At 46.4% G+C, this 131,811-nt stretch overlaps 2 protein-coding genes across 2 annotated transcripts; both read left to right on the top strand.

The window, feature by feature from the left end:
• Positions 1–17,535: 17,535 nt before the first annotated feature.
• LOC120850114 lies at positions 17,536–31,152 on the top strand. The gene is made up of 5 exons (XM_040222475.2): positions 17,536–17,759; positions 20,046–20,173; positions 21,233–21,256; positions 27,883–27,960; positions 31,070–31,152. The coding sequence occupies exons 1-5, from the start codon at positions 17,536–17,538 to the stop codon at positions 31,150–31,152; spliced, it is 537 nt and encodes a 178-aa protein (XP_040078409.2).
• Positions 31,153–65,980: 34,828 nt separating this feature from the next.
• On the top strand, positions 65,981–114,400 carry LOC121835715. The gene is made up of 8 exons (XM_042290164.1): positions 65,981–66,419; positions 67,572–68,371; positions 100,110–100,231; positions 101,257–101,340; positions 101,914–102,076; positions 110,687–110,854; positions 113,154–113,288; positions 114,281–114,400. The coding sequence occupies exons 1-8, from the start codon at positions 65,981–65,983 to the stop codon at positions 114,398–114,400; spliced, it is 2,031 nt and encodes a 676-aa protein (XP_042146098.1).
• The last annotated feature ends 17,411 nt before the right edge of the window (positions 114,401–131,811 follow it).

Consider the following 131,811-nt stretch of genomic DNA (forward strand, 5'->3'; position numbering starts at 1 on the left):
TCGGTTTAATCAATTCGGAGCCCGGTGTTCGTCTGCGCGCGCCCTGAGCCTCGAGCGCTCAGTGGCCACGCTCCTCGAGTGGCCACGAGCTAATAAGCGCCAGTCTGTCAGTCAATACATAGCACCTCCTCCAACTAGTTGTACCCGTAGCGTTGCGGAGGTCGTCGTGTTCTGGTGGCCCGGGGGGCACCCGAAGCGTAGGGTGACCAAACGTCCCGTTTTAGCCGGGACAGTCCCAATTTTGAGGTCCGCTTCTGCCGTCCCGTTTTTTTGTCCCAATAAAGAATCATGTCTCGTTTTCGCAGGAGTGCATATTTTTTTTTTTTAAATTTGTCACCAAGCGAGTTGAAGCAAAGCGTAACTATACCTACTCGTTACAAGTAAAGTTTACAAAAATTACCGTAGGTACTTTAAAATATTTACCCAGAGAAACAAAATTTAGAATTGCTCTTGCCCACAAACAACTTCCAAATGGGTGCATGAAACTGAACTGTGAGTGTGACTGTTCCAGGGCTTAGTGCAATACAGTAAAGCTTTGAAATGGGACGAGTAATTTAATTAAATTTGTTCTCCCAATCTCAATCGTTAGCACCCCCCCCCCCCCTCCCCCCGCCCCCTGCCCCCCGCTGGGATGTCACGTTTTATACCTTGAGGAATGTGGTCACCCTACCGAAGCGGAATTAGTGCCGGCCGTCGAAGACGCCGACACTGGTTCCTGAGGAGAAGTCGTTGGCTTGTCGCCAGCTCCCGGATGTGATCTGGTTGGTTGAGCCTGACTGTCAGCACTGTGTGATGGTGACTGCGATGAAGCCGAGCTGTCCATCTCGACGTCCCAGACAGGAGGCCACGTGTCCGCTTTTTCTCGCACCTCGGTCCTTGATCAATGCGGACCATCCATGAGCGTTGGCCCATTCGACGTTCGACAACTCCAGTAATCCAACCTTGACTGCTTGGAAACTTCTTCGTCCAAACTGCCTGTCCCACGCTCAACTCATATTTAGCTCGCGAAGAATGATTTATTCAGAGTTTGCTAACAAAGAATTTTTTAAGGGCGAAGCTCCTTAGGGGCTAGCCACGTCCGTATGTCCCTCCGCCGTCCGGCGTGCTCGTGAGTTCAGCAGCTGCTGAACTCACGAGTTCAGCAGCGAAAGCAAGAAAAAAAAAATGTCCGGCGTGCCCCTGCTTGTGAGTTCAGCAGCGAGAGCAAGAAAAAAAAAATTTAAAAAAGATAAAAAAAAAAAAAAAAAATAGGGGGCTCTGAGATGCCATCCCATCTTTCTTCTTAAAAAAAGAAAAAGAAGAAAACCACACATTCTTCTACTGACATGAATGAAAACGGCACCATCAGCACTACCTATGACCAAAATCAGTATGAAGAGAAAGAAGAAAAAAAAAGTAGGGGGTTCTGAGTTGCCATCCCATCTGTCTTCTTAAAAAAAGAAAAAGAAGAAAACCACACATTCTCCTACTGACATGAATGAAAACGGCACCATCTGCACTACCTATGACCAAAACCAGTATCATCAGCACCACCCGAGCTTCGCCCCAATCAACATCATTCACCACGTGGAGATGCGGTATTTTTTTTTTTTACTTTTAACTTTTTAATACATTGAAAACCGGCCGCCAGATAAGTCTGTATTTACGCCAGATAAGTTTGTATATACGCCATATCAGGCTGTATATATGCCAGATAAATCTGTATATACGCCAGATAAGTCTGTATATACGCCATATCAGGCTGTACATACGCCAGATAAGTCTGTACATACTCCAGATCAGACTTGTACGTAATCCGTTACTAGTAACGAAATTACTTGTAATCCCTTACATTTATCAGTAATTTAGTAACGGAATAATTACATATTTTCTAGAGTAATTTTAAAGTAATTCCCTTACATTTTTCACGTAACGGATTCCTTGTAATCCGTTACATTTTTTTTTTCAGGACAAGCCCCCCCCCCCCCCCCCCCCAATTCTAAATATTTTTTTTTATTTTTTTTTTTTATTTTTGTAAAGTTGAGCGCAGTGACACTGTCACGCGAATCGACCAGCGCAAAGGGAGGCTTGGCACTCTTCAGTTCCGCAAAGCCGCTTTTTGCAACACCAAGCCCCGGAATCTCTCTTTTAGACCCTAACATCAGTGTCAAAAAATCTAAATAAACAATCCTACAACAAAAAAAAAAGGGGGGGGGGGGCGAGTTATTTCCGCTTTTTTTTAGTCCCTTGGTTTTTTCTTTGCGATCGAACACGGGGAGAGGAGGACACCAACTGATTGTGCGCCTCTTCGAGAAGCTCGATGAGGTAAGTGCACAGACAATAACTAACAATGTCCTTCTCGGTTATAGTGACAACGACCATTTTCATAATGTCACAACACGAGACAACGCTCCGTCTACCCTACCCTTTTCGTGAGTCACCTTTTTGCGAGCACTTAGAAAATGGTAATAGTCTTCCTTTCTTCTTCCTGTTTTGCCCCAGCAGGACGCATCTTATCACAAGCAGACATTTTTACAAATAAAACATAATGGTGGCTGACGTAGACTTGATATTCTGGGCTTGAAGAGAGAGTGAAATCCGTGAGTGGGGCCATAGCGCGGCTTACTCTACCCTCTGCTGCCCGTGGCATCTGCGGACGTCTATCTAGAGAACACCGGAGTAAACTGCAATCGGTTCGTACTCCGTGCGTTTTTGAACGGCACCAAGAAAGGTACACACGGCAGACGTGCGTTTACATTTCCTTGTTTTAATCGACGTTCTGATTAATTGTTGCTATGAGTGTCCTTTTTCTTTTATTACTTTTATTGATATACTGGAAACATTTTTTTTTATTCACCGACATCTCAGGTGAGGCTCGAACTGTTCAGGACCAAAGGAAGAATAATATCGAGCGAAACCTTATTTATTATTTAATTATCACCTTACTGTTACAACGTTTTTTTGCTATTGATGACTTCTACAGCTTCGCGATTTAGAGAATGGAGAATTTTAGTAGATCGGTCCGATGACTCCCATAACGATATCCGATACTTCGCCGCCGTCTATGCGTATGCATCATATCGTTATAGGGTACCGTTATCGCGGGTATCGGAGGTATTGGAAGGATCTACTAAATCTCTCGAATAGCAGGCAACAGCTGCAACGACGAAGCTTTGCTCTACATTCGAGGTCAATAGTAGTTCCCTTGCTTCGCTGAGAAAGCTCAATGCAGAGCATGAAGCATTCGTGAGGAGCAACATTGCACTCCCATGCAGTGCCTCAGCTCAAATGGTGTTCAGCGTAGCAGTCGACATATTGAGAAAGAAATAACCCAAAATGTCTGACGAGACTTTCGAGAGCCAGCTGTTGGTCAAACTACTCAAGGTCATTAAATGGAACAGGTGGCAACAATAAGAACTTGAATAACCCTAGCTCGTACCTTTGTTTCTTACTTGACGACAATAATGTTAAAAGTAACGCCACGAAAGTAACGGATTACTTTTTGGGGTAACGGTCAGTTACTTTTATAGGAGGGTAATTGTAATTGTAATAAATTACAATTTAGCCTCGAGTAATTGTAAATGTAATTCCTTACTATTTTTCAGTAACGTGTACAAGTCTGCTCCAGATAAGCCTGTATATAGGTCGTATATAATCATATAATGTTTGGTATGGCCAGATATGGCCCAGATATAAGATATCCATACGGGGTGGGTCCGTGGAGCCGGTCGTTATTTCAGGTTCTTCGGAAAGGGTAGAGGAATCGGCCGCCCTCACAGGTTTTTCAAACACAACACACTTCAGTCGTTCCAAAGCTGATGGAAGCTCCCTTCCATGCATCAGCCAAGCTGGCGTTTTGCCCGTGGCGACGTGAATGGTGCTATGTCGTTTAAACAAAAACCTTGCAAGCGCACACCTTAGTTCTTCCTTCCCTCTCTTGGCGAGAGCGATTTTTAGCTCCTGTACCATGCGTTCCGCCTGTCCATTAGTGGCAGGATGGTACGGTGCACTTGTCACCGCCAGGATGCCGTTGTTCCGATAAAACCTTCTAATTTCCTCGGACACCAGCGCTGCGCCATTGTCCGACACAACTTTCCTCGGCAGGCCGAATGTTGCAAAAGTGGCCTGCAGTTCCGTAATGACTTGGGTCGAGGTCATATTGCGGACTACCCGCACTTTGAGCCATTTGGTAAAAGCATCCACCACAACCAGGAAAACCTGACCATTGACCGGACCTGCAGAGTCTACCTGAATGGTGTCCCATGGCTCTTAATGCTCAGACATGAACCATCTGGATCCTTTGGTACTTCAAAGAAGTCTATCGTTTTGACGCACCCATTGTAGCAGCTTTGGTTAAATAAATATACCATTAATGTCCTTTTCGAATGTACTCAATCCATTTTAACGGTTCCGTGTGAACAAAATAAATATGTGCAAGCAGATTGGTGCAGTTATTTGTTAAATGATTTGTTAAATTGACAAAAATAAAATATTACAATGGTCTAGTATTTGTATGTGTTCAAGCATCAAGTACAAAATGACAGTCCACCGAACCTTTCTGCAATTTATGTAAGAAAAAAATTGACGGTTGTATTTGGTTTTAATGACATTTTTTTATCGGCTCACCATGATTAATCACGTGAAGACGCGGTGTCAAGTCATGGTCTCAAGAGACGTCGCGTCACGAGTCACCATGTCATGTGACACCGTAATGTCACATGATTTGGTCAAGTGATAACACCGCGTGAAGTCGTGGTGTCAAGCGACATCACGTGATCTGGCGTCATACGACCTGGTCACGCGACGTCACGTTCACTATGATTTGACATCCAACGTTACCGGACCCCATAACGTCGTCGGCACCGTGACGTCAAGTGACATTACGACTTTGCACAGTGAGCCATGTAACCTGACTTCACGTGACGCCAGGCCATGTGGCGTCAAGTGATGTGGCATGCCACGTATGCAGTGGTTGGTCTCGAAATCTGAGCTTCTGTTAGAATGCGTGACTTCACCGAACCTGACATCACGCCACGTGGTCACGCCACGTCGATCGTTGTTGAAGCACTCTGCGTATTCATCTTGCTTTCAGGTCTAGAGGGGTAACCCCGTTTTGGCTCTTCCATAATTATACTTCAATAGCCTGTAAATTGTGCTCCTCAGATCAGATTATCACGATCCCCTACGATCCCCTACCACCAGAGAAGCATACGATCCATATGCACAAGGGCCTCCATCGAGGAGGCGAGAACATCTGCAGAAATGTCCGCCGCGGAACCGAAGACACAGATTGCCCTTGAACCAGACAAAGAGCAAGCAAGTCCATGCACGTTTCTGAAAGATGATGATGAAATTCCGCTGATGGAAACCAACTCTGAAGCAATCAACAGCTCCTCATTGACGGTTCTGTCCATTCACAATGATGACGGCATAGAATCTGAGGACGGCGAATATGAGGTCGTACAAGGAAAGAAACGACGAAAGACGAGCAGAGCGAAGCATCATCTTCCAAGGATGGCGCCAACCTGCAAGTAGGATGCACAGTACTGTTTACCCCTACGGAGAATCACAAAGTAGAGTCACTCAGCAAGTTAAAGCTCACAGACTACCTGAACAACGCTGCACCAACCATGGTCACTGTTGTTCGGATTAACAAAGCCCGAAACATCGTTGCAGTTGATGTGAAACGACCAGCATTCAAAGCCGAGCTTCTCAAGCTAAACAAGCTCTGCACAGTGCCCGTCAAAGCTTTTATACCGAACGACCGCTCAAACTGTTTTGGAGTCCTACGCGACATTGATCTAGATTGCACAGAGCAAGACGTAAAGGCCCAACTTCAGTCTTCTATCGGCATAGTACAAGTTAAGCGACTTGGCAAAACATCGCCTGTCGTACGGGTAGCATTTGCAGGAAAACAGGCACCTCAGCACGTCAAGGTGGGCCTTGTAAGAACCGAGGTCATTCCCTACAGAGCACGCCCCCTGCAATGCTATAAGTGCCACAAGTTCGGCCACATAGCAGCTGCGTGCTCATCAGAATCACAAGTATGCGTTCGATGTGGAGAATGCCATAATGGCATGTGTGAATCCAAACTCTGTTGTGTGAACTGCCAAGGAGACCATGCCTCTAACGCAGCAGAATGTCCGATCAAGGCAAGAGAGACAGAGGTGACAAGATATAAGCTAGAACACAATACGACATTTCGCGAGGCAAAAGAGGCGATACATGCTAGGAAACAAACAAGCAAGCAATCGTCCCCGAAAGAAAAACATCAACAGAACACCAGCATCAAGGCTGTGCCACCAGCAACTGCTGAAGAGTTCCCTCCGCTTGAAAACCGGAACACAACCACTACTCTTGATGATGCCGCAACAGTCACACAAGAAGGTCCCCAAAAATCATCGTTTTGGGAGAAGCAAAACATCAAAGCCATTACTTCACGCACACCTTCAGGTCCAAGTGCGTCGGTATCAACCGAAGCAAGCAGTGGAATAGAGCCAACCTTTCCGTTTAAAGCGATAATCACGCTAGTGTTTACCACTCTCCGCAAAATATTGGCTTCAATATCATCATCATCTACTCTTCATCAGGTGATCAGAGCAATCCTTTCATTAGAGTCTCTTATCTCTATGGTATTCTAAACCATGATAGGGGACACTAATAGAGTAACTACAGTTCGACTTCAACTCCATGCCTGTTTTCCTTCCAATGCAATTGTAACGGATTGAACACACGACTTCCAGAGTTCTACGACGACATCATGGCTCAGGCAGTCAATGCTATGGCTAAGCAGGGACTCAGATTGTCAGACATCTTACACATAGTGGGTTACGCCTTCTACTACAACAGGCTTCTACATCCCCAACATGCGCGTTACAGCCGAAAAGTCATGCCCGACCCGGTAGCTTGCAGTCAACGTCCACACACACCCAATGGCAGCCACCAATAAGAAAACTACAGGAAGCAACCAACGCCAAACGCCAGTGTCCATCCTTCAGTGGAACTGCAATGGAATTCGGCAACGTTTACCGGAGCTAAGAAAACACTTGCAAGATAACACCTACGACGCGCTCGCTATTCAGGAACCAAGAATACAACCGAACCTTCTCCGATTATCCGATTACATTTATTACCACGGCACCCCATCAAATGGAAGCGATGTACCAAAAACGGCCCTGTTTGTCCATACTTCGCATGCACCGATTGAACTCGATCTCAGTGACTTCAACACGGATAATTCTGAATTCGTAGCAGTAGAGATGGAGATTGCCAAAACCAAGTTAACCTTGGTCTGCTGCTATATACATCCCTCAGGGCATTGTGATCCTACTGTTCTCGTCGCGATACGTGCCCGCACAAAACATGCTATCGTATTCGCGGGGGACTTCAATGCGCATTCGGAAACATGGGGAGACTCTAAAACGGATCAGAGAGGGAAAAACCTGCAACAGACCATCGACAATATGGGACTCAGAAACACGACGGCCGGAACACCGACATTCATTCGCGCCGGGGTACACGGGAGTGTGATCGACCTCACCCTGACATCGCCCAGCTTGCGACTTCCCACCAAACCTGAACTGGACAGCTGGGGGAGTGACCACGTTCCAATCATCATAGGAAAACTTCCGAAGTCCAAGCTCAAAACGTGCCACGTTGTTCACTGGGACAAATACCGGGCACTGCTCGATGAGCGACTCATGTCAGGGATCGATCTCACTGAGGACGTCATCTCGAACGCACTTGAAGCGGCAACACAGATTGCACAAGTGCCCAGCTCGAGACCTAACCCGGACCTCAAGTGGCTCGAACTAAGAGCTCAGAGAAGAAGGGCCCAGAGGAGATCCTGGCGCACGGGCCGCCCCGAGGACGTTCTGAAGTACCGACGGTTAGACGCAAAGTTTAGGAGACACGGGAAGAAGTTAGCCCGACGCCAGTGGAGGCTCCTCTGCGGTTCACTTCACAAGAGCGCCGTCGGGAGCAAAGCCTGGAAAATGGCAAACGCACTCGCGAGGCGACCATCTCCAAGAACACCAGTGCTCAGCATTGGGCTAGCGCGAAACCTCACACCTCTCAACATCGCAGAGCTATTGGCGGACGCTTTTACCACCGCTCCTACCACACCAATAACAGACCAGGCTCCGCAAAATTGGAGTAGTTTCTGCCAGCCTACGGCACCTCCCATGCAAAGCCCAGACGCTGACTTCAAGCTACACGAGCTGCAAATTGCGCTGCGCTCATCTCCATGGCACCGTTCGTCACCAAGATTGGATGGCATAACCAATCAAGCATTGAAAAACATCGATGAAATGTACCACCCTGCTCTGCTAGAATACATCAACACTATCTGGCGCACAGCACAGCAGCCCGATTCCTGGAAGGAAGCCGTCACAGTACCGCTTCTCAAGCAAACCAAGCCTGCCAGGGAGATAACATCCTACAGGCCCATCTCTCTCACATCTTGCTTTGGCAAGCTGATGGAGAGAATGGTCCTGCGTCGCCTCGTTTACCACCTAGAGGCGACGCGAGCGCTTCCCGACTGCTTTGCGGGATTCCGACACCATCGATGTACCGCTGACGCCCTCGGGGACCTGATCAGCGCGCTCGAACAGGCGAATGCACAAAAATGGTCCGCGGTGATGGTCTTCCTTGACGTAAGTAAGGCTTTTGACGCCGTTCAGCACACAACTATCATCTCAGCCCTAAGAACACTTGGCGTAAGAGGAAGGCCATTCCAGTATGTATGTGCCTTCCTGAGTGGGAGAACAATGCGTGTCCGTGTCGGGAGCCTCCTCAGCGAACCAAGAAAGATCGTCAGGGGAGTCCCACAGGGCAGTGTTATAAGTCCTTTGGTCTTCTCTCTAGCCATATCCTCCCTACCCACAGCAGCCAAAGTAGGCGAAAAACCCAACTACCCAATCAACATGGCGGTATACGCGGATGATGTTGCGCTATGGGCGACGTCCTCAAGTCACCGAAGACAGACAATGGTGCGGGAAGTGCAGCGCGCAATTACGAACACCATCTACAGACTTGCACAACTTGGGCTTAACACATCTGGCGAAAAATCGGTCGCTATCTGTTATGCCCCAAGAAGAATCAACATTAGCGCCTGTCCTGTTTACTTCTTGTCCTTGTTTCTGTTGCGCTATTTTATATGTTTTACTAAGAATCAACAAGTTCAGGCCAAAGCTATTCATTGGCACGAAGCAGATCAATATCGAAACAACAGCAACGTATCTCGGGCTCAAAATTGACCAAAGGCTCACCTGGGGGCCAGCAGTGCAAGATGTCATCCTAGCAATGAAAAAACACACAAACATCCTCCGATCACTGGGAGGCAACACCTGGGGCACGTCACAGGCAATGATGCTCCAGATGTATAGAGGACTAATTCTTGCACGGCCTCTCTACGAATTGCCCTTTGTTACACTCCGCCAAACCCAACTCGAAAACATTGAAAGAGTGCAACGGGTGGCACTCCGTGTATGCTTGGGTGTCCCCCGCAGCGCGTCATCCCAACGTACACTAGTAGAGGCCAACATCAACACCGTCGCCAATGCACTACAGCAACAAGCCTTGACACATCTAGTACGAATGAACAACTGCTTCTCGACCACCGCATTGGCGAGAAGAATCGCGGCACGGGAAGATTCGGAAATTGGCAGACAAGCAGCCACACTTGTGGACATCGCGGGCCCACCGCCTATCATCCCCAAGCTCCCAACAGAACACGAAGAACCTGACCCGCTCCTCGTCGATCTCCACATCGAGGACCTGCGAAGCAAGAAAACTGCAGCGACTACCACTGCACGGCAGCTCGCCGAACACCACCTTGAGCGGCATTACGACGGCTGGACGCGCATCTTCACTGATGGCTCTGTACACCCTACCGACAAGACGGCCACCGCGGCCGCGTACTTCCAAACAGAAGCGACCTGGCTCACGGAGAAACTCTTGTTTCACGCCTCATCGACGACCGCTGAGCTAGCCGCGATTGGCCTGGCTGTGCGCGGCATTATCGCAAAGAACACCGCAACAAGAAGGTGGGTCATCCTCAGCGACTCCCAGGCTGCACTTGCCCTGCTCGGGAGCCTTCATCGTGCTCCTCCACTTGCGCTGGTCGTGGCGAATAATGCCATAAGACTCAAACAACTAGGACACACTCTGGCATTCCAGTGGCTACCTAGTCACTACGGCATCTCTGGAAACGAAATGGCCGACCAGCTTGCATCAGAAGCACACAAGGACCTCACATGCCCGACATCCGCGGTTACTCGCTTTGCAGACGCCAAGCTCCTTATACGGTGGAAGATAACCAGCTTGCACCCAGACCCAGGCATCGCGTCGGGGGAACGCCCAACCAGGATCCCATGTGGCTTAGACAGGGCGACGGTCGCCGTGCTGCACCGTCTCAGGACGGGAAGCGCATTCACCCCGGTTTGGCTGCACCGCCTCAGGAGGCACATCGACCCCAACTGTGAAGAATGCAGTGTACCGGCGGACGCAGCACACCTCCTGGCGCACTGCACGAGGCTGGATGACCAAAGAACAGAGCTCCGTGCAAGGTACACCGCCCTCGGATTACCTTGCAACACTGAGGAAGAAATGCTACGGCCAAGAGGACCCAGAGCAAACAACGAGAGGGCTCTGAGGCACTTTATAACTTTCTTAGGGGTCACTGGCTTACTAAACCTCCTGTAGTGCTACTAAACCTCCTGTAGTGAGATGAAAGGCCGAACAAAAACGAAAGCGCAGCACCATATAAACACAAGATTCTCAGCACACGACTAAGTCATTGTCGCACCCTCCTGCCGGATTTCCGAACCTCCAGAAAACTGCGTTGCCACAGGACACCTAGAGGGCACACGCCACGACATCGGCAAAGCTGACCTCTTCCTCTAGGATGAAGATAAATCACGATCATACCACCTTTCCAGCGGCTTGACGTTGAAGTGTTGGCGGTTCTATTGTTTTATTACGTATGGACATTGCACTTCTGAAAAATTTTTTTTACCTCTCACATTCTCTACTATACTATCTCTTTCTTACCCCTTTCCCTTCCCTTTGCAGGACGGTGACAAGGATGCGCACACTAGCGTCCTACCAACTGTCCTGCATCCTTTCCAAGAGTAATTAAAATACATTGCCAAACAAACAACAGGTCTAGAGGGGTCAAAGCTGGCGCTGCAGCGTTAACTCTTCGTACTAAACATTTTACTTTTGATAACGATGTACTCCCTCACAAAATACCAAGATATGAGCTAGTAATACACTATTATGTACGTGAACTGCCTATCTTTCGTGCAAGTGGAGTGAAACAATGTCGGCGAGAACTGTTGTTCTGGCGGCGCCGCGCGACTTGGAGGAAAAAGAAGATGGCGGTCAGACAACTCCCGTGCAGCGCGTGTCTTTCTTAATCGGATCCTCGAGTTTGCTGACAGAACGTCCAACCACACCGTCTGTGAGTAATTCCGTTAGGATGACTTAGAAAAGCGTCTCTGCGATTCTGTACAACTTTCCTCTTGTTAGCCAAGGCAGATATTCTGTTGCGTAAGAAGCGTGTTTTCAGATCCAGGGTATTCACTGGATGTCACTAGGGCTACTAAATCAGCTAGGCGCCATATTTGAGTACGCTGTTCACAGCATACTCAATGCGAGCTCAAGCTTATTGCCTGCCTACTAAGAACGGTACTCCTGATGGTGCAGAATGAACGTTGCGAATGTAGTAGGAAAGCTTGCCGTTAGCACGCGTTCGGTAATGGCCCCATGTGAGCACGCCACAGTGTCACTGAATAGTGACTCTAAACTACTTTATTTAAAGTCACTGAGTGGTATTCAGTGACACTATCACTAACACCGAACAGTTTTCAGTCACACTACACTGTTTTACGATACTCATCCCAAACGGCCAGGGGCGGGCAGGAGGTTAAGGCTCAGAAAAACCTTGAAGCGATCTGGCAAACTACCTCCCCACCCCATTGCACGCTCGTAGTAATCCGATCGAACGCCGCCCGAGTCACGCTGGCACATAGTAAGTTTAGAATTGTTCTGGAGGTTTATTTTCCGGGACGAAGGAGACGCCGAGCAAAAAACACAGAAGCCGACACAACTCGAGGTCGTGGGAGCGTTCTACCATACCAGTGGCGTCGGGAGAAGAAAAACGAAGAGAAGGGAAAAAGGGGGGGGGGGGGGGGGGGGCTCCGCCCCCCTCCAGATATTTCGGTCTTTTGAAGAAAATACGGAGAAAGAGGGCGTGGTCGAGCTTATTTTAATCAAGTTATTTATGCGTATGTATAGCTATTCTCGCTCTTCACTGCATAAAACATCACGTAGATGGTCATTGTCAGAAACTCGTTGTCAGAAGGCACTACTCGTCACAAACTTAGTGGTTCGGAAGTTCAAAGCTATGTCTTTTCGACCTAAATAACTATGCTATTGGTAAAATAAATTAAACATAACAATAAATGCGGGGATAAAAAGCTGAAAAAAAAAACTATCAAGAATTCACCGGAAGTGTTGCATTCTTGCATATTCAGATATTCAGAACTTCGAAACAAGTTTCTCCTACCAAAATGTGTACAGGCTAAAAGAAACACGTCCCAGGAACGTGAAACGAGAAAATAAAAAATAAAATAAGAATGGCTTTTTTTTTAATGACGTGCTGAACTTGAACAATATTAGAAATCTTCCCCCATGAGTTAATTTATTCCTCAACGTGAAAAAACAATAAATACATTACCTTGTATTCTGAAGATGGCAATGATATACGTACTGTCTGTGGTGTTAATTTAAATGCGGTACCTCAAACAATTTAGGCGAAAACAATTACCAAGCTTAGGCCAAATTATTGAACGTAAATTCGTGTTTGGACATTTCTGCGAAACTCATTTTGAATAACAATAATCATATCTTAAGACGACACTTACCTAGGCTGTACATAGATTATTCTTAAAAAGTTTAACGTCTCTACCATATTTAGCGTCGGCTATAGCGCGCTTCAAATATGGCACAAACGACAATCGTTAAAAACCCGTCGTCCTTCCTCGCTTTTTCGGGAATTTATTTCTTTAAAACAAAGCATGCCAGAACATTGAAATAAACGACAGTGTCTTTCGCAAGGAATGCAATGCCGCATGTAAAAATTCGAAAAAAAAAATGAAACGTTTACAATACCCTGTAACGACGAATTAGAGCGCAGCACTTGAGGAGAAGGAGGAGAAGGTATGAAGAGGAGGCTATGCCCCTCCTCCTCTCCTGCTCGCCTTCCATTTAGGGGAACATTTTCTGCTAAATTTGGCGGAGAGCCTTTCTCGCTAAAATTAGCGGGAAAAATTTCCGGCAAATTTAGCGGAGAAATTTTCCCGCTAAATTTAGCGGGGAATTTTTTCCGCTAAATTTAGCGGGAAACTTTTTCCGCTAAATATAGCGGGGAAAATATTCTGCTAAATTTAGCGGGGAAATTTACCCATAATGCACCGCGCGGTTACGCCGACGGCGACGGCGACGCCGACGCCGCTCAAGCCGGAAACGGGCGCCTAAGAGCTGCGCTCTAAAAAAATTACGAATGTACCTCACCGCTTGAATCCAAATGAAACCACCCACCGAACTCTGTAAGCACCTATAACAAGCCGACCTCGCGATAGCACAAGATGGAGATTCGTTTTCGTTTCGCCACTCCATCTTGAGCGAGCCTACTCAAATTCGCCGTTGCAAGTAGCGTCAAGACAACATTTCTCGTTCATCAGTGTTCTGTTACACCATAATTAATCACTGCGTTCAAAGGCCGCTCAGTACCGTATCGATTTTCAAAAACAAAACTTAAGAATTCAGGTTTTTTCCCGTTTGTTTTAGAGCGCAGCTCTTAGGGGCCCGTTCCCGGCTTGAGCGGCGTCGCCGTCGGCGTCGGCGTCGGCGTCGGCGTCGGCGTAACCGCAACCCTCGTAACCCTCGTGAGGGTTATGAGGGTTACGAGGGTTAATCTCATGAGGGTTACCCTCACGAGGATCACGAGGGCCACGAGGGTTACTTACCCTCGTAACCCTCACGAGGGTTACGAGGGTTAGTTACCCTCAAAAGGGTTACCTTCACGAGGGTTACCCTCACGAGGGTTACTTACCCTTGTAACCCTCACGAGAATTACGAGGGTTAGTAACCCTCGTGAGGGTAACCCTCGTGAAGGTAACCCTTTTGAGGGTTACGAGGGTTAGTAACCCTCGTGAGGGTAACCTTCACGAGGGTTACCCTCACGAGGGTCACGAGGGTTATGAGAGTTACCCTCACGAGGGTTACTCACCCTCGTAACCCTCACGAGGGTTACGAGGGTTAGTTACCCTCACGAGGGTCACGAGGGTTATGAGAGTTACCCTTACGAGGGTCACGAGAGTTGCCCTCACAAGGGTTACTAGGGTTACCCTCACGAGGGTCACGATGGTTACCCAGGTCGTGACCCCCCCTGGGGTCACGTGACCTGGGGATACCCCCCGAGGTCACGTGACCCCCCGTTGACGTCATAGGCACTGATGACGTCGTCAGTGACGTCACTGGTGACGTCACCGGCATCCGCATCGTCATCGTCATCATCACTGATGACGTCATTAGTGACGTCACTGATGACGTCACCGGCATCCGCATCGTCATCATCATCACTGATGGCGTCATCAGTGACGCTACTGATGACGTCATCGGTATCGTCACGTGGCCCCAGGTCACGTGACCCCCCGACGTCACGTGACGCCCCAAGGTCACGTGACTCCCACAAGGTCACGTGACCCACAAGGTCACGTGACCCCCAAGGTCACGTGACCCCCCGCCCCCCGAGGTCACTTGACCCACCCCCCAGTACCCTTCCCTCCTCCTCAAGAGCTGCGCTCTAATTCGGCGTTACAGGGAGTTGTAAACGGCTTTTATTTTTTTTTAAACAAGATCATGCTTTATCAAGCAAAAAGTGTCGGGCTATTTAGAGCACGGTTTTGAAGTTGCTGTACAGCAAACGCTTTTCGCCGTGTTGAATTGTGGCGGTGGTGGGAAAATTGATAAGTCATTTTCTCGACAAGAAAAGGGAATGAAATTAGGTAATATTTTATGAGATCGTTGCAGATAAGGAATTGTGAGCGTTAGAACAATTTTACTAAGCGTTCACGCATGCGTGACGCCGCCATAACTGTAGTTCATAGGAGTCAGACGCCAGTTCACGAGGCAGCTCGAGCCGCATCGCTCTGCTCGCGTAGACCCTCAACGGGGTTACCGACCGCACAGAAAGACTACAGTTCCCACGATGCATGGCGGCAGTGGTAACGTAATAAAACTGGATTTGAAATTGGTCTATTGACAATAATGAAAAAATATTGGTCTATTGATTGTCTGGAAAGAGCCAAGGCGCTTACGCTAGACCTTTTCATTCCGGTGGCACATCACTGCAGACATAGGGTAACTAACTCAGATGGGCTCTTGAATTAGTAACACTGTATTGCGGGGGAAACACTTAGCTGCCCGATTTCTGGCCGGGGTTGCTAGACTCTCGGCATCTTTAAAAAGTTAAAAAGGGTTCACTCCAAGTATATACACGAACTCCGCTCTGTTACGTCACGGCGCGGTGGTGGCGCGTTGGGCGCACTTCCGGTCTGTGGCTGTGGGCGGAAGTCACCATGCGGGACGTACATTCCTGTGTTGTTTTCGGAAGATACCGGACAAAGACCTGCTTTTTCGTCAAGACGCTTTAACTGGGGCTGTACTAAAAGAGGCGCGAGGAGCCGGCGGCGTGTGTAACCGCGCAAAAACGCTAAAGTAATTCCGAGGAGCCGGCTGCGTCTGTAACCGCCGTAGTAACCGCGAAGAAACGCGACAGAAACTCCCAGCCCAGCGAAACGGCTCCTATACAGCCTTTAGCCGAGACCGTGGCCGGGACGAGTATTGGGGAGGAGGACAGACCGTGACGCCCCAAGCGGTTAACCTAACAACTACACGGATGGGGACAACAAATACAGTGACGCAGCGTTCGGCCGACATAACCGAACGCGGCTTCAGCGTTCGGCTGGAGTTCGTGTTCTCCGGCGAAGGGGAGGAGGGGCTCTTCTGTTTCCACTCGGCCTGCATGAACAATGCAGCATGCACGATCCCAGCTCATCACAAAAGCCGAAGTGGGTCAAGCTCGCATTCTCTGAGGATAGATCCGGCACTTAACGTCGCTTCGTCGATTGTTAGTATTTTTTTTATTAAACTGCGCCCCGCGCTCCATTGTAGAAGATGACATGGCCATGCCCATAAGGCCTGTCGGCATGTGCACAGGCCTTGTGTTGAGTAAACACCGAGCGTGGGGAAAACAAACGGGTCAGAGCGCCCCCTATAGTTCGATCTCCTGCCCAATAGTTCCAAGGAACGCCACCCCACAGAGAAGCCCTCCTCCTGGCGCTCCGGCCTGCACGCCAGGAAAAAGCGCACTCGGCCGTCGCTCTTGTGTCAGGCATTGCTGGGTAAGGGGAAGGGGGGGGGGGGATTCTTCTGCTCTTTTCGCCGCCGAGAAGCATCGCGACGCCTGAGGCATCTATACCGTCGGCGGCCGCATCCTCGGCAGTAGCGAAGCCGTCTACGCCAGTACACCGCAGACGAACTAAAGGATCGGAAGAACGACATTCATGCTTTCGCATTCACAACTCATAAGAAGTGCTTAGGTGTCCTCGGAATTTTTTTTTCTAACACGGAGCGAGTAGAAGCGTTCAGGTTATAGTATGGTAGTTTAGCGGCTTCAAATGTGAAATAATTTGCGGCAGAAATTACACTCGGTAGCAAGATTACCTCCATGGCGGGTATGTGATGCAGTGAAAGCCATGGTGCAATTGTATGCAGCACGTGTGTGAATGTAACTTTGGCAAGCTTGCAATTGCACGCGTTTTGTTACACGTGCCAAAGCATTTCGTGCGAGCCCGCTGTCTCTCCAGTCACTGCTGCGCAGGTTTGAACGTGTTACGTCAGTTCAGTTGTGACGATAGTGCTAGAAACAATAGCTACCCCACTTGTGATTTGCACCAAAGCAGAGCACTGTGCCGTGATTAATTTTGTGTGGTATGAGGGTGTGTCTGGTGCCGATAGTTTGTGCACAGTATGAAAAAAAGTGCTTTGTCGCGAAGACGTGTGTTTGGGTGGGTGCTGAAGTTCAAGGAAGGATGCACAAGTGTCAGCAACGAAGAAAAAGCCGGACCCCCGTCAGCGTCCACAGCTGATGACAACGTTCAGAGTGCGCGTGAAGCGACTCTGTCGGATAAACGAGTGACAGTGGTGGATGTGGCAAGTCATTTTAAAATCTGCCGAGGATCTGCCAACGCAGTGGTCCATGACAGACTTGGGTTTTGAAAAGTTCGTGCGCGTTGGGTATTGAAACATTTGTGCGGATAAGTTTTGAAATCCTATCGTATGTATAATTGCGTATACTAAAATACGTATATACTTGCATGTAGTAAGACACGTACATAGTTTCAAGGTTTCTAAAATCTCTTTTATACAGCAAGCTTCCCTTCCCACCCTTTTTTTTTTCTACAGAAAAATTGCTTTGTTTTAGACATGAGCGGCTCACCAGACGTCGAATCTGGATCTGTTACACCCGAGTTAGTGCCCCAACCAGAAAAGAAGGTCGAGCTGGATGTGGGCGGCGAAGAAGAACCCGGGGAAGAAGTTGCAGGGGACGACGGAGGGCCGAGCGTCGGAGTGGCGGGGAGCACCGTCGACAAGATCCAGTTCCGGAAAGCCATGGACTCCATCATGGTGGCCAGGACGGGGCGAGGACCGTCAGTACATTTTACAATCATCCAGGTCGCGTACACACTTTTCGGACGCCAAGGTCCCGCGTTTATTGTTCAAATGGGAGCTTCGTAGTGGCTTCAGACAACAGTTCAGAGCAGTTTTTTTTTTTTTTATCGTCTCCAAGCGAATGAGATTTGCTGCTTTAGCCGACAAGAAAGCCCAAGAACGAGTAGCGAGCCAAGAAACGTGGACGATGATGAGCCATCCCTGGGTTCCTTTGAACAAACGTCGGAGGACAAAAAGAGTCTGTTGGACGCGGAAGGTCGACGTCCAGTGTTTGACTCTCGCATTCAAACGCGTTCGACGAGTGCAGTGGAGAAAAAGGCAGCTATTGGGAGAGCGAGTCATCTGCTTCTTGCGCAGGGGTTGCGGCGACTTCAGAACGACACCGAGTTCGGATTGGCTTTGATTGGAAAGATAGTGGGTAGAATTCAATGCTGGATGCCTTGAGGTCTACTTATATTCTGTTTCAATTAGCCAATAAAAGCTCGGCGTTCTGACGTCATCGCAACCCATGTGCAAGAAGCAGACGAACTTTGACTCCGCGTAGCTTTAAGTCTAGCCCCTGATCGTTCCAACCAGAGCTCGGAGTTCTGACGTCCGCACGCGCTCCAGTCTCTTCCGCGGCAGCTTAAGCCGACACCTACCATATAAGAAAGCCTAAGCGCTCACATTTCCTGCGTCTCTAGAGAAGGCCCCAGTAGGTCAGATGTTGGACACGATTACGGCGTCAGAGTTCGGCTATAGGAGTCGTGTTCTCACTGATTGGACAACAGGACCCAGCCAAACGCTGACGCAGCACTCGTGTTTGATCTGTGTCTGCGTTCATAGTTCATAGTGATAACGTCAAAAATGCAAGTGCCGGGGCTTTGGTCATTCTGGGCGGTATTCGTTTAAGTCAGCAATATCTTTCGTCTTCCAAACAACGCCGTCGAGCCGACCGTCTCCCAGACCGCGCCATTAATTAGGGCTCCGCCTAAATGTTCACTTTGTTCCGCGATTACCGCGACATGCAACAAAGTAGCAAAGTCGGTTGTTTTGGCACACGCATCAATGTAGTTGTACAATACAAACACTATTTTTTTAGAGACCAAAGACGAAAGATATTAATGCATTGCCCTAATTTGGACAACTGAACCTCATGATGTTGAAACCCTGAGAATGGGATATACTAGAGGAGACAGAGGAAAGGTGACCGCCAAGTTTGTCACCTTTCTTTTGTGTCCTCTATAATATATATTCAAGTTTCCTTCCCAGTCTGGTGGTTTAAACATCATGATTAATACGCACCTCTCCTGCACGTTGACCATTTTTGTTTCAACTCAACCTCGTTGGCCGAACGCAGGATGTGCGTTTTGCCTTCGTGTGAATGTGCCGGACAACCATAACCAGTCATACCGTCGAAGATCGAGCGCTAGCCGATGCTTCTTTCTGTCGCTGACGACGAAACAGAACTTGACTGAACGGGAAAACACTGTCTTCATGCGTAAGACATAATCGCACAAGGCGACGGTTGAGAACAGTGGGAGCCTCACCAGACTTCGGAACTAAAATACAGGATATATATATATATATATATAAAAGATACGGGGTTTTAATAACTGCAAAAATAAAGTATACGCATCGCCGGTCGTCCATTATCGGCCCAAATGTAGCACTAGAGAGTTTACCCAGATGCCAACGTTTCAAAGATAACAGAGTCCTTATTCAAAAGTTAAAAGCGAGTTTTAGAAATTTTCAAGAGGAAAATGGCAGCCAGACGGAGCTCTCAAATGCTACACAACGCCAGTTAAAAAAAAAAAAAAAAAACGAGAAAAAAAAAAAAAAAACGGGCGAAAACGGGCCTTATTTTTTCCATTGAAAGTTTCAGAAAATTGCGTATAACTTTTGAATGTGATGCAGGTTAGTTCTGAAACTTTTCCATTTGGTTCAGAACGCTAGCGCTGAATTTTGTAGGAGATTGCGCATTCGGCGAATCGTAGTTTATTTTTGAAAAAAAGAAAACCCTGTAGTTTTTTTTTTAACAACCTGTGCAAATAGGTGAAACCGCTCCGGCTCACGCCTCCTAGGTGGCATTATTCCGCTTCTTACATTAGCAAAAGGCAATGGCTTCGCCCTTTAGAAAACGGCTTTCTGCGCATGCGTGGAAATGGCCTTGTTCACAAACAATTAGTTGATTTATAGCTGAATCTGCGTTGCATCGCACCGTTCTCCGGCCTATCTTGCCGGGCGTTCCCGGCCGTTCAAGAGCGCTACGCTTCACCGCGCAGGGCAGCCGTGAAGGCAGGCCAAGATGCGGCCGAGGCCCAGAAGAAGATGCTCATCACCGCAGTCGTCATCGTGGGAATCCTTATACTTATACTGGCTCTCGGCGCCTTCGTAATAATCAAGATTGCCGGTGAGAGACTTTGCACGTAGCTACGATGAGTTCATGCGTTGGTGGCTAGCGCGGATAATACGAACTAAAACAGGCCGGCAATGCGAAACCCGAATGATATAAGGCTGTCATTCCCGTTCCCGCATCGCCGACCTTGGGCCGACTGCACGAGTGGTGACTTTAGCGCTCACTCGCGCTTCCTACGCGCTTCGAAGCCGTCCTAAACTGATTTAAGGGTTTTCGATGACGCACAGCAAGTTCCCAATTGAAACCACGTGTTCATTTTTACTCACTAGAAAGTAATCATAACGTTTTAGGTAATTCGTTCACTATTTAGTATGTTTTTTTTTTAATTACTCGACGTCCGCCGTGGCTGGCGATTTGTTCCCGAAAATAGTTTATTTTATCTCACCCTCCCTATCTTAAAGAATTTATGAAAGTCCTTGGTAGAAACACCCGGTATCGACCTTTTCTACGCGGCCGCCGCCATTTTGAATCGCGGAGCTTCCGGTGTGCGAGAACATATCGTTTTGTTCTCGCAACACCACTGGGACGAGCTCACGTGTAAAGACGACTGTATTGCCTTTTTTATATTATTTTACTTGTTCCAAACTGTCTTGCCTTGCATTTCTTTCTTTTTTTCGTGTGCCGGAAATGTTATTTCCGGCATACGAAAAAAAAAATTTTGGGGACGACGGTAAATGAAAATGGTCCTCATAAATAATTGTTTTAGCACGACTTGTATAATTTTTTTTGATATTACAGGGAACGCGCGATATAGCAACAAATTATTTCAATAATCTACTGATCGTATTTTTATAGTATATCTGTTATTAAAAAATAACTTGATATATTTGAATGCAATTTCTAACGGAAGGTGAAAAATGAGTAATTACTATTTTAAACCCGAGAAACTTATAACTGTAAGTCGTTAAACGTTACTTTTTTGAGCGGCGTGCACCGCTCAAAATTTCTATACACTATATATATTTTCGTGATTGACCCTTAAACATCTAAGAATTAGCGGCCTGCATTGTTTGCTTGTTCTAAAGCTAACCCCGTGAATTTCTTATTTGACAGGAGATGCTGAGACCACTACTCAAGGTAAGTATCGCAATTTGAGCCCAACTTTAGACACCCCCCCCCCCCCCCCCCCCCCCGACTTCCCGTTTCTGAAGGAACAAAAAAGAATAAAAAGTTTGCTTTAAATTTCAACGCGATGATTAGAGAATTCAAATTGCCGAGTCTTAAAAGTTCGTTTGCTGTCACTGGCGACCAAAATGTTGCAGTACCCCACGCTGACTCGGTGCATTTTGTTATCCTTTCTTGAGATTTTACTGACCGCCACAGGTCAGTACGCTACAGACCCCAAGGGGGTTTGTAGCGTCCAGAAGACGCGACCACAAAAGAGCTGCCTCCGCTAGCGTCCGCGAGACACGACCATTTAATGCTGACGCGAAGACGCCTTCTAGTGTCCCATCATGCACGATCTACAGTAACGCCTCTCAGCATCTCTGCACGCGCTCTAATGAAGCATTTCAAAGGGTGCAACCCGACGCACAAGGAAAACGCGACCAAAACATCTCCTATTTTGCCCGCCAGGGGCGCTACTGAAAACTTGAGAGCTACAGGTCTATGCGGGGCGGAAGTTCGTCTTCTTCTTTCGCGCAGGTTGTGGTGACGTCAGAACGCCGAGCTCTGATTGGCTCTGATTGAAGGACAGTGGGTAGACCTCAAGGGAGCTTGCTTCGAGGTCTACCTACTATCCTTCAATCGGAGCCAATCAGAGCTCAGTGCTCGGACGTCACCACAAGCCCTGCAAAAAGAAGCAGGCAAACTTGCGCCGCGCATACGAGCTGCTAGGAGGTGCCGAAAGCGTCGATCGTCTGCGAAGTTCTAAGCCTTTCCTCCTAGCCATGCGAAAACGCCGCGCATGCGCACTTGCGACCAATCTCCACAGGAGGCGTCCGCTATTAAATTTCAAACATTCACTATGGTTTAGGATGGACCTGGTCTTTAGTCTAGGCTCTCTGCCACATGCACCACCGCTACTAAGCCGCCGCCAAGATCGTGGCCTCCGACATGGCGCTTCCGTGACGTCGTATGGGTCCATTTCTTAGGAAGCGGTAAACACACCAGTCGCAGGCGCGTTTTTGGTACACTATATATAAATTGAAACGAAGTATAGCGGAATTCCGGGCGTGGAATTGGCAGTGAATAACGTACCCTTCGCCTCATGGGCCTCTTACGCTATTTGTTGTTATACAGTATGGCGCCCCGTGCATTCACGAGGGCGCCCATCAAACCACTCTGCCATCTTGGCCGCGAGGCGGCTATGCAGTTGCTTCGCCTCAGACACGATCGCATGGTCGTGTCGCCGGGGGGTCGATTGGGATCTCGAATTCGGCTCCCGACGTGCCGCTTTCTCTCCTAGCCGCTGGATGGTGCTGCAGGCGCCCCAGTCCGGGCGTCGAAAAACCTTTTCGCCCGTCGATCGATATAGCCGGGGGACCGAGAGGCAAAAGTCTCTTAGTACTCCGGGAAGGCACCGAGAACAGGCAAGTGTGTGCGACCGGATCTAGGGTAATCGCGGGACACGAGGCCTGGGGCCCTCTTTGTGTTTAACTCGGACTTTACGGGCGTTTGTAAATGTATGTGTAATGTCGTGGGGTAGTTGTAGTTTAGATGAAATGTTTTGTAGCGTCGTGCTTTTTTGTACCTTTTGCCTCCCGGTCCCCCGACTATATCGATCGATGAGCGAGGAGGTTTTTCCTCGCCCGGACTGGAGCGCCTGCAGCGCCATCCAGTGGCTAGGAGAGAAAGCGGCAAGTCGGGAGCAGAATTCGAGATCCCAATCGACCCCGCGGCGACACGACCATGTGATCGTGTCTGAGGCGAAGCAACTGCGTAGCCGCCTGGCAGCCAAGATGGCAGAGTGGTTTGATGGGCGCCCTCGAGAATGCACAGGGCGCCATAACATTGAATGTGGCCGTCTCGCAAGGGGCGGATTTTCCGAGAAACAGCGGGCGAGGCGCCGTAACGGCATCAAATACAGTCTTGTCTGGCATTATTCATGGTTCCATACTCCAAAGTCAGTAATAGCGATGCTGGCGCATGACTTGGCATAAGCCCTCCTCGTGTGAAGCGGCCTTTATCGACGAGTTATTTTCAAGGTGTTCTCGTTGCCCTTTTTGATGTTGTCTTTCGCAGCTGCTACTACAACTGACCCTTCTCTTAAACAATCTTCAACCAACCTCAACGAATGTAAGTAAAAAGGCACAAAGAAGTTACTTTAGTAGTTTGTAGCACTTCTTTTATGTGTTGGCGGCATGGTATTGCAATGGTCGCAATATGACAGTTGGCTTCATATCTTAGCGTATTGAAAGCGCCCCATATGGCATTTTGCCCCTTTCGACTGTAGACGTTTTCACCTCAAGGACCCTAGTAAAATCTAAAAAAAAGTCCGGCTCCTCACGGAGCATTACTAATTTCCCCCTTTATGTTGAGAATTATGATAAATGTAGGAAAATGTTAGATTACGTATGTACGTGATATCTTATCAAAACGTGCACGTTTCAAACGCCAGAAGCAACGCTTATAAACGATGCGTACATTTTTTTCTTGATTGTTAAAACGAGTGCAGTAGTATAGTATTGACCAGCTTATATTTCCACTGACTGTACGTCCTCCAACATCATGAAATACACACTCGACTAGACAGTTTCAGGCGACTGTGCCGTATTTGCTTCGGTGAGGATCGCCTATAGACATTTCCCAAAAAGAGCTCTCCGGGCGCCACCATTCTGCGACTCTCGCGATCCGTATTGGCCATAAATTTCTGCAACCCGCCTGAGCACTGAAAACCTGGTCAGCGCGACTCACCACCTGCGTTGAGCATCATTCAGAGTTCGCCAGCCTTTCTTGAAAGATTTTTTTTTACTTTACTTTTTCAAGCTGGTTACCCTTTCTTGTGTTATTTTTCACAGCGTGGCTCGTAGCAGTGTACTCGAAACATGCTCGGCATTCGAAAAAAAAAGAAAAGAAAAAAAAGTATTGTCCAACGGTTTGCGACGACGGATGGGGTACGAGACAAAACACACGTCCGTTCCTTTGCTTTTGTGCGCTGCGAAGAACAAGCTCTTTTATACCGCGCCCTATAAAACAAGTCCGAATTCCGTCTACATATGGTGTGTTATTTGAGATATTTCTCAAATAAACCGTGTTCAGATAACGAGGCACCGTGGAGTACGTACGGTGTGTTGTTCGATTGTGAGACTCGTTGAATTTCGTGCTGTGAGAGGCGAATACCAATGCCTTTCGGCTATTGTGTGTGGGAAACTATTTTCGACAGTTAAGATCTTTGTAGATTGACACGGGTGAGCCTTTGGCGGCGAGAAAAATCTGCGTAAAATAAAACAAACATTCCACTTGCATTCGTTTTGTCGCGCACGAACTTTATTCGTTTATGTCCAAAAGATGATACAATGCTTTCTTAAAGGCCTCGAGAAATTATATTCGGCAGAAAAAGAGAAAAGACAAAACGTTCGGAATTGCGCCGACGCAAAACGTCCGGAATCGCGCCTATGCAGGCTGCCAAAGTCCATTTACGAAACAAAAAGAAAACCCACAGCCCAGCGTAGACGGGCAACACTGACGTACAGTCTCGAAACCAGGGACGCGCGTTGTATAAACCGCCTCGTTAAAGGCGCTGTGGCATACGCAATGCAAAACGTCATGCTTGCATTGCGTAATGCCACAGCGCAGACTTTATTTTGAGGTCTAAACAGATGTTCCGCCTCATAATTCGCTGAGCTGATTTCGTAGATCGCAGAGATTGGCTCTTCGAGTGTTTTGCGGGTAAGTAGACGCGCAGGCATTTCTTAGGGTGTATGCTTAGACCAAAAAACGCAGCCTGAGTTGTGACATTAAGCAAAATGTCTCGCGTGCATTGCTTAACGTCACAACTCAAACTGCGTTTTTTGGACGAAACGTATGTTTCGGCATCGTCATTCGCTGAGCTGCCTCTGTAAGTTGCGGTAATTGGCTCTCCGACTGTTATGCGGGAAAGTAGACGCAGTGGCTTTTTTGGAGTGTACGTATGCGAGCGCAACGCACACATATTGGAGCGTGACGCAGCGAAGAGCCTTCTTCGCAGTAAAAGCGCACTACGGTGATACGTAGCCACGTTTCGATTGGCCCGACAAGGTCGTAGCTTCAGCCGTATACTGGCGTGTTATGCGATCACGTCTTTCTGGCCTACCCAGTATTTCTCGCTTCAGACGCTAGGATAATCGGTGCCACCAAAGTAATAACTCACATTCGAAGCAGCCGCCACTCCCAGGCATACCCAATGTTTCTTGCTTCAGTCGCTAGATAACGCAAAACAAAACAGCATTGCAGCTTGCTTATACGTCAGTGCTCAGCGTGTATGCCCTCTAAAAAAAGTCTGTGCCTCTACTTTCATGCACAACACTCGGAGAACCAATCACCGCACCTCACGGAGGAAGCTCAGCGAATGACGATGCCGAAATATATGTTTAGACAAAAAAAAGAAAAAGAAAAAAAAACGCAATCTGAGTTGTGACATTAAGCAATGCGAAACGTCACGTTTGCATTGCTTAACGTCACAACTGAGACGGCGTTTTTTGGTCTAAACATATGTTTCGGCATCGTCATTCGCTGAGCTGACTCCGTGAGTTGCCGTGATTGGCTCTCCGAGTGCTGTGCGGGAAAGTAGACGCACGGGCTTTTTTTAGAATGGTACTCCGTTTCACTTTAAGTATACGACCGCAGCCAAAGTCACGACCCGACGGAGCCGATCACCGAGCAGCGCGAAACGTACTTCGGCGCTTTGCTCGTTGTCTTGGGGGGTTTTCAATCGCCGCGACTCAACCCTTATCACGCACAAATAAAAAAAAAAAAAAAGCTGATACGATCGCGGCGCTGTACGTGATTGGCTCAGTCGGGGATAGAGCAGACTCGAAAAGGCATCGAGTGCCGTGACGATGCACTTTTTTTCGCTGCTTGATTGGCACCATGAGATCCAGCGTGGGCAGTGATCGCGGGCCTGCAGTGAAACGAAGTGTGTCATTCACATACCACGCGCTCTATGTTCAAGACATAATCATCTCATGCCAGTGTTCTACTAGATAAAGCGTTGACTTTTTTCTCATCACTTCTCTTTGCGACCTCTAGCTACCCCTCTATCTAATTCCACAGTCCACGGAAGAATTCTCTTCAACGCCCTCATTCCAGTTGCGGAAAACGGTGAGGAAGAAATGTGTGTGAGAGGTTTGCATGCGTGTAATTGTGTCGGTCGCGCAATTTTAAAATGTTGAATCTGCCCGAAAAGAAGAAAAAGTTAATATCTTGGATGGTTTTTCGCACGTTACAGAACGCTAAAATAATACCGGAACGCTGAGCCAGCGGCGTAGGAGGGATGTGAAAGCTCCAACGTCACACGTTAGCTGAATGATAAATTGTGAACTAAGTTTTTTTATTTGCGCGCAAATGTTCACTTAACACGGAGCACAAAGTCGTCTGCTTTTTATGCAGGAGCTGTGGTGACGCCAGAACATCGAGCTCTGATTGGTTCTAAATGAAGGATAGTGGGTAAACCTCAAGGCAGCTTGTTTTGAGGTCTACTCACTATCATTCAATCAGAACCAATCAGAGATAGGCACGCTGACGTCACCACAACCCCTGCCAAGGAAGCAGACGAACTTGCGCTCCTCATTGCTTTGCTTCTGCTATAACGAAGCCTGTGCTAGCAAAAAAATAAAATAAATGGTTGCATGAAACCAAACAAATCACCTCCGGCGGCTGCGTGCGTAACGTGCACTAGTCTACACAGCCTGAGTTTGTAGATACACAAATCACAGCCGAAAGGCCAACAATCTGATGAAAAGTGATTGCTGCATAGGTATACCGGATCGCCGAAATTTCGCGTGTATTTTGGGAGATTGTGAGTCGATCTAAATGAATTATCACTCCCACGCCCTAAACTTTTCTGTAGCCTTTGTGACTTTGGGAAGTAAATAGGTTTTAGCCGCCTCGATGACTCCCGATGGTTTCTTTATGCGGATCGTTCAATTCTCAGTCCATGTCATATTTTAGTTGGACACCTCCTCACGTGGTCTACGATCTTTTTTTTTTGTCGTTGATTTGTTGGAGTGTATCAGACGCCTTTGCTGGTTTAACAGTTTCAAATTTAAGTTTTGAGAACATTGTATACTGCGCAACACTGTTAGCACGAACACAAGATCGGCACTTTTTTTTTTATTATTTTACTTCTGAACTATGTTCGTGGTCTTTAAGTTTCAGTTGTTAACTTAGTGCTCTATACGAGGACTTCTCAACACACTAATACATTAACGACAACCACTCAATTAAAAAAAAAGAAAAAAGATTGACGATTATTTGTTATTGCGCGTAGTGTAAATTTCACAGAATCCGCTGCTTGACGTTTTCAAATATACTACTTGAAATGCTCGAGAAAAAACAACAACAACTGGGAAGTGTAGTAAGTTGGGCGAGTTGGTATGATGACATGATGAACAGAACAGCGCACACAAAGACAAGGACAGAGAAAAGGAACAGCGCTTGTGTGTCCTGCATGTTCCTTTTCTCTGTCCTTGTCTTTGTGTGCGCTGTTCTGTTCAACAACTGGGAAGTCATATTCTACGGCGCGAGTGAGACGGAAACTCGTGTTCTTTCTTCTCCCCTCTCAGAGGTGGGACGGAGAAGGAGGAGTCTTCTCAAAGCCCTCGGGAAAGACGAGAACTTCGACATATTCCGCGGCGACTACTGTGAGTGAATCCACATGTCTCTATCTGAGAGCTTATGAACCGCAATTTCTTATCAAATTACATGTCCACTTGAAAGTTCGAGCTATCTGAACCTCCGTACAGCCGAACCTTGCACTAAGGAAGTTTCACCGGTCTTCATATCTGTGTTATTTGGGTTTAACGCCTATACTTCATTATTTTGGGTCATGCCAACATTGTAAACATGCCTTGGCTCAAACAAAATGACTACCATGTTTCCAGGTACTTTTTTGTATAAAAAACTTGAGAATAAATAAAAGTCTAACAATAACCAAATGTGTGAATGAGTTTGAAAGGTGTGTTTCGTCGATATTCGACCGTAAAAAGGTTCGTCTAATTAAGCCAATGAACGAAGTTCAATGAAACCTTTCACAGAAGGTTGTTATACTCAAATTCAATGAGTGTTAAGTCCCAAAATAAATCACGAAAAACGATAAAAAAAAAACAAAGAAAAAGAATCTTGAATTTGTGTGCACAGGAAAAAAAAGAAAAAAAAAAAGTCTCCTTGTCGCTTATACTCACACATAGCATCGCGTGAAACAAAAGCTTGAAAACTTTTTTAAAATGAGCACCCGAAAGCGGATCGAGAAGATTCGAGCGCTTGTGGTACGATCTGTAAATGGCAACCTTAATCAGATTTCCTTTTTTTTTTTTTCTAATTTTCCTGTTTGTGCAATAACAGAATGTTTTTGGTTTGAATTTTAGAAGCCCGCACTTATAATTTTTTTCAGTACGGTAAATGCACCACCTAAACACACCGTATGAAAAGATTCAGTACCCCTCGTTCATTGGCCTATTTTTACGAATTTTGTTTGACGTGCATAATACGTAGTGTAACAAATAATTGTTCAATAGAAAGTTATTTAGTAGCAGAAGCATCACGCCTGAAAGATATGTAAACCTAGCGGTGGCAATTAAAAAATTAAAAAAAAAAACGACTTATTTGCATGCCAGAAAAGCGGATCGAACTCAGTTAATAGTGAAACGAGAACACCCAGTATAGACCATTCCATTTAGCGCTCTCTGGGCGGCAAGCGGGTTCGGCGGGGTAAAACGAGAGAGAGGGCACGCACCCGACTCCGCTAGCAGACGACAAAACGGGAGGTTGCCATTCTCCATCTTTGGGCTGTATCGGCGGGCTGTACGGAACATCGAACTCTCGCTCGTGGCTGCCGTTGTGAAGTGGTTCGCGTTCTTAGAATAGTTGTGGCTACTCCAAAATAAGCCTAGAGCTCTCTGTTGTTCTACTTCGGTAAATGATCAACTGACATATTTTTTTTTCGTTAATTAAATAGCAGTTGAGTCAGCCGGCAGTACTACCCTCAACTACTGCGTGTATTGCGGCAGGAGAGCACGTTTCTATTTATTATTTCAGAGTTCCACTCATAGTCGCTAAAGGCCTACTCCAGTACGAACTTTGTATAGTAAAAAAGGTACAGCCACCGGATTCACTTTTCGCCGGAGAGACCGGCCAGTCTGACACAGTTTTCCCTAACTTTTTTTTTTATTTGCACGCAGATAACAGCGAAATTGAACTCTGTTTGTCTTTTTTATCTAGAATAGTAATACACGATAACTGGAATATCAAAATGTGCGCCTCTGCTCTTGAAATTCCCAAAATGACGCGATTTAAAAACAGAGTTTGTACGCCAGCCGAATGCTAGATACTGCCCACTCGGCGGAGCAGACAACATGCGGGCGATAGGGGGAGGGCATTTTTTTCTCTTTTTACCCTCTCTGCTATGACCCTAATGGAACGGTCTATATCTGTCGTAATTACGGGAATTACAAGAATTGTTTAAAGTGTCTCCAAACCAGTGTTTTTTCATATCATAGATGCGAATCTTGTATAACAGTATCTCTTCCATAAAACTAAGCAAACAGTTTGGTGGTTTAGACGTCTAAGTTACATGTAAAGTAACAAGTACTAGAGATCGGACATAGCTTATCCGGATGCAGAAAGAACGCACGCACGCTACTAACTGCAATTGGTTACGAACGTTGCACTAATAGTGCATTTTTTTGTGAAAATAGTTTTATATGACGTCTACACTAAAAAACAAACAAAAAGAAAACAAAAACAGAGAGACTGAGAAGAGGTAAGGTCAGGACCGTCTGCACGAGTAAACTGTGATAGCAATTAAATTTGTGTTCTTGATTAAAACACCTGCTATAGGTGGCCGAAACTGCTACCCGATTAACGGGGCTTAGCGGCATACATCCATTAATTTATTCATTTTGCTTACCATATATTATGCCCTTCTCTTTTGACGGTGTGCAGTCCCTTACCTGTCAGGCTTCTCCGCATAGAGAACACTGTGGTTGCTATATATGTGCCTTTCGTTCAGTTTAGAAAAAGCCATCCGTTACGACATGCCCAGATGACGACATTGTTCACCGATGACGATATACATAATTTTTGGGGCTAATTGACCCAGAGTAAACTTCAGGTTTGCTACGGCAAATCTGTCCTGCTACACGTAACAAAAAAAAAAATGTTCAAAAGAGTTGTTTATGTAAAACCCACGCAAAGACCCACGCCTAAAGGATCTGCTTTGCATGCGCTCTTCTGGGGTGCAAAACTGTGTCCGCTAAAAGTTGGAGGGAGTCGTGTTTGTTGTGGACAGTTCTTCTAGCCTGTCTAGCCCAGAAATGATCGAAACCATTAAATGTTTAAGACACAGGATAACTGGGCTAGTTGCCATGGGTTCACGTTGAAACAACGCAAATGTTACACGGACGGAGGGAAGAAGTGGATGATACAAGCGCTGACTAACATCTGAGAGCTTCTTCTGCAGATAAACCGAGGAGAAAAAACATTAAAGGACACACGACTTTCTAATCATGATGCAATGGCGCCAACCCACCACAGAATTGGGTGCCATCGGTTCCACGATTCCACCGAGCGATCTTCCTTCATCTAAAAATTCTACCTCACTGTCTGTCAAGGCCAAGGGCGCAAATTGTGCCCTCCTTTTTTTTTAATACATCACACGTAATAGCACTGCACGTAATAGCAAATAAAAGCAGGCTCCCTTTATAATTGAGCGTCTCTGAAGCCACGAAACTGATGGTCTGGAATTTCTCCCAGTGGATGACCGGTCGAGTGAACAAATCAGTGCTGCCGGCGTCGACTCTCAGTTGCCCGCGATGGACATCTTCCGACGGAAGTGACTTCAACTTTAACGGCGTGAGCATTTCGCCTGACTGTGGCGTACATAGCCAATCTCCGCTAGGGTACCTTGCAGGATGAGAGTGACAGGGCGTCTCATTCGGAATCCAGCTTCCAGCAGGCGCTCGTTGCCTTTGGCCGTGCTGCGCGTGCACGCTCGAGCCTTTCGAGACGCCGAAGTATTATCGAAGCTATTAGCGGCAAGATGTTTTAGTGGCGCCCTCCTATGGTCACCTTTCGTGACGTCATTACCTTGCGAACAACAAGTTCGATGGTGTTTGTAAGGAGCATGGTGGAAGCTTGAAATCATTGCGCTCTTAAAGCAACACTACCAACACCGTCGAAATTCAAGTTCTTCCATTCCTCTTATTTCTGTCGATAAGAAATCATTTGCTGACGTCATAGTCAGCATTCAGCCAATCGCGGAAGGCCGACCACAGCGACGCTTTCGATCGCGCAAGTCGCCAATAGGAAGCTTCAGCTAGTGGCGGGCCAACTGATATACATTCCTACGGTTCTCATATCGTCAACGGCTATAGTAATATTCAATTCGTGAAGTGTGACGAGAAGTATAAAAGGAAGGGCATGAAAACAAGCGAAAATGCAACTTACGGGTACAAACATTATTTTTCTAGACGTTAACGAGACCCTCTAATCGCCTCTCCTCGAAAGGTCAGCAGTATGTTTACCATGACCCGTGTCTCTCACGCGATCAGTTCTGTGTTGTTGCGCTGAAGACGTCAGGAATAAAGTAATAATACGCGCAGGTGTGCCGGTTATATTTTTGTGTGTAATTGGTGTATCAGATCTATATAGTGTGCATTACTAAAGGGGAGATGCAGCAATTTTTGTACTTTCAGTACGCTTTGAATTATTCCTTGACATTCTTAGCCTACAAAACACGCATTAATTTTTCTTCTCCACGGAGTAGCAGCCGTAGAAAGAAAAAGAATCGAGAAAAGAGAGCAACATTTACCCCTCAACTCGCAGCCAGAAGAAGAGGGCACGTGATCTGGAGCTCATTATATGCTCGCGGCCAATGCTTACCTTAACTGTGCGCTGGGGTTGGCAAAACACAGGGCACGTGCTTAGTTCCACATATTGTTAAGATTCGGATATTCCCGCATGTTGCGGCATTGATTGTCACGAGCACAAATCGAATGATCGCCTAGCGCTCAGATCTACTGTATAAACCACATTTAAATATTAGCACCGCGAGGATCAGAAAGTTTGATGCCGAAATCCTGGGGGTCGCATTGTCGACAATGCTAACGATGCAATGCCCACAACTTCGTCATCAAGTATTCCGATGGAGAGATTAAGAGAAAACGACCGCTTTTATCCTTCAAAGTGCGCAAAGAAAAACAAGTTTCGTGGTCAATGGCGTTGCGTGCGAATATACTTGGATCCCATTAGTGCCAGTAAGCTCGCGTAAAATGAGAAACATCCATACTCAGTATCGTTGCACTGCCGCTTTAAAATTAAAAAAAAAACAAAAAAACAGGATACCGTTACGACAGAACACGTGCCAGTCTCCCGGGGTTACCGGTGTCTCAATGTGAATGTTTCTATTATGCTTTCTGCCATTAGCAACCACACATCGCGAATGACAGCGGGTGTGTGGGTGCGCAGTGCACCGTTGCCGCGAATTACATCCAAGCTAGTATGTCGCAGCCTACATCGAAGCTAAAAGCAGACAGTGTTGAAAAGTATACAGTGTCGTTTCTGTTCTTCATCCGTGTCTTCGTTGTTTGTTTTGTTTTTTTCCGACGGAACAGCATTTTAATACAATGCGCAGTTACAAATGACGTTTCTTTATTTTCATTGGAAACAACAGCCGTAGAACCATTTAAGTCGTGGAGCAGGAGATCCAGGCGTCGTGCTTTTTGCAACAAAGTTGAGAACTACACCCACGATGTCAACAACTAAAATTAGTTATCTGTTTTATGTTTCTGACGCGGCTTTCGGCTGACGAAGCCGAACGTTGTGTGTGTTGTCAGCGTTCATCCGGGGCTCCTGTTCAATCAGCGAAGCACCGACTGAACATAGAGCCCGAGTCGAACGCTGACACAGCACTTGTGTCAGCCCCGCGCTTGATTGAGTCCACGGGTCTCGTGCTAAACACCAAGCTCTCCGAAAAAAAGAAAGAAGGAAAAAGAAGTTGCAGCACAGAGCTTTCTTTATAGTTCGATCGCCCCGCCAATAGCGTCTATTGTAGATTCTGCAAATTAAGAAAAAATGTGTTTAATTTTTTTCTTTTTTTTTTACAAGCATAAAATGCTTGTTAAAGCATTTGCTTTTACATTACATTTCATTTTCTTAGGAAAAAAAATTAAAATACAGTTTTTTCAATGGTTAAAAATTGTTTTCAAGAAACGTTGGAGATACTTCAGTCATTTTAGAGCGCAGCTCTTAGGCGCCCGTTTCCGCGTATAGCGGCGTCGCCGTCGCCGTCGGCGTAACTGCGCACGTTGCATCATGGGACGTCACAGACCTATACAGTATACACCGATTAAATTACCCGCTAAGTTGACCGAAGAAACTAAATCGGTGTGTAGGTCTGTGACGTCCCATAATGCAACACCGCGCATTCAGTTTCACCGCTAAATTTAGCGGCCCAACTGACGTCACATGACCTCAACATCAATTCAGTTTCTCCACTAAATATAGAGGGAAATTGAATTGGTGTTGAGGTCATTTGACGTCGGCTTTCCCTTTAAGTCTTGCGGAGAAACTGAATTTGTTCATCGGGGACGTGACAAGAAGTCATGTGACCTCATTTTCCCCTCTAAATTTAGCGAAGAAACTGAAATGTGTTGAGGTCACGTGGCGTCAATTTTCAACTAAATGAAATTGTGGGACGAGGAGTGGAGGAAGGGAGTGGGAGGAGGAGAGGAGGAAATATATCGGAAAATCAAAATATCTCAAGAGTTTTGCTCTAATTTCGCATTACAAAGATTTGTAAACGTCTTTCAATTTTTAATTTTTCTTTTATTTCACCTGTTTTTTGATTGCAGGTCCGGGAAAGCTTTCCTCGAGATGCATGGGACACCTTCCTTTTTTTTTTTTTACCGTCGCTTCGACAGATTTCTGGTCCTCCTTGGTTTTCTGTCATCTGGAAGCATTGATAATAACGTTTCTTTTTAAATACAAAAGTCACCTTCACAATCTTTTGAACGTTCTATGACAATATCGTCCTGCCTCTCCGCAGGCGTCGGTAAATGGTTATGCCCTTAATACATTTATTCAAAAATGGCTGTACTCGTACGATACTTTAAAGCTACGAGACGCTCTAAAACGCATTCGTTGTCTGTAAATAAATTATTTATATACATTTTTAATATTTTATATTTCGCCGAAGTGTTCTCAACGACTTTTGAGAAAAGTTGTAGTCTGACCTCAATCAAGTGTTGATATTGTAACGTGCGCGGATACGCGTTCTAACTTTGCTGTCTTGACGCTCAGGTGCAAAACGTGGTTGAAGGTTTTGTCGTGCTTTATTGTCGAGAATTGAATAGAACACAATAGACTCATGAACAACTTTGTGGCATTTCAAGAGAAGCGAATTAAGAGTGCGTGTGCACAGCTTTGATAGGCGCTCAAGACTCTCGAGCACCTGTGCGCCCATAGTTTTGACCAGGGTGTAAGATAGACAGGTGGGGAAACGAGAGCCAAATGAGTGACCGGATTGTGTCCCCCTTGGTTTTCTCTCTTTCTGTGGCGCCATCTATGTGGAGCACCGCGAACTCTCATTTCGGGTGGGCGACCAGTTGCGACCGGCTAAACTGACGGAGATGGTTTCTCGTGGATTTTTAATAGAAAACTGTCGTGCTCTCGTTTTTTTTTTTTTTTTTTTTTTTTTTTTTGCGCACTTTTTTATAAAGTTTTACGCAAATCCGATTACGGTTTTTTTCCTCTCGCCGCAGCGCCATCTGTCGCAAATTGGGGTTACCCGCAAGCAGACGAGTACACAATCCGGTCACGGCGCTGCGGTAGACTTCTATGGGCCGTTTCCCCACCTGTCTATCTTACACCCTAGTTTTGAGTGTGCAGCCACAGAAAGTTATCCTGAGCACGGTCGGACGAAAGAAAAACAAAACAAAAAAGTTTATGCGAACAAAGCTAAGCTACGGCTTGTCTCAGGGTGGCTCGATCATGACGTGCCTTGACACCAAACCAGTTTGTGGTACACAGCTTTTTCCCCATTTTTTGCTCTGCATGGGGCACCTGAAGGCGTCTCCCGGCTTGAGCTGTAACTTTAGCCTACTTTGGCAGTTGCCTCTCCTTTGTTTTGTATCATGCTATATCTTTTAGAGCGCAGCTCTTACCGCTCATTCACACTGGAAGCGGATCCGCGTTCGTAAAGCGGTTGCGAACGCGGATGCGCTTCCAGTGTGAATGAGCGGTTAGGCGCCCGTTTCCGGCTTGAGCGGCGTCGGCGTCGCCGTCGCCGTTGGAGTAATCGCGCGGTGCCTTATGGGACGTTTCCCGTGATAACGTCACACGTGACGTCACGTGTGATCTCACGAGGGTCACCGCGCGTTGCATTATAATTAAATCTCCCCGCTAAATTTAGCGGAAAATAGCGGCGAAGTTGCTCCGCTAAAATTAGCGGAGAATTTACACATAATGCAACGCGCGGTGACCCTCGTGACGTCATGATGGGAAACGTGCCATAATGCACCGCGCGGTGCCGCCGACGCCGACGCCGCTCAAGCCGGAAACGGGCGCCTGAAGGCTCGTTCACACAGTTGCGTTCTAAGCGACCGCTACGCTTACGAACGAATGCAACCGGTTGGAACGACGAGTTACCGTAGCAACGAAGCGCCAAGCGGTCGTTTCGTTCGTGTTCGTTCGCAACGCAAGGCGTTAAAGGGGTACTCCGCCGATTTCTTCATGGTCCCCGATTTGCTTGAAATTTTTCTAAACTCGCCAAACAACATCGCCAAAATAGTATCCCAAATATTGGGTCAAAATAATTTTTTTTCACGAAGTTATTGAATTTACAATTTTGGTCCTCACCGTGTTTTTCAAACTGAAAGTCTCTACTGGCAACAGCGAAAAAGTGACGTCAGTGGAAGTGTAGGGGTTCACTCTTTGGACTGTAGAATTTGTTCCCAACTGATTCGAAGCAGTTTCATGGTGTCAAATGAATGCTTTGGAAGCTCGCTCCAGGACCCGCGCTCCAGCACTGAACGAGTGATTGGCATATTCTATTTTTTAGACTGCTCGCCCGACTGGCAAGCTGACCTTCCACTGACGTCACGGCACTGAAAAGGGCGGGTATATTTGAATGTTGGTTTTTGCATCATTTTCATTTGCCGATTTCGCAATAACTATTATGAATTTCACGATATTCATTTGCCGATTTCGCAATAACTATTATGAATTTCACGATACTGAATAGCATACCAGAAAGGGTAAAAGCCGGGGAGTCAGGAAATATAGTTAGTTGAGGTAGCTCAAAAATCGGCGGAGTACCCCTTTAAGCCGGGCTGAACTTTTTCGTTATTACGTTCGGGAACGACGGGAGCAACAGACCAATCACAGGTCGAGGAGAGCTCGGTTGCGCGCGTTACATGCCGGTCGTGCCAGGCTCCTTCTGTCTGCAAACATGGCGTCGGTGGTGATCGTTGCTGTGGACGGCGTGGTGGAAGCTCATCGTTCCCCGTAAAAGCGCCATCCTTGACTTGAATATTCGTCGTGTGGCGTTATGATAACCAAGCACGTACTAAAAGGGAAGATCCACCTACTTGTGGGGCGATCTCGTGGCGGCACTCTCAAGACAGCAGAAACGCCCATGCCGACGTATTTGTTTACTTCGACTACAGTGGTGCTTTCTTAGCATTTGTGCCCTCGAACATCACCCGGATTTCTTTTTTGGCGCATTCCATGAGTGTGCTCAAGTTCAAGGTATTACTGGTGCGTACCGTATATAGGTAGCGAATTTTCACGCGTTTTCATCACCCGAGAATGGTGATTAGTGTTAGCAATCCTGAACGTTCGCAACGTCTCGCTCGCAACGTCTATCTGATCACAAAATTATATTTTACGTTGTTATATCGCTGCTAAGATTAGATCGTCGTTTATAATCGTAGAAAAGGCGTGTGGCGAGATTTGTACTGTTGGCAAAGTCGTGTATTAAAAGTCGTGATCGTGCAAGACTGCGTACTGCATTTTTTTTAATGCACTACCCTGCAAGCGTATCCTGAGAAATAAAAGAAAAATAAAGTTTGTGGCCATAGAAGACGGTCTGTCTGTTTTCTGTTACGCAAGTAAGTGGCAGCGCGTCCTCTTCTTTTTAGAGGCACCGCTGAAACAGCTGACGGCGGCGGAGAGGCGGTCGCCGTGCTGCCGACGCACTGCGCTTGTTGCAGGCTGCAGGGTTGCATGAGATTACGCGCGGCGCAGAGCGGTCGTCCGGTCACAACGGACGCACTCGTGGATAATGGGTTCGTGTCAGATGTCTGAACCAGCCTTTACACAGCTATTGTAGACGCACAGCCGATCTTTGTGACTGTACGCCGTAGCCGAAACCTCCGGCTGCTCCGGTGGACCTCGCATTGGGCAGGAAACCGTCCGCCATGTTTGTGAGGGCACCTGGGTTGCTTACTATTCGCGACTCCAGCAAAACGGACGCCACCAAGCGAGAAAACCGGGAACCAGCCGGTCCAGGTCGCTCCGCGCCCCTCCGCGTCTCTGGTGGCTTTCGCGGACACGTGTTGTCGGCGCGATGGCGAACAGTGTAATTTCACGAAGGTCCGAAAATTTCTTAAGTTTGCCTGAGTGTTCATTAGTGTGGTGCAGCCTCAGTAGATTGTTTCCTTCCATCACGTGTTTGAAAGCCCGTTTACTCCACAACACACGGTCACGTGCTTTCGACTTCTTGAATGGGGAGGAATCGCGGAAAAACGTTTTGATTTCTTGTCGGTCTCGAATCACATTCAAAGTGACGACTACTTAGTAACTGATAAGGGGTTTCTCTATAACGATGTAGAGCAGTGGGAGGACAGCAGACGAGGCATTTCGCTATAGGGAACACCAATGTTGCAATCAAGTGAATGGGAAGGTTCGATAGCTGCTTTTCTTGAGTTTGGTTGTGTTCGATTAGCTTCAAGTTTGAGCCACCCACGCCGGTCGGTGCGTTGGCTATTCATCTTGGCTGCTTTTCGCCAAAAAAGCCTCTGGACCACTCTGAAGGAGTTGGGCTGATTTCGCAATTGATTCAGGAAAACCTGCTCGCTGCAAATGGTGAATGAGGGAAATTATGTTTTCAAAAGGTGGGGGACGCGTCTCGCAACGTAAGAAGCTGTCACGGCATTTTGATTTATCACGCCTCCAATATTTATATTATACCCCCGTCGAAGCCAGCAGCAATATACGTCTACATTGCTCAGGTTGACCGGCCACAAAAAATAATTATTTTATCCGTTCAGGATTCGAAGCAAAGTTCAATGCAGAGGGGTTCTGCGTGAACTCCAATGAAGACTCTCTTCAGTTTGTCTCCGTGCTGCCGGCTAGAACCATTTGGCTAAGTTTAAGTAGTATCTTTCTGTCTGTCAAATATACTTTTGTTCAGCAGTTCACCTAATAGCTAGTCAACTAAGCTCATATTTCAACCCGAAGAATATACTAATGTCGCTTTAGTGGGAACTCCATAGTACGCAATATAATACATAACCTGCTCGTCAAAATGACGTCTCGATTGCTACTAAAACCTGAATTGAAATACGAGTATCAGCTGCTTAGTGGGGTGCCGGCGGGTTAACATGTTCCTTGGCTCAAGAAGCGCTTGCTTAATTTTCGTAATTTTCCTGCAGCCTGTGTTGTTGATCGAGCAGACGACTAGAGCAGTTTCTTTAAACGCGGATACGCTCAAAAGCTCGATTTCGAGGACAGATAAGTCGCATGGTCGAGGCATGTGACTTGGCTGGAAATTACTGTAGGTGGAAGAATTCTGCAGTCATTGCCGCTTTCCTTAGATTATCAAAACTGATTAGTATATTACCGTCTCTCCAGAGCCCATAGTTTCGGTTTTTAACGAAATCTCCGAAACGAAAGTTTGACATGAAAAGAACAAAAACACAGGGAAAACAAAACTATGCTCTGCAAGTTTATGTGCACCGGCTACACTTAACCGTCTCAGTTCAAATACCTATAAATTTGGTCATTAAACAAAAGAAAATCTGTTAAATTGAACGCGCCACCTGTTCAGGCGGCCCGGCCGAGCCGACGCGACCTAGACTCAGCCGACATGTTTGTTTGGTGGTGGCGCCCCCTATAGGTCGCTGGAGTCGCGAATTGGCTAGGAGCAAGAGCTGAAGCTCATTTTTCATTGCCTGTTGACTCGTGTGGTTGTATGCGGTTGCATGTGTGTGTACACGTCGCGCACTGTTGTCGTTGAAGTCGCAGCGGTTGCATTCGTTCGTAAACATAGTGGTCGCTCCGAACGCAACTGTGTGAACGGGCATTTAGAGATGCGCTCTAAAAGGCACTAGTCGTGGAAAGCAAGTTTCACCGGTCTCGCTGCGTAATCAAAGCTTTCTTGGCATGCAGAAGTGCCGCGTCTCTGTGCCTTCGCACCGCCTGCTAGTCGTGCGGCAGCCTACGGCGTCGTCTGCTATTCCACACCACCGTCTATCGTCGTCTGCCATGCACAAACACGGACATGAAAGCTGCGCGTCGGCGTTCATTTTCGCCATGAAGGCAGGAAGCTTCTGGAAGCAACATGAGGCTGTGGAGGGACACGCCCCCTAGGATGACCAAAACCAAGAGACGCTATTGGACGAAAAGGAGAGACTTGGTGCCAACAACACTAACGTAAATATTGCTAAAAGAATTGTTGTGTGAAAGAATGTACAGCTGCAACGGAAAAAGAGTAGCACGAGTGACCGACGACCGGAGCGGCAAAATCGCGACACGCGGCGCTATTGTTCCCAAGCGCGCCGATAGCGAGAGTGCCAGTCACGTTCCATGTCTCAACGGAGGGGTGGCAGGCAAAAAGCAGCCCATCCTAAAGCCCTCATTTTAACAGCTATCTTATCTCTCAATTTTCTGCCGGCCACCCCCGCGTTGAGACATGCAACGTGACTGGCACTCTCGCTATCGGCACGCTTGGGAACAAGAGCGCCGCGTGTCGCGATTTTGCCGCTCCGGTCATCGGTCACTTGTGCTACTCTTTTTCCGTTGAGGCTGTACAAGAAAGATATTAAACCCACTAAAAACTTGTTTTCTTTCACTTCAGTGTCTCTAGAAAACTGTAGTGTCATGATTGGACATTTATTTAAAAAAATTCGGCAGCGACACTTTATACCCCTGTCAGACGGGCATTTTAAAAGCCGTTAAAGCAAGCTCCTTTATAAAATCGACGAACCAGCGCACGCCGTAGGGCACATGCGTACTCAACATCGCGTGCTGACTGACCGATTTTATAAAGGAGCTTAGTGAAAGGGACCTTTAGAATGCCGTCTGACGGGTAGGAATGCGAAACCATTCCTAGACGCAGCGCATTCCTACAAGCAGCGCGCCACGTCTTCACAAGGCGCTCCCGCGGTGACATCACACTCCCCCACAGCGCAGGCGCAGCAGACTCCCGCCGGCTTCACGACGGCTTCCGGGACGAAGCATCTGCGTTGCTTCGTGTTTTATTTCCGAGGCGCGTCCGTCTTGATCATGAGCGCCCCCGTCGGCTTCCGTGACGAAGAATCTGCGTTGTTATGCTTCTCTTTGTGTTTTATTTCTGAGGCACGTGCTTGAGGGCACGAATTCAGGTGCCGTTCGCTCAGCCAATAGGAATTTAGGTGCCGTTACACTCAGTCAATGGGACTCTAGGTACCCTTTTTCGCTGCTAGAGACAACGCCGGCTTCGCTTCATGGGACAGTTAATGCTTTCGGATTAAAAAATGAAAGCCGTTTACAACTCCCTGTAAGGCCGAAGTAGAGCGCAGCTCTTGAAGAGGAGGGGGGGAAGGGTACTGAGGGGAAGGTATATCCTTCCTCTCTCCTCCTCACCTCCTCATCCTGTCTGCTACTGCTCCCTCCGAGCGGCTTCGCCGTCGCCTCACGAGGGTCACGTGACCTCACGGGGGTCACGTGACGTCACCGGTGTTACGTGACCTCACGAAGGTCACGTGACCCCTACGAGGTCACGTGACGCTGACGATGACGTCATCAGCGATGATGACGATGACGTCACGGATGACATCATCAGTGACGAAGAAGATGCCGATGACGTCATCAGTGATGATGCGGATGACGTCATCAGCGACGTCACTGATGACGTCATCAGGGACGATGACGATGCGGATGCCGATGACGTCATCAGTGACGATGACGATGCTTATGACGTCATCAGTGACGTTTAGCGTCCCATAATGCACCGCGCGGTTACGCCGACGTCGACGCTGACGCCGCTCAAGCCGGAAACGGGCGCTTAAGAGCTGCGCTCTAAAATGCGCGACGATCACACGACGCGATGGGTTTAGACAGCGGCAGCTCTGCTGCTTATTCGACGATATGACGATGACGATCGATTGACACTGCGCCGATCGTGCGTAATACGCTGATCTGATATTAGACAGTTTTAGTGGACCGTACGCTATAGCTTTGCGTACGCAAGGAGATTGCGGGTCGTGAGTGCGCATGCGCAGAGCGCAATAGAAGGGCTAGCGTATTGCGTACGCACGTAACGCTGGGGATTTTGCGTTGCTGGCTAGCGGGCTTTGCGGGACGCTCTCGAGAGATCTCGAACCCAACGAGAGCGCCAGTTTCAAGATGGCGGTTGCCTCGACTGGCGCAGCAAGGGCGACGTGGTGTTTTCGAAGGTCTGTGTTACGTGAAATTGAGTGGTGTTCAGCTCGGCGATCCTTTCTGGGACCTACCGCGGTCGATCAGATCGCCCTGCAGCTGAAGGAGTGCACAGTGGAAATGTTCGCCGCTCGCAGTGTGCGTCGACGCTGCGATCTGCTCAACGCTAAGCCTATTACCACAGTTCATCGCCGACGGACGAACGACTCTAAAAGAAATCGCCGAAGTTGTCGCTATGCACTGGACATCAGGGTCATGAATTTCATTCCGCGATAGCATTGATAAAAGGTGCCGTTTCCACGGCACGGTTGACGGAGGCTCCGTGATCAAATTTGGCTACGCACTTGTACTCGTAGCCTCTGTACCCCGCAGAAAAACGCGCTTGACGAGGGAGCTGTGGCTTGGTTTAATCTGAAATAAAATGATTGGACACTTTTTCTTTTTCAATATTTCTTTCCAGGAGCATGGTTTCGCTAAAAGCACGCGGAATTCTACGGCTCTAGCAAATTTAACCAAGATCATGCGCGGTGTTTACTCGAAAACGTAACGCACAACTAAATTCGGTTCGAGCAGGTCATTTTTAGCGTACGCTATACTATTGGGTATTGCGTACGCAAGATCCAGCAACGCTATGCTAAAACTGTCTATTGAAATGACGTTGCGTTGATTTAGCTTCAATACGTTGTTGATGAAGAAATGATTTTATGGACGTGGTGTGTTTTCCCGCCAAGTTTAGCGGGGAAACTGAATTGCTGCATAGGTCACGTGACGTAATTTGTTTCCGCTACATTTAAGGGAAGCTTGAATTTGTCTAGAGGTCGCATGACGTCACGTCACGTGACGTAAATGTCCCGCCAAATTTAGCGGGGAAACGTTTCGTTTAATCTACTTTGTCGCGAAACCTATGGACAGGCCAGTACCAACTGCCGCTGTAAAATAAATAAATAAGCACAAAAATGTGATGTATTTATTAATAAATATGCCATCTCACTCACACACTTGAAGGGGCGGTGCAACGATTTTTGAATTTCGTCCAAATAATTGTGGGAGCTGGTCTTGGTCATTTCTAGATCCAAGAACAGAAAACCATTTCTGGGGTGCTATGTTACGCTTTTTGGACTCCCAGGAGACTAGGGAGAAGGAAGTGACGTCAACAACGCAGCAAATGCAGATTGGATGTTGTTTTTGTTTTCTTCTGTCAACGTCCAATCTGCGTTTTCTTTATCGTTGACGTCACTTCCTTCTCCCTAATCTCCTGGGAGTCCAAAACGTGCAACATAGCCCCCCTGCTTTCGTGCGCTAGTTTTTATTTATAAAAATGGCAAAGATAGAAGTCTTCGGCGCCTCTCAAGTCGTGCATCGGCGACAGAGTACTTCCGAGTCAGTCCGTAGTGACATATCTGGGAGGGCATGTCACTTCCGGATGGGCTCCGTGACCTCTGCTTTTTGGTCCTCCAGCACTCCTTGTGTGATTCTGAACGCCATGTCAACCGTGTTCTCGACCAACACGAAGTCATGGCTGGTCTCCGACACCACGTTCCCCTGAGGGATTCTTCGCGCGGCAGATGATGATAGAGGAGATTTTGGTTTACGAACGGGAGCTTCGGTTCGGGCACCACAAAACACCGCACCCGGTATTTATCGCCCGTGATTGCGGCGGTCGATATGATCGTGCGTTGAGAAACACGAGAAAACGGAAGTTAGGGACTCTTCTGTGCTCCTCGAACAAATCGAACAGCTAGACATCACTCTAGTAGACTTTGCTGAACCTCTTTAATCTATGTTCAAATATTTCCACAAGCAGCAGCGTGTTGAAAGCTGGGCTAGGTGGTATACTGATCCATCATAAAATAAAAAGCACAACCAGGACAAAAAAGAGGACACGTACGACAGACAAGCGCTCACTCGGAATTGAAAGTTTAATAGGGCTTCGAGGGAAAAAAAAAGCCCAGAATAATCCCTTCATCGGCTACACATGCGCCGTTATATATACATTGCTCACAAGGTGTGCTCTCGGCACAGAACGGGACATAGGCAGACTAGGGTGCCTCAATGTCCTTCTGTTTAGGGTGATGCCACCCTTTGTAGTACCCGATGCCGACAGCACGCGCTCACGGGTAAAATACAAAGAAATCGACGAAAACAAAATGTCGCCGTAGCACAGTCAGCGCCAGGAGCGCGTGCAGGGACACGTTCTTTCACGCGCTTCTGAACAAAAAATAAAAATAAAAGTGTGAGACAAAATGGCCAGATGTCTCCACCCTAAGCAAAGCGCACATGAAGGCACCCTAAAGGGCCGCCCACACTAGCGAGAAAACGCGCCCGGCGCGCCGATAAATCGGTTAAGCGGGAAGATAAAGGGCGTGTCTCTGCACGCGCTCGTGGCGCTGACTGTGCTTCGGCGACATTTTGTTACTTGCCGCGATCGGCGTGCCACGCGCGTTTTCTCGCTAGTGTGGGCGGCCCTTAAGGCAGACCGTTGGGTAGACCAAGCAGTTCAATCATCGCTCGCGCGACGGCTCACGAGACTTTCTTCTTTTTCGTCATCGCTAGTGCGTTCCCATGCACCCGGAAACAAAATGCTGTCTGAGATGCAGCACAAACAAACCCGGGAACGACGGGGGAGGGTGGCTCACTGATTTTTATTGTAGTAGGCTGGATCGAGGCTTGTCTTGCTAGGGTCGAGTCGTACCACTGGAAGCCATCACTTGACACCAGCTAATGCACAGGGCTCTATGGGGAAGACGAGAAAAAGTTTCATTTCCCCCGCTTCTAAGCTGTTGTCGGCACTGAAACGTTTTGGCTGCTGTTCAGGAAGCCTGCCCAATAGCTTGTGCACAAACATTAACACTGACAGCCCTCACAGTTCTTATAAATTAATGCTTTGCGGTTAAGAGTGACTCCGCTGGGCGAAAAATGTAGTACAGCTCAATGAGACGAGTCACCTGGAGTTAAGCGCGAAACACATGTATGACGAAACCGTCCGATCCGACGTCCGATCAGGCAATTCGACGGTCCGAGGCAAGGGTTTTCGACGCTCTCCGGTGCCGCGAAAACCCTCGCCCCCAAAGGTCATTCCGACAGTTCGCACGTCGGATCGGACGGTTTCGTCGTACATGTGTTTCGTGCTTTACCGCAGAGTCTGTGGCGGTTTCGATGAGTTGGGCTTAGCAGACGACAAGATCGAAGGCTTTGCTGCGCGGGATTCGCTCACTCCCGGAAGGCCGCTGTCAACATGGAACTTTTTCGACATTTATCAACTTCTGGTCTTCCCCGAGGGCGGTCTTATTGACGGCGAGTTCCTTTGTTTACTCCACTACGAGAGCAAGCTTGCCAGCTCACCCGTGGGTGCTCCGGCAAATTTGATTTTCTTCATCGGCGTTTGAACGCTTGATAAATACCGATTCGATCTCAAACCCGATATAATGATCGCAACACTTCATAAAATACTCGTCTTCGAGCACAGCGTACAGGCTTCAATATTCCTATTTTTGTTTGTTTCTCACATAGACTTGCGTGTACTACCTGGCGTCAAGTAATGGCCGCTGGTGGTACCACCGACGGGCTCCCGATCCAAGGTCCAGCCTACTATATTAGAGATCAGTGGGGTGGCTGCGCAGGAGGGCGGGGGGGGGGGGGGGGGGGGCACCTTCTGGTAGATAGAGCCACGATAATTTAATAAATTTTAGGAAAAATCTACGATTTTCACGGTTGCTCTATGTTCAAACGACAAGATTAAAAAAAGAAGCTAAATTGAGCACAAAATTGCACAAATCGCGAACTTACAAACGACATTTCCCAGAATACGTCACACAGCAGTTCCTGTAACCGCCACACGCGGCTGCAGATCGGCAAATAATTCGCGCAGCGGAATCGCTGTATTTTTTGGGAAAGATGCATGTTTTCGTTTGTTTATGGAACGATAAACAATATAAAAAAAATACAAACGGTAAATTCTTTCAACCTTAAAATCGTTGCACATACGGTGAACGGGGTAAAATAGGGAGTTTTAAAATGACGTACGCAATTTTAGCGCACGCTAGCGCTAAATTTAGCGCTTATATTAGCGCACGCGACGCGAGAGAGTTTTTGAATAGCGTTTCTCCGCCGCGACGCAAAGGCCCAAGCATCTCGCGCTTGTGACGCCACCAAGATACAGTAAAAATTTTTATTTCACACACGAAGTGATGTAACTTCAGAAGAAAACGAGTTTTTTGGTCCAGAGTAGCATTTTAATTTGTTTAAACATGAGAACGCGACGCGAGCGGTTGACCGGTCGTGTCCGCTTGCGTCGCCTCGGCAAGAGAGGTCTCGTGTACTGACCTTCGCACATCGTTCCTTCGCCGTGAAATGTTCGCGCGTCGCAAGCATCAAGTTGCCGGTGATCGCTGCCAAACCGAGTACATTGTCGTCCCGTATTGAAAATTGCAGCCGCGAGAATGCCGCCGACGTCGCACTCACGACGCCGCCAAAGCAGCCGCCGACATCATCCATGGAAGCCGCCATTTTTTTTAAACTCTGCTCGTCTTGGCTTAAGCCAACTTCTCATCACGAATCCTCCTTGGAGAAGCGCAAAGACTCTTTGCGTACGCACGCTATTTCCGAGAAATAGCGCACGCTAAAATTGCGCACGCAAAGCGCGAAACCTGGTTTGCGTTCGGAGCATGCGCAGTGGCGACGACGCTATTCTTTGCGCACGCAAAGCTTTAGCGTGCGCTATTCTAAAACTCCCTCCTACAATCGCTCGTTCACCTTGAGCATCAATAGAAATCCCGCACACGTGCTCTTCTTTCTTTCTAAATACACAGAAAAAAAAAGGTTGTCTCCGAGCAGAGACCTACAGACGTTCCCAAGGGCTTCTGATAGTAGATGCTGTCATTGCATTTGTTAATTTGCTTTATGACTGTCGTTTTTGGCTGCCGCGTTCTCCAATTTCAACGTGTCCCTAGCACTGATCTCCACTCTCGGGGGCTGGATGGCGCGTTGAGCAGACGGATATAATGTCACCAGAAGTAAGCTGCTTGTCCCGGTAGTAAGTGCTTGACAGGCTTTTCAACTCTTCCGAGTTCTGGATTGAACAGCGTTCAGGGCGCTGGATTTTTTGTTGTCATCCCAAGAGAGCCTGCTTGTTGCGGAATAACAGCGCGTGCCAATTCGAGAAGTCTCTTGGGAAGCCATTCGATGTGAAAATTTTGAGATTCTAGTTTATCAAGTGTGCGTATGTCCCACATTCAAATACCTTAGTCGCAGGATTTAATTCAGAACGGGATTATTAAAACCCAATCAAAGACACAAAAAACGTAAACCAAAGTATCGACTGAAAGCGCTAGGAAGCCCTAGAGCCACTGTACATGGCAGCTACGCTGCCATATACAGAGGCTCTAGGAAGCCCAGCACACGCCCGACTTCCGGGACATGCATCAAACTTCCGGTGGTTTCACTTGCGCCAGGCACGAAGAGCAGCTATGCGCCATCCAGCCCCCTATAGTGGAGATTAGTGCAACCAAATAAGCTACGCTTATTTAGTGGCTTTCATTTAGCAGCTCACTTATACCCTTGTTACACGGTCACACTTAACTGCAGTTACGCTAAGCCACAGTTAGTGCACAATACTTGCGGACAACATCCTGCGGCTATGCAGTCAAAGGTATGGGCGAACGTGCGCTTGGGCATCTTGAGCACCCATCAAAGCAGTGGACGAGCGCTCTTCACTTCTTCTGAAATAGCTGTCCGAGAGTATAGTGCGGGAACTGGGGTGCCGCGTAACAGCAGTTAAAGCTGAGTTAACCGCGGTGAATTTAGCATGTAAAAGAACTTGTTGTTGGGCTAGTTGGTGTTGACTGAATTGAACCATGGTTAAAAGCGCTAAAAAAGAGGTACACAAGATAGAAGCGCCCGTGTTTGTCTTCTATCTTGTGTACGTCTTTTTTAGCGCTTTTAACCATGGTTCAATTCAGAATTTAGCATAGCCACGCGCGAGGTTCACACGATTCGTGCGCGTGATCGAAGTGAACGTCGCTCGCACCGCGTTCATTCCGTTTTCGTCAGTCCACGATGGTCAGGAAAGAACGAGATCTTCCAGCGAAAACAGACGGTGAGAAATTGGAACACATCAGTAGCTCTTTCTTTAGCTTCAGCTTTTCGGCGTCTGTCGAGGTTGTGCAAGCAGGTTCCTTTCACTCGTTATATGTTCTAAATTTCGAAGAAAGGCATACTTCGCGATGCATTAAAGAACTAAACCACACGCCATCCCTATAGGTCCCCTATAGGGGTAGTGTGTGGTGTGCGGATGCCATAGTCAACGTTACTATACATAGATTTCAAGGGTCGCCATTGCTGGGTACTGACGGTTATTTCTACTTACTGGTTTCTTCGAACTACAACTTCTGCGGTGTGAAACTGACATGGTGAACGGAACGCTCGGGACGCCATAGTTTTGGGGGGACGGACGGCTGCTACGGTAACTGTAGTATATTCTATGGAATTCGTACGTTTCAAACAAGGAGGATAGATGGGTAGCAGAGGGCATGACGTCAGCCGCGTAGCCTCCACAAGCCATGCTCCCTTCACGCCTCCCCTCTTTCTCATTCTCCCCCTTACTCTCCTCACTTATCAGGCCACCGTGACCACATAACGTGACCGTAGATAGCCTTCGTCTAGCCTTCGATCTCATAAAACCTACCGGACGAAGCGCGCGCAAGCCTGCAATGAATCCTCCTACAATCAACCATCCATCTCAAACGTGACATGTCACGCGCACCAATTGCCAGAGAGATCTACGGTCACGTTGGCCACAACATCGTTGAAACTTTTTATGACTAGGCTTCACCAATACTGTAACGTGCCCCCTCTTAGCACATATGGGAGTATTCACTGGCGGCCATAGCTGTGTGCGCGAATGCTGAGCGCGTGCTGATGGCGAGCTTCCACAGTTCTTTTGAAACGTGCATTCCGCAATATCAAGAGTACCGGTCTTAGCAGCCTATTGATGTGAGCTCGTTCTGAGCATGCGCTCTGAACAGCACCCACAAGTATGGCGTCCAGTGAATACTGCCTATAACCTCATTGGTTTCAAAGCACAGCGTCTGTAATGCGCTTCACCATACTCTATGCAACAGGAGAAAACCTAGGTGGCGCTTCAAACGGCGGGAGGCGGACTGAAGGAAGTGAAGGGGGTTTATCCCTCCGTGGGGATTTACAATTGAGGTAATCTAGTAACGTTGGCCATCGTTCAGTGCGCTGGTCATAGCGCATGCTGAAACAAGCGCACACTTATAGTCTGCTAAGACCAGCAGTTTTGATGGTGTAGAATGCGCGTTGCAAAAGAACTGTGGAAGCATGCTGTCAGATCGCACTCACCAGCCACGGACGACACGGAGGGAAACTGAAGGAGGGTAGGAGATGCGGTTGTGTAGGGACGTCAGAGCGCCAAGCGCTGAACGCCAGACCCTGCACGAGGAACAGACGACGCTCTTGTTCACTCTAATTGGCGGGAGTTATCGGGTGGAGACAGAGGCAGCCAGCCTTTGTGCCTATCGGCAACGTGCGCGATCGGAAGCGTCGCAGTTGTCGGCCTTCCAGGATTGGCCGAATGCTAACTATGACGTCAGCAAAGAATTTCTCATCGAAGAAAATAAGAGTAATGGAAGAACTTCAATTATGGCGGTGTTGGTAGTGTTGGTTTCAGAGCGAATTGATTTCAGGCTTCCACCATGCTAATTACAAACACCACCAAACTTGTTCGCAAGGTATTGAAGTCACCAGAGGGAACTATTTAGAGGGCGATACCTAGGGAGCCTTCATACACTTTCGCTAGCGCAACCAAAACCACTCGCCGCTAATAGACGAGTGCGAGCAGGGCATCTGGCCACCGCCATGTCTCTGCTCGTGCGGACAAGTGCGTGCAATCGGGACACACATGCCAAAGCAACGCGCACGCTGCACATGCTTGCATGCATGGCGCACCAGTGAGGCGACATGCTATTCGCGGCTGTTGCTGCTGCTGATGATGATGCGGCTTTTCCATTTATACCGGGCGAGCTCGAATAGTCTTCGTGCCCTGGTATAATCTGTTTTTTTCGGCGAGAAGTTTGGGTATCGCCACCTGGTAGAATTCATCCACAACCCATAGTGTGGGTACTTCAAGTTCATCTGCTGGTGCAAGCACGTGCAATGCCAAGCTTCTACGCACTATGGAAATTAAAACATAACCGCGTGGGTAGCACGTGCACGACCCATAGCGAGGAAAACAAAAGCGATGTGGGAAATCAGCATGCTAAGACCGAAGATTACGTGCGTGTGATAATCTGCCTAGGATGGCGTGTAACTGTTTCAGGGGAACCGGCCCGCGCGACCGAGGAGTTCGACTGCGACTGCTTCGCCCTTAGCTATCTCGGTGAGGACGAGGTGGCATGCGGCGGCACTCCTCCACACGTGAGATTCCTCCTACCTGCCTACCTGACGCCCGTTCTTCTGCTAGGCTTCGAGGTGAGAGGCCCCTTTGCAAGCACTTGCCCACGCCCTTCTGCATTTTGAGCGGAGCCGGAAGATTTCTAAACAGATTTCTTTTTTTCTCGTGCATTTTAAGAGCAGCTTACATACGTATGTTAACTGCCGGAAGACGACATTTAGTGAACATACAAAGCCTGGTTGTAGACCCTATCAACCTAACTTGATGAACAACCAAAGTAAGGTTCGCGGGTTTACTTTCCCCGCAGAGCCGGTGATGGACCAATCGCCGCGATCTAGTTCAGCGCGCTTATCCAATGTCGAGATGCAAAATGCTTTCCCTCAAAAACGCAATCTGAGCGGGCACAACGAGCATATGACCCCTACCGAAACAATTTATACTCCGCATCACATGAGAGAGTTTTAGAATTACGTCTACTACACGAGCAAGCGAAAGCGTTCAAGCGCAAGCGTTAACGCGTTTGCGTTAGCGTTGCGCACTCCACGCTGCGCATGCGCGTCGTTGCCATCCGCCAATCGCAGATTCAATCAAAGCTTTTTCGCAAGCATATATAGCGCTCTAAAAAAACTCAGATAGAAAGCGTCAAATGACGGACAAACGCGAAATAAGAAATATTCTTGGAATTATAATCCCGAGAATATTTCTTATTTCGCGTTTGTCCGTCATTTGACGCTTTCTGAGTTTTTTTAGAGCGCAGCTCTAAGGCGCCCGTTTCCGGCTTGAGCGGCGTCGCCGTCGCCGTCGGCGTAACGGCGCGGTGCATTATGGGTAAATTTCCCCGGTAAATTTAGCGGAAAATTTTCCCCGCTAAATCTAGCGTAAAAATTTCCCCTCTAAATCTAGCGGAAAATTTCCCCGCTAAATCTAGCGGAAAAATTTCTCTGGGGGTCACGTGACCCCCCAAGGTCACGTAACCCCCCGATGTCACGTGCACCCCCCCCCCCCCCGAGAACACATGACCCTCAGTACCCTTCCCTCCTCCTCCTCAAGAGCTGCGCTCTAATTCGGCGTCAGAAAGTTTCAAGCGGCTTTCACTTTTTATTTTTTTTAAATTAAATCAAACAGTAGTCAAGCAAGGTTCATTTATATCAGGCTGAACACAAGCAGAGAGCAGTGCTTTTCTGAGCAAATTAGAGTGTTGCGCTTTCTTCCTCTCTTACACTTCCTTCGCCAGTTATGCAACATCATATCGCATGCAAATCTAAACTCGAAACATAAAGCAAACGAGCCTTTGTCACTAGCTAAAAATCGAGCTGTTTTTAGTATGGCTGTGTTTACATCTAAAAAAAAGGAAAGTCGCTTACAACCCCTTCCCCCCCCCCCCCCCCCCCGTAACACCGAGTTAGGGCGCAGCTCTTGAGGAGGAGGAGGGAAGGGTACTTAGGGGAGGGTATACCCCTCCTCCCTCCTCCTCATCCTGCTTGTTACTCCTCCCTCCGAGCGGCGTCGGCGTCGCCGTTGGCGTAACCGTGAGGTCACGTGACCCTCGTGACCTCACGGGGGTCACGCGACGTCACTGATGACGTCGTCAGTGACGTCACCAGTGAGGAAGTTACTAGTGACGTCACTGATGACGTCATCAGTGATCACGTCATTAGTGACTTCACTTATGACGTCATCAGTGACGTTACACGTCCCATAATGCACTGCGCGGTTACGCCGGCGCCGACGCCGACACCGATGGCGACGCCGCCCAAGCCGGAAACGGGCGCCTAAGAGCTGCGCTCTAAAATGCTCCTAAACTGTACTTTAGGCTGCAAAAACTCTTTCTTCCGCATTATTTTCGGTGATCGTATGGATTGATCAATCGATCTGCTAAGTGTAAAAATACAACTATACTCCGAAACAACTTTTCTTGGCAATGCAGTGGAAGGTACAGGCCCGCGTCCCTTCTCCCATTTTGAGTGTACGCAGGCTCTCCTCCTCCCCCATTTCCGGGGAGAGGAGGAGAGCCCGCGCGCAACTCAAGATGGGAGAGGGGTCGCGGGCCTGTACCTTCCACTGCATTGCCAAGAAAAGTTGTCGCGGAGTATAGTGATATGGAGTCGCTTTTTTCTAGCCACAATTATTTAAATAAATATAACATGATTTAAAGAAGCTAATATCTGATTTACTTGAATTTAACGATACAATATTTTTTTTTCAACCCCGCTGTTCAAGTACTCCTTAGTCTTCATAAAACGTCATCACACTACGACGGCACGCACACTCGCCGATTGGGCCCAAGTCTGACGCCAGGGGTCTGTCAAAGCATTGATTGGGCACAGTTCCCGGATGGCACGCTGACGTAACTTTCGTACACAATCTGTACCGGCATTTAATCGCACTGCAATGGCGTCAAAATTCACCATTCGCTGCACGCGCTGCGTCGATCACAATGATCGGCTCGTCGCGACTTTCGTGGGGAAGTAGGCCAGCGGGTATATCTTGGAGCACATTATTCTAATGAGCCAATCATAGCCTCGGAGTCCCCTCTTCCAAGTCCCATAACCATGACTTGTGCCCGTTACTTGAAAAATGTATTGGACTACAATTACAAATTACCGAGCCTCAATTGTAATGTATTACCGTTACAGATTACTTTAGCTGAGAAGTAACGGATTACTTTACTCCTTACGTTGCAAATTACTTTCACGTTACTTTTCCCGTGTCCTTATCAAGGAAACGATAGAAACATATTTGTGGTTTTCAGAAATGTTCTCCAACACTGCTTTCAATTTTTCATACGCCCGCATTATGGTAAAGCTTGTAAAAATTAGATATTGTAATTAAGAAGGAATGTAGGTGCACTCCGTTCACCTGTAAGCTGACAAAAGGCAGCGAAAGCTGCAATCACACCCACCATCCCGCTAGCTTATGGTCTCCGGAAGTGATCCCTGGAATTCTGCAGACAAAGCTAGCGGTGCGCATGCTCAGTAGCAGCGTCTACCTACGGTAGGAGATTCGGAGGTAAGGAACTGATCTACGAAAGCTCCCCTTTGAAGCGGCCCTTTCAAGCGTGTTTCTGGTGGTTCTAGTGACCAGTCGAGGCCTGTTCAAACAGGACACTTACAAAAATCGTGAGGCGACACAACTCCGATAAAACTCGTGAAACTTGAAGCGGTTGCAGTCCGACAGTCCGATGTCTGTTTGAACACCACCGAGCCAAAACCACGATTTTCCTTCTCGCTTCCACCGCTTTTCGGTGACCTCAGTATACTCGTCAGACTTGTCGTTGCACGTCACCTGTTAATGTTGTCTATCTGTTCTACCGGGCCCTCGTATCCTTGGCCGTGTTCCAAAATTTACTTGATCCAACTCCAGGGTAAATAAGGGTTTTGTTCATTTGCGTTCGAAAACCTACCCGCGTCCTGCGTCGCTCTATTTGTGTTATCTTGTGACACGACCCGCCGGAGTAGCTCCGATCTATTTGAGTAAGAATTCGAACACAGCCCTTCCCTTTCCCTTTTTCGGAACCTGAAGAGCAGCGGGGGCCTTGAGCGATTGACCGACCGCCAACAGAGCTTGTGAGTGGTTGTTCGCACCCACGTGATGAGCATGCTCAAGGCACCCGACAAGGACACGGGCGAACTACAAGGAAAAAAAAAAAAAAAAGACGAATGAAAGTAAACGGACGGAATGGGTACGCTGCACGATTTATGTCGAAATCGTTTCGCCTTACGATTTCTGAAGGGTCTTCTTTGAACAGGCCTTCTTACAAGAAATCGTGCTTTCTTCTCGGTTATTCTCCTCTTCACGATGTTTTCTATTTTGCTGATTGCTCAATTGATGCTGCTAAATTGCCCGCTCATATTGCTCCAGTTTCTGTATTATGTTCATTTAAAAAAAAAGTAACAAGTAATTAAAGTAATCCGCTACTAATATTTGTAACAAAATTACACTACAAATTACTACCGCAATAAAGTAACATGGCAGTTACAAAATTATACTTGAAAAAGTAACGGACTACTAGTAATCAGGGCTTGGTAACTGATTACTTTTCAAATGTACCCATAACGAAACGTCACTTTTTTTTTTTAGGCTTTTCAGGAATATTTGTTCTTTGAGTTGGTGCACGCCGTCATCGTATTTTGCTGCGATCTTCGGGCTTCAGCGAACTCATTTATTATGAACAGACTATCGATGTACGGGTTGTGTTTGTTCGGGTAACCCACAAGTGTTTCTTGGTTACCTATATGGAAAGGTATGTCTTGTTGTTGTTTGCCTTGCCTGACAAAAGACGTTCTCCCGAGCAAAAATTTTGTTCGAGTCTGGAAACGGGTGAGGTACTACTTAACCAGTGTGAACCACGAGTATATCTTTGATACAACAGAATGACATCGCCTCGAAGATTGCGTAAAATTACACGACGCCGGGCTATTCTTTTCTTTCTTTTCTCAATACCAATAGCGAATTGAATGACTGGGATGTTCCCATGACCTAAACCGCTCATCGTTTCGAGTAGAACAGTATACACTTGGGCTATAATCGGTGACAGGTTAGGAGTGAAGTGGAAGCTCCTCCTATTACTTTCAACTTTAGCAGAGCGAACGCTGAAAAGGTTGCCTCCTCCCCAGCGTTCGCTCTGATAAAGTTGAAAGAGGCGGGAGGAGCTTCCACTTTAATCTTAACCTGCTGACATGGCATAACAGCGTGAAGAGACGACGGTCATCTAGAAGCAATAAACGGTCAGGGCGCTGACCCGAGGGCCGCCCAGTTCCCATTGGAAGAAAAACTGTCGAAGAGTGATTAATGCAAAGGTGCAAGCGAGCTGGACAAAAATGATGATAATAATCCCTCTAGAAGGAGAACAAAGGGACAAAGGACAAACAAAAATTTCCAAACGCAGCTTGGTAGCTGGTGCGCAACCGGAAAAATCCGCCTGGATCTGGTATCGAACCAGGGACCTCTCCATATCCAGTGAAGCGCTCTACCAACTGAGCTAACCAAAAGTCTAACTCTGGTTCGATACCAGGACCAGGGAGATTTTTTCGGTTGCCCACGGGTAACCTAGCCGTGTTTGGAAATTTGTGTTTGTCCTTTGTTCCCCTTCTTTCCCTTCTCCAAGGGGTGTTATCATCATTATTGTCCAGCTCGCTTGCCTTTGCATAAATCATAACAACATTAAAATGGAGGCCGTTCACCCTTGCTAGTGTTAGACTGGTGGCAACTGATAAAACCCGTTTGCTCTACTGACGTCTAACTCCTGGTTAGCCCAGTTGGTAGACCCACGGCCACTCGATTAGGGTAGACCACTCTACTGGAAATGGAGAGGTCCCTGGCTCGATATCCGAACCAGGCGGATTTTTTCGGTCGCGCACCAGTCACCTAGCTGTGTTTGAAGATTTGTGTTTGTAATTTGTTCCCCTTCTCCAGGGATTATTTTCGTCATTCTCGTACAGCTCGCTTGCACCTTTACATTGACTTCCATTATCATAATAACCTTAAAATACAGGGTGGTCACACTTGTCGGTGTTAGGCTAGTGGGAGCTGATAAAACCCGTTTGCTCTACTGACGTCTAGCTCTTGGAAGATCAGTTGGTAGAGCGCTCCACTGGAAATGGAGAGGTCCCTGGTTTGATACCAGGACCAGGCGGTCGCGCACCAGTCACCTGGCTGTGTTTGGAGATTTGTGTTTGTCCTTTGCCCTCTTGTTCTTCTTCTTCACGGATTATTATCATTTGTAGAAGAGTGTTTGTGTGAAAAAGAATCTGTCTCTCTCTTTGGTATATCCCAGACTCAACTGCGTAGCATTTATACATCAGCTGTGAAGCCATGGTGTCACCTGACGTTACGGTGTTACGCAATGTTGCATTATGTGACCACATGGCACCACAGTGTCACGTGACGTCGCGTGGTCATGTGACGTGGTGCTACGATGTCACGTCATGGTGTCCCCTGACGTCACGTAAACTCCGTGTCGTCTTCAGTGTGATGTCACCATTGAGGTTACACGTCACGGACACGAAAGCGCTGAGAGCCTGCCCTACAAATGCTGTGCATTCAGCTATTGGCTATAGTACGTAGGTATCGCTACATGGTACGGCATAAGATGTGTGTTTCCCTTGCGTGTGTAATTTCAGAACAGCAAGTGCGTGTATTGCCTTCTGCTTCCGCTGCTGCTCTGGTTGTTACACTCAGCGCCCAGACCTGCCACTGCCCTGTTCCACGTGGTCTGCCTGCCCCTGCTCGACCTCATGAGCCCCGACCAGCTAGCTGCACAATACTTCTCTGTGAGCGAAAGGGCTACGTTGATTAGCAAACGGCAGGGCTTTCGCTGAGCCGAAATTTGACTACCCAGATTTGCGCCAACCGAAATGTCTGCATAAAGCGCGAAACACGTGTGAGCAAAAACCACGTTCCTTCACTCCACCGAGCAGCCATACCAACCGTCGCTGACACGGTGACGTGGTGGCGCGGCATTCAGCTCCGCCATAGCGTCAGCAGCGGCTGCCATATATAAATAGATAAATAGAAAATATAACCTTTATTCTGTCGCAGGTTAAGAAACGCGGCTCAAGGCGCTCTTGCAAAGCTCTCTAGTCACCATAATTAGTGGTATCCTCCTTCCCACTCGCCTTCTCGCCAGTGCTTGCTCGGTCATAGCCTCCTATATACTGACAAAACCTGGCAGATCGCCACGAGAAGCGGCCGCCGAAATGGAAAAGGTAGAGCGGCACACAACGGATGAGAGGAGAGCCACGTGACTGGCTCCCCGCTGGGACGAAGCGCCGAAACACAGTTCTCCCGAGCGAACAAGTGTGTTTCGGGCAGTGTTGGGCAAAATACTCGATAAAAGTATTTAAGTTAAGTTACTAATTACCTGCTTCATAAAGTATTTAAAATACTACTCAAGTTACTTTTACTGTAAAGTATCTTGAGTAGAGTATAATTACTTGGAAATGTAATTCAATTATTTGTAAAGATACTTCCGCCTTGCTTAATTTGTATCGACGTCATTGACAACGACATTTTTCAACAGCTGCGCAAATTTGGTTTACCAGATTGCTTTGTCAGCACTGAACAAAACAAAACGGAAAAAGAAAAGAGTAAAAACATCGTAGGACTATTTTATGCAGTTCAACTATAAGAAGCAGGATATTGTCACGAATGACAAATGATGAGGTGGCCAATAACTGAAGAAACGAAACGTTTAATGGAGCGAACTTGTGCCCAAAACAAAATATATGAGAAAGGCTAGCGTCGATGTCGGCGAAACAGCAGGATCGAGCGCTGGGGCGAGACTGACTCCGCACCGCCACGTGGCACACCTTTTGTACCCGCATGGGTTTCTGGAACATTCGGCGTAGAATGTTCGGCTCGTAGAACATTCGTAACTCGATCAGATGGCAGGGTTCTCGAACTTACGAGAGTGTCACGTTGAAAGAATAAATAAAAGAGGAGTCCGCTTCCTGGAATCGAACACGGAGCCTCCGCGCGAGAGCGAAGCGCGGACACCATTCGGCCACGAGCTCACTCGGTAACGCGCGTGGCAATACCCCAATATGGGGAGGAGGTCAGACCATGGCGCCCCAAGCGGTTAACTTTAGAACCACGAAAATGGCGACAACAAATACAATGATTCAGCGCTAGCCTGACATGACCGAATGCGGCGTCAGCGTTCGGCTGGAGTTCGTGTTCTCCGGTGAGTTCGAGGAGGGGCTCTTTTGTTACCACACCGGCTTGCGTGAACAATGCAGCATGCACGGTGTCCAGTTCAGCACAGAAGCCGAAGTCAGTCAAGCTCGCATCCCCTGACGACTGCTTACGGGAGAGATACGGCACTCAACGCCACTTTGTTTATTACTAGTATTGTTACATTACACTGTGCCCCGCGCTCTATTGAAGAAGACGACATGGACATTCCCACAAGGCCTGTGGACATGCGTACAGGCCTTGTGATGGGTAAACACCGAGGTGTGGGGACAACAAACGGGACAGAGCGCCTCGCCAATAGTGACATCGCTGAATATCACGTCTTGCGGTGTACCTTCGACGCATCGTTTAACCATACAATCCATATTCCCTATTAGGGGAGGTCCCTATAAACAAACTTGGGATACGGATATGAGTGGGTGGATAACAAAGAGAACCCACATAATAGCCACAGCAGTGGTCCCACCTTCTTCAAGTAGGTTGTGTCCAGAAAGGCACTCAACGTTGGGGGACGCTTTGTTGGCACTTTGAGAGGTCATCCAGCTCATGAAGTTAAAGCAAAGGTGCAGCTCTTAGTTCGTTTCCTCTCCTGTTCTCTGCTTATCAATGTTCGTTTACATACAGTGTTCACGAGAGCAATAAGTGACGGACTGACGACAAAAAGAAAAGAAAGAAAACAAAACCTCGACGTTTTGGCGTAGCGGGGTCAAATATACAACAAGCAAAGCAAAAATGTCTTTTTTTTGTGTGTGTGTCGACATTTTCATTTTCTTTTATTTGTTATTTTCATGAAACTCAAGCCTGCATTGTTGTCGTAGGTCGTTTCCCGGTCTGCTTTGCACCTCAGTGTGGCAATCTTTACTTCCGTAAACCCACCCCTTTTGTTTGAAGATTTTTTGGGCGAAACTCTAGGAAACAAAAGGCGTCTTTGGGAAGGCGAGGAGAAAACCTTCATTGTACGAACTTCGGGCTGAAATATGAGTCACAATCGGCAAAAAAAGCGATGTTTTCACGAGCTTAATCAAACTCACCGTACCTAGTCGGAGTTAGCAACAGGATTTGGTTGCTCGAAAGAATGGTCACTTTTGCTCGTGCCACGCCCACGCCACAGTAGAAGATACTCAGAAGTGTAATTAAAATAGAGTATTAAATGCTCTCGATCAAAAGTATTTGCAAAATACCAAGATATTTCAAAAAGTATTTGAAATACAGTAGCTTGAGTAGAGTATTTCAGATAGGCACATGGTCTGGTTTCGGGTCCTCACCGCTGCAAACGCTGTACGCTGACGTCCAGGTTCCCCGAGAAATGGCTCTTTGATTCTCTGTGCTACCAGACCCTCGCGCTCCAAATATGCGATCGGGCACCCTATGGCTCCGTCGTCGAGCTGCCAGGCTTTGAGAGTATAGAGGAGGCTATGGCTCTGCTCAAGTGGAGAGAGTGGAGGGCTTTGTGGGAGCAGTCAATGCATATGTTGCAACAAACTATGGTGCTTAAACTCTCCTGCAACTTCTTCGACTTCTAAAGTTTTTGAACGGCTTATTGAACCTTTGGGTGCACCAGAGCCATCTTCCGTGAAGGCCGCCAGGACACCTCCTCTCGGGTTCCTGCCCACGAGTCGTCTGCCAGAAATGCTCCGTGGCGCCACGCCACGCGACTTTTTGCTCGTGTTCTTACCGCTTTAGGTTTTAAAGTTTTCGGCAGAAATTGGGCAGGGGAATTTAATTTGGCGTTGCTTTTACTAAATTTCTTAAAGGAAAGACTGGAATAAAAAAAAATAATTGAAGTACCTAGATACGACACATTTTTTTTAATTATTTCACGACAAACTTTTGTTACAGCTATAATTACGGCAGTATAGACGCGATTTATACTCGGCGCCAACTGTTATGTGCTATGTTGTGAAAGCTAGCTTATATAGATATCACAGTGCTTCAACTCTGTTAAAACAAGTTGCGCGAGCGCGTGCAAACGAGACTCAAAAGGCAAAGCCACGAGCTCTCGCAGCAGTGCGGGACTGCTGCACAGTAGAAGCTACCCTCGCCTTGACAATGTAGCGCAAACTCTAAGCTCCCCCCATATAAAAAAAAAAACAAAAAAACAAAAAACAAACGTGGTTAGCTAGATAAGCAGCGTTTCTCGACTCTCATTGGTTGGAGAGACGATTGACGGCTGAAATGTTTGTTTCCCCGTGCCGTAGTAGTACTTTTATCGATACTAGTTTTACGTCTGAGAAACAAATAATTTAGGTGGAGTCATTATTGTTTTCAAAACATATCCTGAGACTGCCTTTTCCGCTTCGGTTATAAACGACACCAAACATGGCTGCCGGCGTTTTCCGTGAGCTCAACGGAGCTCGTTTGTTTTTATGAATGCAAGTTGTCCTTCGTCCACTGAGGTAATTAAAAGAAGATCTCAACCGACCTGGTTAACAAAAAAAAAAAAAATTGTCGCAAGTACGCTTTTTTGAAAGCCGTGGGGCGGGTGCTGGGCTCGCAACGGGACTGGCCTAAGCCTAGCATCCCACATTAAATATGTGCTTGATCTGGCTTAATTCGTTGGTTTGTCGGTGTTGGTGCTGAATAAAGATATTGGTTCTCGTAAAGGCGGTTTCGCAGTCTGGTGAATTGTGCAACCATTGTGATTGCAACGATGGTTTCGCTACCGAGGAGATACCTACATGACTAAAGCCTGTTTCACATGCAGCGATTGTGCGAAAAAGAAATTGATGCGACAGCCGGCAAAGCGAGTGCGATTGCAATGTTTGGTTTCACATGCTTCGACAACCGCGCGATTTCTGTCGGCGCGGCAGGCTCTTCTATACCCAAGGTTAGTTGCACCGGACACGGACGCGACGCGTTTGCACAAATGTTTTACGAATAAAATATGTAACTGGAAATTTCTATTAATTAAGCATTAAACTAAAAGCTTTTAGATGGCTAAATTTATTTTCAAATACGCAGCTATAGCGGATGAAAGCGGGCTAATGAACGGCTGGAATCTTTCATGTGAGGCGCGGCCGCGAGGGCAAAATACATGCAAATATGTATCGAAGATTCGAAATACAAATACAAAATACTTCGTCAAAAATGTATTTAATTACAAATCTAATTAAATTTTCAAAAAAAAAGCATTTAAGTACAAGATACAAATACAACCAAATGTTTGGTCTCCTCCAAATTCCTCACATTCCTCAAAATTTGCGTCAGCGACTTCAGGGCACCTGCAACGGGTTTCTGCGTTTCTCATTTTAATTTTGCATCGCACACTCGGGAGTTCGTGTGCGAGGCTCTAGTAGCGTAATAGAAATATAATCACAAAAAATGTAATCAGCTTGGACCTAGTAGGTGAAAAAAGTACAGAGCTTCAAGCAGCTTTTTTTGTCGATTACATATTGGTATAGACCACCAAAGAACCGAGACGACCAAGACGCGCAGCACTAGCCAGAGATTTTTTTATTGTTGCAACTCGCACCAGTTACAAAAATCTGGATGACCCGCACATTTAGAATGTTCCAGGCAAAAATATGGATGGAAATCAGGCTGGAAAGCATCACAAGTTGTCACAGGCACTTATTTAGCCAGTCTGCCTGTGAACGTCGATTTCGTCACTATTCTTGCCCTGGACTAGCACCGTAATCACAAAGTCACTAAACGCTTGTGCTTGATTGAGAGCCACTGCATTCGGTGCAGAACGTAGTTTTCTTCCTGCTCTGGACAGTGACAATAAATTTGAGGGATGTATTTTCGCCCACAAAATTGTATTTAATTAAAATTGTATTTGAAATACCCACGTTTTAGTATTTAAATACACACGTCAAATACATTATCCAATTTGTAATTAAATACAAATGCAAAATACGCAAAGTATTTGAAATGCGTATTTAAAATATTTGTATTTGAAATACTGCCCATCCCTGGTTGACGAGAAAGCGATCACACCGACACTGCGACAAAATACCAACTTGGTGAAATCCAGTCGCAAAGTCACTGCGACAGTGCGACTGCGATTTTAATCACACATTTACTGGAAATCGCACCAATTTCAGACGAGAATCGCAGCATGTGAAAACAAAATTGGGTTGTGTGTATGTTACAGCCTAGAACTTGGTCTGCCTCAACGGGCGACTGTAGATGAGCAATTTAGCCAGTGCAGTACAACCGCTAGCCTGGGGTCTCTAACGTGCACCAGGCAGTAGTGATACACGACCGCACGCCGGTACGATGCTCATCCAGATCGAAACGGGCAGGAGTGAGGATTGAACCCGGGATCCCTGGGTTCTGCAGCGCGAGCTTTGGCTCCACGTGCTCCGAGCTGGTATGCGCTAGGCCACTCGGCCACCGATCCCCCCACACAGCATGTGAAACAGCCTTAAAGGGGCCATGAAACGAATTTTGGGCTGGGATGAATGATTTTAAATTGGGACTTTACTAATCGCATATCGTTTAGTTGGCCAAAAGAAAGGGGCTAGAAAGTCAAAAGCCAGCTTTTCGGTACGAACATTTGAAAATATAGCGGACTATTTTGTACCTTCTTGCCCTCGAAAACTCTCCGCCTTTTCACTATGATACATCCGCGGTTCCGAAAGCGCGTCACCGGCGCCAAACTGACGTCAGCCAAGCCCAGCTCACGCATTGGACACGAGAACTGCGTCACTCGGACGTATACGCTCGTCAACAATCAATCCGTCGACGAATATTTGTATTCGCGTTCGTGGCCAATGAGTGCCTTGACGGAACTCATTATCACTGGGGAATGACAAGTTCTATGGTGTGCATAAAAAGCACGGTGGAACCTAGGAGTCATCGCACCGGTGCCGAAGGAATGTCACGACCACGTGATTTCACAATTCGCATTTGAGTTGAGGATTAACGCTAAGGAGGAAGAAGTATGAAAATCATTTCATGACCCCTTTAAGGGTTTGCGAGGTCTATTAAGGTATATTTAGCTTGTTGATTATTTTTGACTTTTAGTCCTCTCGGTCGCTTTTTACCGCACATCGAAGGAGGCTGACAGACGCTCATCTTGGATCGTGGCTATTGCATGATGGAACGCTAGAACGCCGCTTTCATGGTCGCATTTTTCGAGCGTTTCAGTCGTTTTCAGATGGGGGTGGAATAGCAGACGGAAGAAGGCGAAGACTGACGCCGACGCGCAACTTTCATGGCCGCGTCTTTCCTTGGAGCCGACAATAATGATAGAGGGTGGTGGAATAGCAGGCTATGCCGGAGGATTCTGACTGTCTGCTCGCACGACTAGCTGGCAGTGTCAGACGCCAGACCAGGCGCACCAGATGTCGCGAAAGGGAAACATTAGGTCTGCCAGCCTATTCGGCCAAGCAGCCAAGCCAGTCCAGTAGTAATGGGCGGGGCCAATGTTATGTGGGCGGGGCTTAAAGCGGGCTCTGATCTCCACCTAAACTGCGTGAGACGACCTCAATAATGCGCAATTTATTTTTGTGAGCAATTTTCAGAAGACGTGCCCAATACGCCATTTAAGAAACTTTTTTTTTTCAGTATCCTTTTAAGTTATGTATACTCTGTGGTCGGGTTCAATGTACACCATGCTCATAATTTTTCACATCCTCCATTGGCGACGTTTCTTTTGGTTGATTAGTACATCAAAAGGGACAGCTAGAAGTCCATAAAAACACTGACAACATTTAAAGTTCGGAACAAAATGTACGAAAAAGAAGGTGTAAAACACGGTCGCGCTCGAATGTTGCAACACATCACAACACATAACGCAATCTAGGTGTTTTTTGCCCTTGTTTCTCAGATGAAAATATAGTCAAATGAGTCGGCAGGTTGAAATCGTACCTTTAAGTTCAATGAGAAAGGGAAGAGGTGCATGATGTTTTTTAGTATTGTGAAAGATTCCCCTTAAATTACAGTTTTTCTTTCTATAATCCATATAACTTGTAACAAACAAAAAAAAAGTAGAGACTCGCTTTACCTTGCCGAGCCGTGTTCCAGACAAAACCTACTCCCTCTACACGTTTCACTCTCAAGTCCGACCGCATAGCCGATGCTACGATCTTGATGAAGACAATCAGCACCCAAATGGTCATGTCACGGGTATTGTTGTCTTTGCGACTTCGCTATATATCACCCGCTAAACCCAATCACGCACAAAAAGAAAGAAGCGCAGGATTGCGGTGCATTCACTGTGCGTGATTGTGTTTATTTTGTCCAAGCAAGCGCAAAAAAAAAAATATATGTGCTGTGACGATGCACCTGTTTGGTGCTGCTTGAGTGGTTCCAGCGAATCGTATAGAGACCAACTCAACTCACTGACGTCACGCCACTGCGGTTGCACTGCTGTCGGCACTGAACATGCGCAGAAGCTTCACTCCTCCCGATTTTGGTTTCTGCGCACTTGCGATGTCCACACCTGGGGCCCTAATCTGGACACTTGGCGAGAAAGACGGCGAAAAATCTGACGGCTATGATTGGCCGGCGCCAAGGTCAAGTGCGGTGTCGGCCAATCACAGCCGCCAGATTTCTCCCCGACTTTTACGCCAAGTGTCCAGATGAGGGCCCCTGGTGTGGGCAGAGCGGGGTTCTTTCTAAACTATGTGTTGGTGCATAGCGGTCACATTTGGACTTAAATTGGAGCATATATATGAATTACTCTTAAAGGCCGACGACCAGTTCGCGCTTTCCACTTTTCACTTGCCTCCAACTCTCCCCCTTCTACCTGCCCACTGTTGCCTGTTTCGTTCTCACCCATTACGAGGAGGATCTTCTGCGTTGCAGAATCTCAAATCTGGTCGTCGGCCTTTAAGCGGATATTGCATGCAACTTACATTTCAAAAGCGTCGTCGTCTTTTTTTTTTTTTTGTACCACGTTTTTTTTTATATGTCAAATGTTGTTCAGCGTTCTAGGTTCAGTCCAGGCTAGGCCGACGCTAATGGTTATGTGCACCGGTCTTCTGTGTATAGCGGCTGTTGCCCGATTGGACATCAACTGATCCGTCTGCAAGATTCCAGAATAATGGGCTCCGACCGACGAAACGTTTAAAACAATTTACTCCCGGTGAACAACTGCGTACAACGTTATATTTCATGGAAGAAGTATGGACAGAAATATTTCGACATTATTAATATTAATAAGATTTTTGAGAACACATACGTTTTTTATTTCCATGGCTGACATTTTTTTTTTTTTTTTGCATTGGGTTTTTGAAAAATTTTTGCAACTTTTTAAATTTCTTTTTAACACAATAAAGAATCGTAATATTCCCGAGGATTATAATATAGCGTCGAAATTAGAATACGCGACTGTAGAATATAAAAAAAAAGTACAAGGTTTTATTTACCGCGAAATTAAAATACGCATCGCGACGCTCATTCTCCGCCGAAATATAGCGCTAGAGGCCCGAACCATGCAGGTGCCAAAGTTTCAGCACCTCCCGTTACCTTAACCAAAAGTTAGAAGTGATTTACTGAAAATTTCAATGGGAAAATGGCGACCGACCTAGCTGCCGGTTACATGGTTCCAGCTATGGCGCCAGTTACGGAAAACAGGCAAAAATAGGCTCCATTTTCTCATGGAAATCTTAAGAAAATTCCTTCGAACTTTTGAATAAGATATCGGTTATGCTGAAACTTTGGCATCTAGTTCGGACCTCTATAGAAATACATTTGGGCGGAGATTGAGCCTTCGGCGATGCATAGTTTATTTGTACGGCTAAAAAAAGATACCACCTTTTTTTTTTGCGACACGCTGTACTTTAAATTTTAAAGTTTTCCTTAAAACAAATATGTATAATCCTGAGGAAAGGAAGACGGAAGGTACCTTGCCCACGCTTGACACAACGGGAACTCGTCTTCGATCTCATTTCGTGTCTTAAGAACGTGCACTATTCTCTGTCTATGGTCAGATGGACGTCCTTGTGGTGCTGCTCCTATTCGCACTGATGCTTGTGACGACCCTCCTGACGGATCTCGTGCCGTGGCTGGCCTACGCCAGTTGCAGCCGCTACGGCCTCCGACGCCGCTCGCTCTTCCTATCTGTCTGCCTGGTGGCCTTCCTGAGCGCCGCGCTGTACTCGGACACAATCGCCTCCGTGCCACTGCTGTTCCTCGTGAACCGCGTCTTCTCCGTCATCTACAAACAGAACCTGGATCTTGATCGGCAAGGTACCGCGCCCCGAAGGCCGGAGCGTTTACAGCAGGTCAAAAGCCCTACCGCACACGTGAAGGGGACCACGGACGGTGCGACGGGTGTTTCGGATGCTGCTCGGGAGAGAGGGGTCGCAACGGCCAGTGTGAAACAAGCCCTAGAAGATGGAGAGCGCCCATCCTTCGACGACATGCAGGCCATACAGAGGGACACGTCTCAACCAAACGGGAAAGGTAAGCGCCCGGTGACTGACTGAGGATCGCACGCTACATTGGGACCGCGAACCGCAGTTTCAACCTCTTGGGTCGTCTTTTGGGTTTCATCTCCTTGGCATGTAGGCACAAGTGGGACCTCAAAACGTATCAGAAAAATTGTTTTACTCCTGATTAGAAAACTTTTAATGTGATTTCTCACAGATTGTTCCGGATACGTAATCGGAGGGATGTTTGTAGTTTTTTTGTTTTTTTTCCATCAATTATGTTCACAGTACATTACAGGAGTGGTGATTGCACACGTACACGCATAATCAAAGCATTCTGTAAGACTGTAGAGAACAAAATGTAACTGGTACGCCAAGAAAGGTCGCAATATTTAATCTCACATAAACGCTTCAAATTGTGTACAAAAGAAAAAAAAAAAGAAAAAAAGCAACAATGTCTTACATTTAGTATTCCAGCACTATCGAACTTATCTCAATTAGACTCTTTCCGAAGTTAACAATGATGTCAAAATTCTTAGTTCCTAACCCAAAACACCGCACGTAGTTTTGAAAAAAAAAAAAAAACAGTTGATAAAGTGTATTATTATAGCATGACATGCTTTTTAACTGAACCCCCAATCCAAAACATTTGTCCGTCCGCCCGTCCGCGCATTTCTCGCTCAATTTAGCGGGGAAACTGAATTTGTGTGTAAGTCGTGTGACCTATACACCTATCGAGTTTCTCCACTAAATTTAGCGGGAGAAGTGATGTCACGTCACCTACACAGCAATTCAGTTTCTCCGCTAAATTTGACGGGAAATTTATACGTCATGTAACCCGTACGCCAATTCAGTTTCCCCGCAATATCAAGCAAGAAAAGTAACACCACGTTACCTGACGTCACGGGAAGCATACTCCAATTCACTTTCCCCGCTAAATTTAGCGGAAGATTTGATGTCACGGGACATTACGAGACACATACACCAGTTCAGTCTCCACGCTCAATTCATAATTTGATAACAATAATGGTCGTTCAGTCCCCGAAATCACGGTGTAATGGCTTCAAAATCGTTTTAAACGATCGCTCCTCAAATACTGCATTTAATCCATTGTAGGCCTTTGTAAAAAGGTGCCAATTTTTGAATAAAGTAGTTAAACTACGATTTTCGCTTTTTTTTTCTGTAGAAAAACCTCACGGCGTTGACACTAAACTGGGAGAGAAATTACAAGCGTTACTGAGCAAGAAATGTGTACCTCACGACAGCAGTGAGGTACGACAAGGTGCCGAGATCTCTACGGGACAGCAGCAACAACACCATGCGATGGCCACATCCTCCGAAGAGCTGCCACTCCGTCCTGCACAAGTCCCCAGGAACGAAGATGCAACTTCGAGGCCCGCTAAAGAGATCAAACATCACTTGGAGCCCGATAAAACTACGCTCACCTTAGAATCCAACGAATCAAAAACTCGCCAAAGCACTACTGAAAGTCGCGAAGACGATCTCCAAAGCAAAAACGATCAACCTGGTGGCGGTCAAAGGGAACAAAATCCTGACGATACGAACTTCACGTGCGGTGCCTACACCGACGTAATCCACGATAATAGGCATTACCTTAGCGAGGATACGTTGTACCGGACCGGAAAGACCAAAGACCGGAAACGCCGCCGCAAGAAGGCACACGACACACGTAGTAAGCATCATCGTCCCAATGCTGACGCTCAGCACAAAGTCGATACGCAAGATGTAACTCTGCCTGAACAGCTTGTCACAGACGAGAAGCCGGTGCCATCTGATGCGGAGGCGTCTCAGACGTTCTTGTCTTCCGCGACATTAGCGCCAGACAAAACTGACGCAGCTGGCGTCAACGAGCCGGCTGCCGCACAGGCGCAGCACTGTGTCACTGAAAGCGACAGTACATCTACCAGCGTCATGAAAACAACGCAGGGCGGAGTATCCCGTGGAACGTTGCATATAGCTGATGCGGTAAGCAGAAACGAGAGCAAACAACTTTATGCCGGGGTCACACTGCCTATGCATCATACAAAAGACAGTCTGCAAACAGATTCGACCTCGAGTAACCGTGTGATTCGTGCCTCGAATGCCTCATGGCAATGAGTTCGAGGAGAAAACTTGGCACGCGGCATTTGATGCACGGATATATTTCGGTGACTCGTGTTTTCAGACTGTCTTTTGTATGATGTGTGACCAGTGTAACCCCGGCTTTCTTCATAGCCCCGTAAGCTCGTCTGCTCTTTGCGCACTTCGTGCGTTTGTTTACCCTCCAAATGCGCCCTGCGTACTTTTGTTTGCCCTCGACCTCAACCAATGACGGCACGCGCGTTGAACCGCATCGTTATCACGCGTTCTTTGCCCACTACCTATGTTACCCTTTGATTGGCATGCCCCTGCACGGGTTTCGATGCGCCGAAGACGCATATTGGAACACTTGGGAGCTCTGGTCTACACTGCGGGACCAAGGGTCCCGGACATGGCCGCCTACTCCGATTGGTCAGCGGTGCGGAGCTGACCAATCGCAGCAGGTGGCGATGTCCCGGTCCCCTTGTCCCGCTTGGTCCCGCCGTGTAGATTATAGCCCTTGCTTGCCGAATGGCCACTGAGAACTTATGAAACGCAGGGTGTGGCTAATCACGATCAGCTTTTAATAGCTCCGCAGTCACCAGAGAGCTTGAAAGTGGCAGATCAATCCACGCCGATGAACAAATCACGAAGCGTGGACATGAAAAGCCAAGTCTTGCGTTTCTAAAGATGTCAGCGACTATACGGAGAGCAATTGCCGTCTGCTTTTTGCGCAGGGGTTCCGGTGACGTCAGAACGACGCCGAATTTTGATTTGCTGTGATTGGAAGAATAGGGGTAGACCTCATTACTAAACGCCTTAAAATCTTGACCCACTATTTTTTTATTTTTTTGTAATCAGCGAATACGAGTTTGGCGTTCTGAAATCATCGCAACCCCTGTGCAAGAAGCAGACGAACTTGAGCTCCTAAGCTTCTCCTCGTTTAATGATATCATTCCAATAATTTTCAGCTCTGAGCACGCCTTTTTCGGCACACTGCACCGTATTATGCGACTTATTTACGAGAAAACTTCTCAGGTTTTTAAGGTATTAAATTGGTATATACGAGGGTGCTCAATTTTTTAAGCTTAGGATGGCAAGACACTAAGTATCTCGGGCATGGGTGGTGTCTAAATTACAAGTTATTCAATACGTATTCAGTTTTTGTACTTTGTATTTGAATTAGAATACTATGTCTAAGACTTTTTTTATGTAAAAATATTTTGGAAGTACTTCTTTCAATCATAAATGACTCGATAAAACATATAATTGAACTAGCTCATCTCTCAAACAAAATCAAAACTCACAATTATTATGTAAAAAAAATGCTATAAACAGTCGATGTACAAAAAGAAAAAAAGAAGAAAACGATGTCGGGAACGTATTGAATAAAAACAATAATTAAAATAAATTGGAGGAACAACATAAAGTCCTATTGCAAATACAAGTGTTTTGATCCTTTGTTCAATGAGATAATTTTTTTTCTTATATATTTCAGATTATTTTCATAATATGGAGGAGTGCAGATTACCCCATTTCGTAGTGTCCAAGATTCCTGGTCTAGTTTCATTTATTTCGGTTTCTCGTTCGGTTGGATGCTATGCCAGCCAGTACTTGAAGGAAAGTGAGAAAACGTGCCTCAGAGACGAGAAAAGTGTCGCGTACCCGCCTCCCAAATATGAAACATAAAAAAATAGTGGTGTTGTACTGAACGATTTTTGCGCGTAACATCTATCGCTATAAAATCCTACACGTCCCGCGTATCCTCGCGTAGGCTCAAATTATTTGCCAGGCGCAAGGGACAAAGTCGGGCTCAGCTGTCGAGGGCTTCGCGACTTCGGAGGTTCTCGGGGACGCCGGAGCCCGGCGGCAGTCCATCCTCAAGTCTCGAATGTCGATCTCGCGTCCCCGGACGTTGTCCGTTGTCGAATTCGGAATGGACGAGTGTCAGGTAATAAGGTAAGTATTTTCTCGCTCATTTGTGCGCATAATAGTGAGTATTAGCGTTGCACCTATACGAGCGAACGCAAGCCCCTTGCGTTAGCGTTGAATAGTGAGTTTTAGTATGGCGTGTACGAGCAAACATAGGAGCTGTGCGTTAGCGTTTCCTGCTCCACGCTGCGCATGCGCGAAGTCGCCATGCGCCAACCCGAGGCCGCGTTTCGGGCTCCGCGCACGCGCAGTGTGGAACAAGCAACGCTAACGCAAACCCACAGTGCTTGCGTTCGCTCGTATACGCAATACTATAACTCAATAGTAAACAGTTTTAGTATAGCGTTGCTGGATCTTGCGTACGCATTACGCAATAGTATAGCGTACGCTAAAAATGACCTGCTCGGAGCGAATTTAGTTGTGCGTTACGTTTTCGAGTGAACACCGCGCATGATCTTGGTTAAATTTGCTAGAGCCGTAGAATTCCGCGTGCTTATAGCGCAACCATGCTCCTGGAAAGAAATATTGAAAAGAAAAAGTGTCCAATCATTTTATTTCAGATTAAACAAAGCCACAGCTGCTCGTCAAGCGTACTTTTCTGTGGGGTACAGAGGCTACGAGTACGAGTGCGTAGCCAAATTCGATCACGGAGCCTCCGTCAGTCGTCCCGTGGAAACGGCACCTTTTATCAATGCTATCGCGGAATGAAATTCATGACCCTGACGTCCAGTGCATAGCGAGAACTTCGGCGATTTCTTTTAGAGTCGTTCGTCCGTCGGCGATGAACTGTGGGAATAGGCTTAGCGTTGAGCAGATCGCAGCGTCGACGCACACTGCGAGCGGCGAAAATTTCCACTGTGCACTCCTTCAGCTGCAGGGCGATCTGATTCGACCGCGGTAGGTCCCAGAAAGAATCGCCCAGCTGAACACCACGCAATTTCACGTAACACAGGACTTCGAAAACACCACGTTGCCCTTGCTGCGCCAGTCGAGGCAACCGCCATCTTAAAACTGGAGCTCTCGTTGGGTCCGAGATCTCTCGAGAGCGTCCCGCAAGACCCGCTAGCCAGCCACGCAAAATCCCCAGCGTTGCGTGCGTACGCAATACGCTAGCCCTTCTATTGCGTTCTGCGCATGCGCACTCACGACCCGCAATCTCTTTGCGTACGCAAAGCTGTAGCGTACGGTCCACTAAAACTGTCTAGTGTCCTAAACTGCGCGTGAGCGGAGCCCAAACTGCGGTCTTAGATTGGCGGATAGCGACGACGCGCATGCGCAGCGTGGAGCACGCAACGCTATAAAGCAAACGCAGAGCGCTTCCGTGTGCACGTATACGCAATACCAAAACTCTCTAGCAATGCGTTGATACGTAGAGCCGACCTGTGTCGAGCAATACCGAGCTCTAAATTAAACGCTTTGCGTACGCAAAGAAATAGCGTCGTCGCCGTTGCTCGGATTGATGCAGGAACCTTGCCAGCCGTCCTGCAATCAATTCCCATTTCAGCCTGCTCTTCTAAAGCCTAGTTCACATGCAGCGGTTTTGGCCCTAGAGCGGCGCGATTTCTGCCTTCGCGGCGCTCTGGCCAGCACCAGCAATTCTGCGGCACGAGCGCCGCGACGGCAGAAATCGCGCCACTTTAGGGCCAAAATCGCTGCATGTGAAACCCGCTTTAGTCCTGGCGACGATATTTCGCCCCAGCTTGCGATGTAATTCCGCCAAAACCATGGCCCACCGGTTGCAACCACGAGCCAGTTAGAAAACACGTGGTATATCGCTCCACCGCGTGCGCAGAAGTGTGCATGTCTGACAGGCCCGTGGAACCAATATGTATACATCGCCATTTCCAAGTGGCTCGTGATTGAACCTGGTGGCCCGCATAGCTTTGGCTGAAGTCTATCGTGGGGTGAAGTATACACGACTGCAAGTAGGCACGCGCATTAGGCATTTCCGGTGAATCCCGGAAGACCTTGCGGCTACCCCACATTGCACTGTGCGGAAGGGGAATTCTGGGGCTGCTCCTACGATACACTCGGGCCGACGCTGACGCTTTGTACATCTTGGGAGCGGCAGGATACGTTAGACAAGTTTAGTGGACCGCACGCTGCGGATTGTGGGTCCTAGCGGGCGCGTGCTCATTCCATGCTTCCAAGTAACGGAACGAGTTCGCACTATCAACTCGGAAATCCTAGTGTACGGACTACTACCGCGTTCTCAATAACGCTTCGACACCACTTTGGAGGGTCTGCAAAAATCTACAGACGTGCCCGAACGTGGTGCATTCATTAACTGGGAGTATGAATACAAGAAACCTCCAAAATAAAAAAAAAGGATTAAAAATCTTTTTTTTTATTTATAAAGTATTTATCGCTAGGCTATTTTTTTTCATAAAAAATAGGATATGGCTATTGTGGCGTTAATTACGACTAAAATTCAGTGAGATTAAAACAAAATACGATTGGCTCACCAATTCGTCACTTCATTTGGCCCAAATAAGCGCCATAGTCACACGGACTAATATATAAGTGCACGTATGTTCGTGATTTACTTAGGTGAGCCAATCTTTCCACAATTTTAGTGAAAGCTTCAACCACTTTCGGGCACCTCTGTAGTAAATCCTAGCGCGATACGTTCAGAACCCAATGCTGGCGAACCGTCTAAAGTGGGATCGAAGCGTTAAAGTGCACACGGTGTAGAACTCTCTATTCTCTCTCATCGATGTGAGTTCACAACACACGAAACATTAAACGTACACGTTATAAAGTCATCTCTCGTACTCAGTTTTGCCCAGGGGCGTACCAACCGGGGGGGGGGGGGGGGGATGGGGGGGGGGGCAAGGGGGTCGGCAAGGTAAACACCGGCCGGCGGCGCCGAAAGGATACCAAGGGCACCCCCCCCCCCCCCCCCCCACACACACACACTCGAAAACAAGTTGGTACGCAGGGGCAGATCCAGAACTCCAATTTGGGGGGGGGGGGGGGGGGGCGGAAAATTTGTAAGGATACTATTCTCCCATTCTTTCGTGTGCACCGGGCGGTCCACACATGTCAAATTGCCCTCCAAGAAGGGGGGGGGGGGGGAGTCGACTTTGTTTGGGGGGGGGGGGGGGGAGCGGCCGCCCCCGTCGCCACCTCCCCCCCCCCCCCTTCCCCTGGATCCGCCACTGTTGGTACGCCTCTGGTTTTGCCTTCCTTCTCACTACGGTGCCTGGAATGCGTCTCCGACTCGTGTGATTAGCGTCCCATGCCGCCCATATATACATCAAAAGTGGTTCCGAAGTGGCAGCATATGATGTCACAAAAGCCGGAGTGCAATGCTGTGGGATGTCGCGGAGCTGGCGGTTGACCATAGAAATGCTGGCGTAACAACCGCACACAACCCCGAATCACAAAAGCATACAGGATACCTGTATACTTTTGTGATTCCGGTTTTGTGCTTGGGCGAGGAGGTCGTTTGAATTGTGAAAGAGGTCTGGGACATGAATATAACGCAATGTTGTTGTTTTTTAATTAGATTTGATGCTGTGTTAGAGACTTCGTTGTTCTGTCCGATTTTTTATTGTTCCTACATCTCTGGGTTAGTATGGATCTCGGCATATTTTGAACGGACAGCCGAATTTTTTCAGCCTTTCGAAGCACACTCGTGAGAAGCGGTGATTACAATCTACAGACAGAAATCAGCTAATGACAAAGTAAGAAAAAAACGAACAAACAAACCACAAACAACATTTCGACCTATAAAATGCAGTCTCCTCTGTGACACTGAACATGACGCACAAAAAATTGGTTGGACGATCAATGGGATTTATCCGATGCAAATGCATTTCCATCGGATTCTATTTAATGATCGCGTGGCCTCGGCTTCCTTCCGTCGTCGCCCTTGGTGTCATCGCCGGAGCAATTGAGCTGGGCCGCATTCCAAAGTGGCGCGGTGCCTGCTGGTCTCTGGGTCCGCGCCAGCTGTGCGACGCTCGTATTGGTGCGAAGCGCTGACGTCAGCACGCGTCACCCTCTTCCCTTACTCCCCGCCGCCAATATGATACCTTCTCACCACCCGACTCTCTTCGCGACGTCCTGCACGGCGCTGACACACGGGCTGACACCAGCGGGTTTTCGTGAAAACGAGCGTTCTCATGCTAACGCGTTAAAAGTAAAACTTCAGTGCTCACCAAACACACGCGAACCGCGCAAACTGTGTGCTCTTTTTATGGCGGCCGATAAAGCTGAACTATACGGCTCCTTGACGTAGCTCTTCGAGAAGCTTTGTTGAGTGCTACGTCACAAAACCAATGCTCGGCTCCCGCCAGGATAGCGCTACATCAGTTTCACTTCAAGTCCGACCGCAGCCAACAGTATACAATTCAACGATGCCTATCAAGTGGCGCCAAAAAGTGCAGCACCGGCCAAGCGCTCGTCGGAGGCACAAAGCACCGGTCAAGCAGAAAAGGATCGGCGACAGAACGGCAGGGTTGTAGGCATTACCAAAAAAAAGTAACGAAATACGTTACTCGTTACTTGCAAATAAAAGGAACGCGTTACCCAGCTACGTTACCCAAAAATAAAAGAAACGCGTTACCGCTACCGATAAAAAGTAACGCATGTTACTTCTGCGTTACTTTTTAAATTTTTAAATAACACGTTTTACTGTTTTGACAATACAGGTATGCATATATAACCTCCGTATATGAAGAAACATGTTCACGCAGAAACTGAACATAATTGCTTTATCTCTTTTTATGGTTTTACCTAAATACTCACGAGAAAAAACGCAAAGAAAAACGCAGAGAACTCAGCAATCACATGGCTTGACGCCTAAAAACACGAAAAATGTTGAAGTGTAATTTGCAACAATGTGACGTTGGGCAAGTTGGTTTGAGGTGACCATCTTGGGAAGAAACAGCGGTTTGTCGTGTTCGTTCCTTTACTCTTGTCCAAGTTTCTTTGCCACTGTTTCTTCCCAAGAAGTTTAATTTCTTTAAGACTTGGGAAGTAGTAACGAGTTACGTAACTAAGTTACTTGAATTAGTAACGTAAGTACGCTACCCGTTACTGTGTCGAAAAAGTAACGAGTAGGTTACTACGTTACTGAAAAAAGTAACGCGGTCCTGGTAACGCTTGTAACGTGTTACCGCCAAGACTGCAGAACGGACAAAGCGTTCCTGGTTGTCGTGCCTTGTGGTCATGAGGGTACAAAAAAATATCATACCTTGACTCGAAGACGCTGTATGTATTGAATCAATTAATACATACACTTCCGCGGACCCACAGTCTGCTGATCCCGCCGGCAGTGGGGAAACCGACTCGAAGTAATCGTAGACCTCGAGAGACTTGTACGCCTGCACCGTGTCGGCCCTGAACTGGCTTAGCAAAAAACTAAATAAAGGACGACGTGAGCCGTCAACTTCGGTGGCAGCAACTTCACGTCAGAAGTCCAGCAGGTTTTGTTTGCGGCGTACGGATCCTCGAAGACAACGCCGTCCACGCACAGTTTGTTTCGATACCGCTACCGTTTAGGCTCGGGTAGCGAGCTCAAATAGTCGGGCATAGCATACGACATATGTTGTCAGGAAATAAAACGCACAAATAAAGCTAGAAGCGTCTCTACAACGTCAATAGCGAGCGCACGCCATGGCCACAACGCAATGGCGAAAGCACAGAGAGCCACACCGCTTTTGCCCACATATATGTGGGCAAAAGCGGTCTGGCTCTCTTTACCAACTCTCGGAGCGGCTCTGTTGCCAACTCTCGGAGCGGCTCGGCTGCGCATGCGCAGCCTTCCGCCGTGTTAGTAAACAGAGCCGCTCCGCGTGAGGGTCTATAGAACAGCACTACGAGGTTGAGTAGCTGCGACGCGTAAGTAATTCTGGTTTTGGTTAAATACGAGTCATACAGGAGTAATACCTGATACTTCCACGTCGGGGAGGGGTAAGCAGCGCAGACATGTAACCAGGATTTTTTTTCTTTTTTGTGTGTCTGTGTGTGTGTGTGTGGGGGGGGGGGCTTATGGCAAAATGCTGTATGAGGGGGGGGGCGGGGAGGAGGTTCCAGCAAAATGGAAGATTTGGGGGGGGGGGGGGGTGAGCCCCAAGCACCCCCCTCCCCTTATGGCAAAATGCTGTATGAGGTGGGGGGGGGGGCGGAGAGGAGGTTCCAGCAAAATGGAAGATTTGGGGGGGGGGGGGGGCGAGCCCCAAGCCCCCCCCCCCCCCCCTCCCCCTGGCTACGCGCCTGAAGCAGCGCGTATACCTTCATTCGGAAGCCGATCAGCAAGGAGCTATTAGCGACGTGCGCGACCAAGAGGGTTGCTCTGATCGAAGTTCGCAATTGGCCAAAACAATTGCTTCCGGTATTATTATAATGCATGCTCAATCGCCGGTTCACAGCGAGGCAAATCCTGCCAATCACGGCGAGGCAGATGCAAATCCCGCCAACCGCGGCGAGGCAAATCCTGGTCATGACGTCGGGAAGAGAAGCCGTAAGGGGGCGCCATCGGAACTCTAATCTCAGTCTAATCTAGGCGTTAATACGGTGCGCGACTCTCGCACCGCGGTACCACCATCGCTGAAAGTTCCGAATAGGCTTTGGTGAGCACTTTGCCGCCGCAGACAACATGGGCTGAAACACCCGATCCAACCTGCGGTTCCCACAAACACTATTACCTTTCAATTTGGAGAATAGTCCAAAGTATGCGACCTCCCAACTTGGTATTCCCTTCCCATAGTTGGAACCACAGCTCTGTCGAAAACGGGCAGGTATGTTAAAGATGCATGAAATATCATTCAGCTCATGTTTTCCGCGATAGTAGATACGCAGTGTCACAGCTCACGCTGTATTTCTTTTTTTCAAAATGTTTTTTTTTTTTTTTACTTTGTCATTCACCGGAGTTCCTCCGTTGAAGGCTGCGACCGACTCTCACGAATGCTCTGCATGAAAAGGAGACTTACTGACATTTTCATTATATCACAGTGTCAGTGATGATTTTCCTCATCAGTCACACCGGAACGTTCTCATCGCAGTCCGAACGAGGCGTTGCAAGGTACGAGCGCTTCGCCACGCCGGGGCTCGTCCACGAGCGACGTGGTCGACATATTTCGGGGATCGTCGAACCGGGCCGTGCCGCCAAACATCGTGTGTCCGCGGATCCTGACGCTGCGCGACATCGCCGCCAGTGAGTTCATGTCCCGGGCAATCATCGGGTCTTTGATAATCGGTTCGCAGAAGTTTCATCGTACCTGGGAGGCCTCGATACCAAATACAAGGTGTTTCTTAGGCTTTAAAAATTTAGATTAGAAAATCCGTGAAAGCTACGCTAATGCGGTCTCTGAAGGAGAGTGATACGGTCAGGGAGGCATAATATGGGGGTTAATTGCCACAATCATTGGGATATTTAACTAACAATCGTTAATTAACTTTTGATTAGCGAAAATAATCAATTGGTTTCAATTAGAAACTAACTGAGCTTCGTCGAAAAGTACTGAAGAAATACAATTTTAGAAAGATTTGAGGCGCGTGGAAAGCGCGATGGTGCGCTAAAGTTACCACTCGTGCAGCGGGTGCAATGCTGGTGGCGCAAAAAACGCGGACCATTAGAGAAAAAAAAAAGTACGGCGCAGAATTTTCCCTCTGTAGCCTCGCGCCTGCTTCGCGAGTGACACGAAAAATAATAGTAATTTTTTTCATGCTCGGAGATTGATAGGGGTGTCAGGAATCAGGGCACGACCCAATTAATCTTACTTAATCGCCGGGTATTTCTTTGTTCTAAAGCAGAATAGGCCGGAAGTAAAGCCCGCGGGCTCACGATTAACACAGTGACGTCACGTGTTTTCGAAATTTATGATCCCCAAGAGTGTGGTGGCCGACACCCTGCCGGTGCATAGCCTCCTGTATGCTATACCAGTTGCCAGCTATCGCCACAATTGTGTGCCGTTTTCCGATACAGATGTGAACGACGTGAATAAGTGTCTCTCGTGCGTTCTCGTATTCTTGGTGCTGTTTTTGGCATCAGCCGTAATACCTGTGGGCAAGAAGGTACCCGGGCCGTCATTTCACGAGACCCCAAGCAACACCTGAGACCATGAAAAGTGACCGAAGCTCATTTCGAGAAAAGACTGCGTCCCAATCTCTTACCTCCTGTTACCCAGCAGTACGCAGTATGACACCTTTTTGCGGCAGACATGAAGGAATACCTGTCTAGTCCCCCTTCGTGCATTCTGCTGAGGCTTCACCCAAAGCCCAGCTTGATTCGGGCCTCCATGGCGTAAAAGCTGGATCAGCCAATGTACCCTTCCAGGTACTCTTTCAGTGATGCTTGGCTGGCTCTCAGTGTTTACCTGCCCGCATCTTTCTCCCACGCCTCGATTTAGTGACGGGTGCCTGAAGACAGGCACAGCGCGTCATTGTGAAACGTGAGCCCCGGCACAGCTAACATCTTCCACACTGATTAGGTGACTTCGTAGCGGTGTAACCCCAGAGGACCCTGGCCGTTGCAATTCCCCTTCAACTTCTGCTCTACGCTTAATCCGTAACCTACAAAAAAAATAATTAGTGTTTGAACAGAACGTAAAGGAGCAAATGAGCATGTGTATACTGGACATTGTGAAGCAACCCGATTTTTTTACGTAGTTATTTTAGAAGTTTGTTAGGTCACCGCATGAGGTCTTTTCATTCAAGGTCATGTGGTGCCCGCTGGCCTTGTTCTCTCAGTGTTATCTAGGCTACAGTCCTCCAATGTGTTGCAGAGTTTATGTTTTAAAATTAGAACACCGCAAAGGACAAGAGACCAGACGATGAAAGACACTAAGCCCCAGGCTTTTACGTAGTTCAATTACTCTGCTCAATTTACTGTACCTTAGCTACTTTTCTGAATGATTTAGTAACTTTGAAATGGTAGTAGTTTACTTTAATTACTTTTCCCAAGTACCTTTTACTCAAATTACAAATTACTTTGACTTTTGGTGGTAGGTTTGCTCATCAACAAACATTCCTGCACAAAAAGAGAAATGATTTTGGGGAAAAGCATGTGGCTTAGGCCGGGGGGGGGGGGGGGGGTTGTTTGAAGGGTCCGAAACCCCCTAAAATTTTCAGCAGCCCCCCACCGCAACAACTCTGCTACGAGGCGCAGGGAGCGGACAGACACCTAGCAAGTGAGGCCGAGTAAAACTGCGCGACTAGCACCAAAGAGTGGCGTTCCTTAGTGTAAGGATACTTTACGCATTTGAAGAAAGGGCTTGTTCCTGCTTCTCCCCAACGTAAGAGCTCTCGCCCATTACCAGGATGAGTACACACTGCATCCTTACTCAAAGGAGGCAACCAAACGCAGCCCTCGCTCTGAAGCTCATATATCTGGTGCTCCCGTAGCTTGTGCTGTACTTGAAGAATCGCGTGCCAAAGGGCAACGCAAAGGTTACCTTTTTGCGTTGTCTTTCGTTCCGAAACTCAAAATATGCGCGTCTACCAAGGTTCGAAGATCGCTCGAGAAACCTTAGTGATTCTCCCAACGTTTTTACATAAAACATATTGAACAAGCAGTGTTGCCAAGTACTTTAAGCATATGTTTTAAGTAGGTTGAGAAAACTTTTACTTTAGTTGAAGTATATATTCTCTGAGCAAGTACTTGTATTTTTCTGGTACTTTCCGAGTAAAGTACAGCTCCCGACTTCAAAATACATTCCCAAAATTTAAAAACAAAACAATTGGCGTATATTCATGTGAAAACGCGCTATCGTCTTTCGAGACGTCATCTCAGGGATGGGCAAAATACATGCAAATATGTATCGAAATACAAATACAAAATACTTCGTTAAAAATGTATTTAATTACAAATCTAATTACATTTCCGAAAAAGCATTTAAGTACAATATACAAATATAATTAAATGTATTTGGTCTGCTCCAAATACTTTTTCCAAATGCATTCCTCAAAATTTGCGTCAGCGACTTCAGGGCACCTGCAACGGGTTTCTGGGTATCTCATTTTAATTTTGAATGGCTCACTCGGGAGTTAGTGTGAGAGGCTCTAGTAACGTAATAGAAATATAATCACAAAAAAAATGTAATCAGCTTGGACGTAATAGGTGAAAAAAGTACAGAGCTTCAAGCATCATTTTTTGTCGATTACATTTTGGTATAGACCAACAAAGAACCGATACGACCAAGACGCGCAGCACTAGCTAGAGATTTTTTTATTGTTGCAACTCGCACCAGTTACGAAAATCTGGACGACCCGCGCATTTAGAATGTTCCAGGCAAAAATATGGATGGAAATCAGGCTGGAAAGCATCACAAGTTGTCACAGGCACTTATTTAGCCAGTCTGCCTGTGAACGTCGATTTCGTCATTATTCTTGCCCTGGACTAGCAACGTAATCACAAAGTCACTAAACGCTTGTGCTTGATTGAGAGACACTGTATTCGGTGCAGAACGTAGTTTTCTTCCTGCTGTAGACAGTGACAATAAATTTGAGTGAAGTATTTTCGCCCACAAAATTGTATTTAATGAGAATTGTATTTGAAATACGTACGTTTTAGTATTTAAATACACACGTCAAATACATCACCCAATTTGTAATTAAATACAAATGCAAACTACAAAAAGTATTTAAAAAACGTATTTCAAATACTTGTATTTGAAATACTGCCCATCCCTGCGTCATCTGGTCAGTTCTCCGATTGAAGTAAAGGCGACCGCGTGACTATAAGACCGATACAAATAAGTGCCCTATAAGTTTATTGTGTTAAATAGTTTGTCAGCGAGAGTAAAACTACTCTGTGGCGAGTGGCGACTTGACTTTGATCCAGTATTTGCCGCCATTCCCGGAAAAACTGATGCACCACCAATTACCCTAAAACAATGCGTACTAGTTAAAAAAAAAAGAAAACCTCGAAAGACTATATAGGGGATTGAATGGCATCATGAAAGATTATGTTAAAAAGTGCTTCGACATTACTTCAAACGTAATGTGTATTTATAGTTTTTTACTCCTTCAAGTACATTGTACCACGTGTACTTACTTGAATTACATAACCTCTAATTTACGAACTTTACTTCAAGTACTTTTTATATGTACTTTATGCAATACCGTAAACGAGCAAACACTTTCTGCAAAATAAAGCTCAGGCAGTGCTAAACCTCAAAGTGAAAATGATTCATTTGCAGTACATCATTGGCCAAAAAACAAAAAAAAAATTACAAAACAATTAGGGATGCTATTAAAGCATTTCAGTGAAAACGCAAGCCGCTTTATATTTTGCCAACCAAATTTCGCTAATAGTTCAAAACCTAAGCACTTAATTGTTACCATAAAAAATATAAAAGTATCTTTAAAAGTAACTCGCTACTTTTCTGCTGTACTTAGGAATTTACTCAATTACTTTAAATTTGAGTAATTTCTACTTTATTAAAATTACTTTTGAGGCCAATACTCAGTAACTGAACTTAATTTTTTTGAGTGACCTGTATATGTCTGACACGGATACAGCGCTGTGTCTTTGTCCTAGCTTTAACTTTACCAACGTTATCTATGTTACTGTCCTCTAAGGTGACCCCGTTGTGGAGCATCTGATGTCGTTCCTTTGTGTCAAACGAGAGTGGTGTGAGTGGGGAAGGGTCGTTTCCTTTCTTTCAGTTTCTTCAACCCTTGTACAAAGGGTTCTGTTCGCAATAAAATTTTAGCTGAGTTTGAGACGTTCTCCTTCTCTTCTCTTCTTGTCAACTTTTGTATTTCCTCCATCTCGGGTTGGTTTAAAATGTTTCAGTGTTCGCTGTTTCGATGAAAGTTTACCACCTCGTCTGTCTGGTCTGTAATTTGTTTTAGATCATACCTACCGTCCCCTACATTTACTCACTTTTGAAAACTGCATATGCGTTGACGCTAACCCGCTATGAAATACGGGTTCCGAAAGTACTGGCATCACGTATGTTGCGGTCCAGTGCGCAGCGAAAAAATCGTCTTCATTGTATGGGGAGGTGACACTCCTGGCGGTTGTTACGTGAAGCAGGCGCAACGGCGACAAAGCATGGCGAAGCGAGAAATTGTGCAAGCATTATCAGTATGAAGGAGGCTACGGCCGGTGTCTACTCAAAAAGCACAACTGCGTATTATCGGCACCGACTTGAGGTCCAGGGGGCGCGGCCAGTGACGTCACGGACGTAAAAATAACAGCTTTTATTTTGACGTTTTAATTATTTTAACGTCAACAACACGTTTTTTTGTTTTTTTTTTTGGATGCCGCTGACTGCATTTTGAAATGTCGGTCGCTCGCCGTGTGTGTGGCCGGGTGCTCGGCGGCTCGGCGGTGTCCGCGCTGGTGCGTGTTGTCAACGTTGCCGCCTGAACTCGTCGCGTTCTGAGGAACATTAAAATAAGCGTTCTACATTTTCAAACTTCCCCGGTGCCGTCCGTCACTCTTGTTGCAAATGAAGATTACCTGTACCGGAGGCGACACCCCAGCCGCAGTAATTTTGTATGCATTTTTCTGGAGCTGTTATTCTGTGCAATACGACGGATTGTCACCCTTGCATAGAATTGCTGCGAAGGCCGTGCAAGCGGCGAGCGAGTAGCCTTGACTGGCATGACTGCACCCGCTGCAAGAGCGCTCGTGCCGCGCGATCCAAAGCAACTAGCTCGCGCTTTTAGCACTGTCGTTGACAGCATTCTTTTTTTTTTTTTTTCAGTGTCAGTCGCAAAAATGAAATGTCGTAAATATTGCTAAAACAAAATGCTAAAAAAAAAATAAGTAAGCCTCCACTGCGGATCGAACCCACGACCGCTTGCGAAAGAGGCAGACATTTTAACCCCTTAGCCACGCTACAGCTGCGGAAGTCACGTTTTGACAATTCGTTTTATACGAGACTTTCGGACGGCACTTAGCGCGGAGTACCGTCGGTGGAGTACCGTCGGACGGCACTTGAACGCTCGGCAAAAGTGCCGTCGGACAAAACTGTAGTCACTACGAATCTTCTTTTGCAACAGGAGTGACCGACGGCACCGGGCGAACGAAATTGTAAAACACTAGCTGTTTCTGGATACGCGACGAGCACAGGCGGCACGTCGACACACACCAGCGAGTACACCGCCGAGCCGCCGAGCACCCGACTACTCGCACACACTCGCCGACCGACCGAAGTTTCAAAATGCAGTCGGTGGCATCCAAAATAAAACGTGTTTACATAAAAAAAACACCAAAAAGAATCCGAACGTCTGTAACATCACTGGTCGCGCCCTTCGGACCTCAAATCGGTGCCGAAAATACGCACCCAAAAAGCACAGAAAGTAGAAATCGGGGTGGCCGCGGAGGGAGGGAATCGCTGGATGTCGCGTGCATTGTTTTACTCCTCGGGCTCCCTGCAGCAAATATAGTTTGTTTCACGTCATGTGCGAGTGTAGCCGAAGTTACATGGACGAGCATGTTACACGAACGCTTGCACTACACGAACCCCCGTGCTTGGCTGCTTGGCGGCAGCGCTGAAATCCCGGTACTAGGTCTTGGGCGTCTGCTACTCTCGCACTTCAAGTGAAACAGAGTTTATACAGTACGGCGACCGCGCATAGGCCTTTTTTATATTTTCGTTTTTTTCACGGGCCACCTAGGCGAATGTTCAATTCGCTTTTTAGCGCAGGAGAGTTGGCTGTTTTGTTAATATAGAAGTTCAAGGAAATGAGCGCTGGAGTGCAGTCAGCAGTGCCCGAGTGTGCCTCGTATGTTTTCCTTAAAGGGCTGCTCTAGAAAACCGAATTTTCATAAGCTTCAAAATGCTGAAATTACGTTAAATAAAACGATGTTCCGGAAATGAGTGGTGCTAAGTGTATATCGATATGGTGACTCTGGTCGACGATATGGCGACGCACGATGTTGCGAGTACGAGCCTGTATAAGCAGGTGTACACGAGTGTCTGCCTTCAATTGGATGGTATGGAGTTTAACAATCTCAGAGGAAAAGGCTTGTACCATACGACACACCCGATAACGTAGCCGAAGATTTGGAAATGCAGGTCGTCGAGCCGTCGCCCAATCTACTACAGTCTGAAGAAGTCTGCTGTCATGAAAATACTATAGTTGTAGTGAGCGCAGAAATGGTAAGCGGATGTGGAGCACGAAATCCGCATTCGGTACAGAACGTCGGTGCAACTTGCTTACTAGATGCGCTTCCGGTTGATGCTTCGTACTGGCCGAGTTCGAATCTGCCAAGTTCGGTGCAAAGTGAAGGACCGACAATTTAGGAATTTGAAACCAGTAGGGTCGCCGTCGTTCCTTGTTTGATTTTGGTTGGCCGCGTGACATCCACCTAAAGAAACTCCTTAAGTCTCAATAGACGTCGCCTAAGCTCATTGTCTGCAGCCACATCGTACAAAAAGCATTTCTATCAGCTTGAGTCCGATTCAAGTTCAACTGTCCTGTCGGAATTTCAGCTTTCCACGCATCATCTTCGAAGGATCTCTCTTGGAGTCGGCCAGATGCACTCTACCCCACATCTCGGACAGCAATGAAGCATCCAAACTTCTAGCACCGGAATGCGAACGAAATGAAATAGCCCGCGAATAAGCTGATAATAATAATACTATTAGTAATAGTAACAATAAAAAGAAAAGAAGACCTACGCGGTCCCAAAGACGCGACTTCCGGCGAGTCCCTCCTTCCGACCGCGTCGACCTCGTTTGGAAAAGTGTAACGTCACAGATACCAACGCCTTTCGAAAACGCGTGACGTCCCAGTGTACCTCGTGAGCCCGCCTGGGCGGCCTGGTTTATATTTAATAGTTTTGCTAAAAAAAAAAACAACGAAAACAAATTTCGTTTTTGGCGTGTCGGTGGCCTTTTAACGCAGCACCGCGCTTCCCACGCATTCCAAAACTTTCTAAAACTCACTTATTTTGTGGTTTTTAATGACGCTCAGCGGAACCGTATCTTTATCTTCAATAATCAATTGAGAAATATCAGTTAATTATACTACTTATCGTGACAATTATCCGCCTATATTATGTCCCCCTAGCCGTAAAACTTGACTGTACAGACCGCATTAGCGTAGATTTCATCCACTGTCAAGTAAAAAATAAAATAAACTCGCTGCCTTTTTGAGCAGACTGGAAGTAACTGGAAACCGCTTTGCTCGTGCCTATTGACGATAATCAGAAAAATGCCACAACATGGTAACCACACGCGGTTTCCACTCTTGAGTTTAAACTTTCGTGTACGCCATAACTTTTTTGGAGGCATGCGGTTTAGAGGAGCTCGTTTTAGCGAACGCCGTTTTACCGGCCCCAGTTTATCGAATCCCTTTATAGAAAAACCCAGTTTAGCGAAAATGGCCATGAGCCTCCTTTTTGCGAATTCGGCCGCCGCGAATCGGCGTGTACGGATAAGTCAGATGAGTTAACATTTCTGTAATGAGGCACCGCAGAGTGTCGGTGCGAAGCGGCGGGAACACAGCGGGGGGCCTGAATTAGCACGCACACTAGTGATACACGCGCGATGTAGGAAAGCCTCTTTTTTTTTTTAAATAGCGCCCCCTTTTCGATAAACGGCTTTTCTCTAAACTGAGGCTCCGCTTTCTCTAAACTGTGCTTTGATAAAACGGACCCGTTCTCTAAAACGTGCTTCGCTGAAATGGCATTCGATCAACCGTACTAGACCCATAATTTTTATCCCATTCATCTCTGAGTCGCTCCTACTTCCTTGGCGTGAAATATTATGTGCACTCGCTATCAATAGTCGCTTATATCTATACCGCCCCGATATAACTAGTCTTTCCAGCTTCTTTTTTAGGGTTACTGCCAAATATGTCGCAAGCCTTTGTCTAACTTAAAAGGTTTGGCATTGTACGTCGATTGGACGTTGGACGTCGATCTTTCAAGAAAGATAATCGACGAAGTTTGATTTTTTTAACAGTGGCCCCGCTACAACTCACAAATTTTATTTTAGAAAATAAAAATAAAAAGAATAGTTCATAAATAATTTTAGGGAATGATGACGAATGTTTTGCGCAACATTCGATTTCAATTTCTGCGCGAGCAAAGCGGAATAATCGTGCAGTTGCACTTCTGTTGAACACGTTTAAATGCTGAAGAAGTCGAACCTGATCGAACTTGAACCTCGACAGGCGCGTTTGGTAAAACTAATCTGATTTAGTGAGAAAAAAAAAACTATATTAAGATTTATTACAGCCATTAACATGGACATTCACATTGATTTCTCAAGATCAACAAAGGGCCAAATACATAGTCATGACATTTATGGTTTCTTATCATTTTTAAATATGTTGAATTGAAACAGGCCACCTTACGTGGAGTCAACGCTAAGGGCAAATTTAGTTCACGTTTATAGACTAAAAAGTGATTTAGATAGCTTCGAGTTTGAACAACCTTCGCCTGTTTTAGTTTCAATCTTAAACAATAGCAGAATAAAAAATGTTCATATAAGAATCGAAGACGGCAATATGAGACCCAGGTGCACAGTAAACGTTATTATCCATGCATGCAGCTAAAACAAATAAAATGTTGGGGCTCAGGTCTGTACAGCCATGCACTGACTTACCTGTGCCGCTTCAAAATTGTCTTGTAGTATTTCCGATCTATTTCTTTTTTTCAGTTAAATTGTTGGCATGTTTATAGATATTCGGAGTACTTTTAATACCTGATTCAGTACCCTCTCTTGCAGAATAACAGTAGCTTAGAGTGTAAGACTTGGCCAAATTAAAATACCCCCCTGTAAATAAAAACTCTACCTGTGTAGTGTAGTTACCAAGTTATTCCGCGGGTGTACACAAGTGGCCTCTCAAAACACAATCTCCCTCGCTATTATGAATCCGCAAAGAATAGTTTCTCGCAGTAGTTCGCTTTGGTATGCGCAAGGTCGCACTAAAAATAGCGAGAAGCAGGCTTGAGATCTAAGAACAAGTGAAAGATAAAATACTATACTACGTTTATTTTGTCGCCAATTTGAGGGTTCGGGGATGACTAACGTGTCACTAGAAGACATGTCTTTGTACTAAATTTACTCGACGTGTGACGCCATTTATATACTCGTAGAATGAATAGCATAAACTGGTTTGAGGAAAGGCAAAAAAAATCAGTACACGAAAAAGAAAAAAAAAATACAAAGATTTATAAGGAATGCGACTGCTTTATTATTTTTAAATGTGAAATTTTACCACTAGTCTGCGTAAATGCATAGTCATACCTGGAGATACCGTGGACGTCTGGGAGCGCATTCTGTACTAAAGATGCACACCACCAGCGTGATCCGAATGAACTGGGTCACAATAAAGAAACGCGCGAAATGTGAAAGTAGACTAAGTTTCATCAGGAGAGGCAGCAAGAAATTAATTATGTATCTTTGCGCAAACACTTAGCGCTACGACGATGATTGCCAGAACTTTGACATGTTAATACATACTAGTTTTTGTGTTATGACACCGTGTCTGTTTCGTGTACAACGTTTATGGCGTCGAAATGATCTTAAGACCTTGCTCAAATATTGAAGGAGCTACGAAAACTTTTATATTTAGATGGAGTGTTTTCAGCGTTAGGAATGAATGAAGCCTGGATGTAATTAAATTACAGAGAATGATAACGCCTATTCAGTTCTACTAACTCAATTACGACTCTGGTTTCCAGGAACAAGAACCCAGCGCAATGGGCGACAGCCTGCTCAAGGTGAGAAGAAAAAGGGCCGCGTCAGTGCAATATTATTCAGGAGCAGCAAAAATAAACTGCGCATCCAAGAAAGCTGAAACCACGTGAGAACATGACGGTAGCGGTGATGACAGAATGCTAAAGTTTGAGGACATGGCGTGATCTGGATCGAAAGATACTAGTGAAAAACAATATTTTTCTATGAGCCGAGGTCTACCCAAGCCTACACTCCATCTCACTAAAACAGTGCAGTACAGCCAAAGCTACAGGGGAGAGAGCGTATGCCAACCTGTTCAAGAGGAGGGAAAGTAGGAACGGAAAAGAGAGCCTGGGATTCCCCCGTTCCTCCTTTCCCTCATCTTGAACAGGTCGGGTTATACTCTCTCCCTTGTAGCTTTGGCTGTACTGCACAGTTTTAGTGAGACGGAGTATGGTATTCACCAAAAAGAAAAAAGAAGACATTGTGGGTGCCTGTAGCATTAATTGTAATAATAATAAAAAAAAAACTTGCGAACGAAATTTTTTTTTAGATGTTTTTACGAAACAAATGCTACAGCCCCCAGAATGTCATTTCTTTGTGTGATGAATATCAGGCGTAGAAGGACTTTGCCCTCGTATTTTTTATTTTTTTTTTGCAGGTAACGTCATGATCCTAAACTTTCCAATTTTGTCATCACCGCTAGCGTCGCGTTCTCACAGTGTTTGAGTTTTCTGCGATGCGTAGTTTATATTTGCGGGCCGAAAAGCCGCGTTTCGTTTTCTCGAATGAACTCTAAAATATCCGATCAAATGTGAAAAAGACTCGATCAGGGGGACCTTCAAAAGAAAAGGCGTTCTGAGCAGATCAGGATTGTTTTATGATACTACAGTATTTTTTATGACCTTGTGGTAGTTCAAAATTCAATTCCAGTGGTCGGGATGTTTTCCCATGTTCGGTGGAGGAGTTCAAACGGGTGATCAAATTGTCAAAACTCGGTATCTGTCAGCCGACGAGCTTTACTGAAGTTCACGCCAGTCAATTTAATTTACAAACGTTACATTATAGACAATTCCTGGCAAGTTTATAAGCAGTATGGATAATGCCTTCCCTCGGTTTGTTATTGCAAATAGAGGAGTGCCATGCTTCGCTTAAAACAAAACGTTTTTATGTCTTGTACGGAAACACGGAACATATGTTCAAATCTCGTCTATATTGATTTCCTATTCAGTTAAAATGCCCGAACCAATCACCGCGCTGTTCTCACAAGATTATAGCCGGGAAAAAGTAGTATGTTTTTATTGTGTCGCCTTCAACCCTTTCAGCTTGCAATGGCCCGCCACTGTCTAAAGAAGAACAAGAAGAATTAAGGCCAATTCTGCTGTAAGTTCATAGATGTGTAGTAGTATGAGAATTCAAATGAAAATTAACTATTATTTTTGTAAACTTCGTAATACGATTTACATTGGAAATAACGGACAAAGAAAAACGCACTTTAATTTTACGAGGCTATAGAAGTTTTCAGTGTGTCAGTTACTCGAGCTGCCACCAGTCGGCGCGCCCTCCGCGCGCTTTCCGGGCCGCCATAGCCGACCTTCAGTTTCTCGCCATTGCTCCGCGTTGTGTGCTACACAGGCCACTACCAGAGCTTCGTTTTCGTCTTCTTTTACGTTCCGCGTTGAAATTTTACATTTTCTTTAGGTCTTTTCAGTATTCAGGACGTTCATCTAATCATTTGATATCTATATTTCGACATAGCTCTTGTATTTTCTTATTTATGGAATGGAATCGGACAGCGAATGGATCGACGATACAATGTTGTGAGGCTTCAATGAGCATGTAAGTTCATCCCATTCTTACGTTTTTGTCGCTAATAAAGGGCAGTTAACACTATACACCAACTCATATTTACAAACAAACCGGAGCGCCCGAAGCGCCCCTAGAGGACGCCACCGGCGCCGCGCATGCGCGATGGGGGTGTGGGCAAAAAGCTCGCCGTCGCCCATAAACAAACCATTGAAATGCGATGTTGTCGGCGTTGGTGTGAATCCCCGCGCTCTTCTTGGCGTTGAAATTGTTGATTCTATGTCCTCCTAACGATGTCTGACTACTTGAGCGGCGTCAGCGAAATTACCGAGGCTCGTTACACCGCAAAACTTCGCGTGAATCATCTGACATGCGGCGATTCATTCCGCCTGGACGCCGCAGAATGTACGCTAAAGCCTGATTCACATGATGAGATTTCGCTCGCAATTTTCAGTAGCGACGTCGCTCGGACTGCAAAAGCGTGAACCGTAGCTGAGATGTCGACGTCGATACTGAAAATCGCAAGCAGAATCCAACCAAGTGAATCAGGCATAACAAGTCGGTGATGGCCACTGGTAACAATGATCAATATCTCCTTGTATCTACTGTTTACGTCCAGCCTGCTTACCAACCTTCAAACTTAAGTCTTTTGAGGCCTGCACTTACTTCTTATCACAAGTACCAGGCCCATGTTTGGTGTACGGGCCGATGTCCTCTAAAAGAGCAGACGACAAGCAGAACCGTTTGAAAGAGCAGACGACAGTTCCAACGATTAAGCGGCCGTTTGAGCTTGAAGACGCACTGAACGTAGTCCGCAGGTGGTCCGTACAGCTTGACGATTTTCCGGCGCTCATTTTGGAACAAAACAAATAAATGTGATGACCAGAAGTATCCGTGAATTAAACTCAAAATGCTTCCCGCCCAAGCAATCGTGGTCCGACGGCATCTGGTTTTCCCTTTTCACGGCACATATCCGCGTTCTCGGACGAACCGAGCGCATGAAAACTGACCTTCAAACCTTTCTCGACCCTTTTGGTACAGCCCCAGTCGCAGCATTTTGACAAGAAGGCAGGTTTTTGTTTGGTTTCTTTCAAAACAACGCAGGAATACACGTCTCACATGGGCACTTCCGCCTACAGCCCCGGACCGGAAGTGCGTCTGACGCGCCACCACCGCGCCGTGACGTAACAGAGATGAGTTCGTGTATTGCGACATATGTAAATTTCAACTGACGCAGTAAGGCTATCGCAGTCGTGCTTCTCACTGCATGTCCGCGCTGGTTTCCGTAAAGCCGACCCGCATGTAAGCGATTTAGCGTGCGACGAGCCGAGCGACGGAGATTTCTCACTGTTGCCCGTTGGATCGCTCGGTTTTGGGATTTCGAGAAAACGTCGCTCACCGTCTTGGTCGCTTGCTCCGTCGCTTCCATGCGGTTTGTTTCGTCGCGTGACTGACCGAGCGACAGCGAAGCGGGTCGCCGTCGCTTATCTCCTCGCTCGCCAAATCGCTTACATGCGGTTTATACTCAATTAATTTACGAGCACACAACATTGAACCATTGGCGCCTCGATATTAAGTATAGACTGCATGCAAGCGATTTGGCGAGCAACGAGACAAGCGACGGTGACCAACTTCGCTGTCGCTCGGTCAGTCGCGCGACGAGGCAAACCGCATGGAAGCGACGGGAGCAAGCGACCAAGACGGTGAGCGACGACAACAAATCTCCGTCGCTTGTCGCCGACTCTCGTCGTCGTCGCCACCGCTCGTTTCGTCGCACACTAAATCGCTTACATGTGGGTCGGCTTTACGGAAACGAGCGCGCACATGCAGAGAGAAGCGCGACTGGATAGCCTTACTGCGCCAGTTGAAATTTGCATATGTCGGAATGGTTTTGACTGCCCTTTATTAGCGAGAAAAACGTTAGAATGGGATCAACTTACATGGCCTCTGAAGCCATAATCGTGTATCGTCGATCCATTCGCCGTCCGATTCCATTTCATAAATACGAAAGTACAAGAGCTGGTGTTGAAATATAGATGTCAAATGATTAAATGAAATCCCGAAATATCGTAAAGATCCAAAGAAAACACACAATTTCAACGCGGAACGTAAAAGAACACGAAAACAAAGCTCAGGTAGTGGCCTGTGCAGCACACAACGCGGAGGAACGGCGATGGCGGCGCCCATGAAATGTTGCCTGAAAGGGTCTATGAGCGTTCACGCGGGATTCACTCTTGAAATAATCCTTTATTGAATTTTTTTTCAATATATAGTGAGAAAAAAAAGTAAAATGTTCTTAATCCTGCGGTTTTGAATATGCGCAGATATGCTTCCAAATAAACTAAAACAGGAGAGAGTGATACGCAATTGCTAAAGCACATAGTGTTAAAAGATTAAGCGTTTCCATCAGTTTAGCTGAAAATGTTTTCTTTTATATACATGAAAGGATTATTTCTAGCTTTTTCTGAGAATCATTAATAGCCGAAAAGTAAGTGTTGTCTCATAGCTCTGTATCGCATAATTTCTTTCCCCTCACTAATGAAAAGCAAACAAACAAACAAAAACTAAAAAAATTACTATGCACGGTGGTTTTGTTTTTTACGTCGGTGCATTTCGGAACCTTTTGCTTTGTACTGGTGTGGCAGAGGAATACGTAGCTTATGCCTGCAAATATTAACTAACGGTGTTCACACACGTCTGAAATCATTAGGAAGCCACTATACATGCCCAGACTGCTAGGCTATCGCAATGCACCAAAATAAAACTTTCAAAGAGTTATTGATTCCGGGTCGGGTTTACGAATAGGCCTAACACTGTGTTGCTAAAAAAAAAAAAAAGTGATGCGATTTGTTTTTATGAGTGTATACAGGGTGTTTCACGAAAGGTGGAAAATTCGATATGGCGAAAACTACTCGTCGCACCAAAAAAGGGCTTGTGTCGTTTTGGTCCTAGGCCAGGGGCCTATTTAGGAAATATTTAAATTGTTAATTATTTTAGCGGAATTATTTTTTTTAAATATTGAGTTTAAGGGCATGGTTTCAATTATAATCTTGCTGAGCCTCATTGAAAACCACTAATTCAACAAATTGCAAAACGATAGAAGGCACGTGTGGTATTTTATGGCTTTCTGAAGAACCACACAACTTCGACGGGTTTTTAGGTTTCGGTTTGCAATCGGAGTGTTTCTCGGCACCGACGGCACCGCACCTCGTGAAGAAATGTTGCAACCAACCTCTGCTTTGCTGTCCTTGCGCAACGCAGCAGAGGCTGGCTGCACTATTTCTCTACGGGGTGCGGTGTTGCCGGTGCCGAGAAGCACTCCGATTGCAAACCGAAACTTTAAAACCCGTCGAAGTTGTGTGGTTTTTCAGAAAGCCGTAAAATATCACAGGTGCTATTTGTTGATTTCGTGTTTTTTCGATGATGCTCAGCAAGATTCTATTTGAAACCATGCCCTTAAACTCAATATTTAAAAATATTAATTACGCCAAAGTAATTAACAATTTAATTATTACGAAATTTAATAATTGTTCTGAATAGGCCCCTGGCCTAGGACCGAAACAATCTAAGCCTTTTTTGGTGCGACGCGTAGCTTTCGCAATATCGAATTTGTCCACCTTTCACGAAACATCCTGTACATTCAAGCAGCTTCTTTCTGTCTTGGTCAATAACTTGTGAACCTATTTGTTCTAAATTGCGTAATCTTTAAGGAAAACATTTGATTCCTGTATCTAATAATGACAACCGTGCCAACGGCCAATATTAATATGTTACTATTATAAATTACCTGTGTTGACGGTTCTGTCTAGGCGCCGCACTGACGTCTACAATGCCTTCGTGCTGGGACCATCGCTGGTGACTGTTTTGGGAAGCCTGTGTAGCCTCCGCGTGGGACCTGCTGGAGACAGCTTCAGAGACATGCAGGCGTAAGCGGTTGTGGCGCAGTCGATCGTACTCAAAAATGCGAATGCCTGGACCAGCTTTCAAGTGGTCAACTCTGTCAGAAGATAGTCAATCTGTCGTTGTAGTTATGGGCCCTGGGTGACACTATGATTGCTCTCAGCTCTTATTACCTGGCTGTCGTCTTCGCCAACACACTGTTGTTGGAAATTGGAACACCACTGAGTTGAATTTCGATCCTGTTTGTCTTCCAACAAGCAGCGACTCTGAGACGTTAAACATTTCTCAGCATGCAGGTTAAAAAAAAAATATATATATATAGATTTGAACAATCTTTTTTTACAGCGGAGCTGTTAAGGGCCAGTTTCCCTAGAATCGTGTCCACCAGCAAAGAAATGATGATACCAAACTCTGGACAGCTGCCGCCATCTATGAGCGACGCCGGCAACCTTTCTTCACAAGAAGAAGAGCATGAGCGGAGCGAGCAGCGATGTGCTCAGCAGCGCGAACCGTTCCGCAATAGACTACTTCCATAAAGCCCTGCATGCAACACGGCGCGCGTTGCACTCTGGGAACTAGTTGGCCAGGGAGGAGAGTGGTATGGTTTCGGTTTCGATCGACACGTCGACAAGAGGTCACACACAGAGCATGGAATATTACCGGATTATTATCTCATGCTTTCTGGTCCCGAGAGCGTCATTTTTGGTCTCTAAACTAACCTAAATGGCCAGATCTCGAAGCTTTAGCACAAGCCCGAGACGTATAGCTTGTCTTAAAGCATACTTGTTGTATTTTTGTACTTGAGCCTTTCTTTTAGCGTTTCGAGGTATGTGGACAAGCCAGTGCTGGGAATTTCGACGCTGCGAAGCTCGGGGATCTTGCTTGTGTGCGAATCAGCAAGCTGTAGCAACCAATAAGTATGCATACATCGAGCTCGAGCCTTTACATTAGTATTTTTGATCAGTTTGTTTCGTGCGTCTATAGACGAAATATAACTTTTTGCGCTTACTGTTTTTCTCAATGCGTCTGAGTATGCGAGGTAAATCTCGGAGGCGCCATTGAAAAGCTCCATTTGAACATACTTCTCATCTGTTATCTGTACTGCCCCGCAGCACTGCACGAAGTGAATTAAGTTTCCACCCGCTTACATTCCACTAACAGTGAACATCGCGTATGGGCATAAAGTTATCCTGAAATAATATAAGCACATTCGCACATACAAACCGTTTTAAGAAAGCAAAAGTCGAGCACTTGTGTGAAGAATGTCGCACCGTTCGCCGGAAGTGCGCCGGACGGGCATGAACCCCTATGCGGTGCGCCAAACGAACGAAATTATTCAAAGCGCATTTCACGGTTGCTAATGGCTCTAATATTGGTTATGTTTGTTTGCTTTCTTGCTGACTGTGTATGCCGAGATAATTTCAGACACACCTTTCAGGCACAGATCTTGGGCGTCAGGGAAAGCTCGTCTGAAAAGGCTTAGTGCGGAGTAGGGGACGCTTGTTAGGGCCTCCGTCGTAGCAAGCCGATCTCAGTGTTTGCGAAAACTTATACCTTCTATCAGCATAAAATTTGAGTGGGAGATATGTGATGACACGAGGAAGACATCATAGTCACTTTTTTGCAGTAGTGAGGTCGAATTTATTGCGTTTCCTTAAAAAATCATGCGCCAACGCTGGGCTCAACTTTGATAATCCAGTGAAGATGCGGCTTGCTTTTCGTCCAATTAAGTAACAAGAAGCGAACGTTTGGCCAACAAAATACGTGTAGGGCTCAAGGTGACCAAATTTCAGTTGTGGTTCACTGGTACTATACGGGATTACTAACAATGAGCTCAAAGATGCACTCGTGGGGTGAGGTGACTAAGCCATGTCTTACTATGTTTGCATACGCACGGACAATATCCGGTGTTTCGGGAACCAAAGAAAGTGCCCCGGTCTTCGTTTTGTATCGCTCGAGAATGAGTGTATTGTACATTCGTAAAAAGTCAGATAATCGAAAACGCAATCAGCGCGTTCGGTTGTGGCGTGATATCATGATATGAACCTGCTCACTCGAAACCAGAACTGAGTGGCCAACTAGTTCCCAGAGTGCACTGCGTGGTATTTTGCCGCGATGGGGCGCGTCGGTTTTGGAAGAAGTCCATTGCCGCGAGGCCGCTATCGCCTAAAGTTCCACTGCGTCGAGCGCTTCAGATTCCCTTGCGAAAAAAGAGCAGACCGCTCGCCTGGAAAGCCACCGCCCAAAAAACAGAAGCTACGGCTCCACTGTTCTTTTTTCTTCACCAGAGTAGAAAGGCTGAAAGTATTGGCTAGCAGAATTTCGCCAACGGACCAAAACCTATGTACTTTGTATTTGCAGTTGAAAAAATACTTCTAAACCTTCTTAGGGTTCCACCAGTATCAAGTCTAGCGTCTGTATCATTTTCTCTTAAAAACCCGACGACCAGTTCGCGCTTTCCACTTTCCCCCCGCTTCCTCCTCTCCGTCTTCTACGCTGTCCACCGCTGCGTGTTTCCTCCTCCCCCAGGGTGAGGAGGATCTTCTGCCTTGCAGAATCTCGTATGTGGTCGTCGGCCTTTAAAGCATGTCATGTGCACCGATGAGAGTTTTCACTGCTTACGCCACAGTCACTAACTCAATAGACTCACTGTGGAAGCCCCTCGTTTCTACAGTTTTATTTGAACGAAATATTTTTTTTTCACAAATGCTTTAACAAATATGTAAGAAAGCGACAATGCATAGTTTGTTATAGGAGCACCCATTAAACCCTTCAGAATGTGTGCTACTGAATGGGTTCTAAAGTTATTTGTTGCGAGTCACACTCACAATTGCTACAAATTACAACTTAACATTCTTGAGATGCTTTTTCATGCTGGGGCACCCACTTAGCTTCGCGGTTCCCCTTTTCCGAGGAACGAACATAGTGAACGCATTCACTGCATAAGTGCGCAAAATTTGGAGGCTGTGATTCTGATCTAGAGATGTAGTACTAGCCGTGAACGATGGCTTCTTCGTATGTATCCAAGTGATACGTCCAGTAATCTTCAGACTAATATCTTTGTTTAGTACAAAGTAATCTTGAGACTAATATTGTCGTTCAGTCCAAGGGGAAGGGGTGCTAGGTTCTTCTCTTTTACTAAAAGAATTGCTACCTTTGGCAACTTGCCCGGTTGTTCTAACAGATATAAGCCACTCGTCAGAAAAGACATCCTCCTCCCACTCTGGCGTGTGGGCGCGAGGCCCGTTGGTACGTTTCATGTAAAGTTTTGTGTTGTGCTTCCGATTTGAGTGCGGAAATTTGAAGACCTCGTCTATAGTTGTGCGCAGAGAGAGCCAACGAAAGGTTTTCGCGTCACCAAACAAATTCGTTGAATTGACTCTTCAGTTACCAAGATGGGCTTCTGGTCAAAATATCCATGGAGACGAAATGTCGATCGAGTCAAAATATACAATGGGTCACGTGAGATGCGTGTCGAAATGTCCACCGAGTCAATATGTCGATCGAGGCGAAATGTCCGATAAGGTCAAAACTCCCACCAAATCAAAATGTCCATCGGGTCCTTTTTTTTTTTTTGTTTATTTGCAAGTCTCGGAAATTCAACAAAATACACTCCTAAAGGGATTGAACTCGAAACCCAGAAAACAAAAGTGATTGAAATCTCCGAAACCGCAAAATGCGCAAAAAGTAAAGTGGTATTTGAAACTTTTTTTTCACACATACACGTTCCATGCCACCCTTTTCTCGGTGTTTGACCAGTTGACCCAGTGACGAAGTGTCGTATAACGAATTCCCCTATGTGACCAATAGCCCTGTTACGATTTTTCCTTTTACGAATTTTCTTTCAACGAGCGCCCCACCTCCTCCGCTCCGTCAAGTATGCAAATATGTAGGATGGTCACTCTGCTGTGTCCGGGGGCCTTGTCGTGTGGTGAAGTGTAACGTTGTTTGAGGGAACAATGTGGCATTTGTTCTGGAGCTCTATTTTAAAAGTTTCTGCTACAAACGGCATCATGAGCAGCTCGTTCACTTTCAGCCGAAGCTAGCGCGTTAATGTTCCAAATTTCAAAATTAGTACAGGAGCCAGAAAATCGTTGCCCGTCATTTGGAGCCAAGAAGGTATTCTCGAGTTCGTTCTTTTTTAAATCTTTGCCTTCACATATTCCTGACATTATGTCATCAAAATGACAAAACTTCTACAATATTTGTGTAGCAATTTTTGCTCTATCAACCGATAGGTACCACCAATATACGGGCCAATTGGAGCGGGTACAACCCTGTTTTTCGGAGCGCTAACATCATTCATATTTGCCAAAACGTAACTCCAGCAGTTCGATACCGGAGACCGTGCATACAGTAAATTCGAGTTTTTTTTTGTTTTTTTTTTTGCGAATTTTTATATTTGGCGAATTAAAAAAAAAAAACAATGATTCGCGGGACCAGATGTTTGTAATTGTTTTTAAATTACTAAATTTGTGAAACTGTAGTCAGCGAACGCGCCCTAGATAGTTTGGCATTGGCTTTTTTTTTAATTGTTCAAACCTTTTAGAACTTTTGGCACTCTTCTCTGAACATTCGGCATTTTGTGCAGATCCCTGGGCACGCTCTTGTGGAGGTTGAGCTGGCAGTAACTTTTGTTTTAGTTTTTGAATGGGAAAAAAGCTGCTCTTTTCTAAAACATCCGGCACAGGAAAATATGGTTGATCAAAAAAAGTTAAAAAGTTACTTAGATTTGCACGACTTCTCAGATTATGACCGTTTGTGGAAGAACGGGTATGTATGTACACCCTATATGTATACAAGTGAGTGTCAACACCAGTGTTAAAATAGGAGTCAATAATGTAAACTGTCTAACGGGTACATTAGAACGAAATGTCAATCGAAGCAAAAAATTCATCCAGGTCAAACGACCATCGAGACGAAATGTCCACAGGGTCAAAATGTACAATATTGGACATTCTGGCTGGATGGACATTTTGTCTCGATGAATATTTTGACCGGGAATCACCAAGATGAATAACTTTGATAGCTTCATATGCACTGCCACGCGCTCAATGCAGGCACCAATCGCCCCATGGACAGATGTCAGCCTCCGCCTGGTTGGTCATGACCGTGCCAGGTTCCCTTCTAGCTGCGATCGTTTCTGGCATCTACGTCTACCATTCCCTAATTAGGCCTCAGTGAGTGAAAAGTGGATTTTACTCTCATATTTCTTCCAATGTTTTTATCCGATTCCCGGGGCAGATTTGAACGAGTTGAAACCAATTGGCTTTGGCTTTATTCTGGAAGCTTTTTTCAATTGATAGGTTATAAAAATTTAGAAAAAGATGAAGTTGAGAAGATTAGTCTTTTTTTCTCCTCCTGCGTGTTCATACTTTTTTCCCACAACCTGATTAATAATGCATTTTATGCAAATATGTCTTACTTTGAGCCATTATTTCACCTTGTTATGTCTTTGATAATAAAATCTTTAAAAATATAATTTGATATTTTTATGTAGGATAGATAAAATATTCTATAGTTTGCAGGGATATGAGCTATTAGACTTGAGCGGAGTTTTAAAGGGGTGGTTGAACGACGTTCTTTGGAATGTTTATCACTTTACACAAGCTTACTGGCACTAGTGGGCCTCGAGGATACTGCGCGCATCGCCACTGGCCAATAAACTCCTTTTTTTGCGGTGTAATTTTAAGGACAAAAGCGAGCGTTTCCATTCAATCTCTCCTTCGCGAAACTTGATGACGTAACTGGGAGATCGCAGTATCCTACAGTGACAATATTTGAATGCGGCTTATAAATTGGACCCGAGCATTGCGTGGACACTCAATTTGGGCTCGTGACAATCGATGGCTCGAAAAGCATTCGGGTAGTCGCCCGTGTCCGATCGCTGCAATGACGAGAATAGTCGAAACATCACAAAGTCCGGAACTCAGCGCGTGTCCTGTGCCTTGCCAGCCCAAGCGCGTGGCTATGATCAACATTGGCGGCATATAATCGCCTCTAGACCACGTGGTTCCTTGTTCTGGCTGCGAGTTGAAGGGGTGAACTCTGCTCGTTTTTCTGTAATTTTGTCTGTGACTTCAATTGCGCGTTGTGAAAAAACGAACCGGTGTTTCACAGGTCCTTAACGTCAGGGCGCAAAGTACACAAATCGTTGCATTGCCCCTTTAACAAGATCGCAGATATCTATATTTAAACCGAGATCCAGTACCCCTATATACTCGATCTTGCTAATAAATTTGATATCAAAATGAAATTGCCGTCACCTCAGAAACGTGGACATTTTCAAGCTGCCTGGAACGAAACAGCCGGGATTAAACATTAACTTTGTTCTCAGTTGAGTGCGCGATGCGAAATGTTAGAGATCTTATACTTGAGTCATCTTCAGCCGATGTTTTGCGTAAAAGGAACAATACAATTACAGTATACTTATTTATTTCAAATGCAGCCAGACGGAGGAAAATTTTCACGAGCAGGGGGCCATCATGATCAACGCCCGAAGGAAGCTCCGAGGACTGGAAGCACCAACGTAAATATTGCCAGGGAAAAATGAAAGACGCTTACAATTCCCTGTAATGACGAATTAGAGCACAGCTCATGAGGAGGAGGAGGGGAGTGTAAGGAGAGGAGGGTATGCCCCTCCTCCTCCGTACTCTCTCCTCCTCCTCCATCTTCCTCTCCTCGCCCTCCTCCCTCTCCCCTTCTAGCATCCTTCTCCTCCCTCCACCTCCTCTCAATATCCTCCCTCCTTCCTCCCCCTCCCTCCCTCCTCCCTCGTGACGCCACTCGTGAAGGCCGTGACCTTCAGGTGACCTTCACTGTGAAGGTCGTGACCTTCACGAGTTACCTTTGTGACGTCACAAGGGTCACGAGTGACGTCATTATGGAAAACGTCCCATAATACAACGCGCGGTTACGCCGACGGCGACGGCGACACCGCTCAAGCCAGAAACAGGCGCCTAAGAGCTGCGCTCGAAAAAAAAAAAGAAATAGGAACGAAATTTAACCCTTTTCTGAACCAATACCGATCATTTTTTCTGTTCGGGCTGCCGGTCTCGTTTAATTAGATGTGATATTTTTACCACTTTGATGACTTCGTGCGGAAATGCTGTCGTATACGAGTATAATCGCGTTATTACACCTACCTACGGTTCCGCTTTTTTTTTTTTTGCTCTTTTTGGTTACCACGAGCGATATTGAGGCTAGTGTTTCTTTGTTTTGAATCACCTTTATTGTATGTGAACATTTGAAAAGAAATACTGACCCTAGAAAGCAGCTCTTTAGTATAAATTTGGCCATGCAATGTTTTTCGTTAAAATTTTATATATATTTGGGTTCGGCGTTTTGTCTTTGGCAGTAAGCAATCCAAGCTAGAACTATTACAAAATAGTGCATGTACTCTATTTCTCGTGAATAATAACAATAAAAAGGTCCAGTTCAACCATTTTTTTTGTACTGACCTACGTGTATTTAGTGTGTAAATGTTCCGTTACTTTCGAATCGCCTTAGTGATGCGATAGAAAACAGCCCGCTGGTACTTACATTTCGTTGCAGAATGCTCAGCTCTTTGTTCATCTGTTACACGATCTTCTTCATCGCACTGTACGGACGGTTCGTCATAGAAGGATTACGAATCAAGTAAGCGTTCTCGGGTGTATTGTAGTAACGTATCTGAGGACACATGTTTCAAAAAGTGCGGTAGTTCACAAGAAAAAAAGGAGGAACTCCTAAAATTCACTAGTGTTTTTAATCTTTCTGTCCTCTAAAGTTTACAGTTTTAAACCAAAAATGTTGCAGGGAGGTTTGTCAGGCTCCTACCTTTGAGCGCAGAAGTTTTCGTCTTCAGAAAAGTTGAGGAAGGTGGCGGGTCGGTTTAAGTAAATATTGCTCAAAGTTAATGCTCTATATATACGTAAGTAAGTTGGCCGCTTTCGAGCAGAATCGGCGATTCAGGTTATCTTCTGCAAATCACAATTTTTGCTTTCTTTGTTGCTTACACAATCTTAACTAGCTTCATGACCCGAATAAGACATTGTAATATGGCATCATTGCAGTGTGCATCGACATCTAAAAATGTGTTCTGTTTTTTTGTTTTTTTTCTGCGCATCATTATCCAGGTAATTACCTGCTCATAGGCACAAAATAAAAAGCAAATCACGATGATAATGGTGATAACATAGTGGTCGCATTAGCAGATCTCATAACTTCCAGGGAAGCACTTCTGACGGGGCTCACCATCGGTGTCGTCCTGGGAACAGTAGCGAGCCATCTATCCGGAGTCTCCCACCTTGCGGCGGCACAAATATGGAGCCGACTTCCATGGGGGATTGTGATCACCTTTGGCGCTGTGCAGGTTACGTCCAAGGTTGTCGAGGTGAGCCCGACTGTCCCCCACCAGTTCATGCGCTATCGTTTACTTCCGCAGTACTTTGTCTCTGATGGTATACCCCGTTTCCCCTTTAGATGGACCGCGGACGGCACTAAGAAGTTTTCGTAGATTGGTTTCCGCCGTCCCGTACAACGCCCTCGGCAGCGAAGACGCTCCTGCGCATGCGTGCCGCTAGCCTTGTCCACAGAGTTCTGGATATCGTAGCAGGTTGCAGAGAGCGTTGCGGGGCAACGGAAACTATCTACAAAAAAAAAAAATTCCTGTTACAAGCCATTGGAGCTAATCTAATGCTCTTTGATGTGCCGCGCGTGACCTTCGGAAGGGGAGCAGTGACGCGCGGGGAGCATAATCACGTGATACGTTCGCAGTGCCGGATTGGCTGGCATGACTCGTTGCGCCCGCTGCTGTCAATTGAAATGATCAACAGGAACGTACATTTTCAGGGTATCTCGTGCATGAAACCAGCTCTCTTACGCGCTTTCCTCTCGGGAACAATTCGTGTTATTATTTCCTCCTGGTGGTAAAGCTAGTTTAAAAATTGTTGGGTGTATGTTCGATTGTGCAAAGGATATTCACTAAGTTTTGCTTCCTGATTTGTAACTTTTGTATTTAGTAATGGAATCGAAATATGTTACATAAGAACGAAAGTTTGGAATCTTCTTTTTCCCGGGAGGTTTTTAACGGAATCCGGACACGCCAAAAAAAAAAAAAAAATTAGGTAACTATACTACTATAGGAACCATTTTATATATTCCTATAATCCTGCTAAATTTGTTTGGAAACAGCACGATAGTTTTGTGAATAGATCTATTTATATCCGGACCCTCGAATTCGCAACCGTTCGAAAAGGCCGTCGTGTCTGGAGGGCTGGTGACGTCACCAGCCAAGCGCGCGGCGTCGCCTCGCACGCACTCACAGACTTGGCTCTCTTGCCGTCTCGAGCTTCAGCTTCCTCGTGTACCTTTTGCGTTTCAAGCATGCGGTCCGTGACGGTTACGTCTACGGCATCGCTCGCTTCGTCGAAGTCTTTCGCAGTGATCGCAGCAGCGATGAGTGATTTCTAACAAGAAATGTTGAAGGTCGTTCATTTTGACTGCGACCCGCTGGCGACCACCTCCAACGACGGCGAGTCACGTACGAACTCGCCCTGGTCGCCGTCGTCCGGGATAACCTTGCAGGCACATGCGGGGTGGAAGGTCAATGGGCTTGGGGCAAGAGCGAGAATAGCGTTGGGTTTGCCGAGTTGAGGGAGAGGTTTTGATCGTTCCGCGGCGAGGCGAGCTTGGGCAATCATGGGGAAACCTAGAACGAGAGACCGTTCATGATCGCGTGGTTTATGCCATGTCACTATGGTTGGATGGATGAATATTATTGGCTATGCCATTTGTAAGAGGCGGCAGCTTGCGTCACCTAGCGTAAGAAAATGCTTTCCTCCCCCACTTAAGGTGCAACCCCACCGTGCATGACGCTTTCATGTTTTTTTGACGGCTTATAACTTTCTTTCTATGTGTCTTACATTTATAAAGTGAATGTCAAATTAAAGAACTGTTTTTCAACGATACTTTAATGTCTCGATATTACGATTATTTTCAGTGGTTAGTAATTTATTTAGCTTTTAGTAGACCACAGTCTTTAATATTGAAAATTTTATTTCTCGAGTTATAACGTCCCATCGTCCACGATATTTTACGTGAGCGTTCGGATGGATGTAATAAAGTAAAAAAGTAAGCAACGAAAAGTACAGATAATGTATATTTTAAAATAAAAAAATAAAGTCTAAAATGGTATTATTTTATGGCGCTATAAAAACGGAGTCACGTCAACTAATCAAAATAACGAGACATTAAATTATGAAGCATCCTTCGATATTACAATTTCCAGAACTTTCATATTGATATATTACGCGTTAATAATGTTATAAGACCTCAAACTTTTCCCATTCAGTTACGGAAAATTGTAGTTTCTAATCATAAAATACAGATGGCGACACGTGTTCAAGAAGAGCTTGATGTGCATTTTCCGTCGTGTGCCGCTTGGAACGCCACGTTAAAGACAGAAAAAGCGCCAGATGTCAGGGTGTCAGATGCCTGGATGCTCGCAGTGCGCGAGCCAGAAATGTCAGAACAACAAGCGCGAGGCTGCGGGTGCACCACAGCTACTTTTGCGCGCGTTCTACTGTGCGTCGGTTCACATGCCCGACGCGATCCAAATGAAATGGGCGCCATGAAATGTATTCTGCCATCTCAAATTCCGCCACGCATGCGAAAACATTTTAATGTTTCTATCACTTGCAAAAATCATTTTCGCAATCAAACTATGCTTGTCGGAATGGTTCGGCTATATTATGTTTCAAAAACCACCTCGGTGGCTCTTAAGTAGCAATGATATTAAAACAAAACACAGAACATTAAATCGTCTCGGTGTCTCTGAGCCAACGTGCTGGCCCATGAATTCATATTTGTCGGATTTAAATATCGGCCGAGGTGCCCGCAATCCGACGGAGGCCAATCTGAGATTTCGGTTGCACATCAAAAGATCTCCAGTTAGTCAAAATAAACAAGCATTTTTTTTATTAGGGCGTGTTAAGTGATTTTTGTTGGTTTGGCTTGTGAGAAACTAAGATCTGAAAATTTGATTTCCTTTACCTTAGTTCGGAGCGCAGCCAACGCTACGGGCTGATGAAGCCACTGAAGCATCGCCAAGAGAGCGAGGTTAAGCTGTTCGTTCTCTTTCTGTGCCTAGGCGGTCGGGCTAAACTAGAGCCACTAAATAAGCTACGCTTTATACACATCTTGGTTGTTAAAATAATGGTTTTCGGTTATCTGAAGCTTTATCTGAAATCACAGGAAACGGTTTTACGTCCTCCACAAATGTTTAAACAGTTCGAGAAAAAGCAAAGCAATATTACGTGAGCTACCTGACACCGAATGCTGAGGAAGTCGCACTTTTGAATCATGACGATCGGCAGTTGCGTTTATTTGTTACTAACCAACAAGATGGTGGCGCCCACAACAATATCGGGGGAGAAAAGTGCCGATACTCTAAGCGTAGCTCATTTGGTTTACCTCACATGCTAAACCTAAAGCCCCCCTTCCTGGGAAAAGTGGCGCCATTTATTGTTTTAGAAATGCTCGAGGCACGTGCCGCGCGCCACTTCTGGTAAATTCATGGCGTCTGAAATCTAGCTCTGTGCTGCGCTGTGCCGCCACGATCTTCCCAAGAGCTGCACGTTGCACGTGCCTCGTGCATCGACGAAGCTTGCGCTACTTTTGAAACATGAAGGGGCGTTAGCTAAACCAAGTGCGGTGGGGGATCGTTAAAGGAGCGATGCAGCAATTTTTGTACTTTGCGCAAATACCGCTTAAAACGGATCCCTAACGTTAATGACCTATGAAACACGCGTTCGTTTTTCACCCCACGCAATAGAAGTCCCAGAAAAAAATTAAAGAAAAACGAGCACCGTTCACCCTCTCAACTCGCAGCCAGAACAAGCGGCCACGTGATCTGGAGCCGATTATATGCCGCCAGTGTTGATCATAGCCACGCGCTGGGGTTGGCAGAGCGCAGGACACGCGCTGTGTTCCAGACATTGTTATGGCTCGCCTGTTGTCGTCGTTGCAGCGATTGGACACGGGTCACTACCCGAATGCTTCTCGAGCTAGCAATTATCACGAGCCCAAGTCGAGTGCCCACGCAATGCTCGGGTCCAATCTACGAACCGCATTCATATATCGTCACTTGGGTGTACTGCGATCCCCACGTTACGTCATCAAATTTTGCAAAGGAGAGATTGAATGAAAATGATCGCTTTTGTCCTTGAAATTACACCGCAACAAAGAAGTTTCTTGGCCAGTGGCGTTGCGTGCGAATATCCTTGAGTCCCAGGTGTGCCAGTAAGCTCGTGTCAAGTGAAAAATATTCCAATTGAATATCGTTGCACCGCTCCTTTAACCGAGTGTGTTGTGGCACCGCAGACCAGAGCACGTGGAGAAATGCTCGAGCGCGAGCTCCGTTCAGGGCACGGAGCTCACGCTACAGAACCTGTAGGGGCTAAATCCCCTCGATGCCGTTTGCGCTGGTCTTTCATGTAACCTCAAATGGTGCCAGTACACGAGGCCCGTCTCTCAAGCAGCCCTTGGAGGCAAATGGCGGCGCAGCACTAAAATGACTGGCCCCTGAAAGAGATTGGCGGTGGAGCACCCACTCGGTGGTACGTGCCTTGCGCGTTTCCACAACAATGGTTGGCGGTACTTGTATAAAAACGCTTTTATCAAGGGGCTTTAGCAGGGACCCTGGGTTCAGTCGCCTATCTGAATCCTACCGTCGTGCGATCGTGTACCACATATACTGCGTTAATGCACGTTAAAGACACGGAACTAACAGTTGTACAGCACTTTTTATAATCTTCAACGGGTAACAATGTCGGCCTACGAAACTCCTGCTCTCTAAAAAACTAAAAACTAATTCTGAATGCTCCGTTACATTGCACTTTAATGTGTGTTCGCGTGTTCGCGTTCTTTTTTTTTTTCCATATCTTTGATTATGCGGTTCTTGCTTATGAAACAGACTGTAGTTGTCGGACTTCTGGAAAATATTATATAACTAAGAAAATGGCACGTGAACGCGAAAGAAAAAAAAAACTACATATAGGCGCACTTAATAAAAATAATTGAAATAATAGAATTGATTATAATTGTGTTTTCAAAGGTTTGAGCGCACCAAAGGCTATGAAAGCAAGCTCGATGCATTGGATGGTGCGCTTGTTCACTGGAAGTGTAGTTCAGGGTAATATGCTCGCACTTGTATGTTCCGCTTCGCTCGCACGATAAAATCAAATACTCTACTGGTAATGTATTTAGTGAAACAAAGCTACCTTCTGCATATGTGCAATGCCCTCAGTTTTCGCGTGATTACACAGACGCTTGTTTATCATTATTGTTTTCGTTTCCCACTGCGATTCATTTCGTGCTTTTTTGTGTGATACATGCCTTAGATACCAAGGTAACCCAGGAGCATTCTATTTCGCGGATTGTAAGAAAAACCTATGCAACTAGACATGTGTTCCACGATCAATACAAAATATTCTATAAGCTTCACATGTGACCGCTGGCCTGAGTTAACGTTGTTGTTTGTCAAAAACAATTGCGATTGTATGAAATCACGTGGGAAAAACTCGTTCTAAGCACACGACCGTTAGCATGCAGTGAATATTCATAAATTCGCGCCGAGATGATTGGTAGCTGTCAGCGGGTGGAGTTTTTCTATCAACCCAGAGTTAGAACGTTTACTTCTTTCTGTTGTAAGCAAACAGGAGACAATTTACACCAAATCTTAGGGTAATAAAGTACTATAAACATTCAAACATTACTGCCTGAGCAGTATATCCGTGGAAGCTTTAGCTTTTGATGCACGCTTAACTTTCGATACGCTCAACGCTAGTGTAAAATGTAGCGCTGTTTCAGTCTTAATCAGCGTATCATGTGCGTGCTTACACTGCATTTTATGCAACGTCAAACTCTACCCGTTTGCATCTTTTTCATTTATGCACATCACTACTTGCGCGCACAAATCACCAAATTAGGACTGGTGCAGGATTCACAAAAAACATTTACAGTTTTTTTTTTTACCGCAAAATAAACTACGCATTGCCTAACGTTCATTCTCCGCCCAAAGGTAGTGCTACGTCACAACAAGATGCCAAAGTTTTATTCCGAATGGACACCTTATTCAAAAGTTATAAGTGATTTTCTGAAAATTCTCAATGGGAAAATGGAGCCCGTTTTTGCACGTTTTCGGTTTCTGGTGCCATAGAGCCTCATGTATTCGAAAACTACGTCGGCCGCCATTTTCCCATTGACCTTTTCAGAAAATCACTTTTGTTTTTAATAAGGTATCGGATCGTGCTCAAGCTTTGACATCTGGTTGTGGCCTCTAGCGCTACCTTTGGGCGGAGAATGAGCATCCGGCGATGCCTAATTTATTCTTGCGGTAAAAAAAAAAAATTCTGTAATTTGTTTTGTAACTCACTGTACATTGCTTAAACTCTGTGCAAACGCTATCCACAGACCCAGAATCTTTGCCTGGCCAGTCCTGCATTTATCACTGGATTCGTATTAAAATTAATTCTTATAATTTATTGCTATGAATGAAGTATTAACCTCGGAATTTTTTTTATTATGACTCCCGCACCGGTTCTACTTTGGGTTTACCAAACTCAACATCGAAACCTGAGTGTCAATTTTTGTGTTTTCCAGCCTCGGTGGTTTTGGTCAAACTAAACACCCAGGTATACCTAAATGAGACACCTGACCGATAGTTCATTTGTTTTGATATTTTAGGTAGTTAATTCCTCAAACTAGAATTTTGGAAACCCATGTCTATCACGTCATCACGTTTTCCTGGAAACCCACAAAGAGCCAAACACAAGCACGACAAAAGGGCGGCCCGCCTTATTGCCGCCCGCAGAGTTGGGAAAGCAACGATCGGTCACGAACTTCTAGAAGATTCGCGTTCATTCCTGCACCAGACTTAACTTTCGTCCTGCTTTCTTGTTCTTGAAAGTGCCAGTTCATCCTCGCCCCGAGCATGTGACACTCGAACCTTCTTTGCCGAACTTCCGAGATAGTGACGCACTGTAGATAAGGAGCTGCCCGCGACATTGTCGAGTCAGTCTCGCTCTCGCTCTCTCTTACGCTGCCGAATCGCCGCCTGGTTTCTGCTGCCTCGACGCTCTTTCTATACTTTTTTTGTTTATTTTATTTTTATTTTTCAGTTCACTGTTCGTCCTCTCGTCATCTTCATTCGTGACAATATAAATCTGATCACATTGAAATATGTGTAATTGGCCTCTGAAATCTCCGATAACGGCGCGCGGGCAATTTTATATTTTTCAACACGTTGGTGGTTTTGTTATGCATGTGTCTCGCCATTTGGCTAAGGAAAATTTTTGCATTTTGTTCTGCCCAGATTTGCTGGAGACGTGAGCTCGGAGCGTAGGCAACTGGCCCCCTTGCACGAGAACTGGCGCAGCCGTGCGCGTTCCAAAAAAGCTCGTGCAGAGAAGAACAAGCGAGGGACCAGGGATGTCAAAATTGGGACATAGAAAAATAGCCCACTGTATCGAAGCGCCACTACGCACGATTTCTCGCATTGATGTACAGGCCTGGAAGGCGATCCCACCGCCATCTATTGGTTCAGAATCACACTAACCAAGGGTAGGGTTGCACCTTAAACACCCAAGTTCCTTTCCTCTACATCCCTGCAACTGTCACCGGGTTGTGGAAAAGAACTACAGGCTGGCCTTTGGGGGATCCGGCAAATACAAAATAAAAAAGACCCTCCCCTACGCACACACACACACAAACACACGCACCCCTCCCCCCACACACACACGCTCTTTCTCCCCCCGGCGACAGAGTCGCCAATTTTCTTCTGGTCAACCTTTGTTGGAGTTCTTTCCAAACCCAGACCCACTGAGAGACAGGGGTGTGAATAACTTGGGCAGTGTCGCCTGGTCGGCAGATGAAAATGATCAAAATTTGTAAATTGATTATTGCAATTGCTAGAGCTCTAACAATCGCGAAAGTTCGTGTACATTTTAAGTAGCCTATGGACATTCCATTTCAGGAATAATCTATCCGTTTAATTGTTGTGTCCTAGCCCCTTTAATTTTCGATATAGTCCCCATCAAGGGTAACACACTTCCGCAACCAATGCACTAGTCTCTACATGTCGTCGAATAGAAGAGTGAGAGTGGTGTTGACGACACCAACGGTCCACTGCATCGGTGACATATTCGTCGTACGCGGACCGCGTACCCTTCAGATGTTTCTTCATCTTAGAAAACAGCCAGAAGTCTGATGGCGGGAGGTCAGGGGTGTAAGGTGGGTGAGGTAAAACATCTTGGAACTGCAGCTCCTCCAATCGGTCTCGTCAACAGTCGCCCTCATTCCTCTGCAACGGCATGCAGAGACTCAAGGTCCTTGCGCACTGTTGCGTTTGAGAGCGTTTGAGAGCGTTTGAGTGGGTTTGACTACGTTGCGTCGAGAAACAAAAGCGAGTCACCGGCACATCTGTGCTTCGTATAAAACAAGGAATCCAGCACAAGGAATCATCTTGGCACGCGATATAAGCAGCGGGGATGTCCTGGTTTCTCGCAGCCGCAACGCAGTCAAACGCACTCAAACGCTCTTAAACGCAACTGTGTGTAGGGTCCTTAATGTACCGGTGGCGGAAGTGCATCGCCGCTGGTGGATACTACGTAAAAGTGATGTGCTTCCGGGAGTGAAGAGATTTCAAACTTTAATTTGAAGGTAGCATCTTTTGAGCCTCACTAAATGAAAAAAAAAAAAAAATACAGCCCAGGAGGTTTAACCGAATGAACACTCCCCCGTAAAACAAACTGCACAAACAAAATTGTCGCGCCTAACATAGAATCAGCGTTTGAGCACTGAAGAATTCTCAACTTCTTCATTTTATCGACACTAGACAATTCACTACATTGCATGTCATTCTCTATAGTTGCAGGTTTTTGCCATTACACATGCTAAAATGTTTCTTTTAATTTTTTTTTTATACTCGTTTGTTTTGCTTTAGCGGTACGACCTATTGAAGGCGCTGTTCAAGCTGCTCGACTCGTCTTTTTGGGAGACAAGATCACCGATCCAAGTGCAGATCATCCTTACCGCGATATCGTCCGTACTGGCGGAGGCCGTCGACAACAGGACACTTAGCCGACTCATGATGCCCATCGTTACTCACATCGTAAGTACTGTGCAGCAGCATGTGATGGTCGCTGCGTTTGACCTCTGCTCAAACAGAGCTTCCCAGGAAGCAGAGTGTCATGGTAATTTGTCGGAAAGCCGTTCTGAAAGTTGCAGTAGGTTGTGAGCGGTCCCGGTGTTCGTTTATTTGTCTAAGTAAGCTTCTTTTATTTATTTATTTCTCATACTAATCTTGCGAGTTTACTTATTTCTCTAGATAATCCTTTTATTTATAAAGTGCCTGACACCATAACTTTGCAAGTACTGATCATTGAAACAAAAAAGGAGGCGGAAGACATTCATGCTGGCGATTCTGTAATTGTAGGGCAGCAAAAATATTTGTTAGAAACTTTGCAAGAAGTGCCGCGGCGCTTATTTCTTGGTCTATTCGTGTTCGATGGAGTATTATCACATCAGGCACACCAATCTCTTGTTGAAAAAGACACGAAAAGAAATTTTCAATCGAATTAAACGATTAGCAAAGAGCACCTGGTGGATGTCGCGAACGCCTCGTTTGTAATGCCCCTGTAGGAATCTTGACAGGTAGTGACGGTAAGTGTCTCACCTCCGGCCATGACTAAAGCCACGACGAGAGAAGAGGTGAAGAAAAAACTTCCCTCGCCCCGAGACTCTTTCTTTTGCGTGTCCTAGAAGTCGCTATTGTCTCTCTACAGGATTATAGAGGATTAACCCTTCACTCAAAATTCGTACAAAGACAACTTTGGGGTTACTTGCGGTGGAGCGATCGCTGGTGGGCTTCGGCGATTTTCAGCGGATGCTACGAGCTTCAGGGCCTATCCAAGCCCGTGTAAATGTCACGTGACCCTGGAGAGGGGGAACAGCGACGCGCGGAAAGCGTATCACGGGCTACGTCCACAGAGCGGGATTGGCTGGAATAGCTCGGAGGGCGTCCGCTGCGTCCGGACGTAAGGTCCCGAGACAAACTACGCCACGATTGCTGCGGATGTGACGTGCTCTCCGCTGGCTGCTCTACGACCGTTTGCCAGAATGGGCCGTTGAAAACTACAGCCATCAGGCTCAAAATACAAACGTACGATTGTCATTTATGAATGTTGTGGATCATATTCAGCCTATTTGTGAACACGACGGGTATATTTCGAATTTCGTTGAAGTATCCCTTTAAGCTGAGACTGCAGCCAAAGCTCCAAGCGCGAGCTAGCCTGCGCTCCTGGATTTGAGACGTGCATTTCTAGCGGAAGTTCTCGTTCTGCGGAAGACGCTTCACAAAGCAGCGACCTCGAGCTCTTGTGCTTGTGGCGTTGGCTGCAGCCTCACTTCAAAGGGAAATGGAAGCGTTTCTGTTCTTGAGGGGGAAAAACACCTAAATCGTCTTTATTCGGCCTTCAAGATCACGAATATCGAAATTATTTTTCAATTTGGTGCACGGAGGCTGCATAATTTCAATTTTAATGTGCCGCTGAAGCCCCTCGTTTCTGGGGCGTGACGTCACATTAGGAGCTTTCGGAATCTTCGCCCTCGCGTACCTTCAGCGCTTGTCAAAAGTATACACGCACACTCTTGCTACTTTTAAAAAGGTCAGAAAGAGACGTCGCGACTGGTGTCAGTGCGGAAAAATGTACCTGGCAAGCTTGCAATAGGACGATTGCTATAGTACAGTGGCTATAGGGAGTATTCATTGGACACCATATTTGTGAGTGCTGTTTAGAGCGCATGCTTAGAACGAGCCCACATCAATAGGCTGTTAAGACCGGCACTCTTGATGGTGCGGAATGCACGTTGCAAAAGAATTGTGGATGCTCGCCTTTAGCACGCGCTCAGCATTCGCGCAGACATCTATGACGTTCAGTGAATACTCCCCTGGACGCTATATTTGTGGGTGCTGTTTAGAGTGCATGCTCAGAACAAGCTCACATTAATAGGTCGCTAAGACAGGCAGTCTTGATGGTGCGGAATGTACGTTGCAAAAGAACTGTGGAAGCTCGCCGTCAGCACGCGCTCAGCATTCGCGCACACAGCTATGGTCGTCATCGCGATCGCGATCAGCCAATCAGGGCTCGACGTTCTGACGTCACCGATACCCCCTGCGCAAGAAGCAGACGAGCTTGCCCTCCGCATGGTTTCAGCCGAACGCTGGCCCTCAGCAGGTGGCGTATAAAGATTCGGCACCGCGGCTTTCTACCAGGAAGGTATTGACAGAGCTACGCTGCTGCTCCTGTGCGTACCTTCGCCATTCACAATACTCTGGACGCTGCCATTATTCACGCACACGCGAGGATGAGACAATCGTCGGGGACCTCCCTCGTTCTTCTTTTTGTCAGGCGACGGCGACTGACGCGCCCCCGATGTACTACGGGATCCCGGTCGTCGTGGCAGCCTCCAGCAACGCCGTCATGCCCGTGTCTGTCACGATGGTCGTCCTGCACGAGCTCACCAGGATCCCATGTCTGCAGCTGGTGAGTTCCGCGCGACAGGTACATTGCCGAGGAAGTCGGGTTTCGGTCTACCTTTTTTGTACCTCCTTTGTACTGTCGTCACTGACAAGATGAGAAGGGCAGGATGCCCGACCTCCGATACCTTGCGTTGTACATCGGGAGCGGTGGCACGCTCACGAGACAACCAAGTGTTATCGCGCTGGAGCTGGGAGAACCAAAGGGCCTTTCTTTCGATCTCATTCTGTCTGTGATAGTACCGTTCTTTTGGAGGGATTCGAACGTTGTAGGCATGCACGTCGTTTGAAGTTTGTTTCACAACAAATATAATTTTGACAAGACCTTTTTGAAACAAGCTATATCTCATTCTGTCACGATTGAAGGTTGTGCTTTCCTTTATCGCCTGTCAATACTAATAACCATAACTCGTAGAAAAGGATGAGGGCGAGCAAAATTGTGAAGGTAAGCGGTTTTCAGAAAACTACCGATCAAAATAAGCACTTTCGCGTTGTTCGTACTGGCAGGTCTTGATCGGCTGAACTGAAGCAGAACCAGCGAAAAACGTTAGGGTATCGACGTACGATAAGATATCTGTCGAATCGTATCGATTTGACAGATATCATCTGAATCCGTAAATGCAGAACATAAGCTCAGCCCCCACCAAACAACACGTTCCAGTGCTATCCAAAACTGTGAATAAAGAAAAAAAAATAAAAACATGAGGTGCTTTATTTTATTAAGTCGTTTTAGAGCCTCCACGTCGACGTTACGTGCACAGCGCCTCACAGCTAACGTAACTATAGTTAACGCTGCTTGTTAACTAGCTCCTGAAGATATCATCATCTAGTTTGCCACAGATTACTTGTTGATGGAAGTCAAAGATTTGTTGATGAAAGTCGATGGACACCGGTCGAAGACACGTTCCTGACACAGTATACTGTAGCAGTAACTTTCGTTTTGGGTATGATCTCCTCAAACGTTTCTGTTCAACAACGTTGGCACTTTTCTTTCTGCAGTTCTACTTGGGCCTCCTGGTGAAGATACTCCTCGTTGTCGCCACCTTGGCCACCGTCAACGCAGCGGGGCCCATTATGTTTAATTGGTGGAAGATAACGCCCGGGTCAATATTTACATGACGATAGCCAAATATATATTTGTCGACTTCTAAGCCTAAGGGCACCCGAACAAGTCGTTCGCTGTTCTGTAAAGTTGTAAAGTTAGTTAAACAATATATCGCCACAGACAGCCAATACGCGTACCCCCCCCCCCCTCCCGCTCCCCCCCCCCCCCTTTTCCTTAAAAAAAATGCTTGTATGGATTGTATGTTTTGGTTAAGTATCTAATGCGTGACTCATCATAATAAAATGTAAATGCCCGACAATTTTATCAATTTATAGTCTACCCGACATGTGGATATACCCGCCTCGCTATCGGCTGTTATTTTATTTTCGTTTCTTGAAGTCAGAGTTTTTCACTGCCGGCTGTGCACGCGGGTAAGTAAAGACAGCCTCACATGGCTTCAGAATTAGTTAGCGTGTTAACCTAGCATGCGATAAACAAACCCGAGCAAGCTTGGCGATTTACAATATAGTAACAGAGATCTTAAGAAACGTGGCGTCACGGGTCTCGTGCATCTCATTACCACTCCGTAGCCAATCAGATAGCGACATAAGCCGCTAAGGACGCCAAGGGGCCAATCAAAGAACAGGAAGCGTGAACATGGTTAGCCACGCCCTGCGTTTGTGCAGTTGTCGGTCACCGTAGTAGGGTTCACCACTTATGCAAATCGCCAAGTACCACCACAAGTTAGGTGAAGAGCAGTTCTACAAATGGCCGAAAACAAAGTTAACAATCAGGTGAGTTGGTTTAGGTTAGTTTATACACCAAAGGCGAAAGAACGACAAAAAAGGGACAAACAGACGCATCAAATGCAGCCGAATAAATCGTTTCACAAGTGCTTTACATGCCATTTTTGCACACAACCTTCACCCATTTCGTTCGGGCAGCCATCAGCCAAAATATTTCATCGTTCCATGATGGTACTTAGAGCCACTAAATAAGCTGCGCTTAGAGTATCGGCACTCCGTTCCCCGACATTGTTGTGGGCGCTGCCATTTTGGCTCGTATGCAGGACAGACGCAATTGCCGATCGTCATGATTCAAAAGTGCGACTTCCTCAGCATTAGATTCGGTGTTAGGAAGGTCATGTAATATTGCTTTGCTCTGTCGCGAACGGTTTAAACATTTGTGGAGGGCGGAAAAGCATTTCCTGTGATTTCAGATAAAGCTTCAGATAACTGGCAACCTTGATTTTAAGACACAATATGGCCAAGTGTCGTTACTCTGAAGCGTAGCTTATTTAGTGGCACTAATGGTACTTATTGGACTCCGTCCGTCCGTCGTTGAGGGAGCTATCTGCTTGCTTCTGCGTTTTACCAACACCAAAAACGGGGTTAACGAAGACTCACTCGCGTGCACACGATTAGGAAAAGTGGCGGAAAGCGTCCCCGGAGAGACCGAGGCAGACGACTTATAAGGGACTTTCAGCAAACCGTTGCTGTCTTCTGCGTACCGCTATACCGGAGCCTTTGAAGCATGTTTTCTTATGCGCGCGTCCGCGGTCACTGTGTCATCAATCGGGCATGCTTCAAAGGCTTTGGTAGTGCGGTACGCGGGACACGGTAACGGTATTCTAAAAGTCCCTATTGGCGTTAGATTTCGTAGTTCTCGTACACGCTGCTACGCGAACTTTAGTCAGGTACAAGGTTCATTGTATAAGAGTCTGCACCATAAAAAAACAGTACTTGTTTTTTTGTTTTGTTTTTTTTGTGTCGAAGACGTCACGGCGATCACTAAAGGCGGTCTATTGCGATTGCTTCTGTGCATCTTTTAAAGTGCACACCGAGAAGTCGATGACTCTCGAATTTCAAGGGCGGCAGAAACCACCGCAATGGATCGCATCAAACGAGCATTCCAAGATACCAATTTTCATCCTTCATCCGAAGAGCCAATAGAAAACCAAGAAAACACCTGGAGGAAAACGTGTTCTGACGAGCTACATAACTTTCCCCGCTGTTTCTGAGATTGCCACCACTGTATGCGCTACAGGTTTCATTTTCGCGCGCCATGCTGCAAAAAAGAGCCTAGAAAGCGTGTTTTTACATCGTAAGGTCGGTCTGCCTTTGAGGCATGGCGACACTGGTTTACCCTCTAGAAGCGAAATTTAACCAGTGCAATACCTCCAATAGCTTGGCGTCTTTAACACGCATCACGCAGTAGCAGACTGTACTCGTTACAAGTAATCAAATTACGAGCAATCGATTACTTGTTAAAGCATGACATGCTTTTTAACGGAACGCTCCAATCCCAAATATTCGTCCATTCGTTTGTCCGTGCACTTCCCGCTATATTTAGAGGGGAAGCAGTCGGTGTTTAGGTCGCGTGACGTCATTTGATGTCACGTGACCTTAAGCAATGTGACCTACACACCAATTCAGTTTCCCGGCTTAAGTTAGCGATAAAATTGTGCCGCGTGATTTGAGGGCACGTGACGTATACACCAATTAAATTTCCCTGCTAAATTCAAGGGGAAAATTGTATTCACGACCTCAGTTTACCCAGCGGATAATTTATGTCACGTGACATAACGTCACGTGACACAATCACGTGACGCATGAGATCGGGCCAGGGTTCCGCGTGCCAAGCAAGCAGCATTCGGGCACCGAGCCTCCACGAGCCAGAGAGGCCTCTCTCAAGCTTAAGCCTACGATGTGTTAGTCTCACTCGGTACGTAACAATGGTAAACGAAAGCACTGCTAGAGCCAGCGCACCAGCTGAGCGGCACTTGAATCGCGTATATTATACTCCGTTTCATCTCATGTTGTACCGCAGCGAAGGCTAGAACCGCGAGCTCGTAGCGTTGGCAGCTGCCCTTAATGCACGAGAGCTTGTGCCGCCGAGACGTGCCCTAGAGCAACGAGCTCGCGCTTGTAGCCTTTTTGGCGGTACATCATAAGGTGAAATTAGGGTGCCTTCATGTGCGCTTTGCTTAGGGTGGAGACATCCGGCCATTTTGTTCCCACTTTTACATGTATTTTTTGTTCAGAAGCGCGTGAAAGAGCGTGTCCCTGCACGCGTCTGTGGCGCTGACTGTGCTACGGCGACATTTTGTTTTCGTCGATTTCTTTGTATTTTCCCCGTGAGCGCGTGCTGTCGGCATCGGGTACTACAAAGAGTGGCATCACTCGTAACAGAAGGTCATTGAGGCACCCTAGGTGAAATAGGGTATAGACGCTTTACACACGCACCAAATTACAGCTGCCATTGCTGGCCTTCTCTTGTCTTACCGAGATGCCGAGCAACTGAAACGCTCGGGAGCCTGGCGGCCCGGCGCTGCTCTCCAGAATGACGAACGACCCAAAGGTTCCGTCGACGCCGACAACGGTCGACGCCGGCGACGGCGCACGAGATTTCCACACAGAAGACGGGCACACAAAAAACACACGCACACAGCTATGACTAGCGACTCAGGTTTGCATTTCTTTTTTCTCTAATCATCATCGTCTCACTGAGAAAAGAAGCATTAGAGAAAACATATAGACGCTTTGCAGCAGCTGTGCATGGACACCGCCATAACTGACCTTCAGATTTTGTTTCCTCTTATTTCGTTTATTTCACTTCATCATTACCATGGCAGGCCAGGTTATTGCCACATTAGATTCAACTGTGTCCTTTTCTAAAGCATCGGCTTTTGTAGAGGATCGTTAACGACCGTTTCAGTTGCTCGGCATCTTGGTAAGACAAGAGAAGGTCAGCCATGGCGGCTGTAATTTGGCGCGTGTGTAAAGCGTCTATACGGCGAGAATTTAACTGTAAAATATGATGAAGACGAAAAATAATAAAAAAGAAACAATAAGAAATACTACGCTTACAATAACATAAAACCGTCGTTTTACTTTAATTTTATATATTTGTATATTTAAAATAAAATAAAACCCTTAACCGCGGTTAACTTTGCTGTTACTCGGCACCACAGTTACCGCACTCTCGGACAGCTATTTCAGTAGTGAAGAGCGCGCGTGCACTGCTTTGATGGGTGCTCAAGATGTTCAAGCGCACGTTCGGCCACAGCTTTGACTGCATAGCCGCAGAATGTTGTCGGCAAGTATTGTGCGCTTAGTGTGCCCGAGTAACAAGGGCATTAAAGACGGCAGGTTGTGAACGCGCAGATCGTAAGTGGCCGTAACATAACATAAGAAATGGCACAGTGTGAACGGGCCTTGAGTGTCCTTTTTTTACGTTTAATCTATTACTCTATGGCGCCACCACATATTTCTGAAAAGGTCATTTGACTCCGAGAACCGTACAGGGCACGGGCCTCGTGGATTGGCGCATTTGATGGTATACTTGCAAGAGAAACAGATAAAGAGGTTTTAGTTTAATCTGCTTTAAAAAATTAAGATAGTTATTTGGTTTCGTGGCGAGAGCTTTGTGATGCGCGCTTTTCGCGGGTCAACTCTTCGAACCCGAACACCGGGCAGTTCGGGCGTCGATATCCACAACCCTGTCGGGTCCACAACCCTGTTCAGACGAAGAGGACAACGAAGAGGAATAGCAGTAGCTCGCGTGTTTCTGGCCTCGCGCGTCCACGCCTTAGTGTTCTAATGCAGGTCCTCGACGCGCAGTCTATGGCGCAGTGTCAAATTGACCCACCGATTACGCAAGAGTTTCTACCTTCTGAGAAGTTTCCTGGTGAGGCGAGAGCTTTACGACATGCGCACATCACTGAACAATTTAACGTCTAAATTGTGTTCAACTGTGCTCTCAAAGATACACATAAGGAAGCGAAACAGTTAGCCAGGAAGATGCCATCGTCATCCTTTCTCAGCTGAACAGCTTTCGTCAAAACTGCTTGTGTGGTTGAATATGCTCAACCTGAAGAGCAACTCTTAGCGTAAAAGTAGATATTTCTGAATAGGAGGTGTTCATTGGGGGTCATAGCTGAGTCCATAGCTGGCGACTAGCTACCACAATGCTTTTGTAAATTTCAGTGCGCATTCCACAGGTTCAAGACCACCGAGATTAGCGGTCTTGAGGTGTTTATTCTGAGCGTGCGCTGTAAACTATACACTGAAACAGAGTCCTCAGTAAATACTTCCTTTCCGTAAAAAAAAATATCTCCGTTAAGAAAAACAAATATGCGAAAATTTACTGATGCCGTGTTCATGCTAATCGGGTCGCGCACTGTACGTGTAAACGCACGTGCGGTAGTTGTTTCGCGTGTTTTCTTCAAGGGCGCAAGTCCAAGAGAGAGTCCGTGTACACGCTGCGCGACTGGGTGCCTTTCCCCGAAGATCAGCCAGAATGCCGCCACCTTTCGCACCTGGGTCTCCTCCTGCCGTTCTCTCTCACGCTTGTGTTTTCCACCAGGTCACAGGTAAGAGATTCTAGAAATACATGGCGTCTCTGTCTCTTTACTGAAGCTCGAATTTTTACTATACTTAACGTCCCCGGAAGATGGGGCACTTCTACATTTGAGAAAAAACGCTTGAATTGCGTTCATTTGGCCTTTAGAATAACAGATATCAAAATTATATTTCAATGCGACGCGCCGGAGAGCCACAAGAGCAATTTCAAAATAGGGCTGAAGCCCCGCCCCCCTAGCCTTGGGCAGCCAAAAGATCCGTCGATGACGTCACGGACAGCGACTGTCGTTCGCGCTTTTCTCGCGTTTAACGATACTTACGCAGCAAATGGTTTGGGTATCCGAGTTCACGGGGTAAAAATACACTAGAATTCACTTCTAACTCGTTTTTTCCAAGAAGCTCCGTAGCTTCCCTTTAACGACGGTGCATCGTTTCACCATAAAGGCTGGTTCATGCAGCCCCGTCTTCTTACGTTACGGTACGTTACGGTATATGCTCTGAAAGCTTACGTCCGCCTACGCCACATGTCACCGGGACATCTGCGCTCCGAATTAAAGGGACCACGAAGACAAATTGGAAGTTCAGTTTAACGATTGAAATACGCAGATGTCAGGGCCCGTTTGCTCGAAGCGCTAACCGCGGCTAAAGTTAGCCGCAGTACCTATACTCCGCGACAACTTTTCTTGGCAATGCAGTGGAAGGTACAGACCCGCGTCCCCTCTCCTATTTTGAGTGTACGCAGGCTCTCCTCCTGTACACTCAAAATGGGAGAGGGGACGCGGGTCTGTACCTTCCACTGCATTGCCAAGAAAAGTTGTCGCGGAGTATACACTCCGTGCGGGAACTATAGGGGGCGCTTTGAAAAACGCGCGCAGCGCCGCTAGCGGAGGAAGTGGCGTTCGACTGTGAGGCGCGTTCAGCAGCCTGCGGCGCCTTTTCGCATGCCAAGCTGTGGCGGTGGAAGCGCGCACGGACGAAACTTTTGCTTTTTGAACCGATAAGTTGAGGGTGACGCTGCATGAGTGCTGGAGCAGAAGGGCATTTAGCTGTTCTTTAGGGGTAATTTCTCTAGTTGCGGCTGAAAAAGGAGTTGGAGCAATTTTCCGAAAAACAAGACGGCCGCCACCATAATTGCTCTGAGTGGGAAATTTATTTCTCTCGTCGCTGTAAACCTAGGACTGCTGGAACGATGATATTTGGAGGCGAGGGAGATGTTCAGTAAGTTTGCACGAAGAGTGCCAAGTTTCTTTAAGGCAGCAGGTGTGAAAGTTACGTTTCTAACGAATAAAGAAATAAAGCTGCACGGGATATCCAATATTAGACCCAAAATGCTGTGTTATAGCGGGCTGTGCAAAGTGCAGATTTGGACACACAGGTGCTTGGACTTGACAGTAACATGACACAGCACTTATTATACAAAAAAAAAAAAGGTGGCTTAGGGAGACCAGGTGAAAATTTGGTTTGGGCGGCGTAACTCAATGGTGACCGGTTTTGACCATGAAAAGGCTGTCAAGAGAATACCACTGGTCGGGGGAGGTGGAGACTTTAGAGGTAGGAAGGGACTAGTGGACTGTACTTGCAATTGAAACAACTTTACGAAAGGTGGTTCCAAAGCCGAGAAAACAAAGTTGTCGGCCAACGCAAAGTTTGGCCGCCAAGGGCTTTTGTGGTCAGCTGTTGTGTAATAACCTGTTGTGCGAGGTGCTGATTTTCGGCGCACAGGTACTTTTACATGGCCGTCACTTGGCACAACACTTATTATAACAAAAAGAGTTGGCATAGCGAAAGCAGGTGGAAATTTAGTCTGGGCGGTGTAACTAAATGGGAACCAGTTTTGACCGTCAAAGGCTCTCAAGATAACAACACTCATGGTGGGACGTGTACACTTTACAGGTAGGAAGGGACCAGTGGACGGTACTTCCAGTTCGAACCACTTTGCGATAGGTGGCTCTAAAGCCAAAAAAAAAATTGTTGCCTACAGAACTCGGGGTGTCAGCGTTTCCACATCCAAAAGGAGGCTGATCAAGAAAGAAAGCACACCACATAAACTTCCATACTCAAACGTCGATTCTCCAGTGATTCCGAGTTTCATTGTTGTTTTTTTTTTAGATTTATATTTGTCACTTTTTGTACCGTTCGAATCTTTCTTCATGAAGTACAGATTGCGTGCCATAGTTGTCCGGAAATATCATCGACACGTACGATAGGGACTAAACTTCTTTCGAGGGCGTTCCTTCAACGAAATTCGCACTGCCTACCCGCGAGTGTGGGATGGCATTTCAGTTCGAGCTGAGATATGTGTGCGTTGCTGGTACGAATAGAAACGCAGAGCGCAAAGCGGCAGTGTAGAATATGTCAGCCGTGCCGGACACAGAGGCAGACATGGTCGGGAGACCAAATTTCTCGCGTCGTACGGCACGGCTCCATCGTTGTCGCTGTCCCACAAAAACTGTGAAACTTTGTCTCCACGAGATACGACGCATAACTATTGAAGCACTTAATGCCGCAGCACAGGCAGCACTTCATGCTGTGAACCCAGCGCAACCGCACCACTCCGGCTTCAATGCGTACCAACGTACGCGGCGTGGTTTCGGTTTCGTTTTCTCTGGGGTTCTCGCTGCCTACCTTCGGTACCGGCCACGCGGCGGCGCGAGATCACGTGACTGGCTCGGTAGGGATGCGGGGAAACATGGCGGTGCCCCAGTGAGTGAGCGCCGCTCGCTTTGGAACTAATATGTCGTTGTAGCTGCAATATCGGGCGCGTTAGTCAGCAACGAATAATGCAGGAGGCTTTCGCTTTGACTTACCTCTCTTAAACCACAAAGCATGGGCAATGACATCGCCGCATTTTTTAGATAGTGTTTCGATTCTGGGCACTCCTACCCTTAGCGAAAACTAATACGTTTGAAATATGCCACATTCTAATTTGAGTGTATTTGAAATACAGTTCATAATTTTAAGTACACGAAAAATAGACCGAAAATATAAACTTCTTTTTTTTTTTACTTACTACTAAAATATACTTCTAAGATCATTTTAAAATACCTTTACTTAAACTACATTTGAAGTTCCCTTCATGCGCTTTGAAATATGTAAATACTAAATTAATAGGCACAAAATACCTTTCACATATATTTCTTGAAATATCTATTTAATTCATGCAAAATATACTCCAACCCTAAAAAAATGGAGCAATCAAAAATAAGTGCAGAATACTCTTAAAATACCTGAAAATCGTAAATACTGTTGTGTTATACTCTAAGTACCTTTTGACTGCAATACTTTGGTAGTTTGACTTAAACTACCAAAATATTGAAAAGCTCCCCTTCTAGAAGTTTGCTTCAAGCAGATATAGAGTACACTGAAGCGCCTAAATACAACATTTGATTAGTTTGTCAACTGAATTGCGGAGCATCGCACTGATAAATCAGCCCAGTTTATGTTATTGTTTCCTTTTTTCTATCAAGAACGCACTTGATCAGTTCCTTGCACACCAATCACAAACGGGGTTCGGGAACTACAACCACAACATTTGCTGATGCTGGAAAGCTTCAGCAAATGTTGTGGTTTGTCGTGGCTTTGTTAGCACAATGTTAGTTCACTGAACGTGTATACTCACCATTGTACGTGATGCGAATAGTGACTTTAATATAGTGATATTAACTGCCATATTAAATAGTCAACTACTAAAATGGAAAGGCAAAACAACTACTGTAAAATATTTTTTTTTTTTCGCGGGCTCAATATTTCGCGATTTAGGTCGAAGTTGGAGTTTTGGAATAATTCGCAAATTCTAATTTTCGCGACGCGCTGGGATCGCATTATAGATTTTAATGTTTTTACATTTTGCCGGAATTGTTCACGGGACCTATTTTTCGGAATTGTAGGCGATTCGCGAACTTTGCGAGAATTAGGTCCTCACGAAAATAAAGTCGTTTACAGTATTTTAGAGTGAAGATACTGCCTTGATTCGCTTTATCCTGAGTGGTGCTACGCAGAGAAGCAATAACATGTATTTTATCAGCCGTTTGTGTGGATATTGTTTTAAGGACTGCGCCGAACTGTTATTAGTTCTACCAATGCCTTTTACTAAGAGATATCGTCCCCGAACTTCAAAACACTGTTTCCCCTTTGACAGACTCCCGAGGAGAAGATCGAATAATTGGAACCTTAATACGCGCAGAGGTGGTCACCGAAAAAATGATTACCTTCAATATGTAGGCTATATAAGGCTCTAGAGCAGTCAACGGGACTGTGAATGAGCTGTTCAGTGCGTCATGGTGTTTGTGTTTGTGTTCGTTTCTAATGTAGCTTTGTGAGATGTAGTTTGTAGTGCCTTCAAATACCACAGGGACACCATTTGCTGACAAATCGAAAATAAAAAAAAATTGTGTAACCGGTTTTTAATGCACAAATGGCACCTTGAGTGTGAAGGGATAATATTTTTGGTATATTTAAAATATTTTTTGATTCATATTTATAATGTATTTTGAATACCTTACGCGCGTATTTCGAATGCGGCCAAAATAATACAGAATAAATACAAAATGAATATTCGTACTAAATATATTTCAAATTCGTTTGAAGTACGGCCTCTTTTTGCTAAGGGTAAGCCTAAATGAAGGAAAGCGGATTGTTGATAGCACACAAAAGCAGACGGTGTCCCAACAGACCTTTTTCTAAGCTATCCAAGCATCGCAAAGGGAGTGCTGGAAGTGTAATTCTACGGTTCACGCGCGCTGGCCTTCCTCTTATAAAAGATTTGAAGTAAAAAAATCATAATAAGGCTTTAACGAACGCGCGTGCAAGGAAAAATTTGTTTTATAATTTTTGCTTTAGAACGGTACTGCAGACGCCAGCACGCGTCGCGACGCGTGCAACTACAGTCGTAGCATGCACCTCGGTGCTTGGATAATTTAGAAAAAAGGTCTGTTGTGACGCCGTCTGCTTTTGTGTACTACCAACAATCCGCTTTCCAAAGACGTTGCTATGCCGACAATTATCGCGTTCATTTAGGCTTAGGAGTGCCCAGAATCGAAACACTATCTAAAAAATGCGGCGATGTCATTGCCCATGCTTTGCGGTTTAAGTGAGGTAAGGCAAAACGAAAGCCTCCTGCACCATTCGTTGCTGACTAACGCGCTCGATATTGCAACCACAACGACATATTAGTTCCAAAGCGAGCGGTGCTTACTCACTGGGGCACCGCCATGTTTCCCCGCATCCCTACCGAGCCAGACACGTGATCTCAAAATCCCTCCCCTAGGTACTGCGGCTAACTTTAGCCGCGGTTAGTGCTTCGAGCAAACGGGCCCAGAGGTATCTCCCAGCTAACACTGACGACGTTTTAGCCCGAAGTTGAGCTTGCTCGTAGCTCAAAATAATTTAACAGATCCAGCGATAATCACTGCGAGACGACCGACATCGACGCCCGAGTCTGCGAGAAAATGCAGCTTTTGAGTCACGTGGACCTTGATATCAATGAAGGCTCGGCAGGCGACTGGTCGCAGTGAAGGGAGTTCGCTCGTCGTCGTTTTCAATTGTAAGGATGTTAAATTGCGTTCTTCCTTTGAGAGTACATCTCTTAGGCGCCAGTTTCCGGGTTTCGCGTCGTCGGCATCGCCGTCGGCGTAACCGCCCCGCTAAATTCAGTGGGAAATTGGATTGGCGTTGAGGTCACGTGACGCCAATTTTCCCGCTAAATTTAGCGGGGAAAATGACGTCACATGTCTTTGCGTCACGTCACCCATGAACAAATTCAGTTTCTCCGCAATATGTAGCGGGAAAACTGACGTGTACGTAACCTCAAAACCAATTCAGTTTCCCCGCTAAATTTAGCGGGGAAAACTAGGTCACAAGACTTTGTGTCGCGTCACGCATGAACAAATTCAGGTTCTCCGCTAGATTTATCGGCAAAACTGACATCACGTGACCTCAACACCAATCTGAATTGTACGGGGGAGGAGGAGGAGGAGGAGCATACCCTCCACTCCGTACCCTTCCCACCTCCTCCTCAAGAGTTGCGCTCTAATTTCGTGTTGCAGAGATTTAGAAACGTCTTTCTTCTTTTTTTTTTTTTTTTTTTTAACTCAGTACCATCAAAAATAATATATTTTTGCAAGAAAGGTTTACTACAATAGAAATAAACACTATTTCAGTTTGCTGAAGCGTGGACTCAAGTAATAAGCGTTTTTCACAAGTGAATATCAGGCAGGGACTGACTTGAAAAACGTTGTAGCAACATAATACTATTCTCTTTTTATATAATAAAAACAAAAAGGGCCCATTATTGTGTTTTTGCCATTTTGTGGTGCGATTTCTGGTTCCCCGCGTGAAGGGAGCTGCAGAAAGTGTTCCAGGCGGACGTGCTGCAGTTCCCGGTACTCCTCCGGGTGTCTCCCGAAAGGTTCTCTCAGACCTCGTGTGGCACTGCGCGATCTTTCCTGCACATCCATGCAGCCTTTCATCCAACGAGACCTTTCTGCGCCGGTGGTGTACTGGAGTGTTGTACCCGAATATTTGGAAACAAAAACATCGGTAAACGCTCCTAGCTGCGTGAGCCCAAAACTCTGTCGCTTTTACGGCGAGCCTTCATGAGGACGGCCTTACTTGTGTCATGACTTGGCTTAGTAAATGCATAGCCTCCTCTATACTTACAAAGCCTGGTAGTTCGACGAAGGAGCCATGGAGTGGCCGGCCGCAGATTTGGAGCGCGAGGATCTGCTGGCATAGAGCATTTCTGGGGAAACCTGGTAATTAGCGCACAGCTTTTGCAGTGGCGGGGACCCGGAACATGGTTTTCAAAACCCGACAAAAAATAAGTGGTAGCGCGAGGGACGCGAGGACCACGAGCGGACATTCCATCGCTCGGGACAAGTGTGCTTCGACGTCTCGCCGCAGCGGGGCGCCCGTTACATGACTCTCCTCTCATCCGTTGTCTGCCGCTGTACCTTTTCACTTTCGGCGGCCGCATCTCGTAGTGATCTGCTAAGCTTTGTTAGTATAAAAGAGGCTATGGCAAAGCTGATGGCGTCTGCGTTCATCCTCTCAGGATGTTGGCACACTTGGTGCGTAACAGCGTTTTTTTTTTCTTTTGCACGTCTATGACTACAACATGCATAGCTTTAGACAACCACGAACAATACAATCTTTGGGGTACCAGTGCCCCTCTAAACTAACGTTGTCATTTGGCTGGTATATACTCGTACCACGGAGTGGCTGCCCTCCTGTAATGGCGGCAGCGCACTGCAGCATCGAGAGTAGCCGCATGCGCAGTAGGCCAATTGAATAAAAGTTCTATTTAATAAGCAGACGGAGCAAAGTGGGCAAGGTCATAGCATTTACAGGCTTTGTGTGCAGCATGCTATATAACCGGTGACATTAATAAGTATACAGCGAAATATACTCCGTATCTTTGGTGTATAATGCCCGAGTCGAACTAAAAAGAGTAACAGAAACAACCGACACTGACAAGCCTCAAGCGCCTGCAGCATGCACGGGAGGATACCTTTGGCAAGCTTGCAGTCGTCTTCAAGTGCCTGTTAAGTAAGCAGGAGTGATCGCAAGGTTGTCAATGGGCACCATCACGTGCATGCTGCACGTGTTTGAGGCTTGCCGGTATCGGTTGTTTTCGTTTGTCGCTCTGGTGGGACTCTAGCATTAGGCTTCATGCGTCTGTGTTTGCATGTCTTCTAGCGTCTGATTGAAGCTTATACAGCTTCGACTATATTATACGAAAGCATTACATAGATGAATGTCGGCGTGGAAAGACTGCTTTTATGACAGCCTTAACTTCATCCTGCGCGGTTAACGAAGTTCACCTGTATACACACTGACGCATATCATGACTGTGCACTTTTACAATAACCAAATTACTTGTTATTCATTCCCCTGATGATTCCTTATATTATGACTTTTCATTTAAAATTATCAAACAATATTTGAGGTCCTAAGTTACTACTAAGATTAAGTTTCAGAAGCAACACGAATCACCCTTTCCGTCACAATTATGAGGAATAAATTCCGGATTTCCCCACCAATTTTTGTTGAGGAGCTGAGAAAGCCCTGTCCAAACAACGAAATATAAGCGAGAAAAGCATAGGAGTTTCAGCCTTTTGTATTTGTTAAAATACGCACGAATTTTAAACGTCGAGTTGCCCCGAAAGCATTATACGGTTAGTACCGTGCGCGCCATTTGGTCAGAAACACACGGAGACTCCCAAAGTCCGTCACTTTCTCGCGGGCGCTCACAACCTTTAAATGTATATTACACTTCCTTCCTCCGCATTTAGCGTTTCTATATCCAACATAAGGTTCGTGCAGTGGGCTAATCCAACATCTTGGGCACAACCACTAAAAGAAAGAAAATTGTTATTGTTTTTACATTTCGAGCTATATCGGTCGGCGTGCCTTACGCTCTATTATCAGGAACTATACCTAATCGCGTGTTTAGCTTCAACGATAGCTCACGTATACCTCCAGTTATCAGAGTCCGTCTTAGTTTGAGCACATACCTTGAACAAGTATTGGAAGCGAAGGGCTGCTTGAGCGTTCGGCGAGGATTCGGATCCAATATCGCGCGCCGTGCCCAAGAAATGGCGACCGCCGATGTGGCTCGATGGAGTTTTGAAAAGGGGCTAGTAACCGTGTTTGAGCCAAGAATGGCTGACCCTAAGTGACATGTCGACACGGGTCAATCGTCTACTCCCAATCTGCTTGCAGAACGCAAAGTGCGCCTACTGCCTGCTGATACCACTACTGCTGTACGCGACCAATGCTGCTCCCAAGCCGGTCGCAGCCTTGCTCTACATCGTCAACCTGCCCCTGCTGGGCCTCATGAGCGCTGAGCTGGTCGCCTCCCAGTATCTTTGCGTGAGTTGCGTGATATGTACACCCACGGGAGTCAAACCTATCATGTAAGGAACAAGAGACTCTTTGGCCAACGCACCCCATTCTGAGAAAAAAAAAGAAAGGTTTGCGAGTTTCCTGTTTTTGCAGAGCACGAGGAAACAAACCACGGAGAAGAGCGAAGAGGATCCCAGCGAAAGACAAATCTCAGAATAAGACTAGTCTAAAAACGTGCGCATATCGCAAAGCAGTACCTGTCACCTGCTCACTTTCCCCACGCCAAACACAATTTTCTGGTCTAATCGAATTATAAGCTTTGTCATTCGTTAGGGTCCTTCTATTATTCGTCGTGATTCGATGCTTCCGTGTTTTGCAGAAAACTGAACTTGCAGACGTAGCTTGGTGAACACGTACGGGGTATTATTTTGATAAGCTTAAAGGGGCCATGAGATAAATTGTTTTGCTGAGATAAATGAATTTAGACTGGGATTTTACTAATGGCATATCATTTAGTGGGCAAAAAGAAAAAAGGTAAAAAATCAAAAGCCTCATTTTTGGCACGAAAATTTGAAAACATAGCAAACTAAGTTTGTACCTCCTTCCCTCAAAAGTTTTCTGCCTTTTCAAATGTTTAGTACACCGATGGTACCCCAGGCACTTCCCTTACAAAAAAACTGTGGGGCTTTTCTGTTGAAGAGCTGTTTAAAAAGTTCATCAGAGGATATAAAATGTCAATAGCTTTTTATCTCCCTTTCTCTAGCATTTCTGATAACTTCCTTTTAAATATTTGCCCATCTTCTTATTAAAAAAAAAGTCAATAGTCTTTTTGTCGCCTCCAAAATGCTTCTTCTGTAGCTTTTCAATTGAAAAGCTATCCCACAACTACACATTAGAAACGTACAGAAACACCATGAAGCACTCAACACCTAGATTACGGCCCCGTTGACTGCACCAGAGCCTTATATAGCCCACATATTGAAGGCAATCATTTGGCCGCAGTGACCACCTCAGCACTTATTGAGGTTCCAAGAATCCGATCTCCTTCTCGGGAGTTTGGAAAAGGGAAAACAGTGTTTCGAAGTTTGTGGACGATATCTCTTTCTTGTATATCTAATAAGAATTCAGCGCAGTGGCTAAAACGACAATCCACGAAAACGGCTCCTAGAAGAAATGTTATCGCTTCTCTGCATAGCACCACTTAAAACGAAGCGAGTCAAGGCAGTTTCTCCAGTTTAAAATAAATATTTTGATCTTTTTTTTTAGTAATTGACTCGTATCATAAAACCAATATAAAGTCAGAAGGGCAGGGGCGTGTCTTTCGAACGCCTGACCTCCACCACGCGCCCCATGCCTTCCGTCGTGCTTTGACTGCACGCGCGCGCTCGATATGCACGAAAGCCGAAGCGTTGTCGCTGGAGGCAGGACAACTGAAGCTGCTCCCTACAGTTCTCATCTTGTCAGAGACTATTGAGAAACTTAGTAACTTTTGATACCTAGTGAAGATGTGCTACGTTCAATAAAAAGTCAATAGGAAGTATGTAGTTTTTCTATTGACACTGGCTACAGAGAATCAACTAAGCATTTCCAACACGAAGTAATCAGAACGCCTCCAGGCATTCTGATGACACTGTCAACACGAAGTCAATAGAAAAAAGTCAACATAAAGTTAAAAGAAAGTCAACAGCTTTTCTTTTGACTAAGGCTGAAGAGAACCATCAAAAAAGTTTCAACACAAAATCAACAAACATTCTGTTGACCATGTCAACAGGAGGTCAAAGTCAAAAAAAAAAAAAAAGTAATTAGAGTCAACAAGAAGTCAACACGTTTTCAATAAAAAGTCAAAAGTTATATTTATAAGGGCCGGGTCACCCCGCCCCAACGCACGTCACACGACATCACCCATCAGCTGACAGTGCGGTGGGAGCTACGCGCTTGCCGGACCAATCAGCCTCCTTCCTTTCATCACCTGTCCCTATCTTCTGTTGCCCCCGCGGGCAATATAAGATGCAGCACCAAAGTCGGCTTTCTTATGAATCTGTGTTCCCCCATGGGTTCATATACATTTATTTCTCGATTTGTCATATAGCTCAAAAAATGGAACCGAACCTTCGTGTTTCACCACTAGTTTAAACACAAGTTTTTTTTTTGTTTTTTTTTGTTTTTTTCAGAACTTGGCGGGTACGCCAACGAAGAACGAAGGGCGGTTGCAGCTTGTACTCCCCGCGAAAGCACTTCTTAACACCCCACTATATTTAACACAAACATCCACTAAATGCAGCTAGGGCAGACGCTCATGAAGCCGCGTAAATAAAGAGTCACTTGGCTCAGTGTCAAATCAAATTTGGAGGATTTACGTATCAAACCAATGAAGGGCATCTGGCACGCCCCAGCGAAAAAGTGAAGATTACTTTGGACCAGCAGGGGATCTTTTGGCGTGCGACTGAAATCTCATTTACACAACACCTTCTCCGCGATAGCCTCCGTCATTTTGCGGGCACCTCGGTTAGGATTCGAACCGGCCACCTAAAGATCCTGGTTCAGCGTAAGTAGACAAAATGCAATTTCATAACTTACAACAACAACAACAACGACAAAACAATGAGTCAGAAATCGTTGTTGTCGTTATGCTTATTCTCGACGAAATGCGTTAGCATTTAGCGGAGGGGTTCCGACTCAACGAAGGATGGGAATCCCAACTTCGCCAAGGTCCGCATATACTGTTGTCTTCGGAGAGCCAGCTTGTTCTCCCGGGCGTCGGCGGTGTGCGTCGGCGGTGTGCGTCGGCGGAGAACCCGCGCGTCGGCGGGTTCTCCCGGACGTCAGCCACCACAGCTTCCCTCGATCGCCACCTGCAGTGTGCGGACCGTGTTATTGTCTTCGAAGAGCCAATCTTTCCTCCCGGGTGTCGGCGGTTTAGCGCAAACGGCGCCGACGCTGCGCCTCGGTTTCACGTTGTCGCGTATGATCTGCCACCGCCACGGCCGCTCGATCCCCTCCTCTCCCGCGGCGCGTCACTGTAAGCGTGTCAGGGCTCAGAAGACGCTTTCCCTCCTGCAAGAGGGAAAGTGGACGTAACGAGCGAACGAACGGAGCGAAAAGAGCACGATGGGAACCGCGCCGCGATATCACAAAACCAGTCTCCCGTCTAATCCAGTCCAAACCACGACCGCCTAAAGGAACGACGGCTGCATGCACCTGGGAAATAAATGATGGCGCATTTGAGAAATCAGCGAGAGCCTCCTTCCTTTTAATACAGTACCCCCTTCCCCCTCACA

The sequence above is a fragment of the Ixodes scapularis genome, unplaced genomic scaffold, assembly GCF_016920785.2.
Source record: "Ixodes scapularis isolate PalLabHiFi unplaced genomic scaffold, ASM1692078v2 PGA_scaffold1__304_contigs__length_218370807, whole genome shotgun sequence".
Taxonomy (NCBI): domain Eukaryota; kingdom Metazoa; phylum Arthropoda; class Arachnida; order Ixodida; family Ixodidae; genus Ixodes; species Ixodes scapularis.

Bases quoted from the DNA above. Each gene is read 5' to 3' on its own strand.
- LOC120850114 (XM_040222475.2), top strand. From the start codon at position 17,536: ATGAGCGGCTCACCAGACGTCGAATCTGGATCTGTTACACCCGAGTTA. The intron at 20,174-21,232 runs GTGAGAGACTTT...CTTATTTGACAG, and splicing joins CGTAATAATCAAGATTGCCG to GAGATGCTGAGACCACTACT. The intron at 21,257-27,882 runs GTAAGTATCGCA...CTCCCCTCTCAG, and splicing joins TGCTGAGACCACTACTCAAG to AGGTGGGACGGAGAAGGAGG.
- LOC121835715 (XM_042290164.1), top strand. From the start codon at position 65,981: ATGCTTGTGACGACCCTCCTGACGGATCTCGTGCCGTGGCTGGCCTAC. The intron at 66,420-67,571 runs GTAAGCGCCCGG...TTTTTTCTGTAG, and splicing joins GTCTCAACCAAACGGGAAAG to AAAAACCTCACGGCGTTGAC. The intron at 68,372-100,109 runs GTAAGCAGAAAC...TTTGCGTAAAAG, and splicing joins CGTTGCATATAGCTGATGCG to GAACAATACAATTACAGTAT.